A 144,179-nucleotide genomic window follows, 5' to 3' on the forward strand; every position below is an offset into this window, starting at 1 on the left:
TAACGGATCCCCCCTCAGCCTAAGGGGAGGATCCACAGGGCCTCAGAAACCCACTAATTGCGGGAAGCTTTTAACCTAAGCTGGTAGAAATAAGCTTAGGGGGTCTTTCATGCGGGTCCCCACACATTGACATTCCTCGAATCAGACAATATCCCATCCTCCAAGAAGCTCTGCTTGGCCTCCGGAATCTTATCAACACATTACTACGGTTGGGAGTGCTTATTCATACTTCATCCCCTTTCAACACCCCCATTCTGCCTGTTGGAAAACCTGACCTGGATCCAGAAGGAAAACTGGTATACCGATTTGTGCAGGACTTGCGTGCAGTGAATAAAGTTGTTCAGGCTAGACACAATGTGATACCTAATCCTCACACAATTCTGACTGCCATTCCAGCAGGTACTGCTTGTTATTCAGTAATAGATCTGTGTAATGCCTTTTTTAGTATTCCTCTAGATCAAGACAGCTGGGATATCTTCGCATTTACATGGATGGACCCAGAGACCGGGAGAGCAGAACAACTGACCTGGACTCGGCTACCACAGGGATATGTTCGAGTGCGAGAGCGTAACACTTGGATTCATTACACCCGAGTCAAGCTAGCCCCTAAGCCAGGGCCAGAAGCAGACGACTCCGGACCTTGAGGGAGCCCCGCCAGCTCTTCCCACCGTGATCCGGAAGAGCCTGAAGCAGACGATACCTGGAAGGCTGAGCCTCTCGAGGGACTAAAGCTCCTGTTCCGACGGAATAAGCCCTGAGACTTTTACTGACTATGAATTTCTGGGTGGTAGGACAATGGTTACTTGCTTTCAGTTTGCCCTTTGTACATGCCAACCCCCACCCAGCGATTGAATCCTTGCAGCAACTGGCCCAGAAGTCGCCTTGCAAAATAGATGTGTGTTAGATGCCATGAATGCTGAAATGGGGGGGGGGGGGGGGGGGTTGTGCTCGCATTGGAGAAAAATGTTGCTTTTATGTTAATTATTCTGGCTTAATTGAAAAGGATTTACAAGCTATTAAGAATGCTGCTGTTGTATTTCATGCTGTCTCTCTTGATCACACCTTTAGTTTTGAGGACCTCCTCCCAGACCTTGGGTCTTGGTTCACTGGCCTTTTCCGTACAATTGTTAAATGGATTGTTTTCTGTTTGTTTTTCCTATGTGTTAGTTGGATAATGATTCAATGTGCAAAATGTCTGTGTAATACTGTAACCAAAAACGCTGCTGTCCATAAGACAACCCAATACCTGTCTCTTCAGCTTGATCGTAAGTTACATAATGGGCCTGACAATCTGAGCTTATCAGGCTTGAAGAGGGAAGGGTGAAAGCTATTTGGGGCCTCCCCGCCCTTTTCATAGTTTTGCAAACGGCCAGTAGGTGAAGGCAGAAGCCTCCAAAAAAACCTCACGTACACAGTACCCTGAACTTTTCAACTAGCTTTTTTTCTGCCACAAAGCAGAAAAAATCCTGCTCCAAGCCAGTTTTTCCTGACCAGATAACAGTTTTATGGGGTTCGGTAACCACCAATGAAGTGTTAACACGGCATGGTCTTTGTCTGAAAGTGTATAAAAAGCTTGTGAAACTTGTGTGCAGTAGAGTCTTCTGTATCTATTACAGAGCTCTCCTTTCTTCTGCAGAATAAAGCATTTTTCCTTATCCCTGTCAGGCTGTTGTTGGCTCTCAGCTAGGCAGACCCGATATTTCAGTAACACTCGTGAGGACCAGGTGATCATATGGCATAGTCTTTTGGGGTGGGACACCTTAGGAATTGATGTGGCAGGAGTGGCACACCTATTTCTAATCCCCAGATAGGTGGCAAAACAGTGGTTTGGGGTGTACTCTTGTACTGCGGGGATGAATAAGACGAAGCGAATCCCTGGGGAAACAGGGCGAGATGCACTTAATCGCATACAGGTCTGGGCACGGTGCTGGGTGGATCCCCTGGACAGTCCATGGGTGATACCCCAGACAGGGGCACCAGGACCTGGTGGGGGTGTGGAGCAGGGTAGGGGTGTGGAATTGCTGGAAAAATGGTTGGAGCCGAGTGATCCTCAGTTCGTGGGAGGTTGCAGCCTCCTGAACTTGCTCCCAATCAGCTCCCCCAGTTTCTGGAACAGGCAGATGTGTGGAGGCAGATGCATCGGGGGGGAGCCGGTCCATGTTATTACTGAAGAGGATCAGTACAAGGTGGAAAGGGGAGGGTCAGCCCAGAGGGGAGGAGGTAGCGGGCGAGGTCATGGCTTTGGGGGGGGGGGGTAGTCAGGGACGAGCGGGCAGCTATAGAGCAACAGATCCAGAGACTGCAGGCTAGACTGACTGCCCAGGATCTTACCAGATCAGGGGGAACGTGGCCCCGGAGGCCAGGGGACTGGCACTGCCTGAAATGCCAGACACACAATTTTGCTTGGAGACAGGAATGTCTTCGGTGCCAGGACCCCCGCCCCCTCTGTGAACCAGTGGAGGGACAGAGATGGGTGCTGCAATTTAGGGGTGCCCTGGGAGGCATCCTGTCCATGTTCTCAGTTTAGGATGCATCTGGTCACCCCACGCTCCAGGGAGCGATCGAAGGGAGTCCCATGAGGGATTTTTTGATAGACACTGGAGCAGCCATCAGCTTAACCACATGGGGGCAGGGGAGGCCCTCAGAAGGAACTGTGACAATTGTAGGGGAGACACAGTTAACCCTGAGGCGGGGACAGATCAAAGGAGTCTGGGGGGAAGGGGAGATTATGTGGGGTCGTAATGATGTGCTAAATCTGTTGGGGGCAGGAGATTTACACAAGCTGGGACTTGTACTGGACGTAGCTAATTGGGTGTGTTTACTGGGGCAGACGCAGGACGGTCAGGGCTATACCATTCCTATGGGGACAGCCACTGTGACCATTAAAGCAGCACATGCCCTCCCCCCACCCCTGGCTGGGTGGGAACACATCCCTGTGTGGGCCATGGATAACCCAGATTGTGGTGGGGGCAGCATGGAGGTACTGCTAGAGGGAGGGGACCCTCCCCCACACAAACACTATCCTATTCCTCGGGAGGCATTGGCAGAGGTGGGGGAACTGTGGGGGAATTGGAACAGAGGGGACTGATTAGAGCAGTTGCATCCCCTTGCAATGCTGCTGTGTGGCCAGTGAGAAAGCCAAACGGCACCTGGCACCACACTGTGGATTACAGGGCACTAAATGCTCTGGCCAATTCACCAGCCTCAGTAGTGGCAGCGTACCCTGAAATGCTAGCCCACATTGGACCCCAATTCCGAATTTTCACTGTGTTGGACATAGCAAATGGGTTTTGGTCTCTGCCACTAGCTACCTCGTGTCAGTATAAAACTGCATTCACAGGGGAGGGCAGACGACTTCGGGTATTGTTGCTCTCTGTTCATGCGAGAAGGACCAGGGAAGGGTGAAAGTGAAGGAATAAGCTCTCTAACACCTGTCAGGGATGGTCTAGATGGTGATTGGTCCTGGGGACTGGACTAGATGATCTCTCAAGGTCTCTTCCAGTCCTGTGATATCCTCTCTGTTCTGTAAAAAGCAACGGAGTCCTGTGGCACCTTTAAGACTAATAGATGTATTGGAGCATAAGCTTTCGTGGGTGAATACCCACTTCGTCAGATGCATGATGAAGTGGGTATTCACCCACGAAAGCTTATGCTCCAATACATCTATTAGTCTGTAAGGTGCCACAGGACTCTGTTGCTTTTTACAGATCCAGACTAACACAGCTACCCCTCTGATACTGTCTCAGTTTTGACATCTGAGATGCAGCTCACTCCTACCACTCCCACAGCTCCCTGTGGTGAAGCATTTGCTCCTTCATGCATTAGTTACTTCATGCCTTGTTTTACTGCAGCTTCCTTGTCACTAGCCCCCCAAAGTGTCCTAAATCCAAATTAAAGTCTGTTTGGAAGAGTGTAGCCACCTTCTCAGCCATAAATGCCAATCTGATCCCATCACCCCTGCCTGAAAGTCCTTCATGGACTCCACCTCCAGCTCACAATATTACCAAACTCTGACAAGGGTCCCTGACAACTAGCACCATTATTATTACTGTTGTGGGAGCTACTGTAATACAAATAAAATAACAGCAGCTCCCACAATGCACTAGCAAGCCACTGTTTACAAAAACCCCACACGCGCACACACACTCCCTCTAAAGGCTCTATCATAGTCATGAACTCCATAATCTCTTGTTGCTCACCGTCTACATCTGCAATCTCACACTGGGTCCCTACTTGATCCTTTTGCTCAGCCAATCTTTCCAGCCCCCTGCTCCTTTTTCTCCTCCCTCAGGCATAATGCACCCAGCTACCAATGGAGGAGGCGAAGCACCAGAAGTGAAGCTACTTTACTGGTGGGGACACTGAGGCAGTGACTCCCGTGAGGTGAGAACCCTGCTACACATTGTCAAATGTTAATTATAATGAGTGCAGGGTGGGTTTGCAATTCCTAGTAACATCAGGCTTATGCCTGAGTTCATTAACTAAATATTTGTGCAGCTAATTGCTACTTACAAGGAAAATATTAAAGCCTGTGTCATTGCTTTCATTCACTGACTCTTCCTTGTTGACACCCAGCTGTCTGGACTACTCTGTCCATCTCCCTGGATTTCTCTGCTTTCCCAGTCCATCTTCAAATGCAGGTCAAGCCCCAGCATTCCTCTGCCACCTGTTATCAGAGAGCTGTTTACCAGGTCCTTACACCTCTTCCCACCTCAGCTTTTCCACTGTTCCCCCCGTCATACTGCTGCATTCCCATTATCGTAACTGCCCTGAAATGTGTGAATAACACTGTAAAATGTCCTTGCGCTGTCTGAAATGTGTATGTTCAGTCTCATGTGCTGGATGGCTACAAGGGCAGGCTGAGAGGAAAAAGCCATTTTGTTTATGATGAAATATAGTTAATTACATTCATGGTCAAAACTTTCTTTCCTGTCTGTATCTGTGATGTGACAACTGAGGCGCGGTCGTTACCCACACTGTGCTAGTTTCTCTTTCCCTTCCTGTTTTTGTATCCGTTATTTGTGCCTGGAAACATCTCTGACTGTGCTCACCAACAACCCTCTGCCAAGGTTTCTGTTCCCAACAGCAGCTGCAGGTCTCTCTAAGAATCTCAGGGTTGGAAGGGACCTCAGGAGGTATCTAGTCCAACCCCCTGCTCAAAGCAGGACCAATCCCCAACTAAATCATCCCAGCCAGGGCTTTGTCAAGCCTGACCTTAAAAACCTAAAAGCTCCTGCTGAGAGCAGTGTCAAAGCAGTGGAGAAGGTGAAGACAGGTTGGAGAAATTTTCCAGAAAAAAAATAAGATGCTTATTTTACTGTTATATTAGAATTTCAGAAATATCAGCTCTCACAGGGAACTACCAGGAGTCACAGTTTCATATTAAGTTGTGAAGCTTCTCTCTGAGCTTTATAAAACTACTAAGGAAGTTGAACATCTCAGTGCGCACATTTTGATCTACATTATGCTGTTTTCAGGTCTGAGGTTTCCTGTTATTTTTTTACACCTCGTCCATTTCCTCTCCAGCTCAACTCACAAACAGGCCTGGGTTTCTCTTTTTATTTAGTATTTTAAGCTTTTAACCAATATAACACTGAGATGACACTGTGGACTGCTCTATCCATGTGTCTGAGTTACTTCCAGCCTAACTCCCCCACGTTCCCTGGTGTCCCATCAACAACAGTCCCTCCAGGGAGCATTGTCTCTGAGTCCAGGTCCATTGTCATGATACACTAATTATTAACAATATTACCATAGTCATCTAGTAATGGGCCTATGCCATTGCCAGGATTTGTTTTTATCCCCCTTCCCCAATATATAAACTCCTTAATGTCCTTAGCCCTGTCAGGCATGGACTTTTTTCTCCCTGCAGTCTTTAGCTTCCCTTATCAATTGTTGGCATGTCATAAATTCTAATTTATATTGATTATCTATTTCCCCACTGTTCCATTGGTTATATTGCTTTTTCCTTTCTAATCGCAGCCTTCATGTGCTACTGAACCAGGATGGGGCTTTAGCCTGAGTTTTCCTTCTTCATCATGGAATTGATGCAAGAACATGAGCCAACACACGATCCACACAAGTTATTTTTTAACTCTTTTTTCTCTGCGCCTTAAACTGTTTGTTTTGTTCCATATTTAAAAAAAGGAACAATCGCTGAACCAGAACATCCCATTGCTCCATCTGGGCCAACTCATCCTGAATTTTATGGACCACACCCAGCAGGGTGGCCTGAGTGAGCATACACATGCCCAATTCCTGCATATCAGTGTACCAGATAACACCACAGACATACTCACATCCTTCTAGATAGCATTAGGGTCTGATGGGTCTCTTGTAGAGGGATTGTTCCTGCTGGAGTTCTCCCATAGGGAGCTCAATTTTCCCACTCTGGGGCACCCCCTTTCTATAGCATGATTCTGTCTATACCTACTTTGTGCGCATGTACATGAGTGTCAACCCTCTTGTCCCTTATTAATCTGATATCCCCTAGTAACATAAGGCACCCAATACCTAGGAGTTGTGTAGGTTCCCTTTATTCTCATTAGCATTGATGCACCACCTGCCTCCTGTGGTTCAGACACATGTTGGAGACGAATCTGACTCTACAGCATTTTGGTGATTTAAAATTATTTTTTTGGCTAATTTTTCACAATATTAGTACATGGCACCTCTTTTCCCACAATCTTAGGTCATCAGGTTATTCTTCGGTCACTTACTTATGTTAATATTTCTTATCTTCAAGGCCTAAAATAACCAAGCTAAAAATCTTGCAGGCTTCAGCCTCCAGGCCTTGTATTTCAGCTGGGCTTACTTAGATACCTAATAGATGATTATTCCCTCTACATACTGATCAGTCTTATACTTCTATAATCCTACAACTTAACTCTAGTTAACATACAATAATGATATATAATACAATATGTTAATCAATCATAACATCACATAATAAATGGATAAACTAAAATCATTGGCTACAGGTAAGCAACAGGCTGGGGAGGCCAGGACTGAATGCAGCACACACAGCCCCAGCAAGGAGGGCTGTGAAACACCTGAGCCTGAAGGGAGAGTATAGAAGCTGGGGGGCCTGGACTGGGAACACACATGCCCCAAGTAGGGGTGGGAACAGGGGCTGTGCAACCCTTGAAATGAAAATGGGATCTCAGGATTCTGAATAAACTACCCCCCTCTCACGGGGGGGGGGGGGGGCGGATATTGTGTTAAACACTCTGGGTGTATGCGAATTATTTTGGGACACAGAGGGAAACTGAGGCAGGGTGCCTGCAGTGCCCCCCCCCGCCATGTGGGGAGCACCCTCGAATGGCACCTGGCTACACACCCCTTAGCGGAGAAATACAAAGTCAGCAGCGCTCCACCCACAGGACAAAGAGTCGAGGATCTGTTGCAGAGGGCCAGCATCTCAGTGGCAGAGCCTAGCATACAATGATAATGATGCAACAAGCACCCTGTCACTCTCCAGTTATTGTCCAAGAATCTCTTATTCTTTTATTGTTTCACATGTGGTTGTTGTACAGTCAGTCTGGTCCAGTGTTTGCAGTGTGTTCTGGCTGCTCTGCACCCTTCTAGTGATGCCACAAACAGCCAAAACATTAGCTCAACTTGCAAGGTAACCTAAGTTTACATTCACTTTGCATTGTCAGAACAGTGCAGAGCCCCCGGAACATACTGGTGAATCAGGCCCTAGATAGAGATCTATTCATTCCTGTGTGGCCCAGGATGGTGGGAAGTGGGGAGGAAAATGTTTGGACAGCAGGTATCAGTATCTCAAAGTGCCTTCTTTCCTCTCCTGCTCACTAGGAAACTTTGTCCCTTCCTCTCAGCTGTGGACCGGCTTCAGTGATCCATGCATCTGTCCCCTGTAGGCTGGATTGCTGTGCACATGCTCCCACTGGTACAGAATGTGTCACCCACCATTTCTTCTCTAGGTCACCATGAGCATATAAGGCTCATGCTCAAGTCCCTCTACTGGTGCCCTGTCAGCTCCAAATCATAGAATAATCAGGGTTGGAAGAGACCTGGGAGGTATCTAGTCCAACCCCCTGCTCAAAGCAGGACCAAACCCAACTAAATCATCCCAGCCAGGGCTTTGTCAAGCCAGACCTTAAAAACCTCTAAGGAAGGAGATTCCACCACCTCCCTAGGGAACCCATTCCAGTGCTTCACCACCCTCCTAGGGAAATAGTTTTTCCTAATGTCCAACCTAAACCTCCCCCTCTGCAACTTGAGACCATTACTCCTTGTTCTGTCATCTGCCACCACTGAGAACAGCCGAGCTCCATCCTCTTTGGAACCTCCCTTCAGGTAGTTGAAAGCAGCTATGAAATCCCCCCTCATTCTTCTCTTCTGCAGACTAAATAAGCCCAGTTCCCTCAGCCTCTCCTCGTAAATTATGTGCCCCAGCCCCCAATCATATGTCAGTTTAAGGTTTTGATCCTAATCAAGGATATCCCATGACAGCTGCGCTCCCCTCCACCCCCCATGATAGCAGCAGGCTCCCCTACACCCCCCCCCCCCATGATAGCAGCAGGCTGGGCCCCAATTGGTCAAAGACTAGGTAAGGAACCATCCATTTAGGAACTGGGAATGGATGGTGTTCTCCTGGAATGCAGTACATCACTTGATTTCCCCTCAATGGGTAGATCGTGCTCTCCAGGCAGGTTATACCATGCACTGACCTTTGCTGCTATATGCATTAACCCTCTATAGCGATGTGAGCGACTCACCAGCACAGCACCTCCTCCTGGTCATCTCAGGAATTAGCTCTTTTCCAGCTTGAAGCACCCTCTGCTGGCCAACATCTCACTTGTCGCTAGCCCCCTGTCACTCCTGGACCCCGGTGCCTCTATCTTGGGGTGCTGCCCCCTGGCAGTACCCCCTCACTATGGGTCTCCCCTCCCAGGGGAACCCCCAACCCTCTAACCCCACCTTGCCTCAGTGGCTACTGCCAGTCATCATCTAGCCCCCACTCCCTGGGGCAGACGCAGCCTGTAATGGCCACTCATCATTTGCAAGGGGTAGGATCTGCTGCCTTTGCCTATCCTCAGGCTGCACCTCTGTAGCCCCAGTACCTTTTCATAGGCCTTTCCCAAGGCCTGCAGCCTGGGGGTTTGCCAGCTCCTCTTGTCTTCCCCCAGCTCTGCTCTGCTGCCTGCACCCTAAGCTCCCAGGCAGCTAGGTCCTTCTCCCTCTAAAGCTGGAGGGAAACTCCTTCAGCTTTTAGCCCACAGCCCTCTTATAGGGCCAGCTGTGGCCTGATTGGGGCATGGTCCCAGCTGTGGCTGCTTCCCCACTCAGCCTTTCCTAGCCACAGCCCTCTCCAGGGCTGCTTTTAACCCATTTACCCAGGAGTGGGGCAGCTGCCCCACTGCACCCTCCTTGTACAGCATCCACCAAAATAACAGTAATAACAAGACAAACAACACAACACCATTTGTGTTGCAACAGTAGACCTATGGTGTTTTGGGTTGTATTTCCACTGGAGCCAGCTTGCTCATAGAGTGTCTGAAAAACAAAATAAACATTTCTCAGCCCCTTGGTGGGGACAGATTCTTGCTTAAAAATTCCCTTTCCTTTTACAGATTTTTTTGCTCACTGCAGGAAAACCACAAGAATTAGCTCCATACTTTCCTCATTTTGTTCTATAGGCAGGCTAGAGTTTTACCCTTAAAGGGAAAGGATGAATTATCCCACTGTTCATTTATGAAATTCGTGAGGTTGTGTACCTCAGTGTCCCCTCTTGTACAACAGACCAGGTTTGCAATAGTTTCTCTGCTGTACCAAGCTTTAAATTTATTCTCAAGTAATAGCTGAGGGGCAGTATTGCCATGAGACCTTTGACATAAAATTTGCTTTTAAATACCATTTTAAGCATGCTTAAAATTTCCCCCCAAAATCCTACACATTATACATTGTTACAAGATAACTCACTAGCATTTCTTCCAAGGCTTAATGTTGTGACAGTCAGATTAGTCAAAGCCACCTCAGGGCTCAGTGTTTTTGACATTGCTCCTTTGTACATTTTACTCCTGCCTTTTCATTAGAGGTACACTGTCTTTTAACTTTTTGTCCCCCTCCGGCAATTTTTAGCTGCTATTTATTACCAAAAAAGGAGCCAGGATCTTTTTCCATTCTCCCAGTTCTGTGCCTCAGCCAGGGCCACATTTTTTAATTCATATTTAAAAAGATATTATTGTGACAGGTTGGCTCACAGAACCCCCCTTGGGAGCTGCCACCTGATGTGCCCAGATCACTTCTGCCCCTGTTTTCCCTACCAGCTCAGGACTCCAGCACCCTGTCCTGCTGAGCCAGACACTCCCGTCTGCTCCAACACAGACCAGGGTCTGAATTACTTGCCCCAAAGCTGCAGATTTAACTGAAAGCAGCTCACAGAAGTGTTCTTGTCTTTAACACTCAGATGCTCAACTCCCAATGGGGTCTAAACCCAAATAAATCCATTTTACTCTGTATAAAGCTTATATACAGTAAGCTCATAAATTGTTCGCCCTCTATAACACTGATAGAGAGAGATGCACAGCTGTTTGCTCTCCCAGGTATTAATATGTAAGGGGCCTTGTTACCCCTTACTAACATTCAGAGGGGGTGTTTTGGTTGGCTAGCTCTCAGCACTAAAACAAAGGGGAGAGGTCAATGCTCCAGGTCAGCCTCAGCCCCTGAGCCTGACTGACACGGCGGGCAGGCTAATCAGGAAGTAGGAGGCCGGGGGGTCCTGTCTTTCGTGTGAGCTGGATTTGCCTGGGTCAGACAGAATGGGGCTGAGCTAAGGAGAAAGCAGGGGCCCAAGCTGAGCTGGGGAGCAGGGCTGCAACCACAGAGCCAGAGACATGGCCCAGGGAGAGCAGATCCTGTGCTGGGAGCAGAGCTGCAGCCACAGAGCCGAGTGCTGTGAGCAGCTGGGGCCAGCCAAGTGGGGACCCTGGGCAAAGGGCCCAGTGCAGAAAGACACCCCCAGCCAAGGGTCCTTGCAGGCCAGACTGGGAGGGGGATCTTAACCCGACAGGGGGCTGATGCTGGGAAGCAGGGTCTCACCACCCAAAGCCCGGAGGCGTGTGGCCACCAGAGCAAGTGTCCAACCTGCAGCATCCCTGCAGCACAGTCAGGGCCTGAGAAGGAGGCCTGGGACCTACAAGGAACAGACTGTGAAGTGCCCTGATGTCCAGAGACACTGTTTGTGATGGTCCCTGCCATAGAGCAGGGTGATGTGTTTTCCTGTAACCTTTCCCATTTTTCCTTATTCTTTTTTTTTAAATTAATTGTTAATTAAACAACTTGTATTTGCTTTAAATTGTCTGGAATAATCAGTGGGTCAGGGAATTGTCCAGTGCAGAGAGGGCACCCCGGAGTGTGGACACCCTAGCCCCTGTCCTGGGTGACCACAGCAGGGTTGGGGGTCGAGCCCCCCAGGAATCCTGGGCCCAGCCTTGCTGGGGTTACGAGGACTCTGCCAGACAGGAGAGTGGCAGGGGAGTCCTCAAGGGCAGGGAGGCCTCTGGGTAAAGGAAGTGGGAGCGAGGACTCAGATCCTTTCGCTAGCCCACTTCACCAGGGTAGCACAGATGCCAGGAAAGTTCCCCACAATAGCGGGACCATTCCCCCACTTACAAATACATACTCTGAGTTAATTAATAAGTAAAAAGTGATTTTATTAAATACAGAAAGTAGGATTTAAATTGTTCCAAGTAGTAACAGACAGAACAAAGTAAGTCACCAATTAAAATAAAATAAAACACGCAAATCTATGTCTAATCAAAGTGAATACAGATAAGATCCTCACCAGTTCCAGAATGCTCCCTTTTACAGGCTAATCTCCTTTTAGCCTGGGTCCAGCAATCACTCACACCCCTTGCAGTTTCTTTCAGGTATCCTTGTAGGGTAGAGAGGCTCTCTTTAGCCAGCTGAAGACAAAATGGAGAGGTCTCCCATAGGTTTAAATAGACTTTCTCTTGTGGGTGGAGACTCACTCCTATGCAAAGTCCAGCTCCAAGATGGAGATCTGGAGTCACCTGGGCAAGTCACATGTCCATGCATGACTCACAGTTTCTTACCAGGTAGCAGCCATGGGTCACATGCTACCTTGAACATCCTCAAGTAGACTTCTTATGTGGATTGGAGCATTCCAAGATTCATTGTCCTTTAAGTGTTTCTTGTTTAGGTATTTCAACATTCCTTTCTCCAGGAACTGACCAAATGCTCTACTAAGGTTATTTAGAAATCAAGCCAGTACACAGCCAATATTCATAACTTCGAGTACAAAAATGATTCATGCATGCAGATAGGATTAATACATTCAGTAGAGTATAACCTTTACAGAGATTTATTACATGGCATATGTAGCATAAAACACATTTATAAGCATATATCCATAAAGCCTTATGGGAGGTACCATCACAATTATACTTTATAAAAACATGGAAGTACCCAAAGGGTTAAATGCTAAATACCAAAGCCACATCACACTAGCTGCCCGTGTCAGGTATAAGGGTCTGTCAGTGTTGCAACTTTGAATGAGAGATTCAAATGGAGTTTTAGTGGCATTTTAAACTTACAAACAGGATTTTACAAACCATAAGTGTTGTTTTAGGTCCTTAAAACTTTACATAATTACGCACACACACAATTTTTTGACTAACAAGTCTTTTTTTTTTTTTACACAACTACCCAGATTACATTCCCATTTTGTACAATGGGAGGCAGTCAATTTTCAATGGAAACCCCTTATATTTCTTTAGTGATTTTGATTAGTCCTGCTATAAATTCAGAGCACTGGACTTGATGACCTCTCGAGGTCTCTTCCAGTCCTATGATTCTATGTTGAACATCACTGGTCCCTGTACATATCCCTGGGGAACACTGCGATTTACCTCTCTCCATTCTGAAAACCATATAGTCCTAACATTTGTCTCCTGCCTTTTAACCAGTTACTGATCTATGAGAGATCCTTCCCTCTTATCCCATGAGTACTTACTTTGCTTAAGAGCCTTTGGTGAGGGACCTTGTCAAAGGCTTTGTCATAAACATACAGCTAAGGGTAGCATAAAATCCCTCCTTTACCTGTAAGGGGTTAATCAGTTTAATTAACCTAGTTGGTACCTGACCAGAAGAACCAATGGGGAAAGAAGATACTTTCAAATCTGTGTGTGTGGTGGGGGGAAGGTTTTGTTTGGGCTTTTTGTTGTTGTTCCCTCTCAGGACAAAGAGAGACACCAAGTAGGTAATCCAGCTCCTATTGAAATGATACATCTAAAATTACAGAAATTGTAAGTAATAGCAAGGAAATGCGTTAGATTATCTTTTGTTTTAGCTTGTGAATTTTCCCTATGCTACGAGGGAGGTTTATTCCTGTTTTTGTAACTGAAGTTGAGCCTAGAGGGGAATCCTCTGTGTTTTAAATCTTTTTATCACCCTGTAAAATTACCTTCCATCCTGATTTTACAGAGGTGCTTCTTTTACTTTTTTCTTTATAATAAAGTTCTTCTTTAAAGAACCTGATTGATTTTAGTGTCCTAAACATAAAGGGTCTGGTCTGTACTTTTATTAAAGACAATTGGTTGGTATATTATTCTCAAGGCTCCCCAGGAAAGGGGGTGAAGGGGCTTGGGGGGATATTTTTTGGGAAATAGGAATTCCAAGTGGTCCTTTTCCTGGATCGTTGTCTAAATCACTTGGTGGTGGCAGCAGTATACCGTCCAAGGACAAGGGAAGGAATTTGTGCCTGGGGGAAGTTTTAACCTAAGCTGGTGGAATATAAGCTTAGGGGATCTTTCATGCGGGTCCCCACATCTGTACCCCAGAGTTCAGAGTGGGGAGGGAACCCTGACAGGCTTTCTGAAAGTCCAAGTACACTATATCCATGGAATGGCCCTTGTCCACATGTTTGTTCAGCCCCCTCAAGGAATTTCCCTTTACAAAATCCATGTTGACTCTCTCCCAAGAAATGGTGTTCAACTACGTGCAGCCCACCTCCTGTTCACTAGCCCACTATGAGGTTGTTTAAGATAGGGTAAGTCTGCCTGGTGGCTTTTTACACCACTTTGGAAACTGACCTGAGGCTCCTCTGTGTGCTCTGTATTGTGGGTGAGTGTGTGTCACCTCAGACCAGACCCACTCAGACAGACAAACTACCAGGAACAAAGTTTTATTCTGTAAAGAAACATAGAACAGGATTCCAGTCCAGCAACATCCTCTCTGCTTTCTTGCACTGGGATCTTACCATGAGTCAGTGCTGAGACTTCCTGCTGGGAGGCAGAGGGTACTTCCCTGCAGGAACTATGAAGTTCTGCCAGTATGCCATAGTTTGTAAGCTACAACTTGTAGTTTCCACTGCTGCTGTTGAAGCACACTGGACCTTGGGCTACAATGTGTAGGATAATTCTATTCTTTGCTATAGTTTCAACCAATTTCCCCGGTTCTTCAGTTAGGCTTACTAGCCTGTAATTGCCAGGATCGCCTCTGGAGCCTTTAAAAAACAAAACAAAACAAACAAACAAAAAAAGATGTCATATTAGCTATCATCCAGTCAACTGGTACGGAGGCACATTTAAAGGATAGGCTACATACCACTGTTAATAATTCTGGAATTTCACATTTGAGTTCCTTCAAAACTCTAGAGTGAATACCATCTGGTCCGGTGACTTATTATTGTTTAATTTATCAATTTGTTCCAAAACATCCTCTATTGACACCTCAATCTGGGAGAGTTCCTCAGATCTCTCTAAAGAATGGCTCAAATTTGGGAGTGTCCCTCACATCTTCCATAGTGAAGACCAATGCAAAGAATTCATTTAGCTTCTCCACTTAGCATCTCGATCATCCAGTGGTCCCAGTGATTGATTCCTACTTCTGATATACGTAAAACAAATTTTGTTGTTAATTTGTCTTGTGCTAGTTGCTCTTCAAATTCTTTTTTGGCCTGCCTAATTATACTTTTACACATGACTTTCCAGAGTTTATGCTTCTATTTTCCTCAGCAAGATATGACTTCCAATTTTTAAAGGATGCCATTTTGCCACTAACTACTTTTTACCTTGTTGTTTAGCCATTGTGGCACTTTTTTTGTCTTCATTGTTTTTTAATTTGGGGTATACATTGAATTTGAGCCTCTATTGTGGTGTTTTAAAAAAAGTTTCCATGCAACTTGCAGGCATTTCACTTTTGTGATTATACTTTTTAATTTCTGTTTAACTAGTTTCCTCATTTTTGTTCAGTTCCCCTTTCTGAAGTTAAATGCTACTTGGGCTTCTTTGCTATTTCCTCCCCCCATCCTCCCCAAAATATGTTAAATATTTAAAAAATTAATTACATGGTCACTATTACAAAGCAGTTCAGCTATATTCACCTCTTGGACCAGGTCCTGTGATCCACTTAGGACTAAATCAAGAATTGCCTCTCCTCTTGGGGGTTCCAGGACCAGCTGCTCCTAGAAGCAGTCATTTATGGTGCCTAGAAACTTTACGTCTGCAACCTGTCCTGAGGTGGCATGTACCCAGTCAATATGGGGATAACTGAAATCCCCCATTATTATTGGGTTTTTTATTTTAATAGCCTCTCTAAACTCCCTGAGCATTTCGCAGTCACCTTCACCATCCTAATCAGGTGGTCGGTAGTATATTCCTACGGCTAGTATATTATTCAAGCATGGCATTTCTAGCCATGGAGATTCTATTGTTTATGTTTCTATGTTTTTACTCATGTCCATCTCTTTCCACCGATGCCTGACTGTTCAGCTGTCCCATAGGACACACATCAGGATTCCTTTTTCTTTGTTACAGTGCCAACAAATATCAGAGGATGAGGCTTTTACCTTGTACAACCTCAGTAAAGTCCAATTAATTTTGAATTTCAATATTCTGTAATATGTTCTACCACTGGGATTCTTCTAAGGGCTGCAATAAATCCCCTTTCCACAGTTTCAAAAAACTACAGACTGATGGAGCTCTTCTTCAGTAACAAACATGGGCACCAGGTAGAATAGACTAGGGGAGGCTAAGCCTCCCCAAACAGCCACCGACCTTTGAGAGCATGGACATGCCTGTGCTCTGCCCCGAGGCCCTGCTCCCGCTTTTCCTCTGTTGCCAAACCCACGCTGCTCCTCTTCCCCTGCTCTGTGTCTTCCCCCGGAGGTCCACCCTTGCTCTGTCCCTTGCTATCCCAGCTCCACCCTTTCCCTGAGGCCCCCACGGCTCGCCACTCACTTCTCCCCTCCATGGAAGCAGTGGAGAGCATGGGAGCAAGGGAGCAAGCAGTGGTGGCCAGGGTGAGTGGCGGGGGCCAAACACGGAGAGGACCAAGAGAGAGCAGGGCCTGGAGGGAGGAGGCCAAGCAGGCATGGGCCTCAGAGCAGAGCCTCCCCAAATGCCAGAGCCACATGCTGCCCAGGTTAACAAAGCATACATGGGCCTTGAGTTCGGCCATTTTAGATTTCAGAGACAATACGTCTGTTAGACTTGATCTAAACTTGAAAGTTACATTGGCGTAGCTACGTTAGTCAGAGGCGTAAAACGACCTACTCCTCCGACTGACATAGCTACATCAACATGACATTTTATTTTAAGGCTTCATAACAAACAAATCAAAAACCTTGTGGACTCTGCCCTCCCGGTCTGTGCAAGGCCAGCAGTCCCTTTCCCAAGTCTTTCCTCACACCGGTAACTGCAGTAACCAAAGTTCCCTGGCTTTTATCTAAGGGTACGTCAAGACTACCTGCCGAATCGGCGGGTAGCGATCGATTTTGCGGGGATCGATATATCGCGTCTCATCTAGATCCCTGAACACGCTCCCGTCAACTCCGGAACTCCACTGGAGCGAGCGGCGGTAGCGGAGTCGACGGGGAGCCGCGGACGTCGATCCCGAGCGGTGAGGATGGGAGGTAAGTCAGGATAAGATACTTCGACTTCAGCTATGGTATTCCCGTAGCTGAAGTTGCCTATCTTACCTCGACACTGCCCCCCAGTGTGGACGAGGCCTAAGAGTCTTAGCAATAAAGGACATTACACACACACACACACACACACCCCTTATTGCCACTTGGTTTCTGGAGAAATTCCGATGTGTTGTGGCCTGGCAGTAGTTCATTGAGGGCATAACCCCTAGTGAGCTAATTAAATTCCAGGTCTTTCTCAGGTGCAGTGGGCAGGGCTAATCAATCAGCTAGCTAATCACGGCCAACCCTTATGCCGTCACAAAGCCTCGTTTACTACCCAGGCACCTACCTGTGCTGTACAGGCAATTAAATAATTTCTTCTCTCTCTGCCCCTTGACAGCAGACACAACTTTGTACTGAAGCTCTTCCCACACTCCAGTGTCAGTCAGTGTTCAGGTAGAAGATTGTGTCTTTGATCTCTGCCAACATTGTTCAGTGAATCTCCTCTTTCTGCTGGGAAGCTGAATGTGCAATCCTACTAGTTTATATGTAAGATGGTGATTTGGGATTTGTATCTAGACACATTCTGCTGTGTGGCCTTCTTCAAACAGGATTTTTATCTCTAGATTTGCTTTTATCTCACTAAAGTCTGGGTTCCTGCCAAAGTGCCTGGTTTAGTGTAGATGGGCCCCTGGTCTCTGGGATGGGAGTGGTCTATTGCTGAGTGCATTTAAGAAATGCAGCAATCAGAGCTGATTTCACTTTCAGGTTACACCTTGTTCTCTGAGGAGCTTCTGTGTGAAGCTGTTGGATAAAGTGGTGATATTTCCTGAACTCTCCTGTTTAATTTGTATTATTAGAGCCAGGGAATCCATCCTCCAGGTAAGGATTTAAGCAAATCTCTTTGTCAGAATGGAATGATACTGGCCTGTACAAACTTCAGAATTCTTTCTTTGTTCTTTTTCTGGTGACACTTTTGTCTCCAGGGCTGTGTCTGAGCCTGTCAGCCTTGGAGCTGGGCTATTAAATGTAGTCTCAAGGCTAGAGAGCAAGCAACTGGGGTTTGAATTTTGAATAGAAATCTACAGGGTAAGTGACAGGTGCTGCCAAAGTGCTTTTTCTCTCAATTGTAAAAATGATATTATTGAACTCAGCTGGAGGGTGTGTATTTAGTGTATTTAGTGCTGGAGGAGAGCTAATGTGACACCATTCTGGAAGCTTCTCTGTGTGGGGAGGGTCTGGAGTTGGGTGCTGAGCTCTAAGCAAGAGGCCTGGCAGAGAGCAGAGCCTATGCCCTGGCCTGAAAGTATGGCCCAGCTGGGAGTGTCTGGATATTACCTTTTCCTTTGTTTGTTTTCCTGCTGCTAACTTGTATATGTCCTGGGAATCTGGACAGGGTGAGCACCCAGAGGGCGGGAGGTATGAGACTCTGTCTCCCTTGGAGTGCTATTGATTTTCCTCACTAGAGAGGCCAGTCCCAGAATGGGTTTATACCCCCCCAGCACACCAAGGGGCACTCTCGAGAGACCAGCACCCTGCCAAGCCCATTGTATTACTTTGACTGTCTCCGGATTCAATAAGCGAGTCTTGTGTCTGCATCTGCTCCTCTGCCATAAGGATATTGTTTACTCCAGCTCATTTGCTTTGCTATGTCTTCAGTTAAGTGTTGAGTTTGTTTAGCTTTTCCCCTGGCTGGTTTCTCTTTGTACGTGATGAGTCCTCTGTCTCCGCCGTGTATTTGGTCAGAAATCCCTCTGTGTAGCTATTAAAATAACTGGCCCTCTAGATACAGCTTTAGTAAATGGTTGATAGTTCATATGGGGTTATTTAATGCAGCGTTGTCAGAAATTTCACTCTACGCCCACTTCTGTATCTTAGCAAGATTTTATTGCACCATCCCTTGGTACCAGATAAATTAAATTATTTTCAGTTGTGTACAGTATATAAGGGGTCAGCACAGAGTTAGCCATAGATCACCTAGACCATTACAGACTAATCACACAGTTTTACGGGGTGGTGAATATCCACACCATATTTAAGGTTATAACATGGTTACTGTTGAAATTGTCACTCCTCCCTGCGGTCAACAGACATAGGTTTTAAAAACTGCTGTGCCAGTTCTGGGCCCAGCAGACTCGGTGGGGCAAACCTGAAGTCACTTGCCCGGGGAGAAGCACTGACAGGTGGAGAGCTCTCATTACAGTCCCCAGCTCTGCTTCCTCTCTTCATTCTGGAAGGGAGTGAGGAGCAAAAAGCACTGTTCTGCAACAACTGTAGCTCCAGCTTACTTTCAAACCCTCAACATTTTCATAGAACACAGTTGTTGTTTTCTGGCCAGCCCGACTCAGTTAGATTTTGTTCGGTACATTTTGTTCTGTAATTTGTCTAAAATTGCATTTTTAAAATACGCTTAAAATAAATAAATCACATTGCCACAAGTAGTATATTGTGTAGCTGCTTCAGTACAAGTACAATCATTTGCTGATTGTTACCCGGGATTCTTTCAACCCAAAGCTCTTGGTAACTTTTACTCTGTGCGAGGAGGTGTCAGAAATAAATCAAGAGAGACACAGCCATCCGACCGATCGATGGCTGGCACAAACAGGACAACACAAGAGTGCTTTCACTTAAAGTGAAACTTTACTTAGTCTCAAGAACTTACACACGTCTGCAACAAGTTAGTAAAACACCCCCAACCCTGGATAATTACCGAAGATGAGTGTGGCCTTTGAGTGGCACTGTAACAGACTTCCGCTGGCCAGACTTCCGTCTGCTGGTGGGGACCCCAAGGCGCGTCCCGAGGGAGTGTTCCTGAAGAGCCCGTTTTGAGAAGTCCGGTTACCTCAAACTTTCCCCCCTTATTTATACATTAGTAACAACATGACACGTTCCTGAAAGAAAACTTGCTTTTTATGGTCATCAATTTATCAGATATGTTTTGTCTTTTTTATCAGAGTGTTCATGCCTTGGGGCCCTGACAAACATTTCCGGGGGCACATACAGACAGATTTCCTGTTTTTCTAAAATACATAAATCAGCAATTTTAACATTCTTATCAGGCAGGATGCGGGGTCAAGCTGCCCTGTCTGTGGCACCCCAAACTCCCTCTTCTTCTGCCTTGGTTATGCCGAGGCCACTGCACAACCAATTTACAAGTGCTGACTTGGCTGCTTTTAGCAATAAGCAAGAGAGGTTTAATATGGCCTTTTAACTACTATTAGCAATGAGCAATAGTGGTTTTAGGCACTTCACTGGTTTGCCAAAATTTTCCTGTACAGTTCCCCTTCCTTAAAGGTCACCTTTCACACAAGGGGGTCTTTACATGATCGCTGTTACACCTTTCCTGGATGCACCTGAGTTGAGATTCAGTGCAAGCTCAAGGCGCTCAGCCGAGACCAAGCAAATGATTTTCTTGTTGGCATCCCATACTTAGCACAAAAGTATAACAACTAACAAATGGTCGTTTTAGCCTACTCTTTCATATGAAGGAGAGGTGTCAAGTTCGATATGTTCCCTTCCCAGGGGTATGAGTGCTGGTGGCAGTAACCACAGACTCATCTGTCAGGGGACTTGCAATCGTCAGATTTTGCGCCAGGTCCAGCATGTCATTAGGCTGATAACAAAAACCACTACTATTTGGCACCTCAAGATTACTATGATAGGGTGTAGGGCCAAATTCAGGATGCCTGTGCCAGTGGGGGACCATCCCAATAACATTTCCCACCAGTGGTGCGACAAGTCCTGGCCAATTCTTTCAAATACCCGTTTAATTTAATTGGAGTTATGATGAATGGTAACCAGGACTCTATGTCCTTCCTGTTTTGCAGTAGATAACTGGTTCTGTAAATTAGGGTGTACAAGCAATGTGTGTTAAGTTCATTTCAAGGAGCCTAGGTTTTACAATATAATACAAAATATAAGATACTTATAACTGACTATATTTAAATTTGGGTATATGAAATTCAAAATCACATCTCCTAATTGCTACAATATGACAAAAACATTTATTCTCATAAGGATTACGATTTATTTTATGCATAAAATTAAGAAGCATAGGACACCAACTTCTAAGACATACAAAATGATCTTCTAGATACAGAAACACAGAATTATTACTTACAAATGGGTTAATAGCATAATGACATTTTCCTTCAGTTATGTTTAACCTCACATTCTGAGGTTGGAGGGTATTTTAGTTACATTTATAACCAGTTTCAGGTTCCTTTAAACAGACTTCCAATTCTACTGTTTTTCATTTTTGATAATTTTTTACCACCCACACCCTGTGATCGATAAGTTCCATTATGGTCTGATTAATATTGAGGCCTAAAGCCACAATGGAAGAAACCCATTTTATTTCTGCTTGGGACATTAGCAAAACAAAGACTGTGATTTTCTCTGACTCTTGAGTATAGGTGAAATTTACCATTTTCCACCAAGCCTGTAACTCTCTTTCAGTTTGGGTGGAATTTTTCCAAATGATGCTTCTGATTTCTACTGGGAGCACCCCATTCATACCATCGCGAATCATATCTTTTACTACATCAATCATCCATACTTGCATTTGCATACATGCCATAGCTAAAGAAATGTTAGCTTGCAGAGTGCCAACAGCCTGCAAGAGGCAGCGATGGTCTCCCTCTTGGGTTTTTCCCCATTCCTCTAACATATTTGCTAGTTGGGATTTGTCATAAACAGATAGTTAAGGGTTAAAGTCTCTTTTACCTGTAAAGGGTTAACAAGCTCAGTAACCTGATGAACACCTGACCAGAGGACCAATCAAGGGACAGGATAATTTCAAATCTCTGTGGAGGGAAGTTTTTGTCTGTGTCCTTTGTTTGGATTGTCGTGCTCTCTTTGGATCTAAGAGAGGCCAGACATGACTCCAAGTTCTCCTGGAGTATTTCCTACTATCCAGTACAGTGAGTATTAGAAAGGCGAATTAATCTTCTAATTAATTTCTGCATTTGCAATTGTGTGGTTGCTGGAGAAATATCTTTATTTCTGTTTGCTGTTACTTTGATTGTTCTGAGAAAGGAGGGGGGGGGGGAGAGCCTCTCCAGGTTTATAAGTTAGACCCTGTATTTTTGCATCCTGGTAATACAGAGATAGTGTACTTTTTTTCCCTTTCTTTAATAAAATCTTTTCTTTTTAGAACTTAATTGATTTCTTCCCTTGTTTGGATTTTCAGGGGAAGGGGAGGGGGGAAAAGTGAATCCCTCTTTGTTTGATTCAAGGAGTTTGAATCAAGGTATCTCTCTCAAGGACTAGGGGAGGGGGGAAGAAGGGGGGGATTGGATTATTTCCCTCTGTGTTAAGATTCAAGGAGTTGGATCTGTGTTCCCCAGGGAGAGTTTTGGGGGAACAGGGAGTGTGTCAGACACTTAAAACTTGACTGGTGGCAGCAAGAACCAGATCTAAACTAGGATTTTAGTTTAGAGGAGTCCATGCAGGTCCCCATCTTGTGAACGCTAAAGTTCAAAGTGGGGAATAAACCTATGACAGGATTGCAGAGAGCTTAATTGCTCAAATGATACCTAGGTGTAGCCAAATCTTTTACGTGAGCTCCTATTGCATTCATCTTGTTTGCAAGCACCTCCTCATTAATGCTGTTAAGGACTGCTCCTCCCATTCCAACTGCTCCCCATAAGTCTCTTTTTACCCTCCTACGTTCCCTGCTAGAACTGTCTGGTTTGGGAATATTGTGTGTTTCCATCCAATTTTTCCAACCTTCATATAAGGGCGGAACAAATTGCTTACACCGGGGCTCCATCACCGAGACCTTTGTCAAGCTTAGGTCTACTCTAGAACAACCTTTTTGAGGGAGTGAGTAGGGTTAATTACCAATTGCTTTTTGACATTGGTTCGGACAACATAGGGACCGATTAAATTGGTGACTGGGGGGTCCAGAACCCAAACATTGCAACTTTTTACCCCATAAGGCCCTCGCAGAAGCCATTTTCCTGTCATGCTAACCTGCATGTTGATGATTTCCTCACTAGCACACCAGAGTAACTGATGCTGCTCTCCACATCGCGGAGACAGGAGCTCCTCTTTGAGCAGCCTCTGGTTCCTGTTGGAACAGGACAGGCGGATCTTCCATTCCCCTCCTGGTGTCACTATTTGCAATTCTGTTTTCTCCCAATTTGTCTGTTTCCCAGTGAAGTGGGCGGCATATTCTAATTTAAATCAGATTGTTTTGTCTTCAGGGGCTGTTTTCTCAGGCAGGTCAGTCCACAGCTGTGCACAACTAGGTTGGTTACAATTATGCAGCAGCCTGTTTGTTCCCACCCAACGACAGCCTAATTTATCTGGGTAGTGTTTTTCAAGCAGGGCTGTTGGACATCTGCTGACAGAGAACTATGCAACACAAAACAAAAATAGACTGTAGTTCCCCCCCCTCCCCTTCAAGAGGGAGGGAGTGGTAAAGTGTTTGAAAGCTGTCATTTATTCAGCCTCACTGATGTCTGAATCATGTTTCTCTCAAACTGGGGTTATCTGGGCCTGACACCAGGGCCCGAGTGTTTGCCCATGGCTACCAGGGTAGTTTATTGCATTTATTTTACTTTCTGCTGTTTAATTTCAGCAGTTATTTGGGTTACATTTCTATTTTCATTTGGGACCACTTGAGCTTCCTCTATTACCTCCAGCTTTGAACTTAACTCCTCCTCCTCTTCTGACTCAGAGGAATTAGTTGTCAGGTCACGATTTGTTTCTACTTTCAATTCCCATTCCCCAGGAGTAATTACTCTCTCCTCCTCCAGGAACCAAAAATAGGCATCCATCTCATCTAAGACTGACTGGGATGGTTTCCCTTCCATCATTTTAGCTGTGAGGAGTGAAACCACTTCAGTATGTTTTTTCTTTCCTGAATGAATTTCCAACTGATGGACAGTGGGACTAGTCTTGTTACAGATTCTAACAGGTCCTGCCCAGATGGGACTGAGGTTATGTGCTTTTTCCCTTACTTGTTGATACAGAACCATGTCTCCTACCTGACATTCTTGGGGATTTAGGACAGGACCCATTCTTCTGTCCATTTTTTGAATGTTGGTTTCCAAGACTATAGCGACCTGACGATGGGTGTCAGCAACAACTTTTAACAGCTGCTGAATCCATTGGTCCGTGAGGATGTGGGGTTGTAGGTTGTCAGGTGGTGTTCCGTCCACCCACCACTGTTCTGGGAGACACATCTCTCTCACGGTCATCGCCTTGAATGGAGTTACTCCATGCGATGCCATGGAACACCTGAGAGCCATCAGGATGAACGGCAGTCTGTAGTCCCAATCCTTCCCTTGCTGGTTTACCACTTTTCTGAGAGCTGTTTTGAGAGTACGGTTAGTTCGCTCCTCTTGGCCTGAACTTTGGGGGTGTCCAGCTATATGCAGCCTTTGTTTATTCCCAAACACATGGCAGATTCCTTTTGTGATTTCCCCAATAAAGTGGGGCCCTTGATCTGAATCAGTTTTCCTCGGGGTGCCCCATCTGGTTATTGTTCAGTGAGCACTCGAGCTGTGGTTTGAGCTGTGTTATTTCGAGTGGGGATAGCCCCAGTCCATTTAGTAAAGGGGTCAACAATCACTAGACAATACTGATTACCTCTTGGTGTCTTGGGTAGGGGCCCAATCAAATCAATTTTCAGTCTGGCCCATGGCCCCTCTGTTCTCTGATGTCTCAGGGGTCCTTTGATTATTTGGGGATTGCATTATTGGCTGCACATGGTAGACAGTTATTTACAAATTGCTCCACATCTCTGCTCATGTGTGGCCACCAACCAGCAGCCTGCAATCGGGTTAAGGTTTTCTCTACTCCATCGTGAGCTAGGGAAATCAGTTCTGTTCTTAAGGCTGCAGGAACCACCCAGGCTATTTCTGGTTCCCCTTCCTTAGTTGCTAGAATTAATTTTGATTCATTCTGCCACACTTTCCGCTCCCGGTGCTTTCCCTTTGTCACTAACTCTGCCAGGCTGAGATCCTGGCTTTGGAGGGTTAGTAAATCTATTTGAACTGAGTCTCTTGTTCTGGCTGCTGCTATACGAGCTATACCTTCCCCATTTCTTGGCGGACACAATTTCCCTCCACTGGCTCCCCTCCTTGCTTCCTCATCTGCCATATTCCATTTTGACTCCTCAGTCACCTTCTTGTGTGCTCAGCCTTTGACTTTTCCCATGTGTACCACAGTATCCAGGGCCTCTGCCTATGCCCACACGTATGTCAGTTTGTCAGCATGAGCTATGGGTTTCCCGTCTGCAGAACTCATCCCTCTCTTTTTCCATTCTGGAACCCAATCCAGTAGGGACCGAAGGTCCCAGTCTGAGTCTGTGAAAATGGCGACCTCCTGAGTGGTGGGGATATTTTCTAGTGCTACTGCTATAGTCACAATTTTGGCTGCTTGGGCAGAGTATGGTGCACGCTGTCCCCTCAGCACCTCGCCCGTAGGCACTTTTATAGCAGCGAAGCCCATGTGCGGATGGCCATTTTTGTAAAAACAAGAGCCATCCACAAACCAAACAATATCTGCTATTCCCAGCATCTCACTCAGCACAGCCCCTCCCTCGAAGAGCGATGGCTCTCGAGGCAGTGGCTCAGGTAATGGGCATTCGTGCTCTTCCCCCTCTGTCAGGAGGCCGTAGGGTATTGGGGATAGTGCTGGATTTTTTTCCATTACTAAATTTTTGTTTAAACAAAGCAAGGGTCCATTTTGCCAATCAAGGGCTAGATACGTGGCCACTGTTGATTTTACCAGTGAGTACATATTTCATTGGGGAGTGGGTTGTTTTCAGTGTAACCCTTCTGCCCCTCAGAGTTGGCAGCACCAAGGACCGGGTTCAGTTTCTAGGGGTTCCGTTTCAATAACACAATGCAAAACCGGCTCGAGCCCCCACCCAGTGACCTGGGACAATTACACACCACCCCCCTGGGTGCCTCTAAGAGGCAAAACTTCCCCTCTCGCAAGCACCAAGTCTGAATGTAGCAAAAGCCTTTTAATATAGGAGGGAAACAATGCAGCATTATGTTGGGGAAACACCACAAACAGGATTCATAACACAAACCATGAGAAAAAGACCCACCCCTAAGTAAGTTTGGCATTGTCCTTTTCCCCTCAGGGTCTTAAGTCCAGCAACCCCAAAATCCCCCAAAGTCCCAAGAGTCCAACAACCCAAAACTCTCTGTCCCTGGTCAGTGCAGCCCCAGAGTTCAAACGTTTTTCTGCAGAGTTTTACCTCCCAGCCTGGGTGGAAATCGTGGGGGCAGGAGTATTAAGGGGCACCTTACATGGTCCAAGGCCAACTGCACTGCCTCTCCTTGGTGTTCTGCTGCAGCCTTCACTGCCAGCCATTCTGCCAGCTGCTCCGCTCCACTAGCCAGCCTGTGAGCCACTCCAACCATTCCACAAACTGCGCTGCTCTACCAGCCACTCCACCATATGTCTTCAGGCTCCCCCACTACTTAACACAGCACTCAGTGATTTCAGCTTGTAGTAGGGGAACCTCAGTGCTGGTGTACTATTAGCCCAAAGTGAACTCAGCTCAGCAGTCTATAACTAGACTCTTAATAGAATCAAAATTAGCTCTGATATTCCACAGTGGAGAGAGGAGGAGCAGTTGGTGTTTCAGCCCCACACCACCAGGTACAATATCTGTGCCCAGCCTCTTTTGAGTCACTGGGTTTTGGAATCCATGTCCCTTGTCTAGCGAGTGCTACTTAGTTGATGGTGAGTCCCTCTGTCATAAAACAGTTCCACTGGCCTTGATTCACACAATCAGGGTAACAACACTTTATTCTTCCTGCCCCAATAACAGAGAAACTGGGGATCCCACAGCAGCCAAAGTGACCATTTGGATGGCTGTGGACTCATGCTAGGTGGGGTGGGTGTGCCTATGCAAACAAGATCAGCCCCTGAAGTTCTTTTCCACACTCACTGCAATTCACAACCAGATGTCAGAGTAGAGCTCATCCTGACTCTGCTTACATCAGTAGCACAGAGAACAAACCCACCAGGTATTCCCAATGCTGTAGTGCCCAAACAAGTGCCGAGACCTCCTTCTCACATGGAGTGAATCCCTTTTCTATCTCACTCATGGTCTTGGAGGCATAAGCTACAGGTTGGAGACCTGTTCCATGGTTCTGGCTTAGCACAGCTCCCATTCCCTTGTCTGTAGTTGACCCTGAGCTCCCAGGTGGGGAGGCTCCCCACAGCCCCTCCCCCACTGTCCCCCCTCCCACACAGCCTCAGCGCACCACGCGGGCAGCACTCTGGCCTGTAGCTCCTGCCGGCGGCTTGGGCGGTGGTGCACCCTCTGCGCTCCTGTGGGGAAGCGTGTCTAGCTCCTGTGGGCCACATGGAGCCAGACACGCTGCGCGGTGTGGTAAGGGGGCCAGGGCTAGGGGGTTGTATAAGGGGCAGTGGATCCCTGGGGGTGGTCAGCAGGGACAGGGAGCAGAGGGCATTTGTATGGGGCAGAGGTTCTGGGGGGGCGGTCAGGGGACGGGTTGGGGGGTTGTATATGGCATGGGAGTCCCAGGGGTCTTTCATGGGGCAGGGGTGGTGGATAGGAGTCAGGGCGATCAGGGGACAAGGAGCAGGGGCTTTAGATAGGGGATAGGGTCCCATGGGAGTGGTTAGGGGCAGGGGGGGTCTCTGGATTGGGCAGTCAGGAGACAAGGAGCAGGGGGGTTTGGATGGTTCAGGGGTCCTGAGGAGGGCAGTCAGGGGGCAGGAAGTGGGTGGGGTCAGATAGGGGGCGGGGCCATGCTGTTTGGGGAGGCACAGCCTTCCCTACCCAGCCCTCCATACAGTTTTGGAACCCCCATGTGGCCCACTCCTGCCTTAAGGGCTGCTATTCGCTAGCTGGCTGAAATCTCCCAGGCTCCCATGGGGTGCCAGGTGGTATTTCCCACAAAACCCTGTTAGCACAATCAACTAGCACTCTCAGTTCCCTCAGAGCATCTATTCCTAGAATACCTTCTCCCCGCAAATCCATCAAGCCAAATTGCCCTTGGCTTTTCTTTGTCCCCACACTATATGGGATTTTTTTTACAGAAGGGGACGATGCTTTGTGCCTCATTAAATCCCTGTAAGGTTTTCACTCCAGCCGGAGGTCAAACAGGTGCTTATTTTGGGTACTAATTAGTGAGCAGGTGGCACCTGAGTCTACTAGTAAATTTTGTCCGAACTCCCCTCCTGCAAACTTCACATAAACCATGAACCTCCCCCACTCATCGGTGTTTAATTGTGCCACAATTGGGGGATCCTGGGGCGCCCGGCCTCCCTATAGGACAGCAATCGGTCATGCACTGCCACCTTTTCCCCCAATGCTTGGCCAGTTAATGTTCTGCCAATTTCACTAGGAGTTCAGCAGTAGGCAGCCAGTGTATCGTTTCCTTTTGCTCATATTTTAAAAGCTGCTTCCAAATTTCCCCACACCATGTGTCAGGGGTTCTGCCTCGACCCTTATGGGGTCTGTCTCCTTTTTCCTTTCCCTGTGTGCTACCTGGAGGGGCTATCGCAGCCACCTTATCAGGTTTCCTTTTAAGAGGGTGCATATCCTTTTGGACCTCATAGGCCTGCTTTGCTCTATCCTCAATATCTCCTGTTAGAACTGCTGCCAGATACACACCCACTAAGGCCATACGAGTTACAGGGAGAAATCCTTGGATTAAAGCTTGTTTGAAAGGTAGGGCTGCAAAGTCTGGGTTAATGACATTTGGCAGCCCAGAATGTCTCCATGCCAATTTCTTGCTGGCTACATAACTTTCTATTCTCTCCCTGGCCTGTTGCTTCTCCTGGCGAAATATAACTGTGCAGCTTTCTCCCGGGAAGAGGGTGTGTATTACTTCCCTCTGCACATTTATGTGCTTCTATGTATCATCCGCTCTGGAGCGGGATGGAGACCATCTGGATATCATAAGGGAGCCCTGCAAAATCCTCGGGGGACATACACTCCCTGCATATCGCTGCCACATCAGCCGGAGTGAATCCAGCCATGCCCGATACTCTGACCATCCACCCAAGGCTGTGCTCCTATTCAGCGGGCCAACTGACTTCTCTACTTCCCTAATCTGAGCAGGGGAGAGGAGTCTAGTCTCTACCCACTCCTCTATTCCTCCCTGAGGTCCCCTTTTTGTGACGGAGGTATTGACTGTGGGGGCCATTGGAGGAGGTCTTTGCAGCTCTTCCAGTACTTCTCATAGGTGACTATATGGAGATTGCAGGGTCCTTCAGCTCATAATTGCAATAAGGGGGGTATGCATTGGGATCCTCTGATTCTATGTTTTTCTTCCAGCTATAATTCCCTCTGATCGCTGCCACGATCCCCCTTTGCTCTCCCAACTGAGCCTTAAGGGCACAAATCTGTCTCTGGCATTCCCTGTGGTCTGCCTGGGTTCTGCTTTGTGAATCCTTCAAAAGGACTCTGACTGCAGCTTTGCTCTCCGTTGTCAGCTGTTTCAACTCAGACACCTCCCCCTGCAACTTACTACTGACCCACTCACTGTCACATACCTGCTTCTCCATTCCTACAATCTGTGCTGCTTGTGTCAGAGACGTAGCTCTGAGAGCATCAGATTCTACCTTCAAATTAATCACTTCACTTTCCTTTTCCGCTCTGATTCTTTCCAATTCCTGCACCTGGCCTTTCAGCTGATCTATCTCCTGATCCAGTGTTGTTGCAACCATCCACAACCCCTGCAAAGCAGCCCTTTTTTTTTTTTTTTTCCCCCTAACATTCGGACCTCCCTACCTTCCTGCACTAACCCAAATATCCCATTGCTTGTGAAGCTGCAGGAAGGCTCCGGGGCCACTGAAGGCACCAGGCTTCCAGAGTCCGTTACCCCCATATCTTGTACAAAATATGTCAAGCTGTTTCCCAACAGCATTTTCAACTGTTCTTTCTTTCCAGTTCTTTCCCTGTCTCTGAACATATTTTCTCCACTCAAGCAGGCAATCAGCCTGAGTTGTGAGTCCCAGTAACGGAATGTATCCGTAGATTAACTCACAAACTGTGACATGGGAACTTGTAGGAAGCAACCCCACCCTGATGTCTTTCACCTCCTATTGCAATGGACAAACTACAAACTGTTTGTACCATTCATCTCCTTCCTCTCTACCATCCTCGCTGGGGCCTCCAAATTCTGTTACTCGGGGTTCTTTCAACCCAAAGCTCTTGGTAACTTTTACTCTGTGCGAGATGGTGTCAGGAAATAAGTCAGGGGAGACATAACTGTCTGACCAATAGATGACTGGCACAAACAGGACAACATAGGAGTTTAAAAGAGAACTAGATACATTCTTGGAGATTAAGTCCATTAATGGCTATTAGCCAGGATGGGTAAGGTATGGTGTCCCTAGCCTCTGTTTGTCAGAGGGTGGATGGCAGGAGAGAGATCACTTGATCATTACCTGTTAGGTTCACTCACTCCGGGGCACCTGGCATTGGCCACTGTCGGTAGACAGATACTGGGCTAGATGACCTTTGGTCTGACCCAGTACGACCGTTCTTATGTTCTTATGTAGGAGTGCTTTCACTTAAAGCTAAACTTTACTTAGTCTTAAGCACTTACACCTGTTTACAACAAGTGTTAGCAAAACGCCCCCAACCCTTGATAATTATCGAAGCTGAGTGTGCCATCTGAGTGGCATCGTGACAGGCTTCCGCTGGCCAAACTTCCATCTGCCGGTGGAGACCCCAAGGCGCGTCCAGAGGGAGTGTTCCTGAAGAGCCCATTTTGAGAAGTCCGGTTACCTCAAACTTTTCCCCCTTATTTATACATTAGTAACAATATGGCACATTCCTTAAAGAGAACTTGCTAAGCAAGCAGTTTTTAAAGATTAAGCAAGAGATTTTTGTATGGTCATTAATTTACCAGATATGTTTTTCTTTTCTTTTTTTCCAGCGTGTTCATGCCTTGGGGCCCTGACAAACATTTCCGGGGGCACATATAGACAGATTTCCTGTTTTTCTAAAATACTTAGATCAGCAGTTTTAACATTCTTAGCAGGAAGGACGCGGGGTCAAGCTGCCCTGTCTGTGGCACCCCAAACTCCCTCTTCTTCTGCCTTGGTTATGTTGAGGCCACTGCACAACCCAATTTACAAGTGCTGACTTGGCTACTTTTAGCAATAAGCAAGAGTGGTTTAATACGGCCTGCTAACTTACCTACTATTAGCAATAAGAAAAGCAGATTTTGATTCCCTCAGGGAACTGATGGGCAGGATCCCCTGGGAGAATAACATGAGGGGGAAAGGAGTCCAGGAGAGCTGGCTGTATTTTAAAGAATCCTTATTGAGGCTGCAGGAACAAACCATCCCAGTGTGTAGAAAGAATAGTAAATATGGCAGGCGACCAGCTTAACTTAACAGTGAAATCCTTGCTGATCTTAAACACAAAAACGAAGCTTACAAGAAGTGGAATATTGGACAAATGACCAGGGAGAAGTATAAAAATATTGCTCAGGCATGCACGAGTGAAATCAGGAAGGCCAAATGACAACTGAAGTTGCAGCTAGCAAAGGATGTTAAGAGTAACAAGAAGAGTTTCTACAGGTATGTTAGCAACAAGAAGAAGGTCAGGGAAAGTGTGGGCCCCTTACTGAATGGGAGAGGCAACCTAGCGACAGAGGATGTGGAAAAAGCTAGTGTACTCAATGCTCTTTTTGCCTCTGTCTTCACGAATAAGACCAGCTCCCAGACTACTGCATTGGGCAGCACAGTATGGGGAGGTGGTGACCAGCCCTCTGTGGAGAAAGAAGTGGTTCGGACTATTTAGAAAAGCTGGACGAGCACAAGTCCATGGGCCCAGATGCACTGCATCCGAGGATGCTTAAAGGAGTTGGTGGATGTGATTGCAGAGCCATTGGCCATTATCTTTGAAAACTCATGGCGATCGGGGGAAGTCCTGGATGACTGGAAAAAGGCTAATGTAGTGCCCATCTTTAAAAAAGGGAAGGAGGAGGATCTGGGGAACTACAGGCACTCAGTCTCACCTCAGTCCCTGGAAAAATCATGGAGCAGGTCCTCAAGGAATCAGTTTTAAGCACTTCAAGGAGAAGAAAGTGATCAGGAACAGTCAGCATGGATTCACCAAGGGCAAGTCATGTCTGACTAACCTAATTGCCTTCTATGATGAAATAACTGGCTCTGTGGATGAGTGGAAAGCAGTGGACGTGTTATTCTTTGACTTTAGCAAAGCGTTTGTTACAGTCTCCCACAGTATTCTTGCTGGCAAGTTAAAGAAGTATGGGCTGGATGAATAGACTATAAGGTGGATAGAAAGCTGGCTAGATCGTCGGGCTCAACGGGTAGTGATCAATGGCTCCATGTCTAGTTGGCAGCCGGTTTCAAGTGAAGTGCCCCAAGGGTTGGTCCTGGGTCCAGTTTTGTTCAATATCTTCATTAATGATTTGGAGGATGGTGTGGATTGCACCCTCAGCAAGTTTGCAGATGACACTAAACTGGGAGGAGTGGTAGATAGGATACAGAGGGACCTAGACAAATTAGAGGATTGGGCCAAAAGAAATCTGATGAGGTTCAACAAGCACAAGTGCAGAGTCCTGCACTTAGGACAGAAGATTCCCATGCACTGCTACAGACTTGGGACCGAGTGGCTAGGAAGCAGTTCTGCAGAAAAGGACCTAGGGGTTACAGTGGACGAGAAGCTGGATATGAATTGACAGTATGCCCTGGTTGCCAAGAAGGCTAACAGCATTTTCGGCTGTATAAGTAGAGGCATTGCCAGCAGATCAAGGGATGTGATCATTCCCCTCTATTCAACCTCGGTGAGGCCTCATCTGGAGAACTGTGTCCAGTTTTGGGCCCCACTCTATAAGAAGGATGTGGAAAAATTGGAGAGTCCAGCGGAGGGCAACAAAAATGATTAGGGGGCTGGAGCAGATGACTTATGAGGAGAGACTGAGGAAACTGGGGTTATTTAGTCTGCAGAAGAGAAGAATGAGGGGGGATTTGATAGCTGCTTTCAACTACCTGAAAGGGGGTTCCAAAAAGGATGGATCTAGACTATTCTCAGTGCTAGCAGATGACAGAATGAGAAATATTGGTCTCAAGTTGCAGTGGGGGAGGTCTACATTGGATATTAGGAAACACTGTTTCACTAGAAAGGTGATGAAGCACTGGAATGGGTTACTTAGGGAGGTGGTGGAATCTCCTTCCTTAGAGGTTTTTAAGGTCAGGCTTGACAAAGCCCTGGCTGGGATGATTTAGTTGGGGATTGGTCCTGCTTTGAGCAGGGGGTTGGACTAGATGACCTCCTGAGGTCCCTTCCAGCCCCTATATTCTATAATTCTATGAATAAGCAATAGTGGTTTTAGGCACTTTAGTGGTTTGCCAAAATTTCCTCATTCATTTAGAGAATGGAACCTTTTTTTGTTTGTTTGTTTTTTGTTTTGTTTCTATTACAGACGCTCCCCGACTTACACAAGCCTTCTGTTCCGGAATGCCTTGCGTAAGTCGAATTTTCCATAAGTCAGACACCTATCTCCGACTATGATGTAAATAAAAAATTTTTAAAAGCCTATTTTTAGCTTATGGATCTTTTCCGTAAGTGCGGATTTCCATAAGTTGGGTCTTCCGTAACCCAGGGAGTTTCTGTATCAATATGTAGGAAGTAGAAAATTAATAGGGGATAAAAGTCAAACCGGGAGAACGTGAATAAGGACAGTTCACATCCTCAGTATAATAGTGTTACTGTTGTGTTTTAGGGTTGCATGAACTTCTGTTACCACCATGGCTTGTTCTGAAACTGCAGGAATTGAGATGCCAGCCCTGGGCCGCCCTCTCCGGCTGGGGATGCTGTACGACTGCCGCAGCGACACGCTCATACCAGGTACAGTTAGATCTGCACCAAACACCACTTTTTTGTAGCTCCCATCCATCTATCTTGCCAGCTTACCCACACTGTAGGATCTTTATAACAGAAGATCCCAGGTCACTTGTTAGTGCAACTCCAAGTAAATTCAAATGTGTTCCCATTAACATCCATCTCTTGTGTTAGAAAAGAAGGAAGCAAGGAGGCAGGACAATAGGGGCTGTGGTGCATGGCTCTCTGCTGCCTCCCTAGCACAGCCCTATTTCTCTGTGCATCCCCAACCAGCTCAGATCCCCCAATCCTAGTTCTTATACCTATCTCTGGCCAGGCCCAACTCTGATCTCCCCCACCCCCACTTTCAGCTCTGCTCCTTCAGGGTTCAGACCAGCTCAGCTCATGCATCCATCCTGAACTAGCTCCCAACTCCCTGCCTCACTTCATCACTGTCCCACGGACCAGCTCTGTCCCACCCAGCAATCTCTTCACATACTTATATTATTACTTTGATCTCCTTCCATCTGTTTGTTTTGTCCACATTTTATTATTATTTATTTTATATTAAGGTGTAACTTTTTAAGTGAGAGTGATTAACTATTGAAAGAGTTTACCAAGTATCATGCTGTATTCTCCGTCACTGGTTATTTTAAAATAAGGATGAATTCTTTGGATCGGTCTTCATGGCTGAGAGTGTGAGGGAGATTCCCAAACCTGAGGCATCCTTTTTAGGTGACAGATCTGAGGAGCTGAGGTGTCATTAGAGGAGGTTTTGGAACAAATTGATAAATTAAACAGCAATAAGTCACCAGGACCAGATGGTATCACCCAAGAGTACTGAAGGAACTCAAATGTGAAACTGCAGAACTACTAACTGTCGTCTGTAACCTATCATTTAAATCAGCTTCTGTACCAGATGACTGGAGGATAGCTAATGTGACACCAATTTTTAAAAAGGCCTGCAGGGGTGACACTGGCAACTACAGGCCAGTAAGCCTCACTTCAGTATTGGGCAAATTGGTTGGTTGAAACTATCATAAAGAACAAAATTGTCAGACACATAGGTGAACATAATTTGTTGGGAAATAGTCAACATGGTTTTTGTAAAGGGAAATCAGGCCTCACCAATCTGCTAGAATTTTTTGAGGGGATCAACAAACATGTGGACCAAGGCGATCCAGTGGATATAGTGTATTTAGATTTTCAGAAAGCCTTTGACAAGTTCCTTCACCAAAGGTTCTTAAGCAAAGTAAGTAGTCATGGGATAAGAGGGCAGGTTCTCTCATGGATCAGTAACTGGTTAAGAGATAGGAAACAAAGAGTAGGAATAACTGGTCAGTTTTCAGAATGGTGAGAGTAAATAGTGGTGTCCCCCGGGGTCTGTTCTAGGACCAGTCCTATTGAACATATTCAGACATATGTTCACATGCTCACATGACAACATATGTTCTTATGTTCATAAATGATCTGGAAAAAGGAGTAAAACAGGGAGGTGGCAAAATTTGCAGATGATACACAATTGCTAAAGATAGTTAAGACCCAGGCAGACTGTGAAGAGCTACAAAAGAATCTCTTAAAACTAGGTGACTGGGCAACAAAATGGCAGATGAAATTTAATGTTGATAAATGGAAAGTAATTCACATTGGAAAGCATAATCCCAACTATATATATATATATATATAATGATGGGGTCTAAATTAGCTGTTACCACTTCAAAAAGGAGATCTTGGAGTCATTGTGGATAGTTCTCTGAAAACATCCACTCAATGTGCAGCGTCAGTCAAAAAAGCAAACAGAATGATGGGAATAATTAAGAAAGGGATAGATAATAGGACAGAAAATATCATACTGCCTCTATATAAATCCATGGTTTGCCCACATCTTGAACACTGCATGCAGATGTGGTTGCCCCATCTCAAAAAAGATATACTGGACTTGGAAAAGGTTCAGAAAAGGGCAACAAAAATGATTAGGGGTATGGAACAGTTTCCTTATGAGAAGAGATTAATAAAACTGGGATTTTTCAGCTTGGAAAAGAGACGGCTAAGAGGAGATACGATTGAGGTCTATAAAATCATGACTGGTGTAGACAAAGTAGATCAGGAAATGTTATTTACTACTTCTCATAACACAAGAACTAGGGGGTCACCAAATGAAATTAATAGGCAGCAGGTTTAAAACAAACAAAAGGAAGTATTCCTTCACACTATGCACAGTCAACCTGTGGAACTCCTTGCCAGAGAATGCTGTGAAGGCCAAGACTATAATAGGGTTCAAAAAAGAATTAGATAAATTCATGGAGGACAGGTCCATCAATGGCTATTAGCCAGGATGAGCAGGAATGGTGTCCATAGCCTCTCTTTGCCAGAAGCTGGGAATGAGCGACTGGGGATGGATCACTTGATGATTCCCTGTTCTGTTCATTCCCTCTGGGTCACCTGGCACTGGCCACTGTTGGAAGACAGGATACTGGGCTAGATGGACCATTCTTATGTTCTTAAGATTTTATGTATCAGAGGGGTAGCCGTCTGGATCTGTGAAAGCAGCAAAGAGTCCTGTGGCACCTTATAGACTAACAGACGTTTTGGAGCATGAGCTTTCGTGGGTGAATACCCACTTCGTCGGATGCAAGTATTCACCCACGAAAGCTCATGCTCCAAAATGTCTGTTAGTCTATAAGGTGCCACAGGACTCTTTGCTGCTTTTACAGATCCAGACTAACACGGCTACCCCTTTGCTGCTTTTAAGATTTTATGTTTGTAAGCAGAGTCAGGATGAGATCTACCCTGACATCTGGTGGTACATTATGAGGAATGGGCAAAGGAATTTTAGGAATGTGCATTTGCATTGGAAAACCCACTCCACTTAGCATAACACACAGCAGCATGGGATGGTTATTTTCACACTGTGGAATCCCCAATTTCTTTGTTATTGGGGCAGGAAGGAAAAAAAGGGGCTGTTACCTTAATTATGTGAATGAGGAACTATGAGACTGCTTTATGACAGAAATGACTCAACCTACATTAAATAGTACTTGCTAGATAAGGGACATGGGTTCCAAAACCCAGTGAAGGGAGAGAGGGTGGGGGACTGGTGTGTGTACCTGATGGTATGGGCCCCTTTTGAGGGCCTGGAACACCAATTGCACTTCCTCCTCTCTCCACTGTTAAAGAGCAGAGCTAATTTTGAATCCTTTAGGAGTCTATCTAGAGGTTGCTGACCTGAATTCACATTGGGCCATGTGGCACTGGGGCTCTCCTACTACAAGTTGAAATCACTAAGAGCTGAAGTCACTAAAAGAACTAAGCTTACTGAGCGGAAATCACTGAGTGCTGTGTTAAGTAGTGGGAGAGCCTGAAGATCTATCACCAAGCAGCTGGCAGAGTGGAGCAGTCTGCAGCACGTTGGAGCAGCCCATGGAACAGTGAGCAGTGTGGAGCGGTTTGTGGGGGACGGCTGACGTGGTTCACGAGTCTGCTGGAGGAGCAGCACAGCTGGTGGTGTGGAGCCAGTCCTGGTGAAGGCTGCAGCAGAACTCCACGGAGAAGCGGGGCAGTCGGCCCTGGCCCACGTAAGGTGTCCCTTAGCACCCTGTGTGTGCGACCCCCCCCCATTTCCACCTGGGGGGGGGACTCTGCAGATAAACTTTTGAACTCTGGGGTGGTACTGACCAGAGACTGAGACTTTTGGGTTGTTGGACTTTGGGGTGATTGGACTTAAGACCCTAAGGACAGTGCCAAATGTACTTGGAGGGGGGGTTTGCTTCTGGTTTGTTCCTCCTTTATTAAAAGGATTTTGCTACACTCAGACTTCGTGCTTGCGAGTGGGGAAGTATTGCCTCCTGGAGGCGCCCGGGGGGGTGGTAGGTAATTGTCCCAGGTCACTGGGTGGGGGCTCGAGCCGGTTTTGCATTGCGTTATTGAAACGGAACCCCTGGATACTGAACCCGGCCCTTGTTGCTGCCAACTCAGAGGGGCAGAAGGGTTACATTTTTGGGGGCTCGTCCGGGATCCCTGGGTCAGTACCCCTCGCAAGCACCTGTTGAGTGTTCCACTGTATTGGGAAACAATTGTCTTTATATTTTGAGGGAATTACTGTTTGTATAATGGCTAATATGTCGGGTTTGTTGGGCCCCAGTCCTGCAGCTTCTAGCTCAGGGACGGCAGCTTCAGCCAATGATTGGGCACAAGCACTGGGGCATATATTGGAAAAGATTGTGTTGGCCTATGCTACGTCAAACTCTTGTCGTAAGTTAAGGTTATTTGCTGGGGAAGAGGAGTTTGAACCCTGGTTGGAGCATACCACTGAAATGCTGCGGGAGTGGGCCGTACCTGATGTAGAAAAGCGAAGGTGTCTAATAGAGAGCCTTAGTGGCCCAGCATTAGATGTACTTCGCACCCTGAAGCTCATTGACCCTGAGGTCAGTGTGAAGGACTGCCTAGAGGCCCTTGATAATACCTTTGGGAGCGTAGAGAGCCCTGAAGACAGTTACTGTAAATTCCTTGATTCCCGACAGGAAAGGGGTGAGAAAATTTCAGCCTATATACAGAGGCTGGAGAGACTACTTCAGAGAGCTGTTATGAGGGGAGCAGTGACTGCTGAGCAGATGGATCAGACCAGACTGGCTCAAGTTGTAAGAGGGACTCAGTATCAGAACCCGATTCTACTTCATCTCCGACTAAGAGAACGGCAGGATCATCCCCCAAGTTACTCCCAGCTGATAAAGGAGGTCAGGGAAGAGGAAGAAAGGCAGGCTGCCAGCGAGTGTTGGGAAGCCCAAACATTGGAACCAGCCAGCACAACGCCACTGCAAATGGCCAGTGTACTGATGGTGAGCACCACAGAGGAACTTGCCCAACAAATGCAGGTCCTGACGGAACGGATAGCTGAGCTGCAAAGCACCATTGACCGAGCTAAGATTTCCAGGAATAAGGAGCCTCAGACTGTGACAATGGAGAAGTCAATATCTAGAGCCACTATTGCACCCTGGCGAAGGGGGAAAGGACAATTCTTTTGCTACCGGTGTGGTCAGGATGGGCACAGTGCTGCTAACTGCCATAAGGAAGAGAACCCCTCCTTAGTGTATGAAAAGCTGAGGATCAGTTGGGAGAGACCCAGTAGCTGTCAGAAGGTCTGGGGACGGAGACCACCTAGGCCTACAGGATTTGAAGATTCCCCCAGAAGAGACCGTCCAGCTGGGATCCCTGCAGGGCTGATAGGGCCTCGAGCAGAGGTCATGGTGAGGATTGAAGGGGCGGAGTGTAAAGCTGTGCTTGACACTGGATCTCAAGTGACTATTATATTTCAGTCATTCTACCAACAGATGCTTAGGCACCTGCCTATACAGCCACTGACTGGCATTGGTCTGTGTGGCCTCAGCATGGATGAATACCCCTACCAAGGGTATGTCATAGTGCACCTGGAATTCCCAGAGGAGGTTGCTGGGGTAAGGGAAGAGGTAGACACAGCTGCCTTAATATGCCCTGACCCTAAAGGGACCTCTGATGTGTCTGTGCTGATAGGGACCAACTCCAGTCTCTTCAAGGTGCTCGCGGATTACTGCAGACGACGGGCTGGGGACCAGTACCTGAGTACCCTGATGATCCACACGCTTTGTGCTGAAGCCTATAGGAAGATTGAGAGTGCTAAAAAGGAGACATCGGAGCTACCGATTGGGGCACTGAAGTACATGGGCACAACCCCCTTAGTAGTGCCTGCAAGGACGGAGCAAGAGGTGCTTGTCATGAGTACCAGGCTGAAAGGCAGTAAAGGGGCATTAGCAATGATAGAGCAGCCAGTTGAAGGAGAGCTCCCGGAAGGAGTGCTGGTCCCCAGTGGAGTCATAACCCTACCTGCTGAAGCCCAGGAAAAGGTGACTATACTGATTGCTAATGAAACAAGTCGAGATGTTGTTGTGAAGCAAGGACAAAAGATAGCAGACCTCTTCGAGCCTGAATCAATTGTGAAACCCCAGTGCGAGACTCAAGTTCCGACAATAGACCCAGCAAAGTTTGACTTTGGAGATTCACCATTGTCGGAGGAGTGGAAAGATCGCCTGAGGAGGAAACTTTGTGAAAGACCCAAGGTGTTCTCACTGCATGAGTGGGATGTGGGATGTGCAAAAGGAGTAGAGCACAACATCAGACTACATGACTCCCGACCTTTCAGAGAGAGATCTAGGAGGCTTGCTCTCTCCGAGATGGAAGATGTGCGACAACATCTTCAAGAGCTGGCTGCAAATGGCATCATTACAGAGTCCCGCAGCTCATACGCCTCACCCATTGTGGTGGTACGTAAAAAGAATGGGAAAATCTGGATGTGTATTGACTACCGCACCCTGAACCGCCGTACTGTGGTTGACCAGTACACAATGCCTCGAGTCCAAGATGCTTTAGACTGTTTGCTGGGAAGCCAGTGGTTCTCTGTGTTGGATCTTCGGAGTGGATACTACCAGATCCCTCTGGGTGAAGAAGATAAGGAAAAGACAGCCTTCATCTGCCCATTAGGGTTTTATCAGTTCGAACGCATGCCCCAGGGGATTTCTGGGGCACCTGCCACATTTCAGCGTCTTATGGAGAAAGTTGTGGGAGACATGAATTTACTGCAAGTGTTAGTTTATTTGGATGACTTGATTGTGTTTGGAAGAACTTTGGAAGAGCATGAGGAAAGACTTCTTAAAGTGCTTGATAGGTTGGAGGATTATGGTTTGAAGCTTTCAATTGACAAATGGCAATTCTGCAGGACCTCGGTGAAGTATGTGGGCCACATCGTGTCCCAAGAGGGTGTGAGTACTGATCCTGATAAAATAGAAGCACTCACTACATGGCCACGTCCAAGCAACTACAGAGAACTCAAGACTTTCCTTGGGTTTAGTGGCTACTACCGTAGATTTGTGAAAAACTATGCTACAATTGTAAAACCCCTCAAAGATCTTACCAGGGGATATCAGTCCAGCAAGAACAAATCTAAGACCAAGAATAAAGGGCCTTCTGTGCAGAGACACTATGGTCCCTTCGAACCCTTTGGGCCACGGTGGAATGAGAGATGTGAAAGGGCTTTTCGAGAAATCATTACTTGCCTAACTCATGCCCCTGTCCTAGTCTTTGCTGACCCAAGCAAGCCATTCATCCTGCATACTGATGCCAGTTTGGAGGGTCTGGGAGCAGTACTGTACCAGGAGGTGGAAGGCAAGCGTAAACCTGTAGCCTTTGCCAGCCGAGGACTGTCTGATAGTGAAACACGCTATCCCACTCACAAGCTGGAGTTCTTGGCCTTGAAATGGGCCATCACTGAGAAATTTCGAGACTACTTGTATGGTGCTCAGTTCCAGGTGTGGACAGACAACAACCCACTGACTTATGTATTAACAAGTGCTAAACTGGATGCTACAGGGCAAAGATGGGTGGCCGCTTTAGCTAGCTATGACTTCAGCATTCAATACCGATCAGGGAGAAGCAATGTAGATGCAGATGCATTGTCCAGGCGTCCACAAGCACCAGGAGTTGCTGTGATACCCACGGATGGAGTGAGAGCTATTTGCAGCGTGAGTCGCAGAGAGCCGGAGGCCCATGAGAGCCTTCATGGATGCGTTGCTGAAGCTCTGGGCCTGCCCCCTGAATGCGTGCCTTCTGCTTCGGTGAACTATATTGCTTTGGACCAATCTCCCTTGCCCGTGCTCAATGCGGCTGACTGGCAGGAAGCCCAGCTGCAAGATATTGACATTCGTGATACACTACTTGCCAAAAGGGAGGGGCGAGGCCCAGCTGCGGTTGTTCCACCTACCCCAGAGGGCAAACTACTGTTGAGAGAATGGACCAAGCTAAAACTGATTCAGGGAGTGCTACACCGCGTGATCACAGATCCTCTACAAAGGCAACGGAACCAACTAGTGCTGCCGAAAGAGTACAGAGGCCTGGCCATGCGGGCCCTGCATGATGACTTTGGACATTTAGGGATGGAGAGGACCCTAGAACTTACCCGCAGTAGGTTCTATTGGCCCCGGATGGCTGAAGATGTTCGCAGAAAATGTGAGACCTGCGCTCGATGTGTTCAAAGGAAAACTCTGCCCACGAGGGCTGCATATCTGAAGAACATCACCAGCAATAAACCTCTGGAGCTGGTATGCATTGATTTCTTGTCTTTAGAAGTGGACAAGAGGAATATTGGGAACATTCTAGTAGTGACCGACCATTACACGCGATATGCGCAGGCATATCCCACACGTGATCAGAAGGCCACCACTGTCGCTCGAGTACTATGGGAAAAATATTTCTCAGTTTATGGATTCCCAGCCCGGATACACTCGGATCAGGGACGAGACTTTGAGAGTCACCTTCTGAAGGAGGTGCTGAGGATAGCAGGAATTAAAAAGTCGAGGACAACGCCTTATCACCCGCAGGGTGACCCTCAGCCAGAGAGGTTCAACCGAACCCTGTTAGATATGTTAGGGACTTTGCGGCCAGAGCAGAAGGCAACCTGGAGCCAACATGTTGCATTTCTGGTGCACGCCTACAACGCCACCAAGAACGATGCTACGGGAGTCACCCCATATCTCTTGATGTTTGGGCGAGAACCAAGATTACCCATAGACCTGTGCTTTGGTGTATCAGAGGATGGCGATAGCTATGAAACCCATCAGCAATATGTATCCCGACTACGAGAAAAGCTGCGGGATGCTTACCACTTAGCTACATCTGCAGCTCGGAAGAATGCAGACCGCAACAAACATCGATATGATTCTAGAGTACGTCTGCAAGAGCTCCAGCCAGGGGACAGAGTCCTGCTGCGAAATTTGGGTATTGCTGGCAAACACAAGATAGCTGACAGATGGAAAGCAATACCTTACTTGGTGATGGAAAAGCTAGGAGACCTGCCGGTCTACAAGATCAAACCTGAAGAGGGTCCAGGGCAGACAAAGACCGTGCATAGAAACCTTTTGCTCCCGGTGGGGGAATTGGTAGGCAGCCCTTATGAGATGGACCACAACAGGGCAACTGGACAGAACGAAGGTGCTGTACCAAAGCCACCTCCCAACGTGGACAGCCGGCCTCCTGCAGCTAACCTACCCCTACTCAGCACATCTGAGAGTGAGTCTGAGGAGGAAGACACAACCATGGTGTATCCTAGGATGAAGACAAGATTGCAGTCTCGATCAGCTGAATCAAAAGAGACTACCTCCTCTTCCGCCCTAAACCCCATGGCAGAAGTATTTAGGCCCATTCCTGACACTCCTGAGCCACTGGTGGAACCCCCGTGTAATGACTTACACAGATTATTGGACAGTGGCGACATACAGATGGAAGATGTCCCAAGCACCTTCGATCCTCCACGGTTAGAACTAGAAATGCAGGGGCCTATGCCAGTATCCGAGGGGAACTCACAGGAAACCTCCCCATCCGTCACTCAAGAGGATGTCCCCCCTACCACAGCAACAGAGATTCTCCATAGGCGAGACAGGGTAATAAGACCAGTGAAACGGCTAACTTACGATGCACCTGGGGTGATTAGTGAGGAGCCAATACATTTAGCACACAGGTTTGTGAAAGCTAAAGTGGGCTATCTGAGGCCCTTTGGAGGGGACCAGTAAGTTGGTATAGTAGGGAATGTGATTTGTCGGGACGACAAATTCTCGGCTGGGGGGAGGATGTAAGCAGAGTCAGGATGAGATCTACCCTGACATCTGGTGGTACATTATGAGGAATGGGCAAAGGAATTTTAGGAATGTGCATTTGCATTGGAAAACCCACTCCACTTAGCATAACACACAGCAGCATGGGATGGTTATTTTCACACTGTGGAATCCCCAATTTCTTTGTTATTGGGGCAGGAAGGAAAAAAAGGGGCTGTTACCTTAATTATGTGAATGAGGAACTATGAGACTGCTTTATGACAGAAATGACTCAACCTACATTAAATAGTACTTGCTAGGTAAGGGACATGGGTTCCAAAACCCAGTGAAGGGGAGAGAGGGTGGGGACTGGTGTGTGTACCTGATGGTATGGGCCCCTTTTGAGGGCCTGGAACACCAATTGCACTTCCTCCTCTCTCCACTGTTAAAGAGCAGAGCTAATTTTGAATCCTTTAGGAGTCTATCTAGAGGTTGCTGACCTGAATTCACATTGGGCCATGTGGCACTGGGGCTCTCCTACTACAAGTTGAAATCACTAAGAGCTGAAGTCACTAAAAGAACTAAGCTTACTGAGCGGAAATCACTGAGTGCTGTGTTAAGTAGTGGGAGAGCCTGAAGATCTATCACCAAGCAGCTGGCAGAGTGGAGCAGTCTGCAGCACGTTGGAGCAGCCCATGGAACAGTGAGCAGTGTGGAGCGGTTTGTGGGGGACGGCTGACGTGGTTCACGAGTCTGCTGGAGGAGCAGCACAGCTGGTGGTGTGGAGCCAGTCCTGGTGAAGGCTGCAGCAGAACTCCACGGAGAAGCGGGGCAGTCGGCCCTGGCCCACGTAAGGTGTCCCTTAGCACCCTGTGTGTGCGACCCCCCCCCATTTCCACCTGGGGGGGGGGACTCTGCAGATAAACTTTTGAACTCTGGGGTGGTACTGACCAGAGACTGAGACTTTTGGGTTGTTGGACTTTGGGGTGATTGGACTTAAGACCCTAAGGACAGTGCCAAATGTACTTGGAGGGGGGGTTTGCTTCTGGTTTGTTCCTCCTTTATTAAAAGGATTTTGCTACACTCAGACTTCGTGCTTGCGAGTGGGGAAGTATTGCCTCCTGGAGGCGCCCGGGGGGGTGGTAGGTAATTGTCCCAGGTCACTGGGTGGGGGCTCGAGCCGGTTTTGCATTGCGTTATTGAAACGGAACCCCTGGATACTGAACCCGGCCCTTGTTGCTGCCAACTCAGAGGGGCAGAAGGGTTACATGTTTATTTTAAAGACATGCTCTAGTTCAAAAATAATTATATTGAGGAAGTTCTGTGGCCCCTGCTATAGAGGAGTATCACCTACATCATCACAACAGTTCCTTCTGCTCTTGGAATCTATGAACCTAGTGCCCCAGGTGGTCTGGAACTGTCTATGCAGCTATCGTACAACAATATTCTTCTCTACCTTCAGCAACTTGGTGCTAAAGTTATAAATCCCTGATGTCTTCCGCAGACTTTGGCTTATGGACTGAGATACAGATCTCTTCTCTGTTGAGGGAAGGTGGCTTTTCCAGAACTTCTTGTCCCTCTTCAGCTGGGAGAGGGATTGCATATGGTGGACAATTAAGGAGTATCTTGAAATGACATTCCAAGCGATACAACAGATTATGCTGACTTTGGCTGTTGCTGCCATCCTGATTCCTTTACTAGACAAGCTGCTGCCACCTTCCCCCACAAACACTGCAAAGATTAATAAAGGGTGAGGAAATCAAAACTGATGGCAGTCTGTTCTAAACTGGCTGCCTGAGTCGATCACCAGAATTCTTTATCTTTCTTACACAGTTCCAAAGTCGAACTCATTCGGCCTTTGCTTTTGTTTTCAACAAACTATGTCTTTGAAGACTTAAATTGTAGCCTTGCTTTTTATTTTAGCTCCAACTGCTGCAAACATTTCCTCATAGACCAGTGGATGATGTTTGAGGGGTTGAGTCCGAAGCACGGAGCTGGTATCGGTCAGCACCAATGGCTTGATGCAATGCCATTCCTCATCAGATGACAGAGAGAATGAGACCTGGTCTGTAATTCTTCAATGGCCTTAAGCAGTTCAGAAGAGAAAGATGTTTGATAGCATGGTTGTAATACCAGCTTTTGGTTCAATCAGACTAATTTTGTCCCATTAACTGGCTGTTTTCAAAATCAAAGGGACATTTTTGTCAGCAGAAGCTGATGGTCAGTGTCAAGTTTAGCATTTCTATGAACTCATACATCGAGGACCACTGACCACCACAAACTCTTAACTAGGACATGATTGATAACATTCACAGTGAAACCGTCTGGGCTGTTCTTGGTCTGCCTGTGGATCTTTAGTGGTAGAACAGCGAGTCACCAGGTCATTGGCGGCCACATATTCCAGCAGTCACTGCCTGTTCCTGTTCCTCCGCCTGATGCTAAAATTCCTGAGTGTACTTGGCCTGGTGTCATTATCCTTTCCCACCTGTGCATTAAAGTCCCCCTGGATCACAATGACATCCCTTCTTGGGGTTTCTTAAGGATTGTCTGCAGTTGCTGGTAACAATGATCTGCAGCTGCATCATTGGCCTTCATGTTGGTGGGTCCATACATTGTGATGGTGGCAAGATATCCACAGCTGGTATGGACTCAAACACTGATAAGTTGACTCAAGGCTTGTCAGGGACTGAGTAAAAGTACAGCAGCAACCCATTGCTGGAACAGCCTATTGGGTGGCCTCAGAACAAAAGTGTATAGTTCTCAATGTTCTTTTCACCACTTCTTGGTGACTCTCTTCAGATAAAGCACAGTGTTCCAGCTTCTCAACTGCTTGACGAGGAGGACTGCTTTACCTGTTTCAGACAACATTTAAACATTCCAGGCACCAATTTTAAATTTGCCATGAACACGTAGGATAATGGAATTTGCAAGGTTTCATTGGTTACTTTTGCCTCTGTGGAAGAGACACTGTTGACCATTTCAACTACAAGGACAATTGACCAGATTGATGGTTGGCTTTAGGATAAACACCTTCATGACACGAATGTACTGACCTCTCATCATAATGGATGGTTGGTTTCTAAGTGACTTATTACTCCTCCTTTTAATGACTGAGTGCATAACACAGAATCCTTTGCCAACTTTTACAACATCTCCTTTGAAGTATCAGTATCGCTGACAATAAGTCTGGTGCGTGCTTGGTTTGAGTCTATCTATCTATCTATCTATCTGGTATCAAAGAAAAATGCCAGATTCTTTAGACACTGAATGACAGAGATGAATAGAGCAGTTCACACCTCTTAGAGCTGTTTCAGGCTGTCTGGAGACTTGGGCAGGCATCCATGCAATGATGGCTTATGCTTGGTTCATGTTTTCCATGTTATGACCACAGCCATAAGGACTAGGAACCTCATCCTCCTCGTCCCTCTTTTTTTCATTCCCAAGCATCTTTGCAGACATAGGGAGCAATATAGCATCACCATCCCTTACTGTCCCTGGCTTGTTCCTCCATTAAGTCCAGCATGGTCACATTGCTACATAAGATGTTCTACAATTTAGTCGGTTTATCAGCCTCTAGGTCAGACTGACGTTGATTCTGTTTGCATTACTTTCTCTGGCATCCTATCCTCTGTTAGTGCAGCAGACAATCTCTACCACCATAATCATTTTGATTGTAGCCAGTCCCACATCTTGATTTCACACCCTTCTCTCCTTCTAACTTCTTCATTTCTCTTAAAATCATTCCACTTTTTTATCTGCCATCTCATCTGCCATCTCATGCCTCCAGTCTTGTGATGATTGTTTCATTTAATGCAGCTGCTTCTAGACCATAGCGTCATACTGTTAGTACAGTAACTCACTTTAAGTCGTCCCGGTTAACGTTGTTTCGTTGTTACGTTGCTGATCAATTAGGGAACATGCTCATTTAAAGTTTGTGCAATGCTCCACTCTTATGTTGTTTGGCTGCCTGCTTTCTCCACAGCTGACAACCTCCCTATGCCCCCCTATCCCCACAGCGCATCCCGCACACCGGCAGACTTTAAGTGAAATGATGTTAAGTTAATCCAATTGCCCCGGGCAGGAGGCAGGGGAGGGAGGGGGAGACTGAACGCTGAGTTCTCGCTCCTTCCCCTCCCTCCTGCCTTGGGCAATCAGCTGGCTTGAGGCATTTTGGGGGCAGGAGGGAGGGGGGGAGGAGCGAGGACTCAGTGCATAGGCTCCCCCTCCCTCCCCTGTCTCCCGAACACCGCAAGCCAGCTGATTGCCCTGGACAGGAGGGGAGGGAGGGGGAGCCTGGGCACCGAGTCCTTGCTCCTCCCCACTCGCTCCTGCCCCCTAAACGCCGCAAACCAGCTGATTGCCCTGGACAGGAGGGGGGGGGGTGGAGGAGCAAGGACTCAGCGTTCAGGCTCCCCCTCCCTCCCCTGCCTCCTGCCTGGGGCAATCAGCTGGCTTGTCACGTTTAGAAGGGGGGGGAGGAAGGAGTGAGCACCCAGTGTGGGAAGTAAAGGGGGAAGAGGTGGGGGGGAGAAGAGGCAGGTCAAGGATGGGGGCTTCGGGGAAGGGGGGGAAGTAGGTGGGCTGAGGGTTGGTCCCTCCTCCCCCCGCCCTGGTACTTGCAGAGTAGGGGACGCAGCTGCTGCTGCGCAAGGTGCTTCTCCCAGCCTACAGCACCTTCAGCCTCCTTGCCTGCCTTGTCTCCAGTGCCAGTGGGCTGTGCCTGTGTAGGGTAAGGCAGGGGCACCTCCCAACTGTAGTACAGTATCTGTATTAAATTGCTTGTTTAAAATGTATATAATGCCTTTTGTCTGAGGAAAAAAAAATTCCCTGGAACCTAACCCCCCCATTTACATTAATTCTTATGGGGACATTGGATTCGCTTAACATCATTTCACTTAAAGTCGCATTTTTCAGGAACAGAACTACAACGTTAAGTGAGGAGTTACTCTACACTGGTTTGATAAATTTTCCCTTTGGTAGCAAACATAATGTTTACCAGTCCATAATTTCATCAACTTCTGTGCAGCACTTGTAGCTAAAACACATCTCTTTTTAACCCCATCCTTGATGGAACCATTAGCACTGATCAAACTTCCTAGGAACACACAAGGTTAAAAAAAAGAACTAGATAAATTCATGGAGGTCCATCAATGGCTATTAGCCAGGCTGGGCAAGGATGGTGTCCTTAGCCTCTGTTTGCCAGAAGCTGGGAATGGGTGACAGGGGATGGATCACTTGATGATTCCCTGTTCTGTTCATTCCCTCTGGGCCACCTGGCACTGGCCAAGTCAGAAGACGGGATACTGGGCTAGATGGACCCTTGGTTTGACCAAGTAGGGCCATTCTTATATACTCATTCTACAAATTCATCGCTGCTAGATTTCAAAATTTGTATCATCTCTTTTCCCCGATGCAACCACTTTGTTATCTTGGGATTTATTGTTAGTCCCAAAGTATCATTATTACTTCAAATGTGCCTGTCAGTTGTACAATGCCATCTGCATAAAGCAAGAAGCTTAACTCTAGATCCTCCAGTGTCCCATCCTCCAAAGCAATTAATGTTTTCCTCAGAAAAATTCTCCTTTACTGTAAATGTGTCAATTTTCTGGCTAATCTAATTTCCCAAGCCAAATTGACAGTCGTGCTAAAATAAGATTCTATCCCACTTCCATAATAAAGTCGTAAGTATGATATGGAGCAGCTAGTACTTCTGCTTAATATTTCATCATAGCTTATCATTTTGCTTAAAGGTTTATATATGTAACCCTTCTGCCAGGCTGAGTTGATAGCAGCAAGGGCCGGGTTCAGTACATAGGGATCCCCTCCCAACAACGTAAAGCAAAACCAGCTTGAGCCCCCACTCAGTGACCTGGGAAAATCTTACACACACCGCTGGGCACCTCAAAGAGGCAATACTTCCCCTCTCACAAGCACAGAGTCTCAGTGTAGCAGAAAATGTTTAATAACATGAGGTAAACAACTCAGCATTAAATTGGGAAAACACCACAACTAGAATTCATAGACCAAACCGTGAGCAACGACCCACCCCAGCAAATTGGGCCGTGTCCTTTCCCTTTGGGTCTTGAGTCCAGAAACCTAAGAATCACCCAAAGTCCCAAAAGTCTAACAACCCAAGAGTCTCTGTCCCTGGTCAGTGCAGCCCCAGAGTTCAGAAGTTTATCTGCAGAGTTTTACCCCCCCAAGCCTGGGTGGAAATGGGGGGGAGGAATAGGGGGGCACACAGTGTGTTAAGGGGCTCCATACATGGTCCAAGACTGACTGCTCCGCCTCTTTGTCGGGTTCTGCTGCAGCCTTCACCATGAGCTGTTCCACTCCACCAGCCGTCCCGTGAGCAGCTCCAGCTGTCCCACGAACTGCTCTACTCTGCCAGCCACTCCACTCCACCAGCCGTCCCCGCAAACTGCTCAGCTCAGCTCCCCTCTGCTCTGCTCACCGTTTCGTGGGCTGCTCCAACAGTCCCAGAAAACTGCTCTGCTCCACCAGCTGCTCCACTCCACCAGCCATCCCACAAACCGCTCTGTTCCACCAGCCACTTAGCAATATAGCGTCAGGCTCCCCTACTAGTTAACACAGCACTCAGTGATCTCAGCTCTTACTAATGTTAGCTCTTTAGTGATTTCAGCTTGAAGTAGGAGAGACCTAGTACTAATGCGCTATTGGTCCAACATGAATTCAACTCAGCAGCCTGTAACTAGATTCCTAATGGAATCAAAATTAGCTCTGACATTCAACAGTGGTGATACAATTGGTGTTTCAGGCTTGCAAAGAGTCCCCACAGCACCACATACAAATACCTACCCTCAGCCACTCTCAATTCACTGAGTTTTGGAACCCATGTCCTTTGTCTAGTGAGTGCTACTTAGTTGATGGCGACACCCTCTGTCATAAAACAGTTTCATTGTCCTTGATTCACATAATCAGGGTAACAACACTTTATTCCTCGTGCCCCAATAACAAAGAAACTGGGGATCCCACAGCAGCCAAAGTGACCATTTTGGGCTGCTGTGGGCTCATGCTAGGTGGGGTGGGTGTGCCTATGCAAACAAGATCAGCCCCTGAAGTTCTTTTCCACACTCACCACCAGATGTCAGGATAGAGCTCATCCTGACTCTGCTTACATATATAATGTAATACATATAATAGGAGCTGAGTTAATCATGTCATTATTTCAGCATTGTATCTGCATGCACATCCTTTAGTGACTTTTTTATTTTAATATAGTTTTTGTGCATGGAATAAAATTAATCTGTAGTGGGATTTTACCAGGTGAATCAGTGTGATTTTTCTATAGCTCACTTTTCAATTGATCTATAATCCTAGTAACTCAATGCTAAAATACAGTGTAGGTATCTTGGTACAGTTCTTTCTCTTTAGTAGGAGCAATAGCTTGGTGTGGCACATCAGTTGTTTTATCTTGTGAAATAGGAACTTCAAGCCCTACTTGAGGGGAAAAAAAGTTTTGTTTTACACTTTTGTAAAAATTCATTTGGGGTGGGGAGGGATGTCTACTTTTGTTTCTTTTGGTAGGCTAAAATTTTACTTTTTACACTATTTATTTAGGAAGTTTTAACAAGTTTAGAAATCCTTGCCATGAAAATATCAGAAATGAAACAAAATCATTACAACAGTTATCTTTTGTTTAAAGAAACATTATACAGGAATATAGTCATCACATCTTTCTGTTTAACATGGTGCTACCACATTACAGAATGAGCATCATTACAAAACATACATTGTTTCTAGTGATTTATTAAATTGTGTTAAATCTCTAGGTTCTCATTTGACAGATCAGATATATCTATCAAATGTTAATATTCAAAAAATTGGACAGGTATGCTTTTGGGGAGGCAGGTAAATGTACTTTGTCTGAGTACTGAATGAAAGGTAACCAAATATCTACCTGTCCTCTGTCTACTTTTCTGGCTATGTCACAGTGTGTTAATTTTTCCATAACCACAATATCCCGTATTTTTAGAGCCATTTCTCAATGGTTGGGTTATTATTCTTTTTTCAATGAGAGGATACCAATAACCGAGCAGCTATTAGCAGATGAGAGATTATTAATTTCCTTTTGTGTGACCATTTCCACTAGGAAGCCCCAAGAGGATTACCAGAGGATCATTTGATAATAAATATCCAACAATTTGTGATATTTGGTTACTGATTACATCCTAATACTCGGATGACTGGACATATCCACCATATATGCATAAAAATCTCTTTCAGCACAATTTCTCCAACATTTATCCCCATTTTGTCTCTATATTTTTTAACCTGACTGGTTTTGATGTACCATTGAAACAGTATCTTAATATTTTCTCTTTTGTTGTGCTAAAGACTTCGGTTTCTCATCTTCTTTTCCAGATCAAACCCCATTCCTTTTGAGGTAATTTGTCTATCCACATTCTTTTCCATGTGTGTCATATAGGGACACTTTTTTTTGTAAGGAGAGCTGTTTGAAAGATTGATATAAATTAGTTATAATTTTTTTGTTTCTTAATTGACCAGGTGCTATCGCTTCTATTAAAGTTGGCTTTCTGTAACAAACGGGTTTTCTAGAAAGTTGAGAAACATAACGCCTGACTTGAAAGTACTGGTACCAGGGAACAGTGGGACAGTTAAAGTTAGTTTTAATCTCTAAATAAATTAGAACATTTCTTTATTGAATAACTGGCCAACTGTATGTATTCCATTGCTTTACAAAACTTTGAAGCTCTCTGGTTCTTGATTTGGGTTAAGATTGGGATTATTTGCATTGGGTGTCATGGATGAGAACTGATCCTATCTCTAGTTCTGTTCCAGACCCATGGAGTAGCCTTTGCCAAGAATGTGTGTACGTTTCTGGCAGGTGTGATTTATTTATTAATCCGTGGTAGCCTAACAATGAGTACACTGCTGCAATTTTCTTGTTCAATAAAGACCCTTGTTTGGCTAGGTTAGAGGGCCCCCAGTCCACTACTGCTTTGAGCTGATTTGACAGTACCACAGAATATTTCAAACAGCTAGTCCACTGTGTTTAATAGGTCTGTATAATGTATTTGGTCTCACTTTTGGTCTTTTCTTATTCCATATAAATTCTAACAACATCCTCTGTATTCCTGCTTGGATTTTATCTGAGATAATCACAGAAAGATTTTGAAAATAAGAAAAATATCCTTGGCAGAATATTCATTTGGACTGTGGCTATTCTCCCCTGCCAAGAAATTGCATACTCGCCCCACAACTCCAGTTCTTTTTTCACTTGCTGAAGTAGTGGTTTGACATTGAAATCATAGAGCTCTGTTGTTTTAAAGGATGATACAGTAAACATAAAACATTACAATATTTTCATGCTATGTACTATAGACTATGGGCATGTGTACATTACCCGCTGGATCGACAGGCAGCAATTGATCCAGCGATCCAGCGGGGGTCAATTTATCGTGTCTAGTCTAGACACGATAAATCGACAGCCGAGCACTCTTCTGTCGACTCTGGTCGTCCACCAGGGCGAGAGGTGCAGGCAGATTCAATGGGAGAGTGTCAGCTGTCGACTTACACCAGTGAAGACACTGTTGTAAGTAGATCTAAGTATGTCAACTTTAGCTACTTTATTCATGTAGCTGAAGTTGTGTAACTTAGATCGAGCCTCCCCCACCCCCGCCAGTGTAGACCAAACCTATGTGAAATAAAATCTCTCCTTTTAAATTGCCTCAGATGGTGTTTGAATTCTTCATGTGCTAACTACTGTTATACTCAGCACCCCAAACTCATGACAACCCTAATATGGTATTGATGGGTATTATTGGCCCTTAGACACAAAATAGATGCCAAATAAAAGCCACAGACAGACCTTCCAACAGAGCACCCCCATTCTACACCTCTCACTGGTAGCATGTTACTTTAATATGAGACAATTACATTGAATGAGAAGGATTTCATACCACATTCATCTGTCACTAACTGAGTGTTTGTGTGGAATTTCTCAGGTATCACTTTATGGAACACCAATACCCTTAACAAACAAGTGGGGACAACAATGCAGCACAAGACTGAATTTCAAATCATTGCATCTGACACCATGGAAGCTAAGGCCTCTGCTCTCAGTCTCTCAGGATCCCTGAAGGCGAGTTTCCTGGGGGGCCTGGTAGAAGTGAATGGATCTGCAGCATTTTTAAATGATACCAAGAAATCCCAAAATCAAGCCCGAGTTACATTACAATATTCAACAACGACCAAGTTTGAGCAGCTGGCTATAAGCCATTCAGAGCACCAGAATATCTCTTATCCTGCTGTATATGACCAAAATAAAGCAACCCATGTGGTCACAGCTGTACTGTACGGGGCTCAGGCTTTCTTTGTGTTTGATCGAGAAGTTTCTTCAACTGAGAGTATAGAAGAGATACAGGGAAAGATGAAACTTATGATAGAAAAATTACCAAAAATATCAGGAGGAGGAGAGGGGCCTGTGAAAATGGAGTACAAGAAAGCATCAGAGGCTGAAAATGTCAGTTGCACATTCTATGGTGATTTTGCTCTTGAGAACAATCCAGTTACTTATCTAGATGCCATGGAAATTTGTTCCACCCTCCCGAAGCTGTTGGGTGACAGCGGGGAGAAGGCCGTACCAGTGAGAGTTTGGCTGTACCCGCTGACCAAGCTGGACTCCAGAGCTGCTCAGCTGGTGCGTGAGATCAGCAGAGTACTGATTTTTGATGCTCAAACAGCCTTGGAGCAACTGACCGAACTGGACATGCGAGGCAATGACATGATGAAAAATCCAATTGCCACAACCTTCCCTGAAATCAAAAAGAAAATCCAGCAATTCAAAGATCTGTGTCAGCAACACAGACAGACTTTCCAGCAACAACTAGCAAGAATCTTACCTGCGATCCGTGGAGCTGAAGCAGAAGAAAGGGCCCTGGTGGACATTTTAAAAAGCAAAGAACAATCACCATTCAATACACAGAGACTTAATGAATTTCTGGATACAAAGGAGCAAGAGATGAATTTAGTGGATTCCTACCTTGCTAGGCTACAGAATGTGGAAGTCATATCCTCCAAGAGTGAACTAGAAAAAATAGTACTCTGCCCTAAGCATGATTCTGTTGTGTGTTTCACACTTACTTCATTACACAACAAAGAGCCATATTTATCAGATTTGACCTTTTGGCTTCGAAGACAGTTTCTGGAGAAAATTCATGATTCAGCCTCAGCCAATTCTCCCTCTGAGAAATCAGATTCCAAACAGTGGTTTGAGAATGAAAAGATAAGAAGAAAAGCACGAAAATTCGCAAAGTCCTTCTTAGACTTTACTAATATCAATAAATCTCATGGAAACACCCAGTTCATTGTGGCCTCTGTTCCAGATGAGGACCATCCAGGAGCTACAATTTACCTGTATGAGGATGGAGAGCTGGTCAGCACCAGCTTTGAGCCCCCATCAAAACCTCTCCCTCCTCTGATTGATGGAATCAGACACAATTGTGTGCAGCTCACATTTAATCCATCAGACTTTGAAAGGGCTGCGATATCCGGCTATCGGGCAGAGTACAGAATTGTAGGGCAGGAGAACTGGACGGCTGTGAATGTAAATAACACACAAGTGACATTCACAGTGACAGGGCTCCGTGCAAACACCGAGTACCAGTTCCGATATGCTGCAGTGACCAAACCAGGGCTCAGCGAGAGCAGCGACGTGAGTGATCCTGTGAAGACTCTTCCCCCGACCAGCTCCCCTGGGAAGCCAGAAAAAGCGACTGTAGAATCATCTTCCATTGCTCTCACCCGGGAGAGTCCAAGTGTCACTGGAGATGGAGTCAGTATAAGGGAGTGTAAGGTAGAATATAAAGAAGAGGTTGAAGGTGAAAGATATGAGGAGAAAGACAAATGGCTGGGACAAAGGACAGGAGAGAGAACTGGATCTTGTAACACTGATGGACTGAGGCCTGAGACGACCTATAGATTTCAAGCGTCGTCTGTGTGCGCGGATGGGGCTGTGAGAGACCCAAGTGAGGACAGTTGGATCTCAACACTAGAGAAAGGTAAACATGAATAAATCTGCATATTTTTTTTTCCTCAATTAAAGTCCTCTAGTGCCTGGAGCTACTGGATCAGGTAAGAGAATCCTTATGGGAATGAATCTAAAATATCCTGGGTGTATAACGCAGAATCAGCATCCATTCAAATAAGAACTAAAATTACAAATAAATCTTAGCATCCACTTGAACACCCAATTTGGTTCCTATGCCCGGACTAGATGGGTTAGGTCAATGTTTCTCAATGACCGGTCCATGGACCGGTGCGAGTCTGTGGCAGCCTCCTTGCTGGTCCCTGAGATTTCCTTGACACATTTTAGGAAGGCAGTCTCTGGCATCAAAAAGATTGAGAAATACTGGCTTAGGTGACCGATACCCCAGATCACAGAGTGGATCCACATAAGAACGGCCATACTGGGTCAGATCAATAGTCCATCTAGCCCAGTATCCTGTCTTCCAGCAGTGGCTAATGCCAGGTGCCCCAGAGGGAATGAACAGAACAGGGAATCATCAAGTGATCCATCCCCTGTCATCCACTCCTAGCTTCTGGCAAACAGAGGTTAGGGACACTAGGAGCATGGGATTGTATCTTTGATCATTTTGTCTAATAGCCATTGATGGACCTATCCTCCACGAACTTATCTAATTGTATTTGGAATCAAGTTATAGTTTTGGCAACGATTTCCACAGGTTAACTGTTCATTCTGTGAAGAAGTACTTCCTTTTGTTTGTTTTAAACTACCGGTAGTTGCCTATTATTTCATCAGATGATCCCTGGTTCTTGTGTTATGTGAAGAAGTAAATAACGCTTACTTCCTTATTCACTTTCTCCACATCATTCATGATTTTATAGACCTCTATCCTATACCCCCTTAGTTGTCTCTTTTCTAAGCTGCAAAGTCTGTCTTTTTAATCTCGCCTCATATCGAAGCTGTCCCATACCCATAAACATTTTTGTTGCCATTTTCTGTACTTTTTCCAGTTCCAGTATATCTTTTTTGAAATGGGTGACCAGAACTGTATGCAGTATTCAAGATGTGGGCGTGCAATGGATTTATATAGTGTCTTTATGATATTTACTGTTTTATTATCTATCCCTTTCCTAGTGGTTCTTAACATTGTTAGTTTTTTTACTACCAATGCACATTGAGTAGATGTTTTTAGAGAACCTCCCCCACTGCAACCTGAGACCATTACTCCTTGTTCTGTCATCTGCCACCACTGAGAGCAGCTGAGCTCCATCCTCTTTGGAACCCGCTGGACTCTCTCCAATTTGTCCACATCCCTTCTGTAGTGAGGGGACCAAAACTGGACTCAATACTCCAGGTGTGGTCTCATCAGTGACGAATAGAGGGGAATGATCACATCCCTCGATCTGCTGGCAATGCTCCTACTAATGCAGCCCAATATGCCATTAGCCTTCTTGGCAACAAGGGCACACGCCGGGTCCTTTTCTACAGAACTGCTGCTTAGCCAGTCGGTCCCCAGCCTGTAGTGGTGCATGGGATTCTTCCGTCCTAAGTGCAGGACTCTGCACTTCTCCTTATTGAACCTGATTAGATTTCTTTTGTCCCAATCCTCCAATTTGTCTAGGTCCCTCTGGACCCTATCCCTACCCTCCAGCGTATCCACCTCTCCCCGCAGTTTAGTGTCATCTGCAAACTTGCTGAGGGTGCAATTCATCCCATCATCCAGATCATTAATAAAGATGTTGAACCAAACCGGCCCCAGCCCCTTTATACCGGCTGCCAATTAGATATCAAGCCATTGATCACTACCCATTGAGCCCAATGATCTAGCCAGCTATCTATCCACCTTATAGTCCATGCATCCAATCCATACTTTTTTTAACTTGCTGGCAAGAATACTGTGGGAGACCATATCAAAAGCTTTGCTAAAGTCAAGATATATGATATCCACCACTTTCCCTACATCCACAGATCAGCTATCTCATCATAGAAGACAATCAGGTTGGTCCTGGTCACCTTCCTCTCCTCCAAGTGCTTCAAAATGTATTCCCTGAGGACCTGCTCCATGATTTTCCCAGGGACTGAAGTGAGGCTGACCGGTCTGTAGTTCCCCGGGTTCTCTTTCTTCCCTTTTTTAAATATGGGCACTATATTTGCCTTTTTCCAATCATCCGAGACCTCCCCCAATTGCCACTAATTTTCAAAGATAATGGCCAATGGCTCTGCAATCACATCCGCCAACTCCCTCAGCACCCTTGGATGCATTAGATCTGGACTCATGGACTTGTGCATGTCCAACTTTTCTAAATAGTCTTTAACCTGTTCTTTCACCACTGAGGGCTGCTCACCCCCTCCCCATATTGTGTTGCCCAGTGCAGCAGTCTGGGAGCTGACCTTATCTGTGAAGACCGAGGCAAAAAAAGCATTGAGTACTTCAGCTTTTTCCATGTCATCTGTCACTATATTGTCTCCCCCATTCAGTGTCTGAGTTAACAGTTTGAGATTGTTGAAATAACAAGCCCAATTAAAATTATTTAATCTAAGATTATTAATCAGAGATTAGTACATCACTATACAGAATATAGAAATAAACACATTACCACCCTTTGTTAGCAGACTAAGAGCTGGATATGTGTCTTTCCTGCATCTTGAAGAGACATGCAATTTTCATTACCCCAACCTACATTTTCATATCATTATCATTATATGGGGTTTCAGACAAAGGAAAATTGCCAAGAATATTCTCTCAGAAACATATGTTGTGATGTAATTTCTATACAGTCTCATTTTATCTGACTCATGTGAAGGCATGATTCTTTACAGCTGAGAGCACTAACAATTCTTCAAATTAATATCTGTCAGAGGTTCGTTCTTATCCCACAATCATTCTTTCATGTTGGTTTCCCCACCTGAAAACATCTGGTAAACAATAATCTCTTATTAGTTTCCCAAGTCTATGTCAGTATTGCCATGTCAGCATTTATGCTTATGTCAGCATTTTATATATATATATATATATATATATATATGTTAAGGAGATCTTTTCCAAGAATATCTGGAGTTTTAAAGACATGAAGGCATCCCAGTTATTAAATACAGCATAATGAATACATTCCTAAATAAGGTTACTTATTGGTCAACAGACCAGTGTTCTAGGCCTTAGAATTCAGACACTCTTTGTTGAAGATAAAGATTCTAAAGAATAGTTAATATATATATGAATCACATATACAGAAAGAAAGAAGTAAAAGTATTACTATTTACTAACAGGTACTAATAACTCCATTCCCAAATGTCCAAAGTCATCATACAGAGCCCTCATCGCCATGATTGCGCACTTTTCTGGTAGTACTAGTTGTGTTCATTGATTTTGTAAAGTCCCTGCTCTGATTTGGTGCAGCACTCCCTGAATCAGTTTTAGTTTGCTCCATTCTCCCAATGGTAATTTACCCTCAGGGGTAGATGGAATAATTGCAGCTTGAGTTTGATTCTCATTTTCAGCAAGCAGTGTTTCACAAACACCCTTATTTTACAGTTGGGCTTCTTGCCAGTGAACAACATTGAGCCTAGGCAATAGAGATTAGTCCAACACAACATAATTCACTGTGGCTAACGGATACTTTCAGGGGGCGGCCCCAGAGAGACACAACCATAAAGACTCTCATGCACCTCCGACTATTGATGACCGTGTGCAAATAGCTCTCATTCCACCTGTAGGATTCACAGAAATTTCCGATGTAGATGTGGATGCATTGCCCCAGCATCCACAGACATTACTTCTCCCTGATCGGTACTGAATGCTGAACTCATAGCTAGCGAAGGTGCCCTGTAGCGTCCAGCTTAGCACTGATTATAATGTAAATCTATGAATTGTTGTCTGTCCACATTTGAAACTGAGCACATACAAACTTCTTGAAACTTCTCAGTGACAGCTTGTTTCAGGGCCAAGAACTCCTGCTAGTGAATGGGGTAGTGAGTCTTGCTATCACAGAGTCTGCTTCTGCCAAAGACCACAGGTTTACGTTTACTTTTAACTTCCTGGTATAAGTCTGCTCCCAAGCCCTCCAAACTGGCATCAGCTGCCTGGGTCAGCAAAGACAAGGACCGGAGCATGAGCTAGGCAATTAATCAGGGTCCAAAGGATACTTCTATACTACAAAATTAGGTCAATTTTATAGAAGTCGATTTTTAGAAATCGATTTTGTACAGTCGATTGTGTATGTCCCCACTAAGCGCATTAAGTCGGCGGAGTGCGTCCTCACTACCGCGGCTAGCATCGACTTACAGAGCGGTGCACTGTGGGTAGCTATCCCACAGTTCCTGCAGTCTCTGCTGCCCATTGGAATTCTGGGGTAAGTGCCCAATGCCTGATGGGGCAAAAACATTCTCATGAGTGGTTTCAGGTACATGTCATCAGTCATCCCTCCCTCTGTGAAAGCAACAGCAGACAATCATTTCACACCTTTTTTCCTGGGTTACCTGTGCAGATGCCATGGCAAGCATGGAGCCTGCTCAGCTCACCGTCACTGCTGCTGTTGCGAGCATTGTAAACACCTTGGGCATTATCTTGGACTATATGCAGAACCGGGCTAAGAGACACCAGCACAAGGAGGATTTTGATGAGGACATGGACACAGAGATGGAGATGATAGGGGGAGCATAGAAACATTTGCACCTGCGGGGAGATAAAAAGGGAGAGTGAAATTCAAGATGATACATTTCTGAGAACAAAAGGGAGACTCTTTCACAGTGAATTAAGCAATTCACAGCAGACAGCACATGTGCTTTAGGTACAAGGTCGCATTTTGCCTTTTATATTGGGCGCCTGCCAGTATGGTGACACATCACACATGGCTGGGCAACAGAATTCGGTTTTCAGGCAGCCATGGTAAGCCTTTTGGTATGAAGGCATAAGAAGCCAACCCCGCATAACATGTGGGAATGGTTTCGAATTGCAGTGCCCTCCTTTCCCATAGCAAGCAATGCCGGTTGGGTTTCACATTTAAAAGGAGGGGCTGCAGTTTTCGGGTGGATGTGCAGCACACACCTCCCCCTACCGCTCTGTATGGCTATTCTCCGGGATGATCCCTTTACCCCTCCTCTCCGCCATGTGTCTATTCTCTGGGATGATCCCTTTTAGCCAAGTGCAAACAGCCCTGCATGAACGGGGTCCTTTTACTGTTCCCTTACAAAAATTCCCCTATTTCAACCAGGTGACCATGAATGATATCACTCTCCTGAGGCTAACAGAGAAAGATATAGACCGAATGCTCTTTGACCCTTTATAGCCCAGATGCAGTTCCAGTAGCTGTACTGGCCGTGAATGCATCCCAATTCTTCAGGGCAAATCAAATATTAAACACTATTGCTTTCAAACCCTTTACTGTAGTTACAAATGTGCACTCACCAGAGGTGCCTTCCCTGGCTTCAGGGTCAGGAATCCCACCTTGGGAGCGTATTGACTCCAGGGTGATGAAAAGATCTTGACTGCCAGGGAGAACGGATTCACCGCTTGCCTGCTGTGCATTCTCCTCCTCCTCTTCCTCATCCGCAAAATCCTCTTCCCTATTGCATGAGACTCCCACATTGCAGGTGTCCACGGACAGTGGTGGGGTAGTGGTAGGGTCCCCCCTTAGAATGCCATGCAGCTGATCATAGCAGCAGCATGTATGGGGCTCTGACCCAGATCATCTGTTTCCCTCCTTTGTCTTGCAGTAGGCTTGCCTGAGCTCCTTAACTTTCACGCGGCACTGCTGTGTGTCCCTGTGGCAGCCTCTGTCCAGATTGCCCTGTGAGATTTTGGCAAATATATTTGCATTTCTCCTTTTTGGTCAGAGTTCGGCCTGCACCGATGCTTCTCCCCATAGAGCAATCGGATCCAGTGTCTCCCTTTCGGTCCATGCTGGAGCTTTTTTGTGATTCTGGGGGGACTGCATGGTCACCTGTGCTGCTGATTTTGCCACGCTGACCAAACAGGAAATGAAATTCAAAAGTTCCCGGGTAGTACCTGGGTAGTGCATCGGAGTTCAAAGTGCTGTCCAGAGCAGTCACAGTAGAGCACTCTGGGATATCTCCCGGAGGCCAATACTGTCAATTTGCATCCACACTACCCCAAATTTGACCCAGCAAGGTCGATTTTAGCGCTACTCCCCTCGTCAGGGAGAAGTACAGAAGTTGATTTTAAGAGTCCTTTAGGTCGACAGAATGAGGTTGGTTGTGTAGACGCAGTCATTTTTAAATTGACCTCATGCGGCAAATTCGACCTAATCCCATAGTGTAGACCAGGGCTAAGAGGCCATAGTGTCTCTGCTCTCACCAGGAGATACCCATCCAGCAAGAGTAAATCTAGGACCAAAGGTAAGGCCCTCCTGAGCAATCAGAGGCTTTGCAATGGTAACATACTTCTTCACAAATAGTGATAGTAGCCACTAAATCCTAGAAAGGTCTTGAGTTCTCTGTAATTATATGGGTGTGGTCAGGTAGTGAGTTCTTCTATTTTATCTGGATCAGTACTCAGACCCGCTTGGGACACAATGTGACCCACGTATTTGACCTGCAGAACTGGCATTTATCAATTGAAAGTTTCAGTCCATAGGCTTCCAACTGGTCTAGCAATTTATGAAGTCTGTCTTCATGTTCCTCCAAGGTTCTTCCAAACACAATCAGATCATCCAAATAAACTAAGACTTGCAGTAAGTTCATGTCTCCAACAACTTTCTCCATAAGATATTGAAACGTGGTAGGGACTCCAGAAATTCACTGGGGCATGCATTCACACTCTTGGAAACCTAATGGGCTGATGAAGGCTGTCTTCTCCCTATCTTCTGCTCCCAGCAGGATCTGGTAGTATTCACTTAGAAGATTCAACACTAGGAACTACTGACTCACCAGCAAACAGTCCAAGGCCTCTTGTGCTTGAGGCATAGTGTGCTGGTCAACTACAGTTCACCTATTTAGGGTGCAGTAGTCAAAACACATCTGGATTTTCCCACTCTTCTAACAGATACCACAATAGGGGAGACATATGGGTTTCAGGCTTTTGATGATCACAGGAAGCTCCTGATGATGGTGCCACATATCCTCCATTTGTGAGAGAGCAATCTTCCTAGATCTCTCCCTGAAGGGTTGTGGAGTCTTGTAGTCTGATGTTGTGTTCCATTCCCTGTGCACATCCTATGCATGCAGTGAAAATACCTGGATTATTTCCCAAAGTTCCTTCCTTACATGATCCTTCCACTCCTCGGACAATGGGGAATCTCCAAAGTCAAACTTTGTCAGGTCTATTGGTGGACCCTCAGCTTCACACTGAGTCCCACAATGGTTTTAGGCTCAAAGAGGTCTGCTAATTTCAGTCCATGTTTCATAGCTTGTTTCATTAGCCACCAGTATAATCACCTTTTCCTGGGCTTCAGCAGGTAGGGTTATGACTCCACTGAGAACCACTCCTTCAAGGAGCCCTCCCTCAGCCGGCTGCTCTACCATTGCTAATGTCCCTTTACTACCTTTTAGACAGGTACTCATAGCAAGGACTTCTCTCTCCATCACTGCAGAGACTACTAACAGAGTTGTGGCCCTGTACTTCAACACTCCCATTGATAGGTCAGACCTCTCCTTTTTAGGGTTCTTGGTTTTTCTATAGTCTGAAGCACAAAGCATATGGATCCTCCGGATGCTTCGGTATTGGTCCCCTGCTGACTGGCTGCAGTACTCAGCGAGTACCTTGAAGAGACTGGCATTGATCCCTATCAGCACAGACACATCAGAATCTCCTTTAGGGTTGGGGCATATCAATGCAGTGGTTTCCACCTCTTGACTTACTTTGGCAACATCATCTGAAAATTTCAGGTGCACTATGACATACCCTTAGTAGGGGTATTCATATATGCTGAGGCTACACAGGCCATGTCCTGTCAGTGACTGTATGGGCAGGTGTCTGAGCATCCGTTGGTAGGACTGAAATAATAATAGTCACCTGAGATCCAGTGTCAAGCACGGCTTTACATTCTGTCCCTTTGATCCTCACTTCTGCTCAAGGCCCTAACAGTCCTGCTGTTATCCCAGCTAGGCAGCCTTTTCCAGGGAAGTCTTCAAGTCCTGTGGACCTGGGTGGCCCCATTCCCAAGCTCCTTTGGCAGTTCCTCATCTCCTCGTAACTGGTCCTCAACTTTCCATATACTAAGGAGGGATTTTCTTCATTATGACAGTTGGCAGCACTGTGTCCATCCTGGCCACACCAATAGCAGAAGAATTGTCCTTTCCTCCTTTGCCTAGTGGGATGGTGGCTCTAAATCCTGGCTTCTCCATTGCCACAGCCTGAGGCTTCCTATGCTCTGAAGTCTTAGCTTGGTCAATGGTACTGTGTAGCTCAGCCATCTATTCTGTCAGGACCGGCACTTGTTGCGTAAGTTCCTCTCTGGCATTCACCATCAGTGCACTGGCTGTTCGCATGGGTGCTGTGCTGGCTGGCTCAGATGGCTCAAAACTCACTGGCAGCCTGCCCTTCTTCCTCCTCTCTGACCTCTTTGATCAACTGGGAGTAACTCAGGGGACTTTCCCGTCATTCTCTTAACTGGACTATGGTTCTGATATTCAGTTCCTCTTACAATTTGAGCCAGTCTGGTCTGCTCCTTCTGTTCAGCGGTTACTGCTGCCCTCTTGACAGCTCTCAGAAGCAGTTTCTCTGGCCTCTGTATGTAGGCTGAAATCTTCTCACCCCTTTGTTGATGGCAAGGATGGCAGAGCCTGCCCAAAAGTGGGGGGACCAGAGGCCAGGGCCCCCTGCCCCTCCTCTTTCACCTGAGTCCCTGCCCCTGGCCCAACCAAAAGCTGGAGTGGTCCAGGAACCACACTCTCCACCTGCCCTGGGTGGGGGGCCAAGAGCAGCCCCGGGCCCATGTCCTCACCCCATGGACCCCCCCCCACCTAGGGCAGGTGGAGGGTCCATGGTGCAGCTTCCCACAGCTGCTCACACAGCTCTTACCATGGCCAGGCTGCCACCTCCTAGCCAGAGATGGGTCCAGGTAGGAGCTGTGGACAGCTGTGGGGAGCTGCAAACTCTCCACCTGCCCTGGGTGGGGGACCCTGGGGGTGGGGACTTGGGCTGAGGGCTGCTTTTGACCCTCCCACACCGGGCAGGTGAGGGTCGATGGTGCAGTGCCCAACAGCTGCCAGGGATCCCTGCCCAAGCTCCAGCTGCCAGCCTGGCCGGGGGGGTGGGGCCTTCAGGGGGCAGAGAAGTGACGCGGCAGGGCCTTTCTGAGGAAGTAAGCATGAGAGCTGGGGTATGGTTTAATTCTCATATACGTTCATTTCTCAGTTTGTGAGCAGAGAGGCTGCTGTGGCTTTGCCAAATGTAATTGCATAATGCCCAAGGTGGGTGATGGGAGCTCAGGTTGATACACTGCTTTCTCTGAACCCCTTTCCCTGGTTCTTGTCATGCAGACAGAAAGCAGAAGACAAGAAGTCTGAAGGGCAGGCAATGCAATATTTATTGGGGATAGTTCCAAGCAAGCATATCCATAGCTCTACACGCCGGCAGAGTCTGTTCTGTTCCTAGCTCTCACACCACAGAGTGTTTACCCCGTGTCCCCTTCCGAGCTCTGACACCACAGAGCCTTTGTCCATGTCTCTGTTCCCCGTTCCCCAGTCTCCATTTCCCCTTCCTCCTTCTTAGCTGCCCCAAATATACATGCAGTGCATGCCCCTACTCACACCCCTAACTACTTATGGTCATGTACCGTTTTGGAGGGCCGTGAGTCTGGGGTCTTCATCCCACTTCTTTTGTATCCCATAGGGGGGGTAAGGAATGAGGTTGTGCTCTGGCCAATGCCAGACTTTTCTTTGGCTTTTAGGGTTTCTTATACCGCCCCCCCCCCACCGAGCCCTCCTTGCTCATCTTAACAGGTTGCTTGACCTTGCCTTGAGATAGGAGTTGGGGAAGTCTTAAAATGTGCATTTGTATATTAGTCTCCCACCATGCCCAGTAACGCTTTAACTGTTCTTATCTGTTCCCAATATACTAACAAACCCATCTGACCCTTGGGGCACTCCACTCGATACCGGCTGCCAACTAGACATGGAGCCGTTGATCACTACCCATTGAGCCCAACGATCTAACCAGCTTTCTATCCACCTTATAGTCCATTCATCCAGCCCATACTTCTTTAACTTGCTGGCAAGAATACTGTGGGAGACTGTATCTAAAGCTTTGCTAAAGTCAAGGAATAACACGTCCACTGCTTTCCCCTCATCCACAGAGCCAGTTATCGCATCATAGAAGGTAATTAGGAAAGTCAGACATGACTTGCCCTTGGTGAATCCATGCTGACTGTTCCTGATCACTTTCCTCTCCTTTAAGCACTCCAGAATTGATTCCTTGAGGACCTGTTCCATGATTTTTCCAGGGACTGGAGGTGAGGCTGACTGGCCTGTAGTTCCCTGGATCCACCTTCTTCCCTTTTTTAAAGATGGGCACTACATTAGCCTTTTTCCAGTCATCTGGGACCTCCCCCGATCACCATGATTTTTCAAAGATAATGGCCAATGGCTCTGCAATCACATCCGCCAACTCCTTAAGCACCTTTGGATGCAGCGCATCCGATCCCATGGAGTTGTGTTCGTCCAGCTTTTCTAAATAGCCCTGAACCACTTCTTTCTCCACAGAAGGCTGGTCACCTCCTCCCCATGCTGTGCTGCGCAGTGCAGTAGTCTGGGAGTTGACCTTGGTCGTGAAGACAGAGGCAAAAAAAGCATTGTGTACATTAGCTTTTTCCACATCCTCTATCACTAGGTTGCCTCCCTCATTCAGTAAGGGGCCCACACTTTCCTTGACCTTCTTCTTGTTGCTAACATACCTGAAGAAATCCTTCTTGTTACTCTTAACATCTTTTGCTAGCTGCAACTCCAAGTGTGATTTGGCCTTCCTGATTTCACTCCTGCATGCCTGAGCAATATTTTTATACTCCTCCCTGGTCATTTGTCCAATCTTCCACTTCTTGTAAGCTTCTTTTTTGTGTTTAAGATCAGCAAGGATTTCACTGTTAAGCCAAGCTGGTCGCCTGCCATATTTACTATTCTTTCTACAATTGAGATGCTTTGTTCGTGCAACCTCAATAAGGATTCTTTAAAATACAGCCAGCTCTCCTGGACTCTTCTCCCCGTCATGTTATTCTCCCGGGGGACCTTGCCCATCAGTTCCCTGAGGGAGTCAAAGTCGGCTTTTCTGAAGTCCAGGATCTGTATTCTGCTGCTCTCCTTTCTTCCTTGTGTCAGGATCCTGAACTCGACCATCTCATGGGCACTGCCTCCCAGGTTCCCATCCACTATTGCTTCCTCTACTATTTCTTCCCTGTTTGTGAGCAGCAGATAAAGAAGAGCTCTGCCCCTAGGTGGTTCCTCCAGCACTTGCACCAGGAAATTGTCCCCTACACTTTCCAAAAATTTCCTGGATTGTCTGTGCACTGCTGTATTGCTCTCCCAGCAGATATCGGGGTGATTAAAGTCTCCCATGAGAACCAGGGCCTGCGATCTAGTAACTTGTGCTAGTTGCCTGAAGAAAGCCTCGTCCACCTCATCCCCCTGGTCTGGTGGTCTGTAGCAGACTCCCACCACGACATCACCCTTGTTGTTCATACTTCTAAACTTAATCCAGAGACTCTCAGGTTTTTCTGCAGTTTCACACCGGAGCTCTGAGCAGTCATACTGCTTTCTTACATACAACGCAACTCCCCCATCTTTTCTGCCCTGCCTGTCCTTCCTGAACAGTTTATATCCATCCATGACAGTACTTCAGTCACGTGAGTTATCCCACCAAGTCTTTGTTATTCCAATCACATCATAGTTCCTTGACTGTGCCAGGACTTCCAGTTCTCCCTGCTTGTTTCCCAGGCTTCTTGCATTTGTATATAGGCACTTAAGATAACTCGCTGATCGTCCTGCTTTCTCAGTATGAAGCAGGAGCCCTACCCTCCTGCACTCTCCTGCTCATGCTTCCTCCCAGTATCCCATTTCCCCACTTACCTCAGGGCTTTGGTCTCCTTCCCCCGGTGAACCTAGTTTAAAGCCCTCCTCACTAGGTTAGCCAGCCTGCTTGTGAAGATGCTCTTCCTTCCAGGGCTGGCTCTAGATTTTTTGCTGCCCCAAGCAAAAAACAATTTGGCTGCCCCCCGTCCCAGCCCTGGGCTCCCCCCGCACTCCCCTGCTGCCCCAGCCCTGGGCTCTCCCCACACATACACCCCCTGCCGCCCCAGCCCTGGGCTCTCCCTTTCCCCCCCACCAGTGCCACCCCCCCCACACCTCCTGCTGCCCCAGCCCTGGGTTCTCCCTCCACACCTGCACCCTCCTTCTGCCGCAGCCCTGGGTCACTAGTAACTCGCTCCCAGGGCAGGTCATTCAGCAGGAATTTTGGATGTGCACAGAACACAGACAGAATTGGTTCCCATATGGTTACAGAGCTGCAGTAAAGTGAAACAATTTTCAGCTTGTGTGATTGGAAGATATCTGGATGCATATTATAAGACTGTCCTCTATAAATGAGGAAAAGTTGAGGTGCCTTTCTTATTCTTTTGTTCCACTCTTTCTTTCTATGGGGAATTTGCCAATCCAATGTCACTGTCTTCCTTTTAAACAAACAAACAAACAAACAAACAAAAAGGCAATGGCTGTTGAAAATAGCAATTCCAGTGCTAATAACCACTGGGAAGCATTTCTTGCTCAATTTTATCTACTTTTTCTACAGCAAGTTACAGTGGATCCGTATATTTGATTTGGGAGAAATGAAGTAACAGCTGCCCAAACTGAGCTTGAGCACTCCTGAATTTTGAGGTGTTCAAATCTGGAAGGCAGATGCTGGGTGTGTGGAGGGGGGCTTTGGGCTCTGCGGGGCAGCATGGCAGCATGTATGCAGCAGCGTGTCTGGCGCTGCATGGAGCCAGACATGCTGGTCTGAGTGGCATGGTAAGGGGGCTGGGAGGTTGGAGAAGGGGTAAAGGGTTTCGGGGGGGGGGCAGTCAAGGGACAGGGAGCAGGGGGGTTGGATGAGATAGAGGTTCAGGGGGGCGGTCAGGGGCAGGGAGAAGAGGGGGTTAGATGGGTCAGGAGTTCAGGGGGGCAGTCAGGGGACAGGCAGCTTTTGGATAGGCATTGGGAGTCCCAGGGGTGTGTCAGGGAACAGGTAGGGGTTGGGGTCCTGGGGGGGAAGTTGGGGGGAAGGGGAAGGGAGGCTTAGATAGGGGCTGGGGTCCCAAGGGGCAGTTAGGGGCAGGGGTCTCAGGAGGGGGCAATCAGGGGACAAGGACCAGCAGCGCTTAGATAGGGGGTGGGGTCCTGGGGGGCAGTTACAGGCAGGGGTCCCGGGAGGGGGTGATCAGGGGATGGGGTGGGGTTGGATGGGTTGGGGTTTCTGTGGGGGGCAGTCGGAGGGAGTGGATGGTGGCAGGCTGGGGCTACCCTCCCTCCCCGTGGAGAGTCCTGTTTTTTGAATGTTAAAATATGGTATCTCTACCCTTCACAATGCAACTCTCCACTCACAGCTGCTGCATGAGGTCCCCCTCCTTCCTTTTCAGTTGGTAGTGGCCAAGGGAATGCTGGGAAATGTAGTTCTTTCTCTGCTCCAGGGCTGGCTCTGTAGGCAGGGAGCTAACCAAGGAACTACAGCTCCCAGGGCCCCCGGTTGGTTCTCAGCTCCCATGCTGGATCCCTGCTGCCCCTGAAAATGGGCTGCCCCAAGCATGTGCTTGCTTTGCTGGTGCCTAGAGCTGCCCCTGCTTCCTTCTCTTCGTTAGGTGGAGCCCGACTCTGCCTAGGTCTCCTTCTTGGAACACCATCCCATGGTCTAAGAATCCAAAGTCTTCTCTCCAGAATACTTTGGGGTCACCAAATGAAATTAATAGGCAGCAGATTTAAAACAAATAAAAGGAAGTTCTTCTTCACACAGTGCACAGTCAACTTTGTGGAACTCCTTACCTGAGGAGGTTGTGAAGGCTAGGACTATAACAGCATTTAACAGAGAACTGGCTAAATTAATGGTGGTTAAGTCCATTAATGGCTATTAGCCAGGATGGGTAAGGAATGGTGTCCCTAGCCTCTGTTTGTCAAAGGGTAGAGATGGATGGCAGGAGAGAGATCACTTGATCATTACCTGTTAGGTTCACTCCCTCTGGGGCACCTGGCATTGGCCACTGTTGGTAGACAGGATACTGGGCTGGATGGATCTTTGGTCTGACCCGATACGGCCGTTCTTATGTTCTTATGTTCTCCAACACCACCTACATAGCCATTTATTGATTTCCACGATTCGACGGTCTCTACCTGGGCCTTTTCCTTCTACAGGGAGGATGGACAAGAACACCACTTGCGCCTCAAACTCCTTTATCCTTCTTCCCAGAGCCACGTAGTCTGCAGTGATCCGCTCAAGGTCATTCTTGGCAGTATCATTGGTGCCCACGTGGAGTAGCAGGAAGTCTTGATGAGTCTCAGCAGTCTCTCCGTCACATCGTGAATCCTAGCTCCTGGCAAGCAGCAGACTTCTTGGTTTTCTCAGTCGGGGAGGCAGATAGATGACTCAGTCCCCCTGAGGAGGGAGTCCCCGACCACCACCACCCGCCTCCATCTCTTGGGAGCGGTGGTCATGGAACCCCCAGCCCTAGGACAGTGCCTCTCGTGGTGGAGTCTCCCTCTGCTTCCTTCCCTCAGATGTATCATCTAGTCCACACTCCACATTAGTACCTGTGGAGAGAACATGAAAATGGTTGCTCACCTCTATCTGCGTTGCTGGTACATGGGTGCTCCTCTTTCTTTCTTCTTCTGGAAGAACCACTCCCCAGGTTGTCCTCTTTGTTCAGCAGCAAGGGCAGATGTAATTGCTTTAAAAACAAGAGAAGAAGTTGCTAGGTCACCTGGCTGGGTGCTGGGGATTCTAACTAGGCTTGGTTGAAAAGTTTCCATCGAAACTGGGTTCTTGTTAAAAAAAAATTGGGTTTTCTACTAAACAAAACTTTTCATGAGAAGTCCATGGCAAATTGGGACTTTTCATCAGAAAACCAAAAAGTTGTTGTCTTTTGGCCAATGGATTTAGGCTGAATACTCTTTTGTTTTTTATGAACATTTTAAATTTTCTGTCCAAAAAAACCATTTTCTGACCAGCTCTACTCCTGACAGTACAGATGGGATTTTGGTGTTTGGGTTAAGGAAACATATTTACATTTTAGATACAATACTGTTTGAAAGGTCTTTTCATGTGCAGATAAAGGTTTGATACTGTTGTGTGTTCAGCTGCCTCCTCATATCTCTACTAATGCACCTCAGTCCTGACTGGCAATAAACCCTGGTGTTTCAGTCCCAGTTCCCTTCTGAACAAAGATTAACAATCAAGCCAAATCATGCAGTGGTTTTGTGATGTGGGAAATTGTTTTCTATGTTAAAGGAGGAACCAAAGTAGGTTCACTGAAGAGCAGTCTTTACATTGGAAATGATCATAGTTCACACTGTACGTGGCTAAACATTTTCTCCCTCAATCCCACACCTTCAAGGGTTGCAGTCAGTCCCACAACTGCCTTTAAAAAACCCCCAAATTTTAAATAATTCTTTTCCAGTTTTCCCAGTGTTTTCCTAATTCCCCATATCCCGTCCCTGCATTTTTCTGATTTTGAAAACAGCCAACATTTCCCAGGCTGCACTGCCAGCTCCACAGACAATCTTGGCTTCCTGGCATGATAGGAAGGATGGGCTGTGGCATACACCACCCCTTCACTAATCTTACTGGTCTGAGGACAGTCATGCAGATGTTGACACAGGTTTGGTGGGACTCTGCAGCTTCTCCCTGATCAAGAGTGAGGGGGTCACTTGTGGGCAGGCCGGCTGATCTCCTGCATCTTAGCTCCCTTCCTCCAATGAGCCTTCCACCGATCTTACCCCCCATTTCTCCCCCATGCAGGGGCCAGGGCAGTTACTGCTGACCAGGTGCAGCCCAACACCACAGGGAGAGGGGACCTGGAAGGGGAGTTTTAATGAAATCACCAAGGCCATTTTCTCCCCCTCCAAGGCCAGGTGCCCTCGGTGGCCGTTCTTCACCCTAACAGGCCCATCCTCCCCAGCTGGCAGCTCCACTTAGCACCGGTCAGCCAGAGCGGCTTTCCCTGGGCTGCTCGCCCATTCAGTGTCCCAGGCTGTTACCCAGCGGCTGAACGGCCTCACTGGCTGGAACAGTTGGGAAGGCACCATTTCCCCTGGTGTAACTCCCCCTAGCCGAGTGCCAGGCAGACTCCATGCGAGGGGAAGGGCGGAGGGGATGCTGTGGCCAATGCTGAGAGAGGGCTCGTCTCTGGGATCCCATTGCTCCTCTGCTGCTGTGCAGACCAGCTCCCCAGGGAGGTCCCAAGGGCTCCATGCCATGGAGAAGGTGGGATTTGGCTCTAAAGCCAGGCAATGCAGCTCTATTGCATTTATTCCCTGGGTGTGTTAACTGAGAGCGACGAGAGCTGTTATTGTGGGCATGGTGCATTTTCTCCATCTATTTCTACTGTCTGTACCTCTCCTACAGTGTTTTCTTCCTCTCCTCCCCTCTTTTCCTTCACTGTTTTCCCTCCTCACTCCTGTTTTCCTTCTCCTGCTTCCCAGGCTTCACTCTTTTTCCCTTTCATCCATATGTCCCATTATTTGTCCCATTCCCCTTTTCATCTTTTTTCTATTCCATTCTTTCTCTCCCTAGTCTCTTTCCTTTCTCTTTTTACTTCATCGCCCCAAAAAATAAAACAGAGGGGCTGTGTAAGTGGGCACACACTCACCTGGCGGCCCCTCCTGCTGGTTGCTCTGGGAATTAGCTCTTCCAGCCTCTGGAGTGCCCTCTGCCAGCCGATGTCCCACTGCCACTGGGCCCCCGTGTCCCTCCTAAGACCAGGTGTCCCCTGTCTGTGGGGTGCTGCCCCCTGGCAATACCCCCACAGTCTCAGGGTCTTTCCACCCAGGGGAACCCCCCCCCACTATCCCCACCTCACCTCAGCCTTTGCTATTGCCAGTCCTTGCTTAGCCCCCACTCACTGGGCAGACTGCAGTGTATAAGCCACTCTGTAGCCTCAGTACCTGTCTAGGCCTTTATCAGGGCTTGCAGCCTGTGGGTTCTCTAGGCTGGACCTCCCCAGCTCCTCTAGCCTTTCCCCCAGCCCTGCTCCACTTCAGGTACCCTTCACAGCTTCTAAGCAGCCAGGCCCTTCTCCCTCACTAGCTAGAGGGAGAGTGTTTCTGCTTGAGCTCCTGGCTCAAGTCTTTATAGGGCAAGCTGGGGCCTGATTGGGGCATGGCCCCAGCTGTTGCTGCCTTCCTGCAATCAGCCCAGGCTTCTTGCCCTTCCACAGCTCTCTCCCAGGGCTGTTTTAAACCCCTCAGGGCCAGAGCGGGTAACCACCCCTCTAGAGGCTGATTTGTAGAGGTGCTGAGCACCCAAAACTCCAGCTGAAGTCAGGGGGAGCTGGGTGTGCTCCACTTCTCTGGAAGTCAGGTCCAAGTTAAACTCCTTGGGTATCTTCTGCCAACTAGGGAGCCCATTCTCTAGCCTGCCCCTGGCTCTTTCTGCTGATCCCACATTGCTGGGCTGGCTCCTGGTGACTGCTGCTCCTCTCTGCGTGTGGTAGAGGCTGGACAGGGAGCTAATGAGACCTGGTGGCAACACCACACCATGAGCAGTGACTCCAAAACAGAACAGAAGGATCCAGACCAGCATCCCACCCAGAAACACCTGATCCCTGCGCTGGCCCCCTCCAGCCCAAAGCCTGCTGGGTGCTTAAGAACTCACTAAATCTGAACCAACGCCTCCTAAGGTGACAGGCTGTCAGGGCTAACTACTCACTTTACTGCTCCCCTCCAACATGGAAAATGTTTCCATGCCAATTAACTAAGGCCTTACAACAGCTATAATTACAGAAAGTGAAATCCCCCAAACACACCCATTGTTACTTTGTTATCTTTACCGTGACATTGTCAAACTTCTTCTTCCAGGCCCAAGAGCTGCCACCCTGAGCACCGAGAAATCCAAACTAAGGATTGTTCTTGTTGGTAAAACTGGAGCTGGGAAAAGTGCAACAGGAAACAACATCCTTGGTAAGACAGAGTTTGAGTCCAAACTCGCAGCAAAATCAGTAACAGTGAAATGTAATAAAAAGAGAAGGGATTGGAACAGCAGGGACATTGCAGTCATTGATACGCCTGGTCTTTTTGACACAAAAACTCCTTTAAAAAAAACTATGAAAGAAATAGGGCGTTGTGTGGTAGTCTCCTCCCCAGGACCCCATGCTATAGTTCTGGTGATGCAGTTGGGTCGTTTCACTGAAGAAGAGAAAAAAACAGTTGAACGAATACAAGACATTTTTGGGGATAAAGCTGTGGAGTACATGGTCTTCTTGTTCACCAGAAAAGATGACTTAGGTGATATGACTTTACATGATTATTTAAAAGCTTTGGATGACAAAGATCTTCAGAAGTTGATGGACAAGTGCGGGAATCGATGCTGCGCTTTCAACAACAAAGCAGAAGGACAGGAGCAGGATGATCAGATTTCAGAGCTGATTGCAATAACTGATAAGATGGTGCAACGGAATGGAGGCTCACATTATACCAATGGCATGTATGAATATGCTCAGAAGAAACTTCAAGAAAAAATTGAAATGCTCAAAGAACTCTGTAAGGAAGAGATGGACAAAAAGAAAAGAGAAGTGACATTTCAGTATGAGGAGGAATGTAAGAAAACAGATGAGGAATTACAGAAAGAAGGCGCATATAATGAAAACACTTCAAAACAATTGAGAGAGGCCCATAGACAAAAATTTGAAAAAGCTTTAAAGAAAATATATACCGAATACGAGACACAGCTACATGAACTCAGGGAAAGAGTTGATGAGGATGTTACTATAATAGAAACTATTTTAGGAGCATTCTCTTCTGTATTTTCAAAAATCCCACACTGGTTTAAATAATGATTGACTTACTGTAATTTCTCCTCTTGCCACTTTGCCACTTTTTCAATAGTGATAATGGAGTTTCGGTGCTTTGTATCACTTTAACCTCCTAATTTTTTCTTCACAGAAGTTTACATTTGTATCAGCTTCTTATTCAGCTTTGTATAGTCATACCCTACATCTAATGCATATGTAAGCGGGGGAATGGTCCCGCTATTGTGGGGAACTTTCCTGGCTTCTGCACTACCCGGTGAACTGGGCTAGCGAAAGGATCTGAGTCCTCGCTCCCACTTCCTTTAGCCAGAGGCCTCCTTGCCCTCGAGGGCTCCCCTTCCACTCTCCTGTCTGGCAGAGTCCTCGTAACCCCAACAAGGCTGGGCCCAGGATTCCTGGGGGGCTCGACCCCCAACCCTGCTGTGGTCACCTAGGACAGGGGCCTGGGTGTCCCCACTCCAGGGTACCCTCTCTGCACTGGACAATTCCCTGACCCACTGATCGTTACATATGATTTAAAGCAAATACAGTTAATTAATCAACAATTAATTTAAAAAGGAATAAGGAAAAATGGGAGAGGTTAAAGGAAAACACCTCACCCTGCTCTGTGGCAGGGAACATCACAAACAGTGTCTCTGGAACATCAGGGCACGTCACAGTCTGTTTCTTGTAGGTCCCAGGCCTCCTTCTCAGGCTCTGGCTGTGCTGCAGGGACACTGCGGGTTGGACACTTGCTCTGCCAGTGCACTGAGAAATCCGAACTACGGATTGTTCTTGTTGGTAAAACTGGAGCTGGGAAAAGTGCAACAGGAAACTCCATCCTCAGTGAGAATCTGTTTGAGTCTAAAATCGCAGCAGACTCAGTAACAAAGAAATGTACTTTCAGGAAAAGTGTTTGGAACGGCAGGGACATTGCAGTGATTGATACTCCTGGTCTTTTTGACACAAAAAGTCCTTTAAAAGAAACTATGAAAGAAATAGGGCATGGTGTGGTAGTCTCCTCCCCAGGACCCCATGCTATGGTTCTGGTGATGCAGCTGGGTCGTTTCACTGAAGAAGAGAAAAAAACAATTAAAAGATGTCATAGGTTTCACCTCCACTCTGAACCTTAGAGTATAGATGTGGGGACCTGCATGTGAACCTCCTAAGCTTAATTACCAGCTTAGATCAATGGGCTGCCACCACTCCCGAGGACTAACTCCCTTCCCTGGGTAGTCTTGAGAGACTCCTTCACCAATTTCCTGGTGAACACTGATCCAACCCCTTGGATCTTATTACAAGGAGAATTTAACGGTCCCCTCTCCTTTCCCCCACCAACTCCTGGTGAGTCCAGATCCAATCCCCTTGGATCTTAACAACAGGGAAAAATCAATCAGGTTCTTAAAAAGAAGGCTTTTAATTAAAGAAAAGAAAGGTAAAAGAAAAAAACCTCTGGGAGACAGCATACAAGGTGATCTCACAGACAACAGATTTAAAACACAGGATGTTCCCCTGGGCAAAAACCTTAGTACACACAAGAATACCCAATGTGATTATTCCCCTAATGCCAAGACAAGTTACAAAAAGAAAATAAACATAAACCTATTTATTCTTTTCTAAAATTTACTACTCTGATAAGAGGCTGGTTCCTTGATCTTTTCCACTCCGGCTGAAACTGAAACTGACTTTAAACAAAGGAAACTTCCCTCCTTCCTTTTGAAACATCTTGTTCCCCCATTGGTTCCTCTGGTCAGGTGTCAGCTAGGCTGGGTGAACTTAACCCTTTACAGGTAAAAGAGGCATTAACCCTTAACTATCTGTTTATGACAAAAGAATACAAGAAATTTTGGGGGGAAAAGCTGTGGAGTACATGATCTTCTTGTTCACCAGAAAAGATGACTTAGGTGATATGACTTTACGTGATCATTTAAAAGTGATGGGAAAGTGCGGAAATCGATGCTGCACTTCAACAACAAAGCAGAAGGACAAGAGCAGGAAGACCAGATTTCAGAGCTGATTGAAATGACTGATAAGATGGTGCAAAAGAAAGGAGGCTCACATAATGCTAATAACATGTATAAATATGCTCACATGAAACTTCAAGAAAAAATCGAGATACTCAGAGAAAACTGTAAGGAAGAGATGGAAGGAAAAGAGAGTATGATGAGGAATGTAAAAATATAGATAAGGAGCTAAAGAAGGAAGGCTCACATGATGAAATCACTTTGAAACAAAAGACCCAACAGAAGGAGGCCCTAGGACAAAAACTGGAAAAAGATTTAGAGAAAATAAATAACCGCTACCAGAAACAGCTATGTGACTTCAGGGAACAAGCTGATGATGCTTCTATAATAGATGCCATTTTAATAGAATTCACACATATATTTTCTAAAATCAAATGCTGGTTTGGATAACAATTGACTTACTATAATTTCCCCTTCTCTTGTCACTTTGCTAGTTTTTCAATAGTCATAAATGGAGTTTCAGTGATTTGTAACCATTTAACCTCCTAATTTTTTCTGCATTGAAGTTTATATTTGTATCAGCTTCTTAGTCAGGCTTATACTTTCATACCCTACAGCAGATGCATACAAAGCATGAGTACATGAAACTATTATCTTTTGTTCTTTATTAACATTGTGTGCTAGTTCTAACTACAATTAACAATTCCAGCTACAGTTATTTGATCTCTTCTGAACTATGAGTTGGAATAAGCTTGGGTTGATATAATATATTAATTGTGACTAATATTGTTGTCAATATGGTTGTAAATGTAGATGTTACTTCTGTTCAGGAGTCATTTACAGAAATCAGAATCTGTTCATAAAAATAACCATTCATAAGTATTCACTGATCCGTTTGGATGAACAGCTGGCTGTTCACAAGCAGTTCATTCTGACTAGTCAGTATTCAGTATTTGTAATTATGACTGGCCACCCAAGTCACATGGTATTGTTTATGCTTCTGGATTAAAATTTTGTAAACAAGAGAATAATGAATGATGTATGATGTCGATTTTCAGACCAATAATCTGAAAATTCATGAAACCTTCAAGGTTTGCAAATACTTTCCCACATTCAAATCAGCACTTCTATTCACTAAACTATTTGTGACTAAATGCTTTAAAAATATTCACAGTCCTACCACATTTACCTATGGATATAGCCTATCTATAATTATGTAATGTACTTCTCCTATATTTTCCAGTTTTGCTTCTTATTTGCTGTGAAATGTCATGGGATGATTTCCATTAATTATGAATAATGCTATAAAAAGTAATTCTATTTATATTTAATCATATGTCAGCACTTGCGGTTATAGAATTTGAGAACTTTATGTAGTTTTATGCTGAATTTTAAGGCACATTAACCCAGATATCATTTATGTAGCCAATTACTTAATTTTCTCATCCATTTATCATTGTGCTCTGTGATGTTATGGTCAATTTATATGCTATTTCATATACAATCAATGTATGCTAAATAGATTTAAATGGTAGGATTACAGAAGTATACGACTGATAAGTATTTACAAGTAATGAATATGTACTAGGTATATAAATAAAGCATGACTGAAATGCATGGCCTACCATCTTAACCATACTAGGCCATACACTTAAGACTGCTTGACATGAGAGGTTGACCAATGAATAACCCTATAGCCGCAAAGGTGCCAAGATTACTGTATAGATGTGCCAATAGGTGATTGTAATAGATCGCAATGAATTGTCCGAAACTACGAGAGACATGATTGTAACATCTTTGAATGTCTCTCTTGACCACAGGGTACATGTCATGCATAGATGCTAATACAGAATGAGAGGAACAAACAACCTATGAAAAATGGGGACCCCAATATTTATGAGGTGTGAAAGTACCGATAAGGGAAAGAGGACTGACACCTCCATACATATGCATAAGGTGTTATGTGCAGTTAGAATTGCAATCTATAAAGGGTTCCCTGGTTAAGTAAAAGTGGAAATACCCACGGGAAGAACCCCAGCAGGAACTATCCCTCTACTGATGATCAGTTGGTGAGAGGGCCATCGGACCCTAGAATATCTTTGAGTATGTGAGTCTCATTACAATTATGATTATTCAGTAGGTTTTTGTAGGATTTCTATATGCATGGTGTAATGTTGCACTCCATATGTTTTATGAAAATATGCTTATGAGGGTAAATATGATGTAACTGGAATATGCTTTATGCAAAATGTCTCTTGTAAGTATCATTACAAAGCTTATAATCTACTGAGTGTGCTCATCCTATCTGTTTGCATGTATTATATCTATGTCTGGAGTTAGGAGAATAAGATATAAATGTGTATTATTGATGTAAACATATTAAGTGGAAGCTATTAAGGGTGCTTCAGAATCAATGAACTGTAAATGGCTCTGTTTACCTGCAAACCTTCCTGTGTACATGTGGGCCAACCCCGGAAGAACGGAGGCTGGGGTCTCAGAGGACATGCGGCCAAGGCACATTATACTGGAATCCATCTTAAATCCGTAAAAGCAGCAAAGAGTCCTGTGGCACCTTATAGACTAACAGACATTTTGAAGCCTGAGCTTTTGTGGGTGAATACTCACTTCGTCGGATGCATGAAGGACCATTTAGAAGGAGGGGTGGGGACCCAGACAGACAAAAGATTCCCACCTTGGGCCAAAGCTATAAAGGGGGGTGGAACAGGACAAAGGGGGCCAGTCATGAGAGAGCCCCTAGTTACCAGCTAAAATGTCTGCTGGAACTAACAAAGACTGTACCGGGGAAAGGATCGGGCCCAGACTAGGAAGGAGTCTAGTCTGTGAAAGAAGCTTATTGGAACATCTCAGGGTGAGATATTACCTGTAATCAGTTTCTAAATGTATTAGGCTTAGACTTGCATGTTTTGTTTCATTTTGCCTTGTGACTTACTTTGTTCTGTCTGTTATTATTTGAAACCACTTAAATCCTACTTTTTATACTTAATAAAATCACTTTTGTTTATTAGTAAACCCAGAGTAAATGATTAATACTTGGAGCTGTGCATATCTCTCTATTAGCGTTATAGAGAGCGGTCCATTTAGGAGTTTAGCCTGTCTAAGCTTTATACAGAGTAAAACGGATTTATTTGGGATTTGGATCTCATTGGGAGCTGGGTGTCTGGGTGCTCAAGACAGGTAACTTGCTGAGCTATTTTTAGTTAAAGTCTGCAGTTTTGAGGGAGTGACCTGGACCCTGGGTCTGTGTTGCAGCAGGCTAGCATGTCTGGCTCAACAAGGAAGGGTTCTAGAGTCCCAACCTGGCAGGGAAAATGAGCTCAGAGGTAATTTCAGCACATCAGGTGACAGTCCCAAGGGGGTCTCTGTGACTGAATCCATCACACATGGGTAATTGTAACTTTACTTATCGTTTTAATAAAACTTGTAGTACATATAAGACTCTGTACTTGTTATTGTGTCTGTGGCCATTATCCTTGGACTTGAGATCTCCACATTTGATAAAAGTTCCAGAGGCAATTTTACTCTGAAGTGGAAACTGTAGCAACCGGAACCAAACAACATCACTAAATTCACTTTAAATAAAGTAAAAGGCTACATTTACTATGGAGCAGTTATTGCCTCCTTATAGTTAAAATTAGTATTTGCTTTCCTTTATAAATGAGTGAAGGGATTCTTCCTTCTTCTACAGCCCCTGGATGCTTGGGGCAGTGGGAGCGCACAGGGTCATAAAGTCCTCTTGGGGGGGGGCCTCAAGGAGAATTCTTCTTTGAGTGTTTGTCCACACAGACCCCACTAAGTATGTGTGTGTGCCTCATGTGCACCAGCCCAGAATCTGCTCTCAGCCGTGGCAGATGACAGAACAAGGAGCAATGGTCTCAAGTTGCAGTGGGGGAGGTCTAGGTTGGATATTAGGAAACACTATTTCACGAGGAGGGTGGTGAAGCACTGGAATGGGTTCCCTAGGGAGGTGGTGGAATCTCCTTCCTTAGAAGTTTTTAAGGCCTGGCTTGACAAAGCCCTGGCTGGGATGATTTAGTTGGGATTGGTCCTGCTTTGAGCAGGGGGTTGGACTAGATACCTCCTGAGGTCCCTTCCAACCCTGATATTCTATGATTCTAAGTCACTCAGGCCTTGCAATGCTGCATGGTGCAATGCGAAAATACCTCTATAAATCTGGCCACAGTGCATAAACCCCTGAGCACAGGCACAAAGAGGGAAACAGTGGGCTGAGGTGAATACTAGGCACAAGGCAAAACAAGAGAACTGGCAGTAGGTGGAGGCAGTCCGCAGGCATCAGTCCCTCGTGCAGGTTTGGTGGATGGGGGGGTAAGTGGTAGTATCTTATTTATGCTCATTGTATTACCATTGATATGCCCTCTCTTGAACATGGTCTTAGAAATGTTGGGCTGGAAGGGATCTCTAGAGATCACCTAGTGCATTCCCCCATGTTGAGGAAGGACCAAGCCAGCCTAGATCTTCTGTAATGGGTGTACTAGGCCCTTTGAGGCCCCCTGCTGGAGACCCCGGGGTTCCTACCACTACCTGTCCCAGGAAAGTAGCAGTAAAGATGGGTCCTTCAGACCTGCCTAGAATGGCTGCTTCCCTGCAACCTACCAGAGCCCATCAGGCTCAGTTAAAAGGAACTGCTGGGCCTGAGCAGGTCAGTTCCTGCCTAGGATCAGAAAGGATAAGACAGAAGGAATCTCCAGGCAAAGAGGACTGGGAGAAACTCTGCAAACAGAGACCAGTCACAGAATCCAAGGACATTAATCCTAAGGTAATGGGTGAAGATGATGGGAAGAATGGGCAGCAGTCCAGGGAATGCATCAGCAGCGGCTGTTAAAGAAAGCAGCACGTGGCTGCTATTTGTAAGATCCCTGGCATGGGATCCGGAGTAGCGGGTGCCCTGGGTCCCCCCACTGGCCCTGAAGAGGGAACAGGTTTTGTTTTGGAGCCCAAGCAAAGGGCTGGAATTTAAACAGGGACTGAGGATACTGAAGAGGGCCAACAATTAAGTTGACTTTGTTACCTCAGAAGAAGACTGAACTTGAAGAAGTGACCTCGCAGGAAAGCTGGGGTAATAAGAATTGATAAGGCAAAGAGTCTCCAGGAAGAAGGCCCTGGGGACATTGCTTCCTACTAGGACAGGCATGGACTTAAAGGTAGCCCAGAAGAGTATGAGGACTTAGTCCAGAGACAGGGCTAAAGATATTAACAAAGACACAGCTTCCTGTTACAGCTTCCTGTTAGCTTCCCTGGGCCACTTCTTACTCCAGTCTGCGTCCCATCTAACCGCCACCCAACGGCTAGGGAATGTCACCTTCAGGGTTCTCAGCCCTTGTTCCTGCCACCAGGTGCTGTATCTCTCTGGCTTGCCAGCAGAAGGCAGGCTCAGATCCAGTGCTCCCCAGGAGCAACCAGGGTATGTTCACCTCCCTGACTGATCAGGCCCAGACTGAGCTGTCTGACTGGTTTTAAACCCCACTTCCAGTCTGTTATATCTTTGGGGGCAGCCGGTTTAGGCAGAAATCACTTGAGGCCAGACAGCAGACAGCTAACCAAACCACCATTTTATTTACAGACCATAATACTCTAACTCAGTTGCCATAGCAACAGAAACCATGACAACCAAATACACAACATATTCCTCCCCCCCTAATAAGAACATCCCCTAAATAAAAAAAAAACAAAACACACACTAGACTAGAGACGGAGGGTAGACTGCCTCCATTCCCGGCTAAACCCTGGGGATTATTTTGCCCCATAACCGTGGGTTCGCCCTAGCTAGAGATCCAGCCGATGAGGAGGCCTTCTGTCTCTAGGTGGATTACGGCGAACTTCTGGTGTTATTGCACCTGAAAGCACTAGGGGCTCAGGGTCCGCAGCACGAACGGGTGAGGAGGTGGTATCAGCTCGTGCTGGGCAAAGGGGTATCTCAGCCGCCGGCAGTAATGGAGGAGAACAGTCAGGAACAGGTGACTCGTGATTCAGTGCCTCACCAGAAGAGGTGAAGTCAGACCCCTCAACTGCAGATGGGTCCTGAGGACTGGCATAATGTGTGACACGACTGCTCCCACTCCATAAGGGGAGGCATCGCAGGCCAGTTGCAGGGGTAAGGATGGATCAAAGTGCGTTAGAACTTCAGAATTTAACAATGCATCCTTAGCTTTGTTAAATGCAACATCACAGGCTTCAGTCCACTTCCAGGCCTTGTTCTGCCCAAGGAGCTCGTGAAGTGGTTTTAGCAGTGTGGCTAACTGTGAGATGAACTTTCCATAATAGTTCAGTAGTCCTAGAAACGAGCGCAGCTGGCTTACATTTCGTGGTGGGGGAGCCTCCACAATAGCTTTAACTTTTGCAGGGGCCTTATGAAGACCTGCAGAATCGATGATGTGTCCCAAATATTCAACAGAGGGCTTGAAGAATTCACACTTGTCTTTGCGAACTCGTAGGCCATACTCTTCCAATCTTTGTAGGGTAGCCTCTAAATTCTTTAAGTGATCCTCTTCATTTCTTCCAGTCACCAGGATGTCATCCAGATAGCACTGAACTCCTGACAAGCCACACAAGATCTGGTCCATAGCTCTCTGGAACAGGGCGGGAGCCGATGTGATTCCGAAGGGTAGGCGACAGTATCGATAAAGCCCCTTATGAGTCACAATAGTCAACAGCTCTTGGGACTTTTCATCGACGTGCATCTGTAAATATGCTTGACTCAGATCAATCTTACTGAACTTTTGTCCCCCAGCCAGGCCTGCGAAGAGGTCATCGATGCGGGGAAGCGGGTATTGCTCTGCACACAACACTGGGTTGGCAGTGACTTTAAAATCCCCGCAAATCCAGAGAGAGCCATCTTTCTTCACTATTGGAACGATAGGAGTGGCCCATGAGCTATGGGTAACTGGTATGAGGACTCCATTGGTGACCAGGCGCTCGAGGTCTGCTTCAACCTTTGGCCTGATGGCATATGGCACAGTTCGGGCTTTCAGATATTTTGGTGGACTGCCAGGTTTAATGTTCAATGTCACAGTGATTCCCTTCATACTTCCCAAATCATCTCCAAAAACAGCAGCATGTTTCCTTAGTATAGGGGTTAGACTGGTTTCTTCTTTAGTCATCCGGTGCACTTCTGCCCAGTTCAGTTGAATCTTCCCAAGCCAAGACCTACCCATTAAGGCTGGGTAGTTACCTTTCACCACAAACAGTGGCAATCTAGTGGCCTGTCCATTGAGCTCCACCTTAACATCAATAGTGCCCACCATGGGCACAGCTTCTCCCGTATACGTCTTCAGAACAGTTTTTGTTGCCTTAAGCGGAAGATGCTGTAGCTTTTCTTTATACACAGTCTCAGAGACCAGCGAGACAGCTGCACCGGTGTCCAGTTCCATGCGTATAGGTTTGCCCTCCAAATAAGGGGGTTACCCAGTATTCATGTGAGCCCGCTGCCAAAGACAAAACATGCAGTGGCACTTCCTCTTGTGATGAGGTGTCTCCTTGATCATCCTGGGTCTGCTCTAGAGTATGCAAGGTTCCTCTTTTTGTCGGCCAGACCACAGGCCTCTTTTTCTTTTGTTTACAGGCACACTCAATGTGTCCCTTTTTGCCACAGTGTCGACACACCAGGTCCTTACACCAGCATTCTGATGCCTGGTGTCCTGGCTTACCACAGCGGTAACATTCTTGACTCTGCACAGTTTTGTGGGTCCGTTCTTGTGACACTTTTTGCACCCTAGGGGGTGCACCGATGTATTGTGCCTCCCTTGTAGCCAGTTCCACGGAGACAGCAATATCAACAGCCTTCTGTAAGGTAAGCTGAGCCTCTGTCAGTAGGCGCTTCCGTATAGCTTCACTGTACAGGCCACACACTAACCTGTCACGCAGGGCATCATGTAACATTTCTTTAAATTCACAGTGTTCTGCTAGCTTTTTTAGAATGGCTACAAATTGTACAACTGTTTCATCTTCCTTTTGGTCTCTTTTGTGGAACCTATATCTTTCAGCAATTACCAGTGGTTTTGGGGAAAAATGGGACCCCAGGATTTCCACAATGTCACTGTAAGATTTAGTTGCTGGCTTAACAGGGTGTAGTAAGCTGTGTAGCAGGGAGTAGGTTTTAGCTCCTACAACACTTAAGAATATTGGCACCTTCTTTGCTTCTGTAATGTCATTTGCAATAAAAAAAAGCTCAAAACGCTCAGTATACACATGCCACTGCTCTGTATTCTCATCAAAAGGCTCCAGAGGCCTGGTCAGAGTAGCCATGATTTTAGTTTCACTTTCACAGTCAGTGCACAGAAGCAGCTTTTTTGTTTGTTTGTTCTTTACCTTGACTTCTACTTCCTTCTGTTACTGGAGCAGCACCGGAGTCTCACCCTCGTCGCCACTTGTTATATCTTTGGGGGCAGCCGGTTTAGGCAGAAATCACTTGAGGCCAGACAGCAGACAGCTAACCAAACCACCATTTTATTTACAGACCATAATACTCTAACTCAGTTGCCATAGCAACAGAAACCATGACAACCAAATACACAACACAGTCTGAGCATGCTCGGCAACGGCTAAGGGGTGAGGTGTTCCTTAACCCCCTCCTAGCCAGTTAGGTGTCTATACACCCCATCACACACCCTCCCCCTGAGATCCCTTTATGGGGGTGTGACGAAGTGGGACTGTTCTTAATGTTTCCTCTGAATACTGTGTGGGTGCCTCAGTTTCCCCTATGCATTTCTTAAGTCTCTAGGTGGTGGGATAAAGGCCACTGTGCATAAATCACTGACACACTGTCTCCCTGGCAACAAATGGCCAGGGCCCTTCCCCCCTGCAAGGAAATAGCTAAAGGTGAACAAAGAGATCAGGTGACCTCCTGGCCTGGGAAAGAGACAAAGCCCAGAGAAGGAGGGGGCTGGAGGGGGTTTGAGTTGGGTGCTAGCTGGGAATGGGGAAGGGAGTGCAGACTGGCTTCCTGGGCCCCAGAATGGACCCGGCTGAGGGGTCTCGTTCGTTGTATCTACAAGCTCTGTTTTAGACCGTGTTCCTGTCATCTAATAAACCTCTGTTTTACTGGCTGGCTAAGAGTCACGTCTGACTGCGAAGTGGGGATGCAGGACTTCTGGCTTCCCCAGGACCCCGCCTGGGAGGACTCGCTGTGGGAAGTGCATGGAGGGGCATATGCTGAATGCTCCATGGTCAGACCCAGGAGGTGAAGCCGTGTGAGCTTCTTGCCCTGCAGACAGTCTGCTCCAAGGGAGAGGAGGCTCCCCAAAGTCCTGACTGGCTTTGTGGGGAGCAGTTCCAAAGCATCGCCCGGGGACTCCGTGACTGGGGGTTGAGGTATCTTTTTGCAGTTCTTCTCCCCCCAGTCTCTTGAAAAGAAATCCACTTTCTTATTGTCCTTCCTGGCTCAGTGAAAGATTCACAACTATACAGCTCTAACGAGAGGTACCATCTCATGATCCTGTGGTTGGTGCCCTTCGTAGTGTTCAGCCAGCATAGCAGGGCATAGGCCATCACCAGCTTGAAGGAGTTCCTCCACAGATAACACCTCAGCACATCCACAGCCCATTTTACGGCTGGGGCTTCCTTCTTGATGACTGAATAGGAAGTGTCCCGTGGAAACATCTTCCTACTGAGGTATAGTATGTGGTGTTCCTCACTACTGATATTTTGAGAGACTATTTGTAGCCAGTTGTTGTCTTTTCAGCAGTCCCAGCAGATCCACCCTGATCCATTTGAATGGCAACCCAATTAGTATGACCAGGACCAGTGGGGCTTTTGGGGGTTTCTGGGTGCCCACACTCCATTTATCCACACTGGGATAGTCAATTTGACAGCCCCCTTTTTTCCTGTCACTGGTGCCTGCCATCCATGCCTGCCCATAGGAACAATCCATAAATGGAAGGTCTTGGCAGAAATGGCCAACTGCCCACAGGAGAAAAGGGCCTTTCAGGGGGCTCCCCCTCTCCCTTGTCATCTGGGTTTGGTCAGGGGTCTCCATTCTCATACTGGACGGCAGTCAGGAATTTTCATACATCCAGGCCCCTATGCCCGTGACCAGATCAGGGCTGCTGTTGGGTCATGATTTGGGGTCTATGACCAGTCCCCCAGGTGCACATCATTCCTGGTAACCATGCATCCCCTTGAACTCTATGCTCTTAATCTTCAGATTCCTGGTGAGGGTGGCCAATCCCAGGGTACCTTTGGTGGCTAAGAAGTCATCAGTCAGCTTGACAGCCTATGCTAATGTTTTGGACCAGTGTCCAGGGCCGGCTCTAGGTTTTTTGCTGCCCCAAGCAAAAAAAAATTTGGCTGCCCCCCGTCCCAGCCCTGGGCTCCCCCCACACCCGCCTGCTGCCCCAGCCCTGGGCTCTCCCCACACACACACACCCTGCTGCCCCAGCCCTGGGTTCCCCCCTTCCCCCCCACCAGAGCCACCCCCCCACACCTCCTGCTGCCCCAGCCCTGGGCTCCCCCTCACACACTTCCTGTTGCCCCAGCCCTGGGTCACTGGTAACTCGCTCCCAGGGCGGGGCATTCAGCAGGAATTTTGGATGTGCACAAAACACAGACAGGATTGGTTCCCATATGGTTACAGAGCTGCAGTAAAGTGGAACAATTTTCAGCTTGTGTGATTGGAGGATATCTGGATGCATATTATAAGACTGTCCTCCATAAATGAGGAAAAGTTGAGGTGCCTTTATTATTCTTTTGTTCCACTCTTTCTTTGTACAGGGAATTTGCCAATGCAATGTCACTGTCTTCCTTTTAAACAAACAAACAAAAAAGGCAATGGCTGTTGAAAATAGCAATTCCAGTCCTAACAACCACTGGGAAGCATTTCTTGCTCAATTTTATCCTACTTTTTCTACAGCAAGTTACAGTGGATCAGTATATTTGATTTGGGAGAAATGAAGTAACAGCTGCCCAAACTGAGCTTGAGCACTCCTGAATTTTGAGGTGTTCAAATCTGGAAGGCAGGTGCTGGGTGTGTGTGTGTGGGGGGGGGGACTGTGGGCTCCGCGGGGGAGCATGGCAGCATGTATGCAGCAGCGTGTCTGGCGCTGCACGGAGCCAGACATGCTGTCTGAGTGGTATTGTAAGGGGGCTGGGAGGTTAGAGAAGGGGTAGAGGGTTTCGGGGGGGGCAGTCAAGGGACAGGGAGCAGGGGGTGTTGGATGAGGTGGAGGTTCGGGGGGGCAATCAGGGGCAGGGAGAAGAGGGGGTTGGATGGGGCGGAGGTTCAGGGGGGCAGTCAGGGTCAGGGAGAAGGGGAGTTAGATGGGTCAGCGGTTGGGGGGCAGTCAGGGGACAGGTTGCATAGGCATGGGAGTCCCAGGGGTTTGTCAGGGGACAGGTAGGGGGTGGGGTCCTGGGGGGGAAGTTGAGGGGGAGGTCTCAGGAAGGGGCAGTTGGGGACAAGGGGAAGAGAGGCTTAGATAGGGGCTGGGGTCCCAAGGGGCAGTTAGGGGCAGGGGTCCCGGGCGGGGGCAATCATGGGACAATGACCAGCGGTGCTTAGATAGGGGCTGGAGTCCCAAGGGGCAGTTAGGGGCAGAGGTCCCGGGCGGGGGCAATCATGGGACAAGGACCAGCGGCGTTTAGATGGGGGTGGGGTCCTGGGGGGCAGTTAGGGGCAGAGGTCCGGGAGGGGGTGATCAGGGGACGGGGAGGGGTTGGATGGGTTGGGATTTCTGTGGGGGGCAGTCGGAGGGAGTGGATGGTGGCAGGCTGTGGCTACCCTCCCTCCCCGTGGAGTGTCCTGTTTTTTGAATGTTAAAATATGGTATCCCTCCCTTCACAGTGCAGCTCTCCACTCACAGCATGCTGCCGCATGAGATCCCCCTCCTTCCTTTCCAGTTGGTAGTGGCCAAGGGAATGCTGGGAAATGTAGTTCTTTCTCTGCTCCAGGGCTGGCTCTATAGGCAGGGAGCTACCAAGGAACTATATCTCCCAGGGCCCCCGGTTGGTTCTCAGCTCCCATGCTAGATCCCTGCCCCCTCTGCAAATGCACTGCCCCAAGCAGGTGCTTGTTTTGCTGGTGCCTAGAGCCACCCCTGCCAGTGTCGCAGAACTCAGTCCCTACATCCTGTGGGAAATATCTGGGTGTACTATTCCAGAGACACTTGTTCTGCTACCTGCTCCCCCATTTGCGTCTCTGGTTGCAACCACCACCACCAATGTTCTTTGAGGTACTGGGCCATGGTCCAGGGTCAAGCACCCATAGGGAATCTTTCTTGGTAGAAATGGTGGTGGTGAGTTTCAGATATGATGTCAAATGTGTTGCCGGCACAGAGTGCCCGAGGTTGCAACAGTGGTTTGTTGCCCGGTGTGCTTCGCTCCAATAAACACACCAAGGTGGAGAAGCAGACAAAGTTTATTTGAGATCTCAAAGCGGTGCAAGAAGACAGAGGCGTCTCAAATCAAGCACACAGCTACAAGCCCCTTTTCTCTTTTTTATACATAACTTTAACTAAGCCTCTTCTATCCCCCCCACTCCCCCTCTCTCCCCACCTTCCATTCCCATGCAGCAGATACACTTTGCAGTAGCAATTACATTAAGCAGTTAAGTCATACTTGGCAACAACCAATCTAGCTTGTTAGTAACTCTTCTGTGAACCTTTATCTTGTCTTACTTTCTTTGATCTGTTATTTTGCCCCTTAGCCAGGAGCAAGCAGGCCTCATTATAGCAGGCCTCATTATTACCTTCTGGTACAGGTGTTGATAACCATTCTCTGTTGCTGGCCTGTTAAGTCGATTAAAGTTCAAACATGGAAGCGCTTTGGTTTATTCAGGCCTACTACAGAAAGGCTTAATTGACACGGTGGTTTTCCACCCTCTTGAGTTACCTAGAGTCATGCCTAGTGACACCAACAAATGCATCCAGGATAGTAACTTTTACCCTGGGGTAGTCCTGCGCCTCTTTGGGCTCAATGCCCTGATAAGTGATCTGGGTCAGGTCTGCCAGGTATAGGGCCAGCAAGATGGTCCAATGATCTGGTGACCATCCTGCTACTGACATGACTCTCTCAAAGATGAACAAAAATGCCTCCGGGTCATCTCCAGGACCCACCTTTGTCAACTTCACCAGGGGATTACTTGTAGCTGATGAGTGTGGTTCTGGCCTAGTTCTGCTTAGCAACCCACTTGAGCTTGGCAACTAACCAATGCCTACTGGTTAATATACTGGCTGGGGTAGACAGGCCAGCACAGACATCTGTGTGACCTTGCTAGATAAGAGAATGCTTGTAGAGGCTGGGAAAGAAAAAAATGCTTACAGACACTTTTTAAAGTAACATGTATTCTTTTTTGTACTAAGCATGAAGTTATCAAGAAGTAACAGTTGTTCTTTGTTTTGTATGCTGGGAACAAATGCTGGGAAGTGATGATGCGACGTAAGTGATGATGCGAGGGAATAGCTAATAAAAAGCAGTTTGAATTTGTGAAGGGGGGGGCTGGTTCTGTATGGAGTGAGATGGGCAGTTCTCTGTTGTATGGCATGCTACAATAAAGAACTCGATAGTTGGATTCTTGCTGGTCGTTGCCTGTCTCTTTGCGGTCGGACAATGAAACCTGAGCCGTCTGGGATAAGAGAGATCCCTGACATAGCCATGGTACAGGGTGTTTCTGACCCTGGGCTGATGCTGGTCCCCTTTGGTTAGAAAGGGGGTCATCTGTTGTATCAGCCATTGTTGTTGTTCGTCTTGTTGCACAGCCAACTCCCCTATGAGCTGCTGTTGTTGGGCAGCCTGCGGTTGGTGGTGAATGGCCATCTGCTGGAACAACTGCTGCTGTTGTGTCATTTGTCATCGCTGGCTGCCAGCCAGCCATTTCAGCAGCTTGTCCATCTCCATATCGCTTCCCTGCCCTCAAGTACTTTTACCTTTGTGGGCTTTTCCCTCTTTTTTTTCTCCCTCTTCTGTTGTTTTTTTTTTCTCCTTTTCCTAAGTCTTCCTGCAGACCTGGGTCAGATTGCTCATATTCTCCACCAGTTGTGACTGGGGTTGGTGCAGGGGCTCCTGCCAAGTGGTCATAGTTCAATTCATGGCAGTTCTGCCTAGTGACTCAGTACGGTTGGTGGCAGTCCCACCCAGTGGCAACAGTTGAATGTGGCAGAAATCCCACCTAATGGCTATGGTCTCTGTGGTGGCAATTCCACTTATCAGTCACCGCTCAAGCAAGGATAGGGGAACCCAGGCCCACCCTATTCCACCGCACTCTGACCCAGGACCCTATGAGGTTGACTTGGCCGCTCACCGGGCTCCTTATGGTGTCCTCCCATCAGCTTCCCTCGGCCACCTCCTTCTTCTATCTGCATCCCATCTAGCTGCCTCCTGACTCTAGGGAACATCACGTTCAGGACTCCCAGCTCACCAGCCTGAGGCAGGCTCAGATCCAGGAGTTCCCAGGTTACATCCTCCGCTCTGGCTGCTCAGGCCCAGACTGAGCTGCCTGGCTGGCTTTTAAACCCCACCTCCAGTCCAAGCATGCTCTGCAAGGGCTAAGGAGTGGAGCCTACTTAGTCCATAAGTGTTCCTTAAACCCCTTCTGGTCAGTGAGGGGTCTATATACTCTGTCACAGATGGAGATCTACAACCTCCCTAGGAAGCCTATTCCAATTATTAACTATCCTTATAGCTAGAAAGTTATTCCTAGTATCTAATCTTAATCTTCCCTGCTGGAGAGTAAACTGATTACTTGTTGTGCTGCCTTCAGTGGACTTGGAGAACAATTCATCATCGTGCTTTACATAACAGCCTCTTAATGTATTTGAAAACTGTTACAGGGTCATTATCAACCTATGTATTTTGTAGAACGTAGTTATAAAAAGGACTAGCTCTAGAATGTATTTTGGAGCAGTTCTCTGAAGCCATCTAAAAACACATTTTCCTGACACCTTTTCTCCCCAGTGGGTGAGCAATTGGTGACTGAACCTGCTGTTAATTACTCAGTACTGTTCCAGATGTTAAATAAATACTTGGGATGTTCTAAACCTATTGCTTATTTTTCTGTGTGCTGAAATCTAATAAACTGCCATTTTAGTTAGAGCACACATACTTGTATTGATCTTTTATCAGCTGGAATTGCTGAGTTCTCATTGATTTATTGCACACCACCTGGAGTGAAACAGTGTGAAACTGCTGTGGGTTCTTAAAACCCAGGGTAACAGGCCTTTCAAAAGAATATGTCTGAACCCCCAGGGCTTACTAGGCTGGGGCATTTCCCCTAAGGGAGTTCTGCCTCTTCTTGCCTGCACTTTCCTTTCTTGACAACTAAGATGAGAAAATACCCTGTCCTTAAGATCTGCAGCCATGCCCAGCCAAAAAAAAATCTGCCAGATACCTGGCTCAGTGTCTTTTCATAACCCAGGTGGCAGCTGCTTTGTTATCATGGAGACATTGCAGTACTGTAAGGCTGGGGTCCATTAAGAAGAGGACAGTATGTTACCATGAAAAAGTGTGTGTTTATACCAGAATCAAATTGCCAAGAACCCTGTCAAAAAAAAAGCCAATTTCTACATTTTTTCAAATCCTTAGGGGGTAAATGTGAACAGCGATGCAACTGCCATATACCGGTCTGGCCAAAAATCTTGATAAACTCTTTCAGATACGTATTTTCTCCTATTTATAAGGAGTCTAGCTGCCCATTTATTGATGATGAAAAAATGGGAGATGCTAATGATGCTTGTGGGAGAATTGAAGCAGGAGCTCAAGACTGGAATTATCGGTGGAATGGAGGGAGTTGGGAGATGACAGAATGGATAAATAGGGAGGATCAGAGCTGTGAAGGGCCTTAAAACTGAGGATGAGAAACTTGAACTTGATGCCGGGGGGCTGGGGAGCTAGTGAAGGAATTCATAGAGGCATAAAGTTTAAGGATAGACATGACCATCACATCATCTAGTCTGACCTCCTATATATCCCAGGCTGCCACCACCCAGCCCCCACACACTAAACTCAACAACTGACATGAGACCGAGGTATCACAGCCCACAGGAGACTGCACCATTATGTGCCACAGGCAGAGAATGGGAAAGACCGAGGTGCACCAGTGCCCAAGGCCCTGCAGTGGCAGGGAAATGATTCAATGAGATGTACCCAGATACTTCTAGCAAGTGACCTGCACTCCATGCTGCAGAGGAAAGTGACCCCCAACCCCACCCCCCCGGTCACTGCCAGTCAGAACTGGGAAAAATTCTTCCCCAACCCCATATACAGTGATCAGTTAGATCCTGAGCATGTGAGCAAGAACCAGCCTGCCAAGCTCCTGAGAGAGAGATTGCTCTGGGCTCCCTGAGAACATTGACTCACCACATCCAGTGTCCCATCTCCAGCCATCGCCATCCCTGAGGCTTCAGAGGAAAGAGACAAAAAAAACCCCACCCCAGATTACATTGTGGGGGGGTGGAGGGGGACAGGAAATCCCTTCCTGACCCCTGCAGGTGATCAGCTGAACTCCTGAAGCACGAGCTTTAGGAACATAAGACATAAACCAGAAGGGACTCCCAAGCCCTACCCTCACCATCACAAGCAACCTCATCATACAATCCCACTCATAAATTTGCCCAGCTTTGTCTTAAAAGTAATTCAGTTGTTTACCCCAACAACTCCTATTGAGAAGATGTCCCAGAATCTCACCCCTCTGAATTCAAAGAGATGGATACCAATGTGAGACCAATGTGCAAGGAAGATGATTTCAGCGGCTGTATTTTTATGGTCTGGAGCACCTGGGTAACAGAAAGGCCAGGGAAGATGAAGTTGCAATAGTCAAGAGGAGAAAATATGAGGGTTTTATCTATATTGGCTGAGAGAACTGCTGGATCATGACAACATTATTCTCAAAAAACTGTAAGACTTGTAAGTGGCCTGCACAGATTGTGGAATCAGAGAGGACATCAAGTTACAGGCCTGAGTAACAGGGGGAATGATGATGGTGTCAGAAGTGACAGACAAAGGGAGGGACAAAGGAAGGTGTAGGAGGAAAAACTAGAAGTTCAGTTTTCGTCATGTTAAGTTAAAGCTTATGGCAACAGACCCAAGATATGACAGAGAAAAGTGGAGATTCTGGATTACATGATGGGTCAGGCATGGAAAGAGATTTGTGAGTCACCAGTGTACATTGCTAGCTGAAGTTATGTCAGTGGACAAAAATGCACAGGGAGAAGAGGAGTGAATCAAAGACAAAGACCAGTGAGACCGGAGAAGGAGGAGCAGCCAGAGGTCAGAAGAAAACCATGAGGTCAGAGTCTTTAATCCGAGGACAGGATGTCAAGAAGGAGATCAACATTATAAGAAGCAGCAGAGAGCTCAAACAGGATGAAGATGGTGTAAAGGCCTTGAGGTCTGGCCTTGAAGGGGTCATTAATAATTCTGGTGAGAGCGGTTTCAAGGGAGTGAAGAAGGTGAAGATGGGCTGGAGAAATTTCGCTGAAAAAATGAGGTTTGTTCTACTTTCACATTGGAATTGGAGAACCATCAGATCTCACAGGGAACTGCCAGAGGTCACAGTTTCATATTATTTTTTAAGCATCTCTCTGAGCTTTATAAAACTACTAAGGAATCCGAGCATCTCAGCGCACACATTTCATCTACATTATGCTGTTCTCAAGTCTGAGGTTTCCTGTTATTTTTCATATTTCTTCCACTTCCTCTTTTGCTCAGCTCATGCACCAGACTGTTTCTATTTAATGTTTTTAGGTTTTTGACCTTCAGGTACCACTCTAACACCACAATGACACAGTGCTAAGGCTGAGAAAAATGTAAAAAAATTATCTCAGATAAATGGACTCCAATAAGTTTGCAAAGGTGGTGTAAAGCTGACCTTTGCATTGAATATCAGGGTTGGAAGGGACTTCAGGAGGCATCTAGTCCAACTCCCTGCTCAAAGCAGGACCAATCCCCAACTAAATCATCCCAGCCAGGGCTTTGTCAAGCCTGACCTTAAAAACCTCTAAGGAAGGAGATTCCACCACTTCCCTAGGTAACCCATTCCAGTGCTTCACCACCCTCCTAGTGAAATAGTGTTTCCTAATATCCAACCTAAATCTCCCCCACTGCAACTTGAGACCATTACTCCTTGTTCTGTCACCTGCCACCACTGAGAACAGTCTAAATCCATCCTCTTTGGAACCCCCTTTTCAGGTAGTTGAAAGCAGCTATCAAATCCCCCCTCATTCTTCTCTTCTGCAGACTAAACAATCCCAGTTCCCTCAGCCTCTCCTCATAAGTCATGTGCTCCAGACCCCTAATCATTTTTGTTGCCCTCTACTGGACTCTCTCCAATTTATCCACATCCTTCTTGTAGTGTGGGGCTCACAACTGGACACAGTTCTCCAGATGAGGCCTCACCAATGTCGAATAGAGGGGAATGATCACGTCCCTCGATCTGCTGGCAATGCCCCTACTTATACAGCCCAAAATGCCATTAGCCATTAGGGGACAGGGGATTGGCTGCCCAGGGCTGATGAGGGCGGGAGAAAGGTGGGACAATTGTACTGGAGCCCTGACCTCAAAAGGGATCCCCCCAAACATCTGTAGTATCTGTGGAGGGGCTAATAAACACAATGTACCAGAGCCCAGAATTTCTCTCGATGGGCTGCTTTGCAGCCACATGACTGGTTGTGGGGCAGTCGGCTGGCACAGGGTGGGGCAGGGCTGGAGGGAAGAGATGGTTGAGGTGTCTGGTGCTGTGGGCAGCAGGTCTGAAGCAGCCCTGAACCCAGGCCAAAGGATCAGCTCAGGGAGCAGGCCGGGGCTCATCACAGCCAGGCTGAATGAGCAGCTGTGTGGACCCAATAGAGAAGCACTGTGACCATGGGGAGGGATGCCAGGAAACCCCTCAGGGTCTGGGATTTACCCCTCAGGGCCTACACCTCAGTCAGGCACTAGTGACCACCACAACAGGCAGAAGGTCCCTTGTTTGGGACTAAGAACCTAGGGTGAGGGAGCTTTTTGGATTCATAATCCAGGTAGAAGGTTTTCATCTACACATTCAGATGCTGGGCACTCAGTATGTTGTGTTATTTCTAGGTGGAGAAGGCATGTGTGACTCACCACAGGGCTCCCTATGGTCCACGAGAAAAGGGTTGGTTTATAGCTGGGTGCAGCATTTGTTTCTGGGGTGAATTCTCCTCCTGAAGGATTGTGGAAGGGAACCAGGGACTGGCCCTAGTGGGAGGCAGCAGGTTTTCTCAGGCATGTGGCTTGAGATGTGGAATCTGCTTAGTGAGCGGGGGGTGCTCCCACGACCCAGTATTGTTCTTTTCAGAGTTTTGCACCAGGGCTCGTCTCTATAATCTATCCCTCGCTCCTCACCATCTACATCTGTAATCTCACACTAGGCCCCTACTTGATCCCTTCACTCAGTCAATTCTCCTCCCCCCTGCCCCAGTCCCCTGCTCCTTGTTCTCCTCCGTCAGGGACTGACTCTTTTTTGCTGATGCCCAGCTGTCTGGACTACTCTGCCCATCTCCTTGGACTTCTCTGCTTTCCCAGTCTATCTTAAAATGCATTCCTCTGCCACCTCTTATCAGAGAGCTGTTTACCAGTTCCTCATGCCTCTTTCCACTTCACCTTTTCCACTGTTCCCACCTTCAGACTGCCGCATTCCCATTATTGTAACTGCTCTGAAGTGTGTGAATAACACTGTAAAATGTCCTTATGCTGTCTGAAATGTGTATGTGTAATCTCAGGTGCTGGGTGGCTACAAGGGCACGCTGAGAGGAAAAAGGTTCAGAAAAGGGCAACTAAAATGATTAGGGGTTTGGAACAGGTCCCACATGAGGAAAGATTAAAGAGGCTAGGTCTCTTCAGCTTGGAAAAGAGGAGACTAAGGGGGGATATGATAGAGGTCTATAAAATCATGAGTGATGTGGAGAAAGTGAATAAGGAAAAATTATTTACTTATTCCCATAATACAAGAACTAGGGGTCACCAAATGAAATTAATGGGCAGCAGGTTTAAAACAAATAAAAGGAAGTTCTTCTTCATGCAGCGCACAGTCAACTTGTGGAACTCCTTGCCTGAGGAGGTTGTGAAGCCCAGGACTATAACAGCGTTTAAAAGGGAACTGGATAAATTCATGATGGTTAAGTCCATAAATGGCTATTAGCCAGGATGGGTAAGGAATGGTGTCCCTAGCCTCTGTTTGTCAGAGGGTGGAGATGAGAGAGATCACTTGATCATTGCCTGTTAGGTTCACTCCCTCTGGGGCACCTGACATTGGCCACTGTCGGTAGACAGGATACTGGGCTAGATGGACCTTTGGTCTGACCCGGTATGGCCATTCTTATGTTATGTTCTTATGTTTCTGATTAAATATAATAGAGTACATTCATGGTCAAGTCTTTCTTTCCTGTCTGTATCTGCAATGTGACAACTGAGGCGCGGTGGTTACCCACACTGTGCTAGTTTCTTTTTCCTTTCCTGTGTTTGTATCTGTTATGTATGCATGGAAATATCTCTGATTGTGGTCACCAACAACCCTCTGCTGAGGTTTCCGTTCCTAGCAGCAGCTGCAGGTCTCTGTGTCCCACACTCAGACTAGTTTCTCTTTCCCTTCCTGTCTCTAGCTGCAGCACTGGCAAAATCTGTAAGGGGGCGTGTGGGTGCGTGTGTTACCCACAGCGAGATGGAGTTTCTTTCCCTTGCTGTCTCTGAACTAGGAGCATGTGGACAGGCCCTGAACCTGTGGTTTGGGTTCGAGTCAGTTCAGGAGCTGTCTCCTTGGTGGCTCAAACCGGATCTGCAAGAATTTTATTTTGGAGTCACTATCGCACATAACAGGAGCTTCAACCCGAGCACGTCCAAATGCTCCCAACACCGGACAGGTGCCCGAGTGCCCTCTGCTGCTGAGGCCTTCGCACCCTCTGTGAAAAGCAGCCTCACCTCGGCCCAGCTGAATGCAACTGCAAACTGCTTGTTCAGGGAATTGTTTCCCCAGCCCCAGGGGCCTTCCCACAGAGCGGCCCCACAGTTCCCATGGTTCTTAAAAGGACAGGTCTCCGGGCCATGTCCTGGAACGCCACAAGTAGAACATCTCACATCCCATAATATCCAGGCTCCCCAGTCTAATGAGACTCCTGCCACTTCCAGTCGTAGTGCTCTGCTAGGCATCCAGCTTCCATTCTCTGGCTCGCCAGTCTTCCTGCAGCCAGGTGAGCCTGTTTGAGGCTCACTTTACCAGCCTCAGTTTACCAGCCTCGGTGCAGGCACACACTCTAGTGCTCCTACATGGGCTGCCTTCAGGTTGCGGGGGTGTTGCAGAGGCCCCCTGCCTACCACAGTGCCAGCTTTTGCTGCCCACTGTTGCTGCCCACAGCTGTGCGAGAGCGGTAGGGGGCTCTCTCTGCTTCTTGAGTTTCTGTTGTGCTGCCACTTGCTGCTGCTGCTGGGGTGCACAACATCCTCCGTTCTTTTTCTCCCCTTATATATGGAACTGTTGCTGTTATTGTTGATCTCCTTCACCCTCCAGGCTGAGCAGGATACCTGCATCACCACCACCCGTGAGCTAGTGGACAAATCACCAACCAGGACATCAGATGGGGCAGAATCTGTCCCTCTCTTCAGGGACGGGTTTATTTTTAAAAACCAAAACAGTCCAACATAAATCAAACAGAGAAACTTACACGGGCTGCCTGGCTCTTTTCCCAGATCCTTTCTCCGACCTGCTGGTGCTGCTGTGGTTTGGAGTGGGAGGGTTCAGCAGGGACCTCCAGCACCAGTTGGTCAGAGAGGAGCTCACAGTGGATGCAGCTCTGAGGGAGTGGTCTGGAGAGTAAAAAAAGAGAGAAGGCTGCTAGAGTATGCGCTGCTGGAGCTGGGGTTTGGCATGGGACGTCTTTAGCAGGGACAGGGGATCGAGAATGCCCCTGGGGGAGGAAAAGCAGGGGCACTGGGCAGAGAGAGGAATGGAAGTGTTGCTCTATCAGAGATCAGTCATTGCTAGAGGGATAGAAATGGTGGAAGCCATGGGAAGATTGTCTAGGGTAGCTGCAGGGGCTGCAGCCAACCTTGGACTAGTGACTGCAAGCCACCCAGAAGGTAGAATGTCAAGTCGATGGCAAGTGGGGAACCTGCTGGCAAGGCCTGAACAGGCACCCGCTGAGCTTAGAGGACGTGGGGAAGAGCTTGCAGAAGGTGATTTGTTTAGAGATTGGCTGTTCAGTTGTACATGGACAATGATGCCTGGGAAGTGGCAAAGGAAGCTGCAGGGAGAGAAGTGTGGGCATAAGGTTGATCCTGGCACAAGTGTGGAGAGGTCAGAGAGGGTGGTAGTGCCGGAGAGAGGTCAGGAGAAGGAAAGGGCTGCAGCTTCCGTGGTGATGGTTGAGGCTGATGTGGTGGTGGAATAGAAGGAGTTAGATGACAGAATGGGTAAATAGGGAGGATCAGAGTTGTTAAAGGTCTTAAAAGTGAGAATAAGAAGCTTCAGTTTGATTCAGTGGAGGCTGGGGAGGTGATGAAGGAATTCAAAGAGACAGGTGAAGCAGTGTGTGACCAATGGGCAAGGAACTTGATTTTGTCAACTGCATTTTGTAAGGACTGGAGTAGAAAGGCCAGGGAATAAGCAGTTGTATGCAGAGGAGAAATTATGCAGCTCTTCACAAGGGTTTTATCTGGCTGAGAGAAATGCTGGATTGTGAAAAAGTTAGCACAAAGAACTGGCACGTGGCCCGCAGTGAGGGTGGGATCAGAGAGGACACCAAGTTACAGGCCTGAGTTTCAAAGAGAAAGGTGATGATGTCAGATGTGATAGACAAAGGAAGGAACAAAGGAGGGTATAAGAGGAAAAACTAGGAGTTCAGTTTTAGCCATGTCAAATGCAAGTTTGTGGCAACGTATCCAAGAGAAGTCAGAGAGAACTGGAGATTTGGGATTACATGATAGGTCGGGTGTGGAAAGACAGATGGGTGAGTCACCAATGTACATTGCTGGCTGACATTACCTGAATGGATGAAAATGCTGAGGTGGAAGAGAGGGGACCAAAGACAAAGCCTAGTGAGACTGCAGAGAAGCAGCAGAGAAATCAAAAATGATGAAGATGAGTTAGGGTTGCCAGCTCGGTCAGACCAGACGCCACTGCCAGGAATGACGTCCGGTCTGTCCACTCTGACTGAGTTGGCAACCCTAGATGGAGTAGAGGACCTGGAGGTTTGGTCTGGAAGAGGTCATTAAAGATCCTGCTGAGAGCAGTGTCGAGGGAGTGGAGAGGGTGAAGACAGGTTGGAGAAATTTTCCAGAAAAAAATAAGATGCTTATTTTACTGTTACATTAGAATTTCAGAAACATCAGCTCTCACAGGGAACTACCAGGAGTCACAGTTTTATATTAAGTTGTGAAGCATCTCTCTGAGCTTTATAAACCCACTAAGGAAGTTGAAAACCTCAGCAAAGACATTTTCATCTACATTATGCTGTTTTCAGGGGTGAGGTTTCCTGTTATTTTTACACCTCTTCAATTTCCTCTTCAGCTCAACTCACAAACAAGCCTGGGTTTCTCTTTATTTAGTATTTTAAGCTTTTAACCAACATAACACTGTTATGACACTGTGGACTGCTCTATCCACGTGTCTGAGTTACTTCCAGTCTAACTCCCCCACGTTCCCTGGTGTCCCATCAATAACAGCCTCTCCAGGGAGCATTGTCTCTCTGAGTCCAGGTCCACTGTCATGATACACTAATTATTAACAATATTACCATTGTCATCTAGTAATGGGCCTATACCATTGCCAGGATTTCTTTATATATTGGGGAAGGGGGATAAAAACTCCTTAATGTCCTTAGCCCTGTCAGGCATGGACTTTTCCCCCCTGCAGTCTTTAGCTTCCCTTATCAATTGTTGGCACGTCATAAATTCTAATTTATATTGATTATCTATTTCCCCACTTTTCCATTGGTTATATATTGCTATTTCCTTTCTAATCGCAGCCTTCACGTGCTACTGAACCAGGAGGGCGCTTTAGCCAGAGTTTTCCTTCTTCATCATGGATTTGATGCAAGAACATGAGCCAACACACGAGCCACACACGTTATTTTTTAACTCTTTTTTTCCCTCTGTGCTTTAAACCGTTTTTGTTTTGTTCCATGTAAAAGAAAAAGGAACAATCGCTGAACCGGAACATCCCTTTGCTCCATCTGGGCCAACTCATCCTGAATTGTATGGACCACACCCAGTGGGTGGCCTGAGTGAGCATACACATGCCCAGAACCACCACACATCTTGTCTTCGTTAAAAAGAGAGTAATTAGGAACAGAATATCCCTCTTCCCACTGCCGAAATCTCACCCGTGAGAAATCTCCCCAAGCCTAATGGGTCCTCTTTTGCCTCAACAAAATATGGAGGACAATCATCTCAGCAAGCCCCTCCCTAGCTTCCTTTGCCCAAGGACAGTCCATAAAGCATGTGCTACAGCTTCTGCCATGCCCCAGCCAAGCTCCTTCTTGGGCAAACCCTTTCATGCCTTGGGTGTGTTTCCCACATCTCCCTGACTGCTGGTTTTGCATGGACCATCCACCATGCTGTCTCTTTTTATCTAAAGGGCACAGTCCTGGATTTTAAGAGCCACAGAAAGAACAATTGCATCTGGCAACCAGCCATTTGAAGCAGCTCAGACACCTGGCGTTCCAGTGCTCACTGATAAAACAAGTGCCATGGAAGATCCTGTACCTCTTCCCACTGTATTCCCCAAGACTGCAGATATTTAATCATTGTCACCAACTCAGGGACCAAGTGAAGGCAGCAATTAGAAATAAAAAAGCAAGTACATAACACATGAAAAGAAAAGGAAATAGTGATTGATGGAAATTTGAAGTTATGAAATGTAGAAAATTCACAATTAAAGCTAGATATCAGAGAAAACTCCATGGCAGGCAGGGCTAAGGAAAACAAGGAGTTTTTAAAGATTATTAGGAACAAAACATAAGAACGGCCATACTGGATCAGACCAAAGGTCCATCTAGCCCTATATCCTGTCTTCCATCAGTGGCCAGTGCCAGGTGCCCCAGACGGAAAGAATAGAACAGGGAATCAAAAGGTGATCCATCCCCTGTTTCCTATTCCCAGCTTCTGGCAAACAGAGGTTGGGGACACCATCTCTGTCCATCCTGGCTAATAGCCATTTATGGACCTATCCTCCATGAATTTATCTAGTTCTTTTTTGATTCCTGTGATGGTCTTGGCCTTCACAATATCCTCTGGCAAGGAGTTCCACAGATTGACTGTGCATTGTGTGAAAAAATACTTCCTTTTATTTGTTTTAAACCTGTTGCCTATTAATTTCATTCGGTGACCCCTAGTTTTTGTGTTACGAGTAGTAGTGAACACTTCCTTATCTACTTTTCTACACCATCATGATTTTATAGACCTCAATCATATCTCCCCTTTGCTGTCTTTTTTCCTAGCAATGAGTAAAATGGTTAATAATGATGCAGAAATGGTTCAGTATTTCTTTTCAGTATTTGCAAAGAACAGGAAGGTGTATTTGTATTACATAACGATGATGAAGTAATTTTCAGCCCATAAGCAGTCCTGGAGAACTAGTACTCAAGAGTCCTAAAAGAATTGGCTGAGGAGATCTCTAGCCTACCAATGCTAAATTTTAACAATTTATTGGGGGAAAAAAACAAGGAAATCCCATAAGACTGGAAGAGTACTAATGATAATGTTTTTCCAATATTCAAAAGTGAAAGTGTTATGACCTGAGTAACTATAGGCTAGTTAGCCTGACCTCAATCCTGGGCAAAATAATGGGAAAAAATTGATACAGGATTCAGTTGTTGAAGGATAGGAATATCATTAATGTCAGTGTAGCGACGCGATGACTCACTGGCATGGTGCCTCTTGCTGGTCCTCCAGGAATTAGCTCTTTTTCCAGCTCAGAGCACCCTCTTCAGGCCAGTGGCTCGCCTGCCGCTGGCCCCTGTGTCCCTCACGGACCCCAGTGCCTCTTTACCTGGAGTGCTGCCCCCTGACAATACCCCCACAGTCTGGGTCTCCCCTCTCAGGGAGCGCCCAACCCCCTAACCCCACCTTGCCTCAGTGGCTACTGCCAGTCCTTGCTTAGCCCCCCACTCACTGGGCAGACTGCAGTCTGTAATGGCCACTCATCATTGACAAGGGTTTTTTGGACCTTCTGCCTCTGCCTAGTCCTGGGCTGCTCCTTTGCAACCGCAGTACCTGGTTTAGGCCTTGCTCAAAGCCTGCAGCCGGGGGGGTTTCCAGGCTGGAGCTCCCCAGTTCCTTTTGCCTTCCCCCAGCCCTGCTCTCCCTCAGTACCCTGAGCTCCCAGGCAGCCAAGTCCTTCTTTCAACACCTAGAGAGAGACTCCTTTGCTCCTAATCCACAGCACTCTTATCAGGGCCAGCTGGGCTCTGATTAGACTGGCCACAGGTGTGGCTGCTTCCCCAATCAGACGAAGTTTGCTGCTTTCCCCCAGCTGCAGCCCGTTAAAGGTCTAGAAAACATGATCTATGAGGGAAGATTGAAAGAACTGGATTTGTTGAGTCTGGAAAAGAGAAGACTGAGAAGGGATATGACAGCAGTTTTCAAGTACACAAAAGGTTGCTACATGGATAGGAGGAGAAGCAATTGGCTTAAATTGCCGCAAGGGTGGTTTAGGTTGGACATTAGGAAGAACTTCCTAACTGTCAGGGAGGCTAAGCCAGGGCCGGCTCCAGGCACCAGCGTGCCAAGCGCGCGCTTGGGGCGGCATCCTGGGGGAGGGCGGCAGACGGCCCTGGTGGACCTCCCGCAGGCCTGCAGGAGGTCCACCGGAGCCGCCAACTCGCAACCGCCAAAGCGCCGCCCCCCGCCCCCGCGCAAGTCCTAGAGCCGCCCTGCCGCCAGCCACGGCCAGGAGTCAGAGGGCTCTGGGCTGCCCGCCGCGGCGGGCAGCTCAGAGCCTTCTGATTCCCGGTCGCGGCTGGGATTTAAAAGGCTCTGGGCTCCCTGCCGCGGCGGGCAGCTCAGAGCCTTCTGATTCCCGGCTGCGGCTGGGATTTAAAAGGCTCTGCGCTGCCCGCCGTGGCGGGCAGCCCAGAGCCCTCTGACTCCCCGCCGCGGCTGGGATTTAAAAGGCTCTGCGCTGCCCGCCGTGGCAGGCAGCACAGAGCCCTCTGACTCCTGGCCGCGGCTGGGATTTAAAAGGCTCTGCGAGCCTTCTGATTCCCCGCTGCGGCTGGGATTTAAAGGGCTCTGGGATCCCCACCTCGGCGGGGAGCCCAGAGCCCTTTAAACGCGCCTGCTGCCCTAAGGGCACATGGACTGTCCTCCCCACCCCCCCAGCCCCCCACCCCCAGCCCAGGGCGGCAATTCAGCAGTCTGCTTGGGGCGGCAAAAACTGTAGAGCCGGCCCTGGGCTAAGCACTGGAATACAAACACCTGTGAGGAATGGTCTAGATAATACCCACAAGGGAAGGGGACATCACATTGACATCACATCTGAAGACTAGTTCCAGGGTCTGATTGACTGGGTGGCTGTTTCCCCCTTTCCTTTAGCTACTGCACTCTTCAGCGCCTGCTGAGCACCTTCTTGGACCTCTGCTCCTGGCAGCTTCCAAACATTTCATCAGGTCTCTGGTGCGGAGACCATGGAGGGAATATTGGTTTTCCCAATTTGCGAGAGGAGACTGAAATATCAACATTTTATGTGGAAAGAAAAGTTCAGAAAATCTTTTATTAGGAAATGGTGAAAATTTTGGCACCTTCAATCTAAAAGGAACATTTTTATATTATTTGAATGGAAACGTTTATTTCATGGCTTGTCAGTTCAACATCAGACTCCATTTTCTTAGTGTGGCACCTTGCCTCCTGGCAGTTGTAGTTTGGAAGCCTGTTGCCACCCTATTCTCCCCTATGGTACGGGCTTCCTGGTCACATTACATCTCCCAGTGTGCTAACACAAAGATAGTTTTTCTTTCATTTCCTGTTTCATTTCCATTTTCAGCATGTGAAATGTCACATCTTTCCTGGCCTCTGTTACCCACAGTGAACTGGAATTTCTCTGATGCATCAGAATGTGCAGAAGCACGCCCTGCAATTTTACCAATCTACAGGATAGAGCGTTAAACGCTGCATCCTATTTTTGTTCAAAACGGATATTTCCTGCTTATGCAACAACTTCACAGCATACTCATTATAAAATGTGGCACATTCAGGTGTGATACTGCATCTATTTGCCAAAAACCTTGCAGCCTCTGAAAGTGACCTAAAGCTTTCCTACCTTCCGAGTTACTAATCCTCCTGCCCCAGGACTCCTTAGGAGCAAACATCATGATCAGCGATGAGCTGCCAAAATCTTAACAACCGGTCCCCTACTGGGTCCTTGGCGGCACTTCGGTGGCGGGGGGTGGAGGGGTCTTCACTCACTCTGGGTTTTCGGTGGCATTTCGGCAGTGGGTCCTTCACCCGGAGCGAGTGAAGGACCCGCCACCAAAGTGCCGCCGAAGACCCGGTAGGGAACCGCTCTGTGAGTACAAGCCCCACGTGCCAGTCTCCCACCCCCACACCCATCCGACACCAATCCACCCCCAACTGCCCCCCTCAGAACCTGCAACCCATCAACCCCCCTGCTCCTTGTCCCCTCACAACCCCCTCCCGAGACCCCCCACCCTAACTGCCGGGGAAGCGGGGCTGCGGGGCTTGCCGCGCTCTGGCCGGGGAAGCGGGGCTTGCTGCACTCCGGCCACAGCTCCGGAACCTCCGCCCCTTCCAACCGCTCCCTGCTTCTTATCCAACCTCTTCTCTCAGCCCCGGTCCCCTTACCATGCTGCTTAAAGCGGCAGGAGCTGCCCAGAGTGCTGGCGCCGGCGACGCGGCGTGCTGCGGCTCTGTGAGGGGGGGCGAAGTGGGAGGGGGCCAGGGAAGCCTCCCCAGCTGGGAGCTCAGGCAAGCCAGACAGGACAGTCCTGCGGGCCGGATGTGGCCTGCGGACCGGAGTTTGCCCTCCCGCCAGCCCCTTTAACAACCGGTTCTACACCGGCTTCAAAATTTAACAACCACTTCTGGTGAACCGGTGTGAACTGGCTCCAGCTCTCCACTGATCGTGATCCTTTTTCAGATGCAAAACCCTCCAACATAAGTCCAGGGTCTGTATTTTGCTGCTCTTCTTTCTTCCTTTTGTCAGGATCCTGAACTCAACCATCTCATGATCACTGCTACCCAGGTTGCCACCTACTTCTACTTCTCCTACCAATTCTTCCCTGTTTGTGAGCAGCAGGTCAAGAGGAGCATGGCCCCTAGTTGGTTCCTCCAGCACTTGCACCAGGAAGTTGTCCCCAACACTTTCCAAAAACTTCCTCAATTGTCTGTGCACTGCTGTATTGCTCTCCCAGCAGATGTCAGGGTGATTGAAGTCCCCCATTAGAACCAGGGCCTGTGATCTGGAAACTTCAGTTAGTTGTCCGAAGAAAGCCTCGTCTACCTCATCCTTCTGATCCTGTGGTCTATAGCACACGCCTACCATGACATCACCCTTGCTGCTCTGGCCTCTAAACTTAACTCAAAGACTCTCAACAGGCTTTTCTCCAGTTTCATACTGGAGCTCTGAGCAGTCATACTGCTCCCTTATATACAGTGCAACTCCTCCACCTTTCCTCCCCCACATCCTTCCTGAACAATTTATACCCATCTATGACAGTGCATGTGAACTGCCCCATCAAGTTTCTGTTATTCCAATCACATCATAGTTCCTTGAATGTACCAGGACTTCCAATTCTTCCTGCTTGTTTCCTAGGCTTCTTGCATTCATATACATGCTCCTAAGATAACTAGCCAATTGCTCTACTTTCTCAGTATGAATCAGTAGGCCTCCCCTGTTGCAACCTCCTCCTTGTGTTTCCTCCTGGTATCCCACTTACCTCTGGGCTTAGGTCACCATCCCCCGGTGAACCTAGTTTAAAACTCTCCTCACTAGATTAGCAAACTGCCTGCAAAGATGCTCTTCCCTCTCTTTGTTAGGTGGATCCCATCTCTTCCTAGCAATCCTTCTTCCTGGAACAACATCCGATGGTCGAAGAATCCAAGCCCTCTCTCCGACACCAATTACACATTTACTTCCATAATTCGATGGTCCCTTCCTGGACCTTTTCCTTCAACACAGAGGATGGATGAAAACATGACTTGCGCCTCAGACTCCTTTATCCTTCTTCCCAGAGCCACGTAGTCTGCAGTGACCCACTCAAGGTCATTCTTGGCAGTATCATTGGTGCCCACGTGGAGAAGCAGGAAGAGGTAGCGGCCCGAGGGCTTGATCAGTCTCAGCAGACACTCCGTCACACCCTGAATTCTAGCTCCAGGCAAGTGATCTATTTAGTTGATCCCCTCCAAAGCAAAACCAACCCCCTCCTCCACAAAATAACCATAGCACTAGTATGCTGTTTGGTGCCATTGTACTGTTTACTATCTTCATGTGTTTAACCCCCAGGTATGTCTGCTCTGTCAGGAGTAAGGGCCCACAGCTCGCTGCGCTACCTCAGGAGGTATCTAGTCCAACTCCTGCTCAAAGCTGGACCAACCCCAACTAAATCATCCCAGCCAGGGCTTTGTCAAGCCTGACCTTAAAAACCTCTAAGGAAGAAGATTCCACCACCTCCCTAGGTAACCCATTCCAGTGCTTCACCACCCTCCTAGTGAAACAGTGTTTCCTAATATCCAACCTAAACCTCCCCTACTGCAACTTGAGACCATTACTCCTTGTTCTGTCATCTGCCACCACTGAGAACAGCCGAGCTCCATCCTCTTTGGAACCCCCCTTTTCAAGTAGTTGAAAGCAGCTATCAAATCCCCCCTCATTCTTCTCTTCTGCAGACTAAACAAGCCCAGTGCCCTCAGGACTCTGCTCTTGTCATTGTTGAACCTCATCTTTAGAAAAACACCCAATCTTGATTTTAAAAATTGTAAGTGATGAAGAATCTACCATGACCCTTGAAAAATTGTTCCAATGGTTAATTACTCTTACAGTTACAAATTAATGCCTTATTTCCAGTCTGTATTTGTCCAGCTTTAGCTGCCAGCCGTTGGATGGTGTTATGTCTTTCTCTGCTACATTGAAGAGCTCATTGTTAAATATTTGTTCTCCATATAGATACTTACAGACTAATCAAGTCACCCCTTAACCTGTTTAAGATACATAGGTTGAACTCTATAACTATAAGACATATTTTCTAATCTTTTAATCATTCTAGTGGCTCTTCTGAGCCCTCTGGAATTTATCGACATCTATCTTGAATTGTGGACACCAGGACTGCACACAGTTTTCCAGCAGCAGTTGCACCAGTGCCAAATCCAGAGGCAAAAAATACTTCACTACCCCTACTTGAGATTGCCTTGTGTGTGCATTCAATCGCATTAGCTCTTTTGACCACTGCATCACATTGGAAGCTCCTGTTAAGCTAATTATCCACCACAACTCTACTGATGGGCAAGGTCCCCTGGGCGAATAACATGACGGGGAAAGGAGTCGAGGGAAGCTGGCTGTATTTTAAAGAATCCTTATTGAGGTTGCAGGAACAAACCGTCCCGATGTGTAGGAAGAAAAGTAAATATGGCAGGCGACCAGCTTGGCTTAACTGTGAAATCCTTGCTCGTCTTAAACACAAGAAAACCGCTTACAAGAAGTGGAAGATTGGACAAATAACCAGGGAGGAGTATAAAAGTATTGTTCAGGCATGCAGGAGTGAAATTAGGAAGGCCAAATCACACTTGGAGTTGCAGCTAGCCGGAGATGTTAGGAGTAACAAGAAGGGTTTTTTCAGGTATGTTAGCAACAAGAAGAAAGTCAAGGAAAGTGTGGGCCCCTTGCTGAATGAGGGAGGGAACCTAGTGACAGAGGATGTGGAGAAAGCTAATGTACTCAATGCTTTTTTTGCCTCTGTCTTCACAGACAAGGTCAACTCCCAGACAGCTGCACTCTGCAGCACGGTATGGGGAGGAGGTGACCAGCTCTCTGTGGAGAAAGAAGTAGTTTGGGACTATTTAGAAAAGCTGGATGAGCACAAGTCCATGGGGCCGGATGCACTGCATCCGAGGGTGCTAAAGGAGTTGGCCGATGAGATTGCAGAGCCATTGGCCATTATCTTTGAAAAATCATGGTGATCGGGGGAGGTCCCGGATGACTGGAAAAAAGCTAATGTAGTGCCCATCGTTAAAAAAGGGAAGAAGGAAGATCCAGGGAACTACAGGCCAGTCAGTCTCACCTCAGTCCCTGGAAAAATCGTGGAACAGGTCCTCAAGGAATCAATTCTGAACCACTTAAAGGAGGGGAAAGTGATCAGGAACAGTCAGCATGGATTCACCAAGGGCAAATCATGCCTGACTAACCTAATTGCCTTCTGTGATGAGATAACCGGCTCTGTGGATGAGGGGAAAGCAGTGGATGTGCTATTACTGGACTTTAGCAAAGCTTTTGATACAGTCTCCCACAGCATTCTTTCCAGCAAGTTAAAGAAGTATGGGCTAGATGAATGGACGGTAAGGTGGATAGAAAACTGGCTAGATGGTCGGGCTCAACGGGTAGTGATAAATGGTTCCATGTCTAGTTGGCAGCCGGTATCAACTGGAGTGCCCCAAGGGTCGGTGCTGGGGCCGGTTTTGTTTAATATCTTCATTAACGATCTGGAGGATGATGTGGACTGCACCCTTAGCAAGTTTGCAGATGACACTAAACTGGGAGGAGTGGTTGATACGCTGGAGGGTAGGGATAGGATACAGAGGGACCTAGACAAATTAGAGGATTGGGCCAAAAGAAATATGATGAGGTTCAACAAGGACAAGTGCAGAGTCCTACACTTAGGACGGAAGAATCCCATGCACTGCTACAGACTAGGGACCGAATGGCTGGGCAGCAGTTCTGCAGAAAAGGACCTAGGGGTTATGGTGGACGAAAAGCTGAATATGAGTCAACAGTGTGCCCTTGTTGCCAAGAAGGCTAATGGCATTTTGGGTTGTATAAGTAGGGGCATTTCCAGCAGATCGAGGGATGTGATCATTCCCCTCTATTCAGCACTGGTGAGGCCTCATTTGGAGTACTGTGTCCAGTTTTGGGCCCCACACTACAAGAAGGATGTGGATAAATTGGAGAGAGTCCAGCGGAGGGCAAAAAAAATGATTAGGGGGCTGGAGCACATGACTTATGAGGAGAGGCTGAGAGAACTGGGATTGTTTAGCCTGCAAAAGAGAAGAATGAGGGGGGATTTGATAGCTGCTTTCAACTACCTGAAAGGGGGTTCCAAAGAGGACGGATCTAGACTGTTCTCAGTGGTAGAAGATGACAGAACAAGGAGTAATGGTCTCAAGTTGCAGTGGGGGAGGTTTAGGTTGGATATTAGGAAAAACTTTTTCACTAGTAGGGTGGTGAAGCACTGGAATGGGTTACCTAGGGAGGTGGTGGAATCTTCTTCCTTAGAGGTTTTTAAGGTCAGGCTTGACAAAGCCCTGGCTGGGATGATTTAGTTGGGTTTGGTCCTGCTTTGAGCAGGGGGTTGGACTAGATGACCTCCTGAGGTCCCTTCCAACCCTGAGATTCTATGATTCTATGATTCAGAGTCATTGCTTCCCAGGATAGAGTCCCCCCATCATGTAAGCATGGCCTCCATTCTTTCTTCTTTACTAGAAGCCTTTTCCCCTCTCCAGCAATCTGTCATGGGAGAGCTCATTGACCTTGCTTACATAGGTTACCACTGATTTTTTAAACATTCCAATCATGGGAATCATCCCACCAGGTTTCAGTAATAAACAACTAGCTCAAATTTACCATTGTAAATTAGTGATTCCCTGTGCATACGCACTTGGCACAGCTACCCCATGATCCTGCTCATCACTTCCCATGCTAACCCGGCTACACAATGATTTTGAGCACACTAGCTCGATGAGAGGTAGCACTAGTATGTCTATATGAGCTGGGGATCAGATGCTTGGCTCCTAAGAATAGATGCAGCCTCCGAGTGGTTGTGACCAGCTAAGATCTGCTAAGATCTTTCTACCTTTTCCTGTCTCTCCTACAGCAGCATGTGCAGCTGCAGCTCTGTCACTTGGTTTCTCTTTCCCTTCCTGTGGCTCTACCTGCAGCTTTTGCAGAATGTGTGTTCTGTGGGGGCTTGGGTTGCTCTCACTGAGCTGGAGTTTCTTGCTGCCTCTGAATGGGGACATGTGCATGTTGGCTGCGCTCTCAGCTTCATATCCCTCCCCATTACCAGGTCCTTCACAATTGGACTGGAGGGGACCTTAACATGGGGTATACACCCCATCCTGGCTTTAGAGGGTTAATGTGGGCCTGAGGGGCCAATTAACCCGCTGGCTGCCCCTGGAGGGTCCTCCAGCAGCAATTAAAGATAAGACCCAGCTGGGAAAGGAGCTGGGTTTTGCTATAAAGGCAGGGAGCAGGGAACAGAAGGGGCTGGCCTCTCCTGGGCTGCAAGGCTTGGTGCTGGCAGATGGAGAATTTTCTGACCCCCAAATGGAGTAACTCTAGAAACTGAAGGAAAGTTGATATAGGGGGAAAATAGATACAAAGTAGGGGAGAAAAGCAAAGAATAGAAGCAGATGAAGTTGGTGTCAGGAAAAAAGGCAAAGCTGAGGAAGGAAATAATCCAACATGTTACAATTGTAAGATCTGTAGCCAAAGAAATAAGCTTAGGTGATGTTAACCCTGTCAAAGTAGCTGACGGTATTAAAAAAAAGCATAGGCGATATTATAAGAGCTAGGAGGCTGCAAGATGGTGATCTCTTAGCTGAATGTAAAAATAAAGAGCAACGTGAAACTGCTAAAAGTAAAATACAAGGGAAAATTAAAACAAGTTACCAACTACCCCTGGACGATCCAGATACAAAAGGAGCACTTAAAGACGATAAAGTCGTTGCAGAGAAACTAAATGAATTCTTATCCTCAGCCATGAAGACTGAAGCAGTTAGGAAGATTCCCAAACTCGAGCCATCTTTTTAAGTGACAAATCCGAGGAATTGTCACAGATTGAAGTGTCACTAGAGGAGGTTTTGGAATTAATTGATAAACTTAACAGTAACAAGTCACCAGGACCAGATGGCATTCACCCAAGAATTCTGAAAGAACTCAAATGTGAAATTGTGGAACTACTAACTGTGGTTTGTAACCTGTCCTTTAAATCAGTTTTGGTACCCAATGACTGGAAGTTAGCTAATGTAACGCCAATATTTAAAAAGGGCTGTAGAGGTGATCCCGGCAATTACAGACCAGTAAGTCTAATGTCAGTACTGGGCAAATTAGTTGAAACAATAGTAAAAAAATAAAATTGTCAGACACATAGAACAACATAAATTGTTGGGCAAAAGTCAACATGGTTTCTGTAAAGGGAAATCGTGTCTTACTAATCTATTAGAGTTCTCTGAAGGGGTCAACAAACATGTTGACAAGGTGGATCCAGTGGACATAGTGTATTTAGCTTTCCAGAAAGCCTTTGACAAGGTCCCTCACCAAAGGCTGTTATGTAAATTAAGCTGTCATGGGATAAGAGGGAAGATCCTTTCATAGATTGAGAACTGGTTAAAAGACAGGGAACAAAGAGAAGGAATAAATGGTAAATTTTCAGAACGGAGAGGGGTGTTCCCCAAGGGTCAGTCCTCGGACCAATCCTGTTCAACTTATTCATAAATGATCTGGAGAAAGGGGTAAACAGTGAGGTGACAAAGTTTGCAGATGATACTAAACTGCTCAAGATAGTTAAGACCAAAGCAGACTGTGAAGAACTTCAAAAAGATCTCACAAAACTAAGTGATTGGGCAACAAAATGGCAAATGAAATTTAATGTGGATAAATGTAAAGTAATGCACATTGGAAAAAATAACCCCAACTATACATGGGGGCTAATTTAGCTACAACTAATCAGGAAAAAGATCTTGGAGTCATCGTGGATAGTTCTCTGAAGATGTCCATGCAGCGGCAGTCAAAAAAGCAAACAGGATGTTAGGAATCATTCAAAAAGGGATAGAGAATGAGACAGATAATATATTATTGCCCTTATATAAATCCATGGTACACCCACATCTTGAATACTGCATACAGATGTGGTATCCTCATCTCAAAAAAGATATACTGGCACTAGAAAAGGTTCAGAGAAGGGCAGCTAAAATGATTAGGGGTTTGGAACAGGTCCTATATGAGGAGAGATTAAAGAGGCTAGGACTTTTCAGCTTGGAAAAGAGGAGACTAAGGGGGGATATGATAGAGGTATATAAAATCAAGAGTGATGTGGAGAAAGTGGATAAGGAAAAGTTATTTACTTGTTCCCATAATATAAGAACTAGAGGCCACCAAATGAAATTAATGGGCAGCAGGTTTAAAACAAATAAAAGGAAGTTCTTCTTCACACGGCGCATAGTTTACCTGTGGAACTCCTTGCCTGAGGAGGTTGTGAAGGCCAGGACTATAACAGGGTTTAAAAGAGAACTGGATAAATTCATAGAGGTTAAGTCCATTAATGGTTATTAGCCAGGATGGGTAAGGAGTGGTGTCCCTAGCCTCTGTTTGTCAGAGGGTGGAGATGGATGGCAGGAGAGAGATCACTTGATCATTACCTGTTAGGTTCACTCTCTCTGGGGCACCTGGCATTGGCCACTGGTGGTAGACAGGGCACTGGGTTTGATGAACCTTTGGTCTGACCCAGTACAGCCGTTCTTATGTTCTTAATAAAGGGGGTAATATATGAAATGCCATTAGAACTGAGCAAGGATGAGATAGCCAAAAGCATAGGAGAAGATAAAATGGTCGTCAGTAAGCAACTAATTAGCAAAGGAGGAGGAGAAAAAAAACCATCAACAGCTGTGCTGATTGCATTTAAGGGAGGGACTGCACCTGAGAAAGTAACACGAGGGCTTCAGATATTCAGAAGCAAGTCACATATCCCCCACCCCTCAGATGTTACAAGTTCCAATGGTTTAGGCATGTCACAGCTGTTTCTAAAGGGAAAACAGGATATGGTAAATATGAGGGAAATCATTCCAATGAAAATTATACAGAAGGAACAGAGGTCAAATGCAGTAATTGGTGGTAATTACAGTCTGGCATATAGAGGGTGTATTGCAGCAGACAAGCTAAAACAGTACAAATGACACAAATTGTTAACAACATATCTCCTGTGGAAGCTGTAAGGAGACTCTTAAACATCAGTGGAGAGAGAAGAGACAGTCAGCAAAGGAAAAGGAGAACTGCAGACTCGGCCTCATTGTATAAAGAATATGATGAACACTGTGGAAGGAATAGGTGATGACATACTAGTAATGAAAACTAAAGGTTTATTGCATTGATGATAGAAGTGATAAAAGGTACACCACAAGTTAGGGGGAAAAAAATCAGAAAAAAATATTTTTTTTCCAAAGGCAGCGGAGAAATACCTGTATATTAGCAACTTGTCAATGAACCACCTTCATGCAATTTTGAATGAAGTTAATGGTGAAATATGACTACTAGGGGATCTCAGTCTTTTGTTGTAATGTGCACAGTCTGATAGCATATAGTCAAGAACTAAAAGAAAATATCCCTTGAAATAAAAACTAAACAAGATGTCATATGTATCTAGGACACATGGATGGTGAAAATCTTATGCTTACAGTTCCAGGATATATTGCCTTTAGTCAAGACCAAAACCTAGGAAGAGGAGGAGGTGTTTGTAGTTTCATAAAGGAAAGATTAAACTATATAGCAGTAGATAATGAAGAAGAAAGGCTAGAAAATAATGCTCTTGAGATCCCAAAGCAGATTTTATATATATACAGGATTTATAATATCTATGTGGGAAATTAGAAAGTTCAGAGCTACAAGAAATGGTGAAAAATGCTAAAAGAACACATATCATATGTAGTGAGTTAAATAGTCATCATAAACTGTGGGGAAGTAAAACAGCTGATAAAAGTGGTGCATGCTTAGAAAAGTTCATTGCTGAAAACAATCTAGATGTTTTAAGTGATGGCAGCCCACCAGATTTAAGGCAGCAGATGGTAGTTTTTCATGTTTATTTCCTGGAAATTATAACAGCAAATATTGCAAGTAAATACAACTGGGAAATATATAAGGAAGAAAGAATGGGAAGTGATCATTTCCCTATACTTGTTAATTTTCAAGGGTAAGGTAAGGTTGGAAGTGATGGAATTACCCACCTGGGAAGTATTTACAAGTAAATGTCCTGAATTATCATTGTGTGAGTGATTACATGGAGAAATTCAATGATAATGTAATAAAGGGATTACTAGCTGCAGCTACTGTGGCCAGACCTAGGATACTGATGTACCTCAGACATAAAAACTCACTTTCATGGTGGAATTAGGAGTGCAAAATGGCAGCTAAAGAAAAGAACAATGCCTATGTAAAAGCACATAATAATAATAGTAATAATGAATGGTGAAGATCTAATGAAGTATAAAAGTAGTAAGGCAATAGCACAGGGAATTCTAAAAAGATCAAAGAAAGAGAGTTGAAGGAAGTACTGGGAATGGATAAACAAATATAATAAGACATCAAAAATATACAGGCAAATTAGAAAAATGAATGGAATTCAGACTAACAGTAGCCACATCCCAGGTCTTATTGAGACTGACAATACAGTTTGAAGTTCTGATAATGAGAAAGTAGAAATTTTAGCAGAACCTTCTGAGGGATAAGGAATGATGAAAACCAAAGATAAGTTTTCCACCAGATTAAAGACAATTCACTGAAGAGAATCATGGTCTATTATGGGTCGGCAACCTTTCAGAAGTGCTGTGCCAAGTCTTCATTTATTCACTCTAATTTAAGGTTTCTCATGCCGGTAATACATTTTAACGTTTATAGAAGGTCTCGTTCTATGAGTCTACTATATATAACTAAACTATTGTATGTAAAGTAAATAAGGTTTTTAAAATGTTTAAAAAGCTTCATTTAAAATTAAATTAAAATGCAGAGCCCCCCAGAGCGGTGGCCAGGACCCAGGCAGTGTGAGTGCCACTGAAAATCAGCTCGCGCACCACCTTTGGCACGCGTGCCAGAGGTTGCCTACCCCTGGTCTCTTATGTAGTTGGGGTAAATATGAAGATACTATCCAGAATGAATGGTTTTGCATGTGAGAACTTGAGAAAACTATTGATATCAGCAAGAATACATCCCCAGAGTTACGTTGGAATTATTAACACTATATGGGGAGAAGGGGAGTGATACCAGTAGGGTGGAAACACGCAGTAGTAATTCCAGTATGAAAACCAGGGAAACGAACTACAAAAGTGGATGCCTATAGATCAACCGCCCTAACTTCCTGTCTGGGTAAAATTCTGTAGAGAATGGTGAATGAAAGATGGATCGCCTAGTTGGAAAATAATGGTGTTATAGACAAGGTGCAGAGTGGTTTTAGGAGAGGAAGATGCACCATTGATCACATTGCTAAATTAGAAACTGAAATACGAAAAAGTATGTGGGACAAAGGTTTCGTGTCTTTCTAGATATTGAAAAGGCATATGACATGGTAGGGAGGGAAGGCATGTTGTACAAAACGAGTGCAATAGGGATAAAGGGAAGAATGGATGGGCTGATTAGAAATGTTTTTCAATAAAAGGACCATGCAAGTCAGAGTAGGGAAAGTTATGTTGAATATATATATATATATATATATATATATATATATATATATATATATATATATTATATATATATATATATAATATAATATAATATTAAAAGTGGTCAGCCCAACCTTATTTAATATTATGATAAATAATCTCCCAAAATAAGGATGTGCTGGGTGTAGCCAATGATTTTAGTTCATTATTCATTTATTGTGTGATGTTATGATTCTATCAGATATATTCATTGTATGTTAGAGTTAATTTGTAGGATTATAAAAGTATAAGATAGTTCCTCTAAACACTGAACTGTGTACTAGACATGAGTAAGGCAAGCTGAAATGCAAGAACCTGCAGGTTAAAGCCTGCAAGACTTTAGCTTCACTATTTTAAGCCTTGGAGACAAGAAATGATGACATGAGTGACTGGAAAATAACCCAATGCCCTAAGATAATGGGAAAAGAAGTATTAAGTGATAATATTGCTCAAAATTACCCAGAAGATTAATATTAGATCATAAAAATACCATAAAGCTGCATCAGTCTCAGGCATGTATCTTAATCACGGGATACAGGTTGTGCATCAATGCTAATGAGAATAAAGGGACCTTACCCAGCCTATAGGAAATTGGGGTCCCTTAAGTTTCTAGGGGACACAGACCAATAAGAGAAAAGAGGGTGGACATCTTTATGGACACGCATAGAATGTAGGTGTAGACAAAATCACATTATAAAAAAGGGGATGCCCAGAATGGGAAAACTGAGCTCCCCCTGGGAGACTCCAGCAGGAACCATCCGTCTACCGATGACCAAACTATGAGAGACCCATCAGATCCTAACACTATTGTCAAGGATGTGAGTATAACTATATTTGTACATAGAATTTCTATGTGCTTGTGTAATCATAACTTTAATTGTAACTTTAATAAAACTTATAAAATAGAATAAACCTTGACATATGGGGTTGTATTAGTAGGAGCATTGCCAGCAGATCAAGGGAAGTGATTAGTCCCCTCTGTTCAGCACTGGGTGAGGCCACATCTGGACTATTGCATCCAGTTTTGGTCCCCCCACTACGGAAGGGATGTGGAAAATTGGAGAGAGTACAGCGGAGGCCAGCGCAAATGATTAAGGGTCTGGAGCACATGACTTACGAGGAGAGGCTGAGGGAACTGGGGTTATTTAGTCTGAAGGAGAGAAGAGTGAGGGGAGATTTGATAGCATCCTTCAATTACCTGAAGAGGGGTACCAAAGAGGATGGATCTAGATTGTTCTCAGTGGTGGCAGATGACAGACAAGGAGTAATGGTCTCAAGTTGCAGAGGGGGAGGTTTAGGTTGGATATTAGGAAAAACTTTTTCACTAGGTGGGTGGTGAAGCACTGGAATGGGTTAGCTAGGGAGGTGGTGGAATCTCCATCCTTAGAGGTTTTTAAGGTCAGGCTTGACAAAGCCCTGGCTGGGATGATTTAGCTGGGGATTGGTCCTACTTTGAGCAGGGGGTTGGACTAGATACCTCCTGAGGTCTCTTCCAACCCTAATCTTCTATGGTTCTATGATTCTATGACTACCTTTGGTCTTTATGTGTTCTTAGAGACTCTAAATTTGAAGCAAGTAACAGAAGTGACTTTCACTCTGTTAGACTTGAAATTGTAGCCACCGGAGCCAAGATGGGCGGGATTAGCAAGGAAAGCTACCTTATTGAGGTCAGAACATGTAGGGATAAAGTGAGAAAGGCCAAAAGCCATGTAGAGTTGGACCTTGCAAAGGGAATTAAAACCAATAGTAAAAGGTTCTATAGCCATATAAATAAGAAGAAAACAAAGAAAGAAGTGGGACCGCTAAACACTGAGGATGGAGTGGAGGTTAAGGATAATCTAGGCATGGCCCAATATCTAAACAAATATGTTGCCTCAGTCTTTAATGAGCCTAATGAGGAGCTTAGGGATAATGGTAGGATGACAAATGGGAATGAGGATATGGAGGTAGATATTACCACATCCGAGGTAGAAGCCAAACTCAAACAGCTTAATGGGACAAAATCGGAGGGCCCAGATAATCTTCATCCAAGAATATTAAAGGAACTGGCACATGAAATTGCAAGCCCATTAGCAAGAATTTTTAATAAATCGGTAAACTCAGGGGTTGTACCATATGACAGGAGAATTGCTAACATAGTTCCTATTTTTAAGAAAAGAAAAAATGTGACCTGGGTAACTACAGGCCTGTTAGTTTAACATCTGTAGTATGCCAGGTCTTGGAAAAAATTTCGAAGGAGAAAGTAGTTAAGGACATTGAGGTCAATGGTAACTGGGACAAAATACAACATAGTTTTACAAAATGTACATCGTGCCAAACCAATCTGATCTCCTTCTTTGAGAAGGTAATAGATTTTTTAGACAAAGGAAACACAGTGGATCTAATTTACCTCAATTTCAGTAAGGCATTTGATATGGTTCCACTTGGGGAATTATTAGTTAAATTGGAAAAGATGGGGATCAATATGAAAATTGAAAGGTGGATAAGGGACTGGTTAAAGGGGAGACTACAACGGGTTATACTGAAAGGCGAACTGTCAAACTGGAAGGTTACTGGTGGAGTTCCTCAGGGATCGGTTTTGGGACCAATCTTATTTAATCTTTTTATTACGGACGTTGGCACAAAAAGCGGGAATGTGCTAATAAAGTTTGTGGATGACACAAAGCTGGGAGGTATTGCAAACACAGAGGACCGGGATATCATACAGGAAGATCTGGATGACTTTGTAAACTGGAGTAATAGTAATGGGATGAAATTTAATAGTGAAAAGTGCAAGGTCATGAATTTAGGGATTAACAACAAGAATTTTGGTTATAAATTGGGGACACATCAGTTGGAAGTAACAGAGGAGGAGAAGGACCTTGGAGTATTGGTTGATCACAGGATGACTATGAGCCGCCAATGTGATATGGCCATAACAAAGGCTAATGAAGTTTTAGGATGCATCAGGTGAGGTATTTCAAGCAAAGATAAGGAGGTGTTAGTACCATTATACAAGGCACTGGTGAGACCTCATCTGGAATACTGTGTGCAGTTCTAGTCTCCCATATTTAAGAAGGATGAATTCAAACTGGAACAGGTTCAGAGAAGGGCTACTAGGATGATCCGAGAAATGGAAAATGTTATATCCTTGGGGCAGCCGGTGTAGGAAGCAATCACTTGAGGCCAGAGAGCAGGCAGCTAACCAAAACCTCCATTTTATTTACATATATACAGAGAGCCCACACAGCCGGTTGAAACCGGTTGAGCTAACCCATAATAATCTAACTCAGTTGCCATAGCAACAAAACCATGACAACCAAATACACAACATATTCCTCCCCCCCTAATAAGAACATCCCCTAAATAAAACACACACTAGACTAGAGAAGGAGGGTAGACTGCCTCCATTCCCGGCTAAACCCTGGGGATTATTTTGCCCCATAACCGTGGGTTCGCCCTAGCTAAAGATCCAGCCGATGAGGAGGCCTTCTGTCTCTAGGTGGATTACGGCGAACTACTGGTGTTATTGCACCCGAAAGCACTAGGGGCTCAGGGTCCGCAGCACGAACAGGTGAGGAGGTGGTATCAGCTCGTGCTGGGCAAAGGGGTATCTCAGCCGCCGGCAGTAATGGAGGAGAACAGTCAGAAACAGGTGACTCGTGATTCGATCCCTCACCAGAAGAGGTGAAGTCAGACCCCTCAACTGCAGATGGGTCCTGAGGACTGCCATGACCTGGCAACAGCTGATCTACATGTCGCCGCCAGGTAACATTCTCTGCAGTCCGGACTGTGTAGGAAACAGGTCCTGTTTGAGTGATGACTGTGGCCGGAACCCATTTAGCTCTGGAAGTATAATTCCGAGCCAAAACTGGCTGTCCGGGCTAAAGGTTCGGTCTTTTGCTCTGGGTGCCCGTCTGATGACTTGATATTGCTGCTGATGTTGCACAATTTGTCGGGGTTCAGAAGGTTTCAGCAGATCAAAGCAAGTGCGCAGCTGTCGTCCCATCATTAGAAAGGCCGGAGATGCGTGGGTCGTAGCATGAGGTGTGTTTCTGTAGGAAAGTAAAAAGGTATCCAGACGCTTTTGAATGGAGTGTTGTCCCCTTGCTGATTTCAAAGCGTTTTTCATTGTCTGCACAAATCTTTCAGCTAATCCGTTGGTGGACGGATGATATGGTGCTGACGTGATGTGGTGTATCCCATTTGCCTTCATAAAATTTTGAAACTCCTGAGAAACGAACTGCGGTCCGTTGTCGCTCACAAGTTGTTCTGGCAGACCAAAACGACTAAAGAGTCCTCGTAGTTTTTGGATAGTACTCTCTGCAGAAGTGGACTGCATTATAGAGACTTCTGGCCATTTAGAATGGGCATCTATTGCCACCAAGAACATGCTTCCTTCAAGGGGGCCAGCAAAGTCAACGTGAATACGTTGCCACGGGTTTTCAGGCCAGTCCCATGGATGTAGGGGTGCCCACTGGGGTGCATTCCTCACACCCTGACATGACATACAAGCTTTTGCCTTCTCTTCAATAGCGCTGTCCAGTCCAGGCCACCAAAAATAGCTTCGTGCAATTTCCTTCATGCGCACTATTCCACAGTGACCGGAATGTAGCTGTTCTAACATCTGTGATCTCAGTGGTGGTGGAATAATGACACGTCTCCCCCACAACAAACAACCAGATTGGACCGATAACTCCGTCCGCTTGGACATGTAGGGAACAAGGTCGGATGAGACCGGAGAGGTTTGTCGAGATGTTCCATGCATCACCAGGTCCATAACGTGGGACAATACTGGGTCAACGCGAGTTGCCTTCTTTATCTGAGTAGCAGTGATGGGTGTATTCTCTACCTGTTCAAAGTAGAAGATTTCCTTGTGGGCACTATCTTGGTGTTTGACCGGCAAAGGCAACCTTGAGAGGCCATCTGCATTGCCGTGTAGAGTGGATTTCCGATATTTGATTTCATATGTGTGTGCTGAAAGTAACAATGCCCAACGTTGCATACGACTAGCAGCTAATGGGGGAATGCCTGTGTAAGGTCCAAAAATTGATGTCAGAGGTAGATGGTCTGTGAGAAGAGTAAATTTTCGCCCAAACAGGTACTGATGAAACTTCCGAATTCCAAAAACAATTCCTAATGCCTCACGTTCGATTTGGGCGTAGTTAGTTTCTGCTTTGCTTAGAGTGCGTGAAGCAAAAGCAATAGGTCTCTCTTCTCCTGAAGGCATAATATGTGACACGACTGCTCCCACTCCATAAGGGGAGGCATCGCAGGCCAATTGCAGTGGTAAGGATGGATCAAAGTGCGTTAGAACTTCAGAATTTAGCAATGCATCCTTAGCTTTGTTAAACGCAACATCACAGGCTTCAGTCCACTTCCAGGCCTTGTTCTGCCCAAGGAGCTCATGAAGCGGTTTTAGCAGTGTGGCTAACTGTGAGATGAACTTTCCATAATAGTTCAGGAGTCCTAGAAACGAGCGCAGCTGGCTTACATTTCGAGGTGGGGGAGCCTCCACAATAGCTTTAACTTTTGCAGGGGCCTTATGAAGACCTGCAGAATCAATGATGTGTCCCAAATATTCAACAGAGGGCTTGAAGAATTCACACTTGTCTTTGTGAACTCGTAGGCCATACTCTTCCAGTCTTTGTAGGGTAGCCTCTAAATTCTTTAAGTGATCCTCTTCATTTCTTCCAGTGACCAGGATATCATCCAGATAGCACTGAACTCCTGACAAGCCACACAAGATCTGGTCCATAGCCCTCTGGAACAGGGCGGGAGCAGATGTTATTCCGAAGGGTAGACGACAGTATCGATAAAGCCCCTTATGAGTCACAATAGTCAACAGCTCTTGGGACTTTTCATCGACGTGCATCTGTAAATATGCTTGACTCAGATCAATCTTACTGAACTTTTGTCCCCCAGCCAGGCCTGCGAAGAGGTCATCGATGCGGGGAAGCGGGTATTGCTCTGCACACAACACTGGGTTGACAGTGACTTTAAAATCACCGCAAATCCGGAGAGAGCCATCTTTCTTCACGATTGGAACGATAGGAGTGGCCCATGAGCTATGGGTAACTGGTATTAGGACTCCATTGGTGACCAGGCGCTCCAGGTCTGCTTCAACTTTTGGCCTGATGGCATATGGCACAGTTCGGGCTTTCAGATATTTTGGTGGACTGTCAGGGTTAATGTTCAATGTCACAGTGATTCCCTTCATACTTCCCAAATCATCTCCAAAAACAGCAGCATGTTTCCTTAGTATAGGGGTTAGACTGGTTTCTTCTTTAGTCATCCGGTGCACTTCTGCCCAGTTCAGTTGAATCTTCCCAAGCCAAGACCTACCCATTAAGGCTGGGTAGTTACCTCTCACCACAAACAGTGGCAATTTAGCCACCTGTCCATTGAGCTCCACCTTAACATCAATAGTGCCCAGCATAGGCACAGCTTCTCCCGTATACGTCTTCAGAACAGTTTTTGTTGCCTTAAGCGGAAGATGCTGTAGCTTTTCTTTATACACAGTCTCGGAGATCAGTGAGACGGCTGCACCGGTGTCCAGTTCCATGCGTATACGTTTGCCATCCAATAACGGGGTTACCCAGTATTCATGTGAGCCCATTGCCAAAGACAAAACATGCAGTGGTACTTCCTCTTGCGATGAGGTGTCACCTTGATCATCCTGGGTCTGCTCTAGGGTATGCAGGGTTCCTCTTTTTGTCGGCCAGACCACAGGCCTCTTTTTCTTTTGTTTACAGGCACACTCAATGTGTCCCTTTTTGCCACAGTGTCGACAAACCAGGTCCTTACACCAGCATTCTGATGCCTGGTGTCCTGGCTTACCACAGCGGTAACATTCTTGACTCTGCACAGTTTTGTGGGTCGGTTCTTGTGACACTTTTTGCACCCTAGGGGGTGCACCGATGTATTGTGCCTCCCTTGTAGCCAGTTCCATGGAGACAGCAATATCAACAGCCTTCTGTAAGGTAAGCTGAGCCTCTGTTAGTAGGCGCTTCTGTATAGCTTCACTGTACAGGCCACACACTAACCTGTCACGCAGGGCATCATGTAACATTTCTTTAAATTCACAGTGTTCTGCTAGCTTTTTTAAAATGGCTACAAATTGTACAACTGTTTCATCTTCCTTTTGGTCTCTTTTGTGGAACCTATATCTTTCAGCAATTACCAGTGGTTTTGGGGAGAAATGAGACCCCAGGATTTCCACAATGTCACTGTAAGATTTAGTCTCAGGCTTAACAGGGTGTAGTAAGCTGCGTAGCAGAGAGTAGGTTTTAGCCCCTACAACAGTTAAGAATATTGGCACCTTCTTCGCTTCTGTAATGTCATTTGCAATACCAAAAAGCTCAAAATGCTCAGTATACACATGCCACTGCTCTGTATTCTCATCAAAAGGCTCCAGGGGCCTGGTCAGAGTAGCCATGATTTTTAGTTTCACTTTCACAGTCAGTGCAAAGAAGCAGCTTTTTTGTTTGTTTGTTCTTTACCTTAACTTCTACTTCCTTCTGTTACTGGAGCAGCACCGGAGTCTCACCCTCGTCGCCAGTGTTATATCCTTGGGGCAGCCGGTGTAGGAAGCAATCACTTGAGGCCAGAGAGCAGGCAGCTAACCAAAACCTCCATTTTATTTACATATATACAGAGAGCCCACACAGCCGGTTGAAACCGGTTGAGCTAACCCATAATAATCTAACTCAGTTGCCATAGCAACAAAACCATGACAACCAAATACACAACAGAAAACCTGTCTTATGAAAGGAGACTCAAAGAGCTTGGCTTGTTTAGCCTAACCAAAAGAAGGTTGAGGGGGGAATATGATTGTTCTTTATAAATATATCAGAGAGATAAATATCAGGGAGGGAGAGGAATTATTTAAGCTTAGTACCAATGTGTACACAAGAACAAATGGATATAAACTGGACACTAGGAAGTTTAGACTTGAAATTAGACAAAGGTTTCTAACCATTAGAGGAGTGAAGTTCTGGAACAGCCTTCCAAGGGGATTAGTGGGGGCAAAAGACATATCTGGCTTCAAGACTAAGCTTGATAAGTTTATGGAAGGGATGGTATGATGGGATAGCCCAACTTTGGCAATTAATTTGGCAATTGATCTTTGATTATCAACAGGTAAGTATCCCCAGTGGTCTGTGATGGGATGTTAGATAGGGTGGTATCTGAGTTACTACAGAGAATTCTTTCCTGAGTGTTTGGCTGGTGTGTCTTGCCCACATGCTCAGGGTTTAGCTGATCGCCAAATTTGGGGTTGGGAAGGAATTTTCCTCCAGGGCAGATTGGCAGAGGCCCTGGAGGTTTTTCGCCTTCCTCTGCAGCATGGGGCACGAGTCACTTGCTGGAGGATTCTCTGCACTTTGAGGTCTTTAAACCATGATTTGAGGACTTCAATAACTCAGGCATAGGTTAGGGGTTTGTTACAGGCGTGGGTGGGTGAAATTCTGTGGCCGGCATTGTGCAGGAGGTCAGACTAGATTATCATAATGGTCCCTTCTGACCTTAAAGTCTATGAGTCTAAATCCACACCACATTACAAATTTTACTTTAAATCTAATAAAAGGCTACATGGAGTAGGTGTCACTCTATTCACAGATGATTGTGCTGTGAGGATTAGGAGCAGGAATATTCAGGCGGCAGAAAAGAGAATCAACAAGAGATCTCTGACTGGGAAAATGAATGGGGTTTCAAGTTTTCCATTGCTAAAACCAAAGGACAAAGGAATGAAAAATTCAGTAACTTTCCTATTTGTAAACTGTATCTGGATGTAGAACAAATAGAGATAGTTAGAAGGTTCAAATTCTTTGAAGTAATATTTGATAGTAAATTCCTTTGGAAAAGAGAAAAAATAAAAATAAAAATAAAAATAAAAAGGGATTCAGAGAGAAACTCTGCCGTCACTCTATGGGAGTAGAGGGGTGGGACCAACAGGGTAAGAGACGAAGCCGAGGAAGAGAGTTGGCCGTGGAATCCCCACCTGAGTAGCAGTGTCTGGCAAGAGGCCAGGAGAGACATGGAGTAGCCACTGGGGTAGAGCAAGTCTTGATTTGGTGGTACAGGGAGGGGTGAAAGGTCAAGCCTGAGGATGGCAGAAGTAGGTTTGCATTTATATTTCTAATATTTATTGTGGGATTCCAGGAGGGGGCCCTGCGAGTCCCAGCCCTGAGAGAAGAGTGACCATAGCAGGGCTGTGAGAGGCCTGCAGATAGGCTAGATAGGAAGAAATCCAGGGAGGAAGCAGCAAGTAGTCTGGCAGAATGAACTTTACCTGCCTGACCTACAGTCTCTGGACTGGAGCCCAGTGAAGAGGGAAAATCGGTGTTCCCCTCCCAGCCATCAGCAAGGATGCATGTGGCGGGGAGAGGAAATGGTTCACAGTCATGCTGGAAGGGCATAACGAGTGGGTTTCAAAAGGGATCAGTTCTGGGTCTGGTTCTGTTCAATATCTTCATCAACGATTTGGGTAATGGCATAGAGAGTACACTGATAAAGTTTGTGGATGATACCAAGCTGGGAGAGGTTGCAAGTGCTTTGGAGGATAGGGTTAACATTCAAAATGATCTGGACAAATTGGAGAAATGGTCTGTGGTAAATAGGATGAAATTCAATAAGGACAAATGCAAAGTGCTCCACTTAGAAAGGAACAATCAGATGCATGCATACAGAATGGGAAATGACTGCCTAGGAAGGAGTACTGCTGAAAGTGATCTAGGGGTCATAGTGAACTAAAAGCAACACTGTTGCAAAAAAAGCAAACATCATTCTGGGCTGTATTAGCAGGAGTATTGTAAGCAAGACACGGGAAGTAATTCTTCCACTCTACTCCATGCTGATTAGGCCTCAACTGGAGTGTTGTTTCCAGTTCTGGGAGCCACATTTCAGGAAAGATGTGGACAAATTGGAGAGAGTCCAGAGAAGAGCAACAAGGATGATTAGGGGTCTGGAAAACATGACCTATGAGGGAAGATCGAAAGAATTGGATTTGTTTAGTCTGGAAAAGAGAAGACAGAGAGGGGACATGATTGCAGACCTAAAAGGTATTTTCAAATACCTAAAAGGTTGTTACAAGGAGGAGGGAGAAAAATTGTTCTCCTTAATCTCCGAGGATAGGACAAGAAGCAATGGGCTTAAATTGCAGCAACGGCAGTTTAGATTGGACATTAGGAAAAATCTCCCTAGGCACTGGAATAAATTGCCTAGGGAGGTTGTGGAGTCTCCATCTCTGGAGATTTTTAAGAGCAGGTTAGACAAATACCTGTCAGGGATGTTATAGATGGAGCAGGTCCTGCGATGAGTGCGGGGGACTGGACTCAATGACCTCTCGAGGTCCTTTCAAGTTCTATAATTCTATGATTCTATGAAATTGTACAGGACCAGAAGTCACAATATATAATATTGACTGCCTTAAGTTCACACAGAAACAAGAAGGGGTCAATCTGCTTAGGCAGCCTGGAGGGGATATTGACATTAGGATGTTAATGGGCCTTAATGAACCTCACCTGCTTCAGATCTGGGCATCAAGGCCAAGCACACTGACTATTCCCTCAGGGCAACAATTGCAAATATCAGGAAACTGCACCAACTCACCCTGGTAGGTGGATATCTGGGACATCGGAGAACTGGGACCCCCAGAATGGACTAAAGAAGCCCAGGGCAGTGAATGTACAAAAAAGCAACCTAAAGTTCAATTACAATATCAGTGTTTGATTAATTTTCATAATATCCCTGCCCAACCAGGTGAATATATATTACAAAGCATCTGGGTAAAATTAAATTTTAAAATAATTGCCACAGAGTCTGATATGCTCAAATCAAGAAGGCATCCATTAAATGGACTGCATATGGGAAAATTAGATTATAAGTGTAACCCTTCTGCCCCTCTGAGTTGGCAGCAACAAGGGCCGGGTTCAGTATCCAGGGGTTCCGTTTCAATAACACAATGCAAAACCGGCTCGAGCCCCCACCCAGTGACCTGGGACAATTACATACCACCCCCCTGGGCGCCTCTAGGAGGCAATACTTCCCCACTCGCAAGCACAGAGTCTGAGTGTAACAAAATCCTTTTAATAAAGGAGGGAAACAATACGGCATCACGTTGGAGAGACACCACAAACAAGACTATACACAAACCATAAGCAAAAACCCACCTCCGAGTACATTTGGCACTGTCCTTAGGGTCTTAAGTCCAATCACCCCAAAGTCCAACAACCCAAAAGTCTCTGTCTCCGGTCAGTGCCACCCCAGAGTTCAAAAGGTTATCTGTAGAGTTTTACCGCCCCCTCCAGCCTGGGTGGAAATGGGGGAGGGGGGCACACACAGGGTGTTAAGGGACACCTTACGTGGGCCAGGGCCGACTGCCCCACTTCTCCGTGGAGTTCCGCTGCAGCCTTCACCATGACTGGCTCCACTCCACCAGCTGTGTCGCTCCTCCAGCAGACCCGTGAACCACGTCAGCTGTCCCCGCAAACCGCTCCACACTGCTCACTGTTCCATGGGCTGCTCCAACATGCTGCAGACTGCTCTGCTCTGCCAGCTGCTTAGTGATCGATCTTCAGGCTCCCCCACTCAGTGATCTCAGCTCAGTAAGCTTAGCTCTTTTAGTGATTTCAGCTCTTAGTGGTTTCAGCTTGTAGTAGGGGAGCCTCAGTGCCACAATGGTCCAATGTGAATTCAGGTCAGCAGCCTCTAGATAGACTCCTAAAGGATTCAAAATTAGCTCTGCTCTTTAACAGTGGAGAGAGGAGGATGTGCAATTGGTGTTCCAGGCCCTCAAAAGGGGCCCATACCATCACGTATACACACCAGTCTCCAACCTCTCTCCCTGCACTGAGTTTTGGAACCCATGTCCCTTGTCTAGCAAGTACTATTTAATGTAGGTTGAGTCATTTCTGTCATAAAGCAGTCTCATAGCTCCTCATTCACATAATTAAGGTAACAGCATTTTTTTTCCTTCCTGCCCCAATAACAAAGAAATTGGGGATCCCACAGCTGTGAAAATAACCATCCCAGGCTGCTGTGTGTTATGCTAAATGGAATGGGTTTACCAATGCAAATGTGCATTCCTGAAATTCCTTTGCCCACTCCTCATAATGTACCACCAGATGTCAGGGTAACACTCATCCTGACTCTGCTTACATAAGGAACAAGTTGTTATATCGCCAATACGATCTCTAAAGCAAATTGAGCTGGACTTTACAGATTAAATGTGCCCAAGGTCATAACTCAATGTGCCCCATATGTACAAACACTCCATAGAGGATGGGCAGCATGGTTAAATGATGGTACATTGAAAAATCCATAAAGAAAAGAATCCCAAGGGGTGTATTAGAGACTGTTTTGGGTGGAATTTACCCTAAATAAAGATCAATTGGTTCTACAAACATATATAGTAACCGTATACTCCTATTGAAATATATCCAGTGGTACCTATGGGAAGCCAGGTAACAAAAAAATGTGATTATGTATTCCACTGATCATCATTCCTGGGCATATAAAGAAAACCAACACTGGAAAAACCATTGACATGTTTCAGTGTCGGGCCCACGAAAATGTGGGATATGTGTGTGAGGATCAAAAGCTATAAGAAAGAGATGAATGTTTCCATGATAAAGACAAAGGAACCCAAAGATGTATGTTTAATATATTCACTGAACAAAAGTCAGCTGTTGTATATTCAGGAAGGGGATGTGTTTGTGTTAGAAGTCATTGTCCAATGGTGATAGTTGAAGTAATTGGTTAAGGTACAGCTAAACGGGACTCCAGTTTCACTATATAAACTGGGGTCCAAAAAGAAGACTCGCAGAGGGAAAGGAAGAAACAGAAGAATAATAAGAAGAAATGATCTGGAAGAAGAACTCACCCCTCAAGACACAGACTAAGACCAGAGCTGGCAAGAATCCTCTGCACGACCTTGACGTGCAGCAACCAGCACCCAGACGAGACTGACCTCACCTGGCCAACAGGGAAAGTCCCCTTGCATGATCAGGATTGGTGAGCACGGCACTGTATGCTTAGTGTGTGTATTCTGCTTGCTTGGTAATTGTTAATAAATAGAGTAAGGATATTACTGTGTAAGGCTCTTTCACCAGTAAAAGGTCCTGCAAACCCACAGGAAGTTACACCCTGAGCCCTGGAAATGGGTAAAGGTGGGTGCTCCTAGAGTGTGTGTGACAGAGAATTTGTGTGGGTAACAGATGATGGTGTGGCAGTGTTCACTTGTAACCCACACACCTCCTGGGGTGGTGGTCTGTCCCATCTAGTGACACTGAGACCACTTAGAGCAAGAGATCAAATGTGTCTGCTCTACAGTCTCAGCTAAGCACCCGTTGGCTTTTAGCTCCTGCGGTAGAGGCCCCAGGTTCAGTCCCTCCTGACGACGACCAGGGTCTGTCAGTGTTACACACTCACCTCTCATGAGCGCTTCCTGTCAGCTGGGTGCGAACCTGCATTCTCTCTTTCTTCTCGCGGTGCACCCTATTGGCGGCTGCCCTCGTCGGCTGGGTCTCCAGAGGCTCAGCCCTCCAGCCTGGTCACACACAGTCTAAACGCATGAAGTGTAAAAGATCCAGCAGGGCCTGTCCCTGTGCCCTGGTTACTGTCTCTGGGCTCAGTCCTCAGGGACTTCGGAGCTGGCTTTAAGTCTGTGCCTGCCCTGGTACAGAGCAGTTCCCCAGGCCTTTCTCCCGGGAGACTCTTTGCTTTATAGATTCCGATTGCCTCAGCTCTCCAGCCCGCTCACTCCTTCAAGTTCAGTTCCCTTCTCGGGCAACAAAGTCCCCCTAATGGTTGGGCCTGTTCAGGGTCTTCAGTACCACCTCTGGCTCTGTTTAAATTACAGCCATTTGCTTGTGCTCCAAAACAAAACTTTCCCCCCTGCTCAGGGCTTTGGCCACTTTGCCACTGGCTGTGGGGGGACCCAGGCCTGCCCACTACTCTGGGTCCAACCCAGGGACATTACTAATAACTGCCACATGCTGCTTCTTTTACTAGCTGCTGGAACTCCATTCCCTGGGCTGTCCCATCATCTTCACCTGTTATCTTAGGGCAGTGGTCCCCAAACTGTGGGATGCACCCCCTAAGGGGGCACAGAGGAATGTTTGGGGGTGTGTCATGGGGTGCAGGCCAACCCCCATAGGGGGCAGGGATGGACCACCACCCAGCCCCACTCTGCCCCCAGCTCCGCTGGCTCCGGCCCCATCCCCGGCGCCATCCCCATCCCCAGTATGCCCTGGCTTCAGTTCCTGGCTTCCGGCCCTGACTGCAGCCCAACCATGGCCTGGCCCCAGCCCTGTTCCTGGCCACAGCTTCTATTCCTGGCTTCTGGCTGTGGCTCCTGGCCCCGGCCACAGCTCCGCTCCTGGCTGCGGACCCAGCTGCAGCTCCGGCCCTGGCCTTGGCCCCTGACTCCTTGCCCAGCTCCTGTGGTGATGGAAGTGATTATATTATGGGTAAAGGGGGGAAGCAACATAAAAAGTTTGGTATCAGAGGGGTGGCCGTGTTAGTCTGGATCTGTAAAAGCAGCAAAGAGTCTTGTGGCACCTTATAGACTAACAGTTAGTCTATAAGGTGCCACAAGACTCTTTGCTGCTTTTACATAAAAAGTTTGGGAACCACTGCCGTAGAGTTACAGTGCTTGGGTTCTCTGTCTTTTCTCTGTTTGGGTATGGTCTCTCCCATGCCTTCTTGCCTCCGGAACACACACAACTCACTACCATCCTGTGGAACTCCTTGCCAGAGGATGTTGTGAAAGCCAAGGCCATAACAGGGTTCAAAAAAGAACTAGATAAGTTCATGGAGGACAGGTCCATCAGTGGCTATTAGCCAGGCTGGGCAGGGATGGTGTCCCTGGCCTCTCTCTGCCAGAAGCTGGGATTGGGTGACAGGGGATGGATCACTTGAGGATTCCCTGTTCTGTTCATTCCCTCTGGGGCACCTGGCATTGGCCACTGTCGGCAGACAGGACACTGGGCTAGATGGACTATTGGTCTGACCCAGTGTCGCCGTTCTTATGTTGAGAATCTCTCTGTCTTATCCCTTCTGGTCCCAGCCAGGAACTGACCTGCTCAGGCCCAGCTGCTCCTTTTAACTGAGCCTTCTGGGCTCTGGTAGGTTGCAGGGAAGCAGCCATTCTAGGCAGGACAGGAGGACCCACCTTCACTGCTCCTTTCCTGGGACAGGGGGTGGTAGGACCATGAGGCTCCAGAAGGGGGCCTCAAAGGGCCCGGTACACCCATCACAGATGGTCTAGGCTTGATCCTGCTGCAAAGTGAGGCTATGGACAAGATAACCTCTGAGAGTTGCCTTGTCACCCGTTTGGTTTTCACCCAGACAGTCCAGATGTCCAGATGCCTTTGACAAGCCCAGATGTCTGGGTTTTTTTAATCGGGGGTGGGGGGGGAAGAGGCAGAGCAGGGGCTGGGCCTTGGGGGGGGAAGAGGTGGAGAAGGGGGTGGGGCCTCAAGGAAGAGGTGGAGAGGGACAGGGCTTTCAGGGAAGAGATGAAGAAGGCGATGGGGTCTGGAGGGAAGAGGTGGAGAAGGGGGCAGAGCCTCACGGGTCTGCTTACCAGCTATTAGAAAGGTGGCAACCCTATGACCTCTGGAGCTTCCTTCCAGCCTCACATTTCTATGATTCTGTGACCGTGTTCAAGACAGGGGATATCAATGATAACACAATGAGCATAAGTAAGATATTGCCACTCACCCCCCTATCCACCCTACCTGCACAAGGGACTGTGTTTGCTGGCTGCCTCCACCCGCTGCTGGCTCTCTTGTTTTCCCTCGTGCCCAGTAGTCACCTCAGCTCACTTTCACCCTCTTTGTGCCTCTGCTCAGGGGTTTCTGCTCCAGTGCCACCATGGCCAGATTTACAGGGATATTTTGGCATTGCACCACTCAGCATTGTGAGGCCTGGGTGACTTAGATGGCTAAGTGCCATTACAATCAAATTGTAGAATATCGGGGTTGGAAGAGACTTCAGGAGGTCATCTAGTCCAACCCCCTGCTCAAAGCAGGACCAATCCCCAACTAAATCATCTCAGCCAGGGCTTTGTCAAGCCAGGCCTTAAAAACCTCTAAGGATGGAGATTCCACCACCTCCCTAGGGAACCCATTCCAGTTCCTCACCACCCTACTAGTGAAATAGTGTTTCCTAATATCCAACCTAAACCTCCTCTATTGCAACTTGAGACGATTGCTCCTGTTCTGTCAATGACTTAGGCACCTATGGCCAGACTTTCGAAGCTATGTAGGGGACTAAAGATGCAGCAAGGCACTTAGAGGGATTTTCAAAAGTGTCTAGGCACCAGCTTCTTACCACTCCAAGAGTATTCTAACAAAGCTACAGGGAAGCAGTGGGACACTGGTAGCTCAATGTCAGGGCCTCCTGGAAGGAAGGAAAGGTGTATGCACAACCCCAATGGACAGGGCTAGTCAAAAGATTCTGGGCTTGTGCACAGGAGGCAGACATACAACAGTGGGGTCTGTGTAGACAAATACTCAAAGAAGAATTCTCCTTGAGCCTCCCCAAAGAGGACTTTATGACCCTGTGAACTCCCACAGAAGTGTCCAGGGGCTGTTGCAAAAGGGAGAATCCCTTCACTCATTTTTAAAGGAAAGGAAATACTAATTTTAACTATAAGGGGAAATCATTACTCTATAATAAATTATATCTGAGATAATGTGCCCTAAAATTCAGCATTAAGCTAAGATTGTGTCTACACTGGCAAGTTGCAATGCAGAAAATCAGCTTCCAGCACCGTAACCCCCGAGGTGTCCACACTGGCAAGGCTCTTAGCCCTGATCTATACTGCGGGGTGGAGAGGGGTTGACCTAAGATACGCAACTTCAGCGAATAGCATAGCTGAGGTCGGAGAATCTTAGGTCGACTTACCTGTCTGTCCCTACAGCGGCGAGTCGACCGCTGCCGCTCCCCCGTCAACTCCAATTTCACCTCTTGCGAGCTGGAGTTCCGGAGTCAATGGGGAGCACGTTCAGGGATCGATTTATTGTGTCTAGATGAGACACGATAAATTGATCCCCGATAGATCAACCACTACCCGCCGTATCAGCAGGTAGTGAAGACCTGCCCTTAGTGCTCACTAACTCCACAATTGCTGCGCTCTAAGTAATCCACCTCGACGAGAGGCGTAAAGCTTTCTGCATCATGGCTACAGCACTGGGGCGTCAGTGTGGACTACATGTTACATTACTGAGCTGTGACTGGCCTCCAGAAATGTCCCAGAATCCCTTGAAGTCAAGTGGCCACTCTGCTCATTGTTTTGGACTCTGCTGCCGGCATGTGGATATCTCCTTTCAAAGCTCCGTTTCTGACAGCTTGCATGCTTACCTGCTCCGGGACACAAAGCAAATCATTCCTGTGGCATGCTCCTGCTGCAGAGGCAGGTGTCTGTGCGTGTGTGTGGAGGAGGGGTGGGAGGCTGATGTTGGAATTTCCCCCTTCCCTCTGCTGCTGTCTGAACTTACAAGACAGCATGCTGACACACACTCTGCCCCTCAAAACACACTGTCTCTCCCCCCACATACACACAGCACACTCCCTGTCACACTCCCCACCTCCCCCCTTCCTTTGAAAAGCAGCTGGCAGTCTAGTAGGATGCCCTGGAGCAATGGGATTGGGAAACCTGCATCATGTGACACTGGGCCTGCCCCATTAGGCATTGCAAACCCTTTCCAAAGCACTCTGCAGCCACTTGCACACTGGGATAGCTATCACAATGCACTGCTCTCTGTGGCATTGCAAGAGCTGCTAATGTGGACATGCTCCACAGTCACAAGGAGCACAGTGTGAACACACAACAGCGCTTTCCCTGCAGCACTTTGTGAGCAGCACAGTAACTGCAGCACTGTACACCTGCCAGTGTAGACATAGCCTACGTAAAAAGAACAAGGAGTCCTTGTGGCACCTTAGAGACTAACAAATTTATTTGGGTATAAGCTTTTGTGGGCTAGAGCCCACTTCATCAGATGCATGGAGTGGAAGATAAAGTAGGAAGATATATATATGTAACCCTTCTTCCCATCAGAGTTGGCAGCAACAAGGGCTGGGTTCAGTATCTAGCGGTTCTGTTCCAATAACACAATGCAAAACCAGCTCGAGCCCCCACCCAGTGACCTGGGATAACTACATACCACCCCCGGGTGCCTCTAAGAGGGAACACTTCCCCTCTCACAAGCACAGAGTCTGAGAGTAGCAAAAGCCTTTTAATAACAGAGAGAAAAAATGTGACATTATGTTGGGGAAACACCACAAACAAGATTTGTAACACAAACCATGAGCAAAAGACCGACCCCCAAGCAAATTGGGCTGTGTCCTTTCCCCAGAGTGGTTCTTGAGTCCAGCAACCCAAAGTCATCCAAAGGCCCAAAAGTCCAGCAGCCCCAAAATCTCTGACCCTGGTCAGTGCAGCCTCAGAGTTCAAAAGTTCATCTGCAGAGTTTTACCTCCCAGCCCAGGTGGAAATGGGGGGTGGGGGAGGTAAGGGGCACCTTACGTGCTCTGACTGCCGACTGCCCCACCTCTCCATGGAGTTCTGCTGCAGCCTTCACCACAAGCTGCTCCTCTCCACCAGCCAATGTCCTACAAGCCACTCCTCTCCACCAGCCGTCCCATAAGCTGCTCCAATCATCCTGCAAAGCGCTCTGCCATATATCTTCAGCCCCCCCCCTACTTACACAGCAGTCAGCAATTTCAGCTTTTAGTAGGAGAGCCTCAGTACTAGTACACCATTGACCCAAAGAGAATTCAGCTCAGCAGCCTGCAACCAGACTCCTACTAGAATCAAAGCTAGCTCTGATATTAGAGGGTGGGATGAAGGTGGCAGCTGAGGCCCTTAGAAGGTGCCTCTACTACCAGGCACAAATATTTATCCCCACCATTTCTCAATTCTCTGGGTTTTGGAACCCAGGTCTTTTGCCTAGCAAGTGCTGCATAGATGATGGCGAGTCCCTCTGTCATAAAACAGTTCCACTGTCCTTGATTCACATAATCAGGATAATAACAGTTTATTCTTCCTGCCCCAATAACAGAGAAACTGGGGCTCCTACAGCAGCCAAAGTGATCATCTAGGCGGGGTGGGTGTGCCTATGCAAATGAGATCAGCCCCTGAAGTTCTTTTCCACAACCCGCCACAACTCACCACCAGATGTCAGGGAAGAGCTCATCCTGACTGTGCTTACATATACCTTTTAGAATCGGTATGGCAACCTCCACCTTTTCATGGTCTCTGTATATATATATATATATCCTGCGCTTATTGGTGGATTTGCTCACCTCAGTGATCTTCCCCTCTGGTGGAACCCACAGTCCAAGTCGATTCCTCCTGTGTCTGATCAGGAGTTGGGAGGTTTGGGGGGAACCTGGGCCCACCCTCTACTCCGTGTTCCAGCCCAGGGCTCTGTGGATTGCAGCTGTCTAGAGTGCCTCCTGTAACAGCTGCATGACAGCTACAACTCCCTGGGCTACTTCTCCATGGCCTCCTCCAAACACCTTCTTTATCCTCACCACAGGACCTTCCTCCTGGTGTCTGATAACACTTGTACTCCTCAGTCCTCCAGCAGCACACCCTCTCACTCTCAGCTCCTCACAGCCAAAACTCACTGACTAACTGGGAGGTTTTTAACTAGTTCCAGCCAGCCCTTGATTGGCTTCAGGTGGCCCAATCAATGTAGCTATCTCCACTGCCTTCTAGAAAGATCTTAATTGGCCCCAGGTGTCTTGATTAACCTGGAGCAACTGCCATTTGGTTACCATAGTACTACGGATTTGGTTAGCCTGGGGCTAACATACCTGATCCTTACTACTTTACTGTAGCCATCTGGCCTAGCCTCATCACTATATATATATATATATATATATATATATATATTCCTACAGTATCTTCCACTCCATGCATCTGATGAAGTGGGTTCTAGCACACGAAAGCTCATGCCCAGATAAATTTGTTAGTCTCTAAGGTGCCACAAGTACTCCTCATTCTTTTTGCAGATACAAACTAATACGGCTGCTACTCTGAAACCTATAGCCTAAGTAGAGTCCTCAAGTTCTAAAACCCCAAATGCTACCATATGGTTAAATACAAATAATAGAATTTATTTTCATAGCATCATTCATAATTCATGGAAATTATCACATGACATTTCACAGCAAATTAAAAGCTAAACAGGAAAATATAGGAGAAGTACATTACATGATTACAGGTAGGCTCTATCCATAGGTAAATGTGGTAGGACTGTGGGAGATACATTGCAGTTAGAACTGGTTGAATATTTTTAAAACATTTAGTCACAAATAGTTTAGTGAATAGAAGTGCTGAGTTGAACGTGAAAAAAATATTTGCAAATCTTGAAGATTTCATGGTCTGAAAATCGACATCATGCATCATTTGTTATCTTCTTGTTTACAAAATTTCGTCCATAAGGAGAAACAATATCATGTGACTTGGGTTGCCAGTCACAACTTCCAAATACTGAATACTGACTCGTCAGAATGAACTGCTTGCAAACAACCAGTGAGCTGAGAACTGTTCATCCAAAATGTTCAGTGAATACTTATGAATGGTTATTTTTATGAACGGATTCTGATTTCTGTAAATGATTCCTGAACAGAAATAAGGTCGACATTTACCACCATATTGACAACAATATTAGTCACAATTAATATAATACATCAACCCAAGCTTATTCCAACACTTAGTCCAGAAGAGATCTAACAGCTGTAGCCAAAGTCTTTAATGGAAGCAACACACATTGTTAATAAGGAGCAATTGCTAATAGCTTCATTTACTCATATTTTTATGCATTAGCTGTAGGGTATGAAAGTACAAAGCTGACTAAGAAGCTGATACAAATGGAAACAAATTAGGAGGTTAAAGTGTTACAAAGCACTGAAACTCCATTCATTACTATTGAAAAAGTGGCAAAGTGGAAAGAGAAGGAGAAATTATAGTAAGTCAATCATTATTCAAACCAGTGTTTGATTTTTGAAAATACAGAAAAGAATTGTTTTAAAATAGCTTCTATTATAGTAACATCCTCATCAGCTCTTTCCCTGAGTTCACGTAGCTTTGCCTGGTATTTAGTATTTATTTCCTTTAAATCTTTTTCCATTTTTTGTCTCTGGGCCTCTTTCTGTTGTTTTGAAGTGTTTTCATTATATGAGCCTTCTTTCTGTAATTTCTCATCTATTTCCTTACATTCCTCCTCATACTGAGATGTCACTTCTCTTTTCTCTTCTTCCATCTCTTTCTCATAGAGTTCTTTGAGCATTTCAATTTTTTCTTGAAGTGTCTTCTGAGCATATTCATACATATCATTAGTATAATGTGAGCCTCCATTCTGTTGCACCATCTTATCAGTCATTTCAATCAGCTCTGAAATCTGGTCTTCCAGCTCCTTTCCTGTCGCTTTGTTGTTGAAAGCACAGCATCGATTCCCGCACTTTTCCATCAACTTCTGAAGATCTTTGTCATTTAAACCTTTTAAATAATCATGTAATGACAGATCACCTAAGTCCTCTTTTCTTGTGAACAAGAAGACCATGTACTCCACAGCTTTATCCCCAAAAATGTCTTGTATTCGTTCAACTGTTTTTTTCTCTTCTTCAGTGAAACGACCCAGCTGCATCACCAGAATTATAGCATGGGGTCCTGGGGAGGAGACTACCACACAACGCCCTATTTCTTTCATAGTTTCTTTTAAAGGAGTTTTTGTGTCAAAAAGACCAGGTGTATCAATGACTGCAATGTCCCTGCCATTCCAATACCTTCTCTTCTTAGTACATTTCACTGTTACTGATCCTGCTGCAATTTTAGACTCAAACAGTTTCTCACCAAGGATGGTGTTTCCTGTTGCACTTTTCCCAGCTCCAGTTTTACCAACAAGAACAATCTGTAGTTCGTATTTCTCAGTGCTCGGGGTGGCAGCTCTTGGGCCTGGAAGAAGTAAGTTTGACAATGTCATGGTAAAGATAACAAAGTAACAATGCGTAAGTTTGGGGGATTTCCCTTTCTGTAATTATAACTGTTGTAAGGCCTTAGTTAACTGGCATGGAAACATTTTGCATGTTGGAGCAGAGCAGCAAAGTGGGTGATTAGCACTGACAGCCTGTCAACTTTGGAGGCCTCGGCTCAGATGTGAGTGAGTTCTAAGCACCCAGCAGGCTTGGGGCTGGAGGGGGCCAGCACAGGGATCAGGTGTTGTTTCTGGGTGGGATGCTGGTCTGGATCCTTATGTTCTGTTTTGGAATCACTGCTCACGGTGTGATGTTGCCACCAGGTCTCATTAGCTCCCTGTCCAGCCTCTACCACACACAGAGAGGAGCAGCAGTCACCAGGAGCCAGCCCAGCAATGTGGGATCAGCAGAAAGAACCAGGGGCAGGCCAGAGAATGGGCATCCTAGCTGGCAGAAGTAGCCCAAGGAGTTTAACTTGGACCTGACTTCTAGAGAAGTGGAGCACACCCAGCTCCCCCTGACTTCAGCTGGAGTTTTGGGGGCTCAGCACCACTGCAAATCAGCCCCTTTGTTTTGTTTTTGGGATGAAAAGAGAAAGGAAGGAGACTAGGGAGAAAAAGAGGAAACGGGGAATGGGACAAATAATGGGACATATGGATGAAAAGAGAAAAGAGTGGAGCCTGGGAAGCAGGAGAAGGAAAACAGGAGTGAGGAGGGAAAACAGTGAAGGAAAAGAGGGGAGGAGAGGAAGAAGACACTGTAGGAGAGGTACAGACAGTAGAAATAGATGGAGGACATGCCCCATGCCCACAATAACAGCTCTTCTCACTCACAGTTAGGGGAGCTGATTAACACACCCAGGGAATAAATGCAATAGAGCTGCATTGCCCGGCTTTAGAGCCAAATCCCACCTTCTCCATTGCCTGGAGCCCTTAGGACCTCCCTGGGGAGCTGGTCTGCACAGCAGCAGAGGAGCAATGGGATCCCAGAGAGGAGCCCTCTCTCGGCAATGGCCACAGCATCCCCTCGGCTCTTCCCCTTGCATGGAGTCTGCCTGGCTCAGCTAGGGGGAGTTACACCAGGGGAAATGGTGCCTTCCTGACTGTTCCAGCCAGTGAGGCCATTCAGCAGCTGGGTAACAGCCGGGACACTGAATGGGTGAGCAGCCCAGGGAAAGCTGCTCTGGCTGACCGGTGCTAAGTGGAGCTGCCAGCTGGGGAGGATGGGCCTGTTAGGGTGAAGAACGGCCACCGAGGACAACTGTCCTGGGAGGGGGAGAAAATGGCTCTTTGTGATTTCATTAATACTCACCTTCCGGGTCCCCTCTCCCTGTGGTGTTGGACTGCACCTGGTCAGCAGTAACTGCCCTGGCCCCTGCATGGGGGAGAAATGGGGGGGTAAGATCGGTGGAAGGCTCATTGGAGGAAGGGAGCTAGATACAGGAGAGCAGCTGGCCTGCCCACAAGTGACCCCTCACTCTTGATCAGGGAGAAGCTGCAGAGTCCCACCAAACCTGTGTCCAAATCGGCCTGACTGTCCTCAGACCCATTAGGCGGGTGCAGCGTTGGGGTATCCCATGGACACAGACCATCCTTCCAATCACACACAGGAAGCCAAGATTATCTGTGGAACTTGTATAACCCACACACCTCCTGGGTGTGGTGTTCTGTCCCATCTAGTGGCCCCAAGACCACTTAGAGAGAGAGAAAACGAGTCTGCTCTACAGCCTTAGCTAAAAAGCAGCTGGCTTTTAGGTCAAGCAGTAGAGGCTCATGCACTAAACTTCAAGGGTCCCCAGTTCAATCCTGCCCCTTAACGACAGGGGTCTTTCGGCATTTCACTGGTAGGGCAGCCTGGGAAAAGTTCCCTGTTTACAGAATATGGAGAAATGGAGGGAGAGGGTGGGAGGAATTAGGATAACATTGACAAAAAATGGAAAGGAATTTGAGGTTTTTTTCAAGGCAGTTGTGCAACTGACTGCAGCCCTCAATGGGGTGGGACTGAGGGAGAAAACCTTTAGTCCAGTACAGCTCTGTTGGGTGAGAGTGTGAACTTTCAGTTCCAATGTAAGGACTGCTCTTCAGTGAACCACTTTTGGTGTCCTCCTGGACCATAGAAAACAATTTCCCACATCACAAAACCACTGCAAGATTTGCCTTGATTGCTAGACCATGTCTACACTATAGTTTACGTTGACATAACTTTTGTCACTCAGAAGTGTGAATAAGTCACCCCCCCGAACAATGTAAGTTACACTGACCGAAGCACTGGTGTAGGCTGTGATATATTAGTGGGAGAAGCACAGCTACCACAAGGCTGGAATAATTAAGTCAAGAGGAGAGCTCTCTCCCATTGGTTTAGACCAGTAGGCAGGCGCACATGGATACCATGGCGCCCGCGGGCACTGCATTGGGGACCCCTGGTTTAGACCATCTGCACTAGCAGCGCTATGGTGGTGCAGCTGCACCAATGCAACTGTGCTGCCGTGAGCTCTGTCGTGTACCCATAGCCTGGGTCTTTGTACCAGAGAGAACCGGAACTGAAACACCAGGGTCCATCACAGGTCAGGACTGAGGTGCATTGGCAGAGATATGAGGACGCAGCTCAACACACACCAGCAGTCTCAAACCTTTATCTGCAGAAGCACAGACATTTCAAACATTATTGTATCTAAAATGTAAGTCTGTTCCTTCAACCCAAACGACAGAACCCCACCTGTACTGTCAAAAGTAGAGCTGGGTGGAATTTACTGTTATTGACAAATTTCAAATGTTCATAAAACAAAACAAAACACATAAAAAGTTTTCAGTCTAAATCCAGTCGCCAAAAGACAACACGTTCTTGGTTTTCTGATGGAAAGTCAAAACTAGCCATGGAACACACCCACTTCTTAGGAAAAGTTTTGTTTAGTAGAAAACCCAATTTTCCAACAAAAAAATAGCTTTGATGGAAACTTTTTGACCAGTGCTAGTGAGAATCCCACAGCACCCAAACCAGTGACCTAGCAACTGCTTCTCTTGTTTTTACAACGATTTCATCTGTCCTTGCAGCTGAGCAAAGAGGCCAAACTGGGGAGAGGGAACTATTGAGCCCCATGCAAACCTGTTGAGTGAGAAGACCTATTTCTGGAGCATGGACCAACCCCCCATGCTAGCGAGGCTCTCAATTTCTTTACAGAAAATCACAAGCTGACAATTCATGCAGAAATAAGGACAGCACAGGGGAAATGTCATTTTCTTACCCGTTTTGTCTTCAGTTTGCTTTCCTGGATGAAACTCTGGCTGAAATATTTGATTTAAAAAATGTGAATATTGCAAAATGATTAGAACGTAGACATAAAAAATGCATGAAATAGCAATGCATCGACCTGAGCTCCCTCAGCCCACTTTGGGCATCGTTTGATTACAGTTGGGAAAGCCATGTTGCAGAGACAGCATTTGCAGACATGCAAGAGGTAAAGGAGTCACATTCAGGGTTAAGGATGATACGAAGGTCAGGGACATAGTAGGGAAATGGGACAAATATCTGAGCCGAGAAGCAAGCGGTAACAGGGGTGCAGTTGTGGCAGAGGATGCTTCTCTTACCTAAGAGAAGCTACTTTGCCTTTAAGAAACTAAGCTGAGCAGAGATGAGATGACGCCAAAACACATACCTAATCTCCCTGTGAAATATAAATATGTAACACAGAGGCACTGAGACCACTGAGAGAGAGATTAGCGAGTCTGCTCTACAGCCTTAGTTAAATACCAGCTGGCTTTTGGTTCAAGCGGTAGAGGCTCATGCTTTTAGCTCCAAAGATCCCGGGTTCAATCCCGCTACATATACTTTGCACTAGAACATTCAATTTAGCTGGAGTCTGAAATGATCCGTTTCTCACGATACTCACTGAACTTTGTTTCCCTCCCATGATGGATTCAGCCGCCTGCTAAAAAACAAAACAAAGCACTAATGAGACTCTCCTGCAGCTATTTACAAAACATTCAGCATGAGTCTCCCCGGCACACACTGGTGTAAATCAGGAATAATGTCACTGAAGTTGTCATAAACAGATAGTTAAGGGTTAATGCCTCTTTTACCTGTAAAGGGTTAAGAAGTTCACCTAGCCTAGCTGACACCTGACCAGAGGAACCAATGGGGGAACAAGATGTTTCCAAAGGAAGGAGGGAAGTTTCCTTTGTTTAGTTGTCAGTTTTAGCCGGAGTGGAAAAGATCAAGGAACCAGCCTCTTATCAGAGTAGTAAGTTTTAGAAAGGAATAAATAGGTTTATGTTTATGTTCTTTTGTAACTTGTCTTCGTGCAATTAGGGGAGTAATCAAATTTGGGTATTCTTGTGTGTACTAAGGTTTTTGCCCAGGGGAACATCCTGTCTTTTAAATCTGTTGTCTGTGAGATCAGCTTGTATGCTATCTCCCAGAGGTTTTCTTTTCTTTTACCTTTCTTTTCTTTTACCTTTTTAAGAACCTGATTAATTTTTTCCCTGTTTTTGAGATCCAAGGGAATTGGATCTGGACTCACCAGGGAATTGGTGGAGAAATCTCTCGAGGCTACCCGGGGAGGGGAAGGTTTTGCGGGGGAAGACAGAGTTTTCCAGATAACTCAGACATCTGGATGGTGGCAGCGAGACCAGATCTAAGCTGGTAGTTAAGCTTAGAGGTGTTCATGCAGGTCCCCACATCTGTACCCTAAAGTTCAGAGTGGGGGTGAAACCTATGACAGAAGTCAATAGAGTTATACTGAGTAAAGCAACAATGACAGGCTGACAGACCACAACATTGAAGCAAATGCAATTTTTCCCTCAGCAGAAAGGTTTGACAATGCAGAACAAGGAAGTGATAGTACTTCTAGGAAGTAAATACTAGTTTATTCAATCACTTATTTTGTTTTTATTTAAAACAGTTACTGAGAATTTTTCATTCTTAATATATTCTTGCAGACTTCTTGAACACCTAATTCAGTAAAAGTCAAGAAAATCAGTTAATAACCATGAGACAGAGATCAAATTTAACACCATTTCTCTCATTGTTTTTGCCTGACCCTGAAACTAGGGGTCACCTAATGAAATCAATAGGCAACAGGTTTAAAACAAATACAAGGAAGTTCTTCATCACACAGTGCACAGTCAACCCATGGAACTCCTTGACAGGGGATGTTGTGAAGGCCAAGACTATAACTAAGAGAGAACTAGATACATTCATCGAGGATCCTCATTAAGGGTGACCAGACAGCAAATGTGAAAAATCAGGACAGGGGGTGAGGGGGTAATAGGAGCCTATATAAGAAGACACCAAAATTGGGACTGTGTCTATAAAATCGGGACATCTGGTCACCCTATCTTCATTCTTCTGGCAGATCCTCCTTTCACTCTCCCTCCACTCCTGTGCCTTTGGATTCTCGTTCAAAGACTGCTGCATTACTCCCTGCAGCATGTCTTCTTTGCTTTTACGCGGCCTCTTCCTGAGTCTTTGCAGTCCCTCGCCCGGTGATAACACGGATGGCTTAGATCTCAAGGTCTCTGAAAAGGCAAAATGCAACACTTAAGAGACGCAGCATTAACCAGATAGAGCAATGATTTTCCCGCACTTAAGGAGGGCAAGCACATTCCAAGAGCCCGCACTTAAAAACTTCCTTCCTGAAAAAAAAGCTGCTTACCGGGAACCTCCTCTGGTTTTTGTCCTTCCCCAAGCACAGGACGCTGCGACTGGCTGCCTTCCTCCTGGCTCGAGAACAGCTCCTGGCTGCATGCCTCCAGGGATTCTGGGGTGTCTTCTTCCACCTCAGCACCCTCGCTCCCATTTTCCTCCTTCTCCTCCTGCCTTGTTGGACTGGGCTCTGAAGTGTCCATGGTAGTCCTTGGAGTGGAGGTGGGATCGCCCCCAAGTATTGCGTCCAGCTCTTTGTAGAATCAGCAGGTCATGGGCACAGCACTGGAGCGGCGGTTTGCCTTGTGGGCTTTTTGGTAGGCATTCCTCAGCTCCTTCACTTTAACCCTGCACTTCACTGCATCCCGATCATGGCCCTTTTCCATCATGGCCCTTGATATCTGCCTGTAGGCATTGTAATTCCTACAGCTGGAGCGCAGCTGGGACTGCACAGCTTCCTACCCCCAAACACTGAGGAGGTCCAGCACCTCACCATTGCTCCATACTGCGGATCGCCTGGCACGTGGAGGCATGGCCACCTGGAATTATTCGCTGAGAGCACTCCAAGCCTGGCTGAGCAAACAGGAAGGGGATTTTCAAAATTCCCAGAGAATTTAAAGGGTGGGTCTGACAGTTTAGCGGGGCAGGAGAGTTCAAACTGATGACCAGTGGCTAGAACAGGCATTGTGGGACACTTCCTGAGGTCAATCAGAGCACATTAGACATCCACACTGCTGCTGCAGAACTCCAGCAGGGGCGCA

General features: G+C 46.5%; 2 protein-coding genes and 1 pseudogene across 3 annotated transcripts in view; 2 read left to right on the top strand and 1 right to left on the bottom strand.

The window, feature by feature from the left end:
* Window positions 1-17,672: 17,672 nt before the first annotated feature.
* Window positions 17,673-74,390, top strand: LOC123363398 (stonustoxin subunit beta-like). Its single transcript, XM_045004318.1, has 4 exons — window positions 17,673-17,779; window positions 33,613-33,737; window positions 53,311-55,365; window positions 73,317-74,390. The coding sequence occupies exons 2-4, from the start codon at window positions 33,638-33,640 to the stop codon at window positions 74,288-74,290; spliced, it is 3,129 nt and encodes a 1,042-aa protein (XP_044860253.1). The 5' UTR covers window positions 17,673-17,779; window positions 33,613-33,637; the 3' UTR covers window positions 74,291-74,390.
* A 1,046-nt stretch (window positions 74,391-75,436) lies between these two features.
* On the top strand, window positions 75,437-79,092 carry LOC123363325 (annotated as a pseudogene).
* A 56,805-nt stretch (window positions 79,093-135,897) lies between these two features.
* The window catches only part of LOC123363399 (GTPase IMAP family member 7-like), an 11,579-nt gene continuing 3,297 nt past the window's right edge, over window positions 135,898-144,179 (bottom strand). Inside the window, exons 2-5 of one of the 2 annotated variants that reach the window (XM_045004319.1) lie at window positions 141,665-141,703; window positions 141,020-141,059; window positions 139,090-139,152; window positions 135,898-137,758 (exon numbers count right to left, since the gene is read on the bottom strand). In XM_045004319.1, coding sequence (XP_044860254.1) covers window positions 136,785-137,758; window positions 139,090-139,152; window positions 141,020-141,059; window positions 141,665-141,685 — 1,098 coding nt within the window. In that variant the 5' untranslated portion in view covers window positions 141,686-141,703 and the 3' untranslated portion in view covers window positions 135,898-136,784. The remainder of the gene's footprint in view (window positions 137,759-139,089; window positions 139,153-141,019; window positions 141,060-141,664; window positions 141,704-144,179) is intronic. The other variant, XM_045004320.1, reaches the window with a different exon arrangement.

The sequence above is a fragment of the Mauremys mutica genome, chromosome 2 (genome assembly GCF_020497125.1).
Source record: "Mauremys mutica isolate MM-2020 ecotype Southern chromosome 2, ASM2049712v1, whole genome shotgun sequence".
NCBI classification, from domain to species: domain Eukaryota; kingdom Metazoa; phylum Chordata; order Testudines; family Geoemydidae; genus Mauremys; species Mauremys mutica.

Bases quoted from the DNA above. Each gene is read 5' to 3' on its own strand.
- LOC123363398 (XM_045004318.1), top strand. From the start codon at position 33,638: ATGGCTTGTTCTGAAACTGCAGGAATTGAGATGCCAGCCCTGGGCCGC. The intron at 33,738-53,310 runs GTACAGTTAGAT...GGAATTTCTCAG, and splicing joins CAGCGACACGCTCATACCAG to GTATCACTTTATGGAACACC. The intron at 55,366-73,316 runs GTAAACATGAAT...TTCTTCTTCCAG, and splicing joins GATCTCAACACTAGAGAAAG to GCCCAAGAGCTGCCACCCTG.